This window comes from Meles meles, chromosome 1 (genome assembly GCF_922984935.1).
Source record: "Meles meles chromosome 1, mMelMel3.1 paternal haplotype, whole genome shotgun sequence".
In the NCBI taxonomy this organism is placed as follows: domain Eukaryota; kingdom Metazoa; phylum Chordata; class Mammalia; order Carnivora; family Mustelidae; genus Meles; species Meles meles.
This window is the reverse complement of record NC_060066.1, coordinates 150,410,957-150,555,135: the sequence shown is the minus strand read 5'-3', so window position 1 is coordinate 150,555,135 and position 144,179 is coordinate 150,410,957. Positions and strand designations below refer to the sequence as shown.

Sequence of the window (144,179 nt, the reverse complement as noted above, 5' to 3'; positions counted from 1 at the left end):
GGTACTACTCTATGCACTTAATGTATAACTTAATTCATTTAATACTCGGCATCAAACCTCTGAAACAGACACTCTCTTACCTCTACTCTACAGATGAAGGAAACTAATTCATAGAAAGGTATTTTACTCAATGTCGCACTGTTAAATCAGTAACATAGACTGATTCAAGCCTGGAAAACTTGGCTTCAGAGTCTGAGTCTTTACATTTTCGTTTTTATTTCCTTCAGGACTCTGTTTAAATCCTAGCACCTCAGAGACCTGACCATTCTATCTGAAATAATACCCTTGGTCCTTTCTCTCTTTTTCCCACGCTCTATTTTCTTCTAAGCATTTTATCAGTATTTCGGCATTATATTTGTTGGTTATTATCTGTATTCTCTACTATCATGTAAGTTCAATAAGAATAGTCTTTAAGTAAATTATTTTAAATTCCAGTATAGTTAATATATAGTGTTATATTAGTTCCAGATGTACAGTATACTAATTCAACAATTCCATATACCCAGTGCTCATCACAACAAGTGCTCTCCTTAATTTCCATCACTTATTTCACCCATCCCCCCACCCAGAAACAGATAGTGATCTGTTTGCTTAACCACCTGACACATAGAAACATTCAACTATTGGTTAGCTGAATTAAATGAACTATTGCATGCTATTCCAAATATCTAGAATATTGCAAACAATATTCTAGATATTTGGAATGCATCAAGGATCCTTGCTTTTGCACAATTCACATTAAATGGAGATTTGGGGGAGAGAAAACAATAATTATAATTAAAAATAAATTTCTTAGTTTGTTTGAAGGTGATAGATCCTGTAAAATGGGAAGGAAGTAGAGCAAGGAAAAAGGAGACTGGGAATGCTGCTGAGGAAGGCTGTTGTTAATTCTACACAAAGACCTGAAGGTGAGGGAGTGAACCGTGTGGATAGCGTTTCCGGCAGCGAATACAGCCAGTGCAAAGGCACGGAGGCTGGAGTTTGATTGGAGCATTTTCAGTACTGTGGCTGGGTGGAGTGAAGAGGAAGTGAAGAGTAAGGAGTTGAGGTGAAGGAGGACGGGGCAGGGCAGTTTATCAAGAGACTTGAGGCTGACTGTCAGTTCTTGAAGAGAAAGGATATGGTTTCGCTGAATGAATTAATGAATGAGTGATAATTAAAAAAAGGAAAAACTGTAACATGCCGGCTTTACTTAAAAACAGTCCTTGGACTGACTGAGTCACTCTGCTTTGGGTTTGTGTCTATTTCCGAATAAATCCCATGGCCATGACCAGGAACCCAAGTAACAAGGTTAGTTCACATTTGGTCAGTTGCCCACTTCTCAGAAAAGAAAAACAAAACCCAAAATTCTTTCTGGATAAAGAGGTGAGTTAATATAAGAAAATGGTGATTCAGGTTAGTAGAATTGACTGAGATTGAAGGAGAAAGAACAGTTCCCCCAAAAGTCAGGCTGGGATCCCAGATATGGCTGAGGACAGTAAATATTACCTGGGAATAACCCAGCAAATAGTAAATTCTAATTAAATTGTAATGCTCTTTTATCTCTTTTAGTCATTGAGAAACATTCTGTTTGCACTTGTGGCATCAACTTCAGATTATCTTTCATTAAACTCACTGTTCCAGGCACTGGGGACATAAAATTAATTGACCAAGACGTGCCCTCAAGAAGCTCACACTCTAGCGAGACAAAATATAAGCAAATCACATTAATACGAGGTGCTCCCTGCCGCAATGGGGAATGTGCCGCCTGCCATGGGAACATGCTGGATGGAGCTAAGCTCATTGTTTTCACAAATCAGAGTTTCATGAAGTAGTGTCCATGGACTGTCGGTGTCGGAATCACCCTGGGAGCTCTTCTTCAAATGCAGATTCCTGGGTCCATCCCAGACCTATGGAACCAGAATCTCGAGGGATAGAGCTTAGGAATCTGTTTTTGTAACATCGCTCCCTACGACTCTTACTCACACTAACATTTGAGAATGATTGCTGTCTGTTCTTTCTTTCCTCCAGTGCTGCCTGGTTAACATTGCTGAGCACAAAACCAGCTGCAATGAGCAGCTTTATGGCTTCGCCGAGTCACAGGGGAATTTGCACGGTCGGTCATTTTGCCACAAGGCGCACAGATCTGAAAATTCAGAACTGAAAATAGAACAGCAGAGGCCCCAAGCTATGTTTCAGATTTATAAGCCAATGTTGTAGTTGCCTGTATTTAGAACTAAATATTACTGTAGGTGATCAGCTTCATTATTTTTTTATTGTCCATGGTGACTTAATTATTTTTGAAAATACTCGGCTTTGGAGAAAGTCCTCCTTTGACCACTGATAAGCCAACTGTGTTGTCCTCAGGGTCAAATAGACATAGTTATCCAAGTTAACCTGATTGCCTGACTGGGTGCCAGTGGTTCAACCAAACTGTTCTCCACATTAAAAGAAAGAAAGAAGGACACTCCCCCCCCCTTTTTTTTTCCTTTTTGACTCTATCTTTTGTTCAAGTTTTGGATGTAAACATTACTTATTTCCCCTACAAAGAATTTATATCTATTATCTATGAATTCAGTTAGGGAATCAAATCTGATGCTGATCAACTCAGTAACCCAGACCTCTCTAACTTTCTTTCTCTGGATCACATGGTCCTTTTTTCCCTGTGCTTGTTTCCATTATCATAGTGTGTAGCCCTCATGCTCCCAAATCTGGCTTGCTTCGATATGTTCCTAGTGGTTCCCTTTGCTTTCCTTTTACCTAGCCATAAGATTCAGCAACACTGCCTGATAAATATGCCCTAAAGTGTCACTTTCCTAATGTCAATGTGGTACTTGGGCTTTTCCAGTGAAAGAACAGAGTTTTTCTCTGACCATGTTACATATCCAGTTATTAGAAGAAACTGTCTACTGTCTTAGTTCTCCTTATGACTTACAAGGTTTCATGACCTGCTTCTATTTACAAATTCCCCCTTTTGAACTCTTACTCTCCCCTGGGCAGTCCTTCACTCAGTCAGCAGATTGGCTTACCTAATAACAACGACCAGGGTTCATACTGGTGGATCCTTCATTTCTTACCACCCTGGATACCCTCCCTGATGCAGTTCGTTGTCAGCTCAGTGCGAGGCACTGTCCATTTCTGCTTCCTGAGCAGCAGCCTTGGGTGGGAGCTCCCATAACTTTCCAGCTCCAGAACTTAACTCTGTATCATGGCCGTAAAAATGTTAAAAATTTCTCCCCCCTGGATTTCAGTTTCCCTGATATCATGACTCTCCTTAAATCCTCAGGTTTATTGCTGACTACTCTCCAGTGTGTGCTCACTGCCCTACTTGGACCCATTTCCTTTCAGTTGCTTCCACACACTGTCCACATTCCCACCTCTGCACCCTCGCCTATAACGCTCATCCTGCCAAAGTGATTCCACCATCTCAGTGATTTCCTGCTGTTGGCACCTTACTCATGCAGCCACAGCTCACCCTTTCCGCAAGAATCCGGTCCTACCACCTTCACAGAGCTTCTGCCAAGAATTTTGTCCCTTGTTGAGCGACCCTTTTTTTTTTTTTTTAAGATTCTATTCATTTATTTGTCAGAGAGAGAGAGCGCACGAGAGAGAACAAGCACAGGCAGACAGAGCGGCAGGCAGAGGCAGAGGGAGAAGCAGGCTCCCTGCTGAGTGAGGAGCCCAATGTGGGACTCGATCCCAGGATGCTGAGATCATGGCCTGAGCTGAAGGCAGCCACTTAACCAACTGAGCCACCCAGGCGTCCCAAGCGTCCCTTTTCTCATTCTTTTTGGACATTCTAAGTACTGTCTTATTATCTAGACCTCATTATTCATGCTCTTTATTCGGTGTGTGTTTTTTACATAATACTTTGTCTCCACTTGACTTCTCAGTCTCAGTGTTGGCTTTGGGTATTTGGACTGTTTATTACTGTGCTCATGTGGCAGAGTGCTCTATCCAGTTCTAGACACATAGTAAGCTTCCAAAGAGCCATTGTATAGACAGCGTGCGGCAGGATAAGTGATTGTTAAAGAGGAAATTGACCAAATTACTGCTACAAGGATGATGATCAGTGGTACTACCCAGAAACTATCCCATTCATTGGTTAACATGAAAGTTATTTTCAGTATGAATCCCCATCAATGAGTTATTCTTTTTACTAAAGAAATAGGATTTTTTCCTTCTTCACCACTGCACTTCAAAAAGGTAAATCTTAATCTTGTTAAAACCCCAAAACTAGAAATAAATTCCCTTGAATGAAACAGAGGACTGGATGCTAACACCAGATGCTCTGGGGTGAGATTACTGTTGGCCATACAGAAAAGTGACAGAGGATCTATGACATGGGAAGCAAAAAGTGATCCAGATTCAACTGATTCAAAAAATCTCGAACTTTTCTTTTGGTCTTCTTTGCTAAGGTTTCTTACTAGTTCCTAAGTGAGCTAATAACATCATAACTTCTGTTGTGGTCCTTGAAGTTGCTTTATTAATTGTACCTGGGATACCTGGATAAGAGCTTGTCATTCTCTATGTTTCTTCTCCTATAAACCTTTCTGATTGAACGTTCTTTCTTACTAAAGACTTTCTTTCAAGTATTCAAGTGGCAGAACCACGTGGACCTTACTCAGATCGGGACTTTTTCAGCACGGTACTGGAAATCCATTTCAGTCACTGAGAGCACAAAAGGGAACTTACTGGCATGTGTAGGCTGGACATCAAGGTGGATCTAGTTTCATCCACGTTAGAATCCAGGACTCTAATGATGTTATCAGGCTTTTCTCTTCATCGCTTGACTCCTCTTCTTGCTGTGTATCAGTTTGAATTTTTTATACTCCAGATTAGCTTTTCACATGTGATTGGTTAAGGAGGCTACCAGAGGGCACAATTATCTGTTTCTAGCTTAATAACTTTAGAGGAAATAGATATTCTCTCTCTAACCTTTGTCTTCAGGAAAGACTGGTCCTGCATGACATAAAGTTCCTAAGAACTAATTACAGAGGCACTGGGTTTTATGATTAGTCTAGTGTTGGTTGTGTCCCTTCCCCCTAAGACCCAATCACCTCCAGTGGCCAGGGTGTGCTGGGCACCACATGTAACAACACCATAAGATTACATGTGTTGAAGGAAGAATTCTCAAAAAGAAAAAAAAAGTGATGTTGGCCACTCAATGTATGTCTATAATTATGACCTAATAGTGGGGATTCACTGTCTAGACTGGGAAAAATGAGGGAAGCAGGATGCGTCCTGATGTAGAGTGCCATCCTAACAAGATTTATTTTTGCCTCATAGCACTTTGTAAGATTGTATTTTACAAAGATCACTACAACAAATCCTATATCCTACGTATTTTCTTCAGTGTGATCTTATCACTTCCCAGTCAAGAGACAGGGTCTAACTCCTTCCAGTTGCCACCGAAGTCTGGACTGTAAGCAATAGAATGGCACAATACACAGGGTGCTGCCTCCTGGAGTCAGGCTAGAAGTCTTGCAGCTTCTGCCATGGTCTCTTGGAATGTTGTGCTTGGGTTCCTTCTTGGAACCCAGAATCCATACCATGAGAAACCGAAGCCACATGGTTTGGCCATATGTACATGTTCTGATAGATAGTCCTAGCTAAGCCATGCCTTTGAGTGATTTCCAGCCCAAACACCACCCATGTGACTGAAAGTACTCTTGGAAGTGTATCCTTCAGCCCCAGGCTCTTCAGGTCCTGGTCATTTGTGTCCCTCTCACCTGAGACTCCAGACAAGAGACGAGGAAAGATAAGCTACACCACTGTGTCCAGGTGGGATTTGTGACCCTTCAAATGAGTGAGCCTAATAAAAAAGGCAATTATTTTATACCACTAAGTTTGGTTGGATTATTTTGGAGGAATAGCTAAGAAGAGCATATTTCATGCTTTCAGTGTTAGCATGGGTTTTGGCAGAGGACAGAGAATGTATTTCTCTCCTGACATCTGAAACCCAGTTATTCCAGATGAGAAACATACCTTCTGAAAATAATATTATCAGAGAGGAATTTATAGATAGTTGTAGAGACAATCAAATATATTCTTTTAAAAGAGTGAGATCTTAATTTTGTGATCTTAATTCAGTGAAGGATAATAATTAATGGAGAGAAATGTAAAATAAAACCCAGGATAGGGTGATTAGTGATCAGCACCTACTTGGGAGAGCAATGAGATGCTGACTTGATTGACATGTATGGACGGGAGTTGAGATGAATTTCATAACAAGACAATGTATTAGGGTCATGAATGCTTTGCTAAGAAGATTATATTTAGATAAGGATTGATAGGAGGGTGTTAAAATGTATTCTACTTGAAAGTTATACACCAAATATGGTAAGGGAGATTGTTGAAACCATGTTTAAAAAGACAGAGTGAGGAGTAGGAGAAGCATCAGTAACAATCTCAACATGCAGTGACAAAAGAGTCTGAAAAAAATATGAAGAGCTTTGAATACATGTAGAAATGGTGGAAGGAAAATAAGATAATGGTCTGGCTGATTGTAATTTGAGGTTAATCATAATTTCTTGTTTCCTATAGATGACTAATCTCCACAGTAATTCCAGAGCATGGCCACAGTTGGTGGTGAGGGGCAGCTGAGAAAAGAAGCTTATTTTGAGGGAATTTTCAGTGTTAGTGGTTAGTATATGACTTTCAAAAATAGCAGAGGAAACAAAGATGTTTTCATTTGACATACTTGTGCTCTTAGGTTTTCACACCAGTCTTGTCATTCATGGTTCTCAAACCAGACTAACAGATTATGTTGTACTTGATGTAGTGTACTTTTGGTTTAGGACTCTGAAATCCCTCCACTAGCTATGGGATCTGGAGCAAGTAACATTTTTAGAACTTAGTTTTAATATTGGGAAGCTATTAATGGACTATTTCATTGATTTTTGTGGAAGAATCAGATAAATTAATAGACAGGAAATGTTTTTGTATACTATCAAGTGGTATACAGATAAGATTCTTAAGATGAGACTATTTTAGGAAGACTCACAAGAATCTACTAGAATATTTCATATATCAAAGGAGTACATTATAGAGATAAAAGCTCCCAGAGGTAATATACAATAGGTTGTTGTCCTTGATTCTACATGGTGCTCTCAAGAAGGGTGAATTAGCCCAAACTAAAGTTTGGGGAACACCACTGGATGTTGGGTTAGACTTGACCCATTTTATAGGATGAGGAGTCAGAAATCAGTGCAGAGGTAACAAAATATAGTTATCCAAAGGTAAGAAATGAGGAATCAAATCAGTCAGAGAAACAGATTTAGATAGGCTGGAGGAAGTCAGAATGATATCATTGAGTATTAGTAGAAGAGTCAGAGACAGCGATATGACCAATTTGCTCTATCCATTGGTCTTCTTAGTGTGGGGTTTTCTCTCCAAGGAGTTAGATGCACAAGGAGGGTATTCTCCAATATTAATGCTTTATTATGAGTTGCATCCTCTTCATTCTTACAATTCTCAAAATTGCTATACCTCATAGTTTGAATAAGAGAATCCCGTTCATGTCTCAATCTTAGACTCTGAGAGCTAAGGAACAGAAACCCTGTTGTCCTAGTTGGCTCATGCTCAGCATCATGGACAGAGCCTGCCAATTATGAGGGGAGGTAACACCATAGACACTATATATAAAGTCTCTACTTTGTATCAGTAATCCCAAAGGCTGCAACTATAGCTTCTTTTATCCTTTTGCAATCCTGTTACCTCAGAAGTCGTTCTACCCCCTTACTGCCTTTTTTGGATTATTCATTCTACCAGCTTGGGTCTTCACCCTTATTTTGAGCCTAGAGAATGTCCATCATCTTTTGATTCCAGGTCTCTCAGAGCCACAGGCCACGCTTGCTCTACTCAAGGAATTTAATTTGGTTCCTGTTGTCAGGGTCAAAACCTTGAAGAGATTAGTCAGCCATGGCAATTACATCTCCTGTTGGTTAGGTGTTAATGTGGTCAGTTATATTTCAGGTCAAACATTGAGGTTATCTACTGTTTCCATATGTTATTTGAGTGATGGAGCAGAATTTCATCATTACCAAGTAATGCTGTGTATCTGAAAGCAAACAGAGATTGGATGGTGGGTACAGTTACAGTTTATAAATAAAAAATGTAAAACATATCTTTCCCACTTGCAATTTTTTCTTCAATTTCTGGCATGGGATTTGAATTACATTTCAAGGTGAAATTAAAGGAAACACTCCTTGAGTTAAAAAAAAATCATCTTTTCTACTTTAGAATGAAAATTCTAGATTTACAGAAAAATAGTGCAGATAGTACAGTGTTCCTAAATACCTCAAACCCAGTGTATCTGTCCCATTCAGTGACTAAATATTGATACATCATTACTATGTGAAGTCCAAAATTTATTCAGATTTCCTTACTTCTCCTCTACCGTCCTTTTTCTGTTCCAGAGTTCCATTGAGGATACCACTCTACTTTTGTCTTTTTAGGCTCTGTTGACTATGATAATTTCTCAGATTTTTGATGTTTTTGATGACTTTGACAGTTTTGAGGAGTACTGATCAGGAATTTTGTAGCTTGTCCTACAATTGGTATGTGTTTATGTTTTTCTCTTAGCCTGGGATTATGGGCTTTGGAGAAGAAGATCACAAACATTAATTGCCATTCTTACTGTATTGAGATTACAGACTAGCGCAATGACTTCTCATTGTAGGTATTGCAGGTGTCAACATAGATTACCTGACTGGGGTTGTATTTCTTAGGTTTCTCCACTGTAAAGTTACTCTTTTTGTCCCTTTTACCATAACGTAATCTTTGGAAGGAAGTCTCTATGCACAGTCCACTATTAATATGTACGGAGTTGGAAAGGAAAAGGGCAAATACAAGGAAGAAACAATCGAGAAGATGCAGGAGTAAAGTAGTCTTCTGTGTGACTTGAAATAAAAACTGTTAAAATGAAAAAAAAAATATGTACGGAGTTAAGGTTTAACTCCTTCAGGCATCATAATACATGAACCTGTTCGAACTCTGTTGCATGGAAGATTTGTTTACCCTTCTCCATTCATATATGTAAAATTTTTAAAAAATATCTATATGAATGCATGGGTATTCATCTCATACTTTGGGCTATAATTTGATATTTTATTTAATAAACTTAATTTTTTTAGAGAAGTTTCAGATTCATAACAAAACTGAATGGTAGGTTCAGAAAGCTCCCATACACATGCACAGCCCTTCCCCCATCAACATCACACACGAGAGTGATATATGTGTTACAATCAAGGAACCTAAATTGACATATGGTTATTACCCAAAGTCCATACTTTACATTAGTGTTCACTTTTGGTGTACGTTCTATTAGTTTTGATAAATATATTAGAACATGCATGCACCATTATAATATCATGTAGAATAGTCTCACTGACCTATTCATTCATCCCTCCCTCCTGCTAATCCCAGTCTCAACCACTGATCTCTTTACTGGCTCCATAGTATTGCTTTTGCCAGACTGTCCTATAGTTAGAATTGAATGGTATGTAGCCTCATCAGATTATCTTTTTTCCCTCAGTAATATGCACTTAAATTTTCTTTGTGTGTTTTCACAGATTGATAGCTCACTTCTCTCTAGTGCTGAATAATACTTCATTGTTTGTATGGTATCACACTTTATTTATCCCTTCACCTACTGAAGGACATCTTGGTTGTTTGGTAGTTATGAATATAGCTACTATAAACAGCTGTGTGCCACTTTTTGGTGGATTGAAGCTTTCAGCTCCTTTGAGCGAATGCCAGGGAGTGCGATAGCTAGATTGTATGATAAGAGTATGTTTAGTTTTCCAAGAAACTGCCAAACTTCTATGAAGTGGTTCTAGTATTTTGCATTCTCACAGCAATGAATGAGAGTTGCTTTTGCTGCATGTCCTTGCCAGTATTCGGTGTTTGTAAATGTTCAGGATTTTGGCCATTCTAATAGTGATATCTTATTTTAATTTGCATTTCCTTAATGACGTATGCTGTTGAGCTTTTTCCATATGCTTGTTTGCCATATGCATAATCTTTCTGGTGAGGTGTCTGTTTAGGCCTTTTCCCCATTTTTACAGCAGGTCGGTCATTTCTTTATTGTGGAGTTGTACGACTTCTTTGAATACTTTGGGTAACTGTCCTTTATCAGATATGTCTTTTACAAATAATTTCTCCGAGTCTGTGGTTTATCTTTTTATTTTCTTGACAGTGTCTTTCACAGAACAGAATTTTTAAATTTTAATGAAGTCCAATTATCAATTGTTTCTTTCATGGATCATGCCTTTGGTATTCGGTCTAAAAAGTCATTGCCAGTGTCAGGGCCCCCTAGATTTTCTCCTATTTTTATCCTCTAGGAGTTTTATAGTTCAGCACTTTACATTTAGGCCTATGTTCCATTTTGGTTTAATTCTTATGAAGAGCGAAAGCTTTTTTTTTTTTTTTTTTTTTTTTTTAGCATGTGGTGTACAGTTGTTCAGGACCATTTTTTAAATAAAAATTTTATTTACTTATTTGAGAAAGAGTGATAGAATATGAATAGGGCATGGGACAGACAGCAGACTCCCTGCTGAGTGAGAAGCTCAATGCAGGGCTCTATCCCAGGACCCCGAGATCAAGACTTTAGTGAAGTCAGATGGTTAACTGACTGAGCCACCCAGGCACCCCTCCAGGACCATTTTTTTTTTTTTTAAGATTTTATTTATTGGACAGACAGAGATCACAAGCAGGCAGAGAGGCAGGCAGAGAGAGGAAGGGAAGCAGGCTCCCTGCTGAACAGAGAGCCCCATGTGGGGCTCGATCCCAGGACCCTGGGATCATGACCTGAGCTGAAGGCAGAGGCTTTAACCCACTGAGCCACCCAGGGGCCCCTCCAGGACCATTTTTGAAGAGACTGACTTTTCTCCAATGTGTTGCCCTTACTCCTTCATCAAAGATCAGTTGTGTTTCAACTTTGGTCAAGGGGAACTCTTTCCATTGGCCAAGTGTCCCCTTTGATGATACATTCCTATCATTAAATTTTTTTTTTTTTTTGAGAACTTCCCGACCTTCTAGCACTACAAGATAGTCCAGGCTCATTTTGTATATTTCCTGCCCCATTCCTGGAACAGCAATTTCTTTAAGGAGCTTCGGTTCCTTTTATTGGAAAATGGAATTTGAAACCAAGATCTGACTATTAGATATGTACATTGTTATTGGACTATCATTGTTTTAGGCCCTCTTAGATGGTAGAGCAATGAAATAGATGTGTGTCTATCAAGCCATGTATACATACATATACATGTGAACATACACACACACACACACACTCACACACATACTTCTGTATGTAACTCTGTACCTGTATTAAGCTAGTCAGTTCACTGATGTTTCCAACCCTTCTAATGCATTCTCACATATATCATTCTATCCTCCTCTCCTTGCTTAACTGTGACTTCTCACTCCAAAACTGAGAAACTTTGCTAACACCATCCCATCTTACTTTTATTTAATTTTTCAATTCTGGTACATATATATATATAATGATTTCAGAATAGTTAACCCACAGGCACCTGGGTGGCTCAGTCAGTTAAGTGTCTGCCTTCAGCTCAGGTCATGATCCCAGGGTCCTTCGATCCAACCCTGCATCCAACTCCTAGCTCAGCTGGGAGCCAGCTTCTCCCTCTGCTTGCTGCTCCCCCTGCTTGTGTGCTCTCTCTCTCTCTCTCTCTCTGTCTCTGACAAATAAATAAATAAAATCTTTTTAAAAAAAGAACTGTTAACCTGTAACTCTACAGAAAACAACTTTAAAGAATACAGTGTTTTGCGTCTCCCCCCCCCTTTAATCTTACAGACTAATCACTTCCAAAGTTCCTTTACTTGACAACCGTTCCTTCTTCCCCATTTCAGTGAGGATGTATCATACATTCATAATGGAGTTATAGTCTCTTGTCACATTTTGCATTATATCATGGAATCCCCTAACTTTCTAAATGATTTAAAAAAAAATACACACATTAAGTTTCACTCTTAGTGCTATAAATTTCCATGGATTTTAACAACTGTGGTCATGTCATTATGGCATCATACATAACAGTTTCACTGCACCAAAATATTCCCTTTTCCCTTCCCCATGGACTCATCTGCCATATCTCCCTGGAAATGGCTAGTCTGTTTTGTTTTTTTAAAATTCTGACTTTTCCAGAACATCATTTACATGAAATTATACACTATATCGACTTTTCAGTCCATCTTCTTTTACTTAGTAATGAGTATTCAAGGTTCATCCATGTTTTTGCATAGCTTTATAGTACATTATTTTTAATCACCAAACAGCATTCTATCCGATGGCTAGCCCACAGTTTGTTTATCCATTCACCTACTGAAGAACAGTTGGTCGTTCACATTTTTTAGTAACTATGAACAAAGCTTCTATAATATTTATGTGCAGGTTTATGTAGACATTAATTTTCAAATGAATTGTGTAAATATCTAGGCATACAATCACTGGATCATATGGTGAACTATGTTTAGTGTATAAGAAACTGCCAAACTGTCTTCCAGGGTAGTGACATTGCATTCCTACCAGCAATGAATGCAAGTTCTTGTTGCTCTGCGTTCCTGCCAGAGATGGATATTGTCAGCTCTTTGGATGTTAGCCATTCGAATCAACATGTAGTGCTATCTCATTGTTGCTTTAACTGGCATTTATTTAATGCCAAGTGATGTTGAGTATCTTTTCCTAGACCCATTTGCCGTATGTATAACTTCTTTGGTGAAGTGTCCAGATCTTCTGCCCATTTTTAAATTGTGTTTGGCTTTGGTTATTGAGTTTTAGAGTTCTTTGTATGTTTTGGAGGCAAAACTTTATCAGATGTGTGATTTGCAAATATTTTCTCCCAGTGCATAGCTTGTCTTTTCATTCCCTTAACAGTTCTTTGCAGAGAAGAAGTATTTAATTTTTTAAAAAAGTTCCATTTATCATTTTTTTTCCTTTCATAGTCGTGCTTTTCTTATTATATCTAATAGCTCATCACCAAATTTAAGGTTACAGAGCCTGTTTTCTTCCAAAAATGTTATAGTTCAAAATTCTATATTTAAGCCTATGATCTACTTTTGGTGATCTTTTTGTGAAAGATGTAAAGTCTGCTTCTAGTTTTTTTTCTTTTAATACAGATACCAATTGTCCCAGCACCATTTATTGAAAATACTGTTCTTTCTCTTTTGAGTTACCTTTGTGCCTTTGTCAAAAATCAGTTGACTATATTTGTATGGGTCTACTTTTGGAATTTAGTCAAATATACAGAGGACACAGTCCCCACAAGACTACTCTCGGACACCAACCGCAAGTTCAAGGGACCCCTAGGAGTTCCCTCACTTTAGACCAGCTGGCTACTTTTATTGCTAGTCTCCCCTAGTGTTTTTTACTCAAACACTAGTGTGGATGTTGCTATGAGAATATTTTGTATATATCACTGACATCTGCAATCAATTTACTTTAAGGAAGGGAAATCACCCACCATAATGTGGATGAGTCTAATCCAATCAGTTCAAGTCCTTAGGAGTAAACACTGAGGTTTACCAGAGAAGAAAAAATTTGCCTCCATACTGTAACAGCTCCTGCCTGTGTTTCCAAACTGCTAGTCTGCCCGGCAAATTTTGGGCTTGCCAGCTATTATGAAGATTCATGAGCCAATTTCTTAAAAAAAAAATTCTCTCTCTCTCTCTCTTTCTTTTTTTTTTTTTTTAAGATTTTATTTATTTGACAGACAGAGATCACAAGTAAGCAGAGAGGCAGGCAGAGAGAGAGGAGGAAGCAGACTTCCTGCTGAGCAGGGAGCCTGATGCGGGGCTGGATCCTAGGATCCCAGGATCATGACCTGAGCCGAAGGCAGAGGCTTTAACCCACTGGGCCACTCAGGCGCCCCTCTCTCTCTCTTTCTTAATGATCAATTAGGGTTCCCAAGAAAATCAGGGTTTATAGATATAATACAGCTATAATATATTCAATACAGTTACAAATTCATGGGGTCCCTATGACCACTCACAGGTTTGATAATTTGTTGGAACAACTAACTCAGAATGGGACTATACTTATAATTCAAGTTTTTATTACAGTGAGAAAAACACAGATTAAAGGCACTCGGGTGGCTCAGTTGGTTGAGTGTGTCTTTCAGCTTGGGCACCCTGCTCAGCGGGGAGTGTGTGTTTCCCTCTTGGCCTGATCCTCCCTGCTGCTCCTGCGCATGCTCTCTCTCTCTCAAATAAGTAAATAAACAAAATCTTAAAAAAAAAAAAAAATCAGCCAAAGCAAGAGATGATCAAGGCAGAGTCCAGGAGGGGTTCAAATGTGGAACTGCTGGTTGTCTTCTCCCCATGGAGTCATAGGCAACATTACCTCCTCTTGGCTACAGCGTGAAACAATACATATAGAGTATTGCCAGCAAGGGAAGCTCACCAAAGCTTGTGGTGTCCAGAGTTGTTACTGGGGCTTGACTTTACACTTCCTGTATAGCTGACCTTAGTCTCGAGCCCCTCCTAGAGACTGAGCTAAGAATGTTGGTCTCTAGTTCCTCAGCGGTCCAGAACCAATATGGTGTGCCCCAAAGCTCCCATGATGAATCACACTGATAGGCTCTCTGGTGGCCAGTCTCTGAGCCAACAAAGGCACTTCTATCAGGCAGGATATTCCAGAGACGTGGAGATCAGCCTTCAGTTGAAGGCAAAGCTCGGACCTCTCTTTGGGCAAAGTTAATTCTTCATTATGAATCACATAAAAAATATATATGAAATTTACATATCATGAAACAGAATTTAAATATGCATGGTAGTGATGTTATTTACAGTGCTGAAAAATACGCACTTTAAGATTTTTAAAGAACTTATAACCTTTTCCTTTTCTAAGTAGATTTTTATAATATGTTTAAGGATTTTGTAACACAGCTTTTTTAAATAAGGAAGGTGTTTAAAATGGTCAGTTTTTGTAGTTAGGCATTATAGTTGTTGAAGTCTTTCTATATTATTACACATTCATCTTTACAGGCTGTTGTTTCCCGCTAACACTGTAGGGAAGAGAGGGGCCCCACACATGGTCTTTCCTTCATGGATGTATTCTTCCAACTGGAGTCACAATCCCTTAAAGTTAGCTTATCATCCTTCGCTTGTAAAATGTTTTTGTGTGTGTTTTTCAGTGATTAGGTTACTATATAAAGCTCTCTTCATCGGTTTTCATTAGCTTATAATATTTTTGAAATGTCACCTCTTGAAAACAAATGGAGCTAAAACCAAAATAGCTGTATCTTCATTTCCAGCCTATTGGCCCCTGTAGTGCCACCAAAAGGCAATCACCACTTACTTTGAGATTTAACTTATCAGAAACAGAATGCTAAGGGAAAGCAGGCTCATTTTGGGGGGTGGTTCTTTTCCCTTGAACAACGAGAGGCGGAAGCTACTCTGAAGTCCACACGACGATGTGTGCGTGCTCACAGACTGCGTTGCTTGGGTGGTTTCAGAGAAAAACACTTTTTGAACACAGGATTTTTCACTCTCCCCCTATTATCTCAGGCTGCCCCTGCTGGGTCTATAGGGTGATTATGTGTGAGTCAGTAGTCTGTAATACTCTCATCTCACTTGGAAGTGTTGCATACAAATCATCCATTAAAAGGGCGGACTAGAAGATAACACTGAATGGGGTTTTAAGATTCGGTAGATGCCTTTCAATTTTGTGTAGCTTCGGGGAGGATTCCCTGCAAACTGCTCTCAGTTAAAGCTTCTTTCATTTCCTCACTAATTCATAAATTCATTTTCCATTAAGCACAACTTCATTATTTCCTTTTCCCTTTTGTACACTGTCACAGTGAAATGGGGACCCGAATGTTCTTTAATCTCAAGGGTAGCACACATTTCATTTTTGAATCATTTTGTCTTGAAAAAGTTCCTCAACTAGATCTAGGCTAGAGAAAATCTAATCTAGTTTCAGCGGACAATCTGTTTTAGGTCCTAGCCTTTTGACTCAGGTTGTCATGGAATGAGAAAATATGACCTAGTTTAAGTCTGGTCTTACTAAATATATCAAACTCTTGAAACGCTTGCATTTATAAACTTTCCTTTCTAATTTTTCTTGTATTCATTAGTTGTCTTCCCTTATTTCTGATCAGAAATGTTATTCTGTAAATGGGATCCACTGCCTAGGGCATAGAACTAAACAACATTAGTTCATTCATGTTGATTTAGAAAGCTATTACTAGTCTTATGAGGATTAGACTTAAAATAATATTAAGGGTAATACAAGTAATACAATTTACCTGCCATTTTATGAACCATAAATGTGTTCACCCAAATTTTAGAATTGTAGTTTTTTAAAAAACTAAATATTTGCAAATATGTTCTAAACTTGAAACTGTTTTGAAAGTTATCAAGTAAGCGAAAGAAAGACATTCATAGATTTTTATACTAACTTTACATTTTTTACTATAACCTGGATTTTAATACTGAGATAACTTTATTTGTAAAAGTTCATCTTGCTTTACATTTGGCTGCATTTTGATCAGTGAGAATTTTAACTAAGATATTCTCACTGTGCTACATTTAGGGGGTAGAACTCTGGCTGCTCAGTCATCCAATCATTTGTTTATGTTCTGTGGTAACATATTCTCTTGGATTGTCTCTTCTTTTTAAAAAAATTTTATTTATTTATTTTAAAGTATTTATTTATTTATGAGAGAGAGAGAGAGAGAGAGATAATAAGAGACAGAGAACATGAGAGGGGGAAGGTCATAGGGAGAAGCAGACTCCCTGCTGAACAGGGATCCTGATGCATGACTCAATCCCAAGACCCCGGCATCATGACCTGAGCTGAAGGCAGTCGCTTAACCAACTGAGCCACCCAGGCGCCCCTTGGTTTACCTCTTAACGAAGCTCCTGAATCCTCTTATGTTGTTGTTGTATGCTTTTATAAAAGAACACTAATTGTATTCCTGGATTGATTGAATGCAAAAGCATATTATTTTATATATAATAGGTACTTAAAGTTTATTCTCAGATAGAGTACTACTCAGTATTTCTGAACAGCTCAAGTGACAGAATCAATAATTGTGGATGAGTGACAGTAGAAGGATGTGACAGCTTTAGTGTATCACTTCCACACTCTGTGGTCTGTTCTCTCTGAGGTCTCCGAGATCTTAATTGGTGTATTTGAAGTTTAAAAAGGCACAGCGAAGCTATGTTAGACTAACGTCAGCTCTTTGGTTTGCGTGTATGTTTTTTATTTTTATTTTTTAGACAGCAATAGTTCTGAAAACATTTTCTTTTTTTTTTTAAAAGATTTTATATATTTATTTGACAGACAGAGATCACAAGTAGACAGAGAGGCAGGCAGAGAGAGGAAGGGAAGTAGGCTCCCTGCTGAGCAGAGAGTCCGACGGGGGTGGGGTGGGGGGGGGGGGCTCGATCCCAGGACCCTGGGATCATGAACTGAGCCGAAGGCAGAGGCTTTAACCCACTGAGCCACCCAGGTGCCCCTGAAAACATCTTCTATGTTAAAAGAATTGAAGGGCTGATTCAGGGTCAGTGGTGAAGTTGAGTATTGGTATGGGTAAACTATGTGGGGTTTTTCAAAAATTTTTCTTATGGAATGCCTTTATTATTTTTTTTCAAGAAGGTACTATAAAAAAAAAAAGAAGGTCCTGTTACCATTAACCAGAATACTAAGAAATAATATGGGAAATACTGATATAGACATGAATTTTTAAATCTACCCCTGGATTAAGATATAATAGCAAAAAATAGTTACCTGGGTCATATAACTTGGAACTTTTATGGCTTTTATTGCTTTTACTGAATTGTTCTTTGGTGTGATTTTTCATTGGCTTACACTCAAGGACACTTGAGGAAACAGTCCTATGAAATTCATTGCTTTGTCTAATGTAAGGATATTATTATGATATATAGATATTAGCAAGAGCATAAAACTTATGACAGATTATATTTTCCCAAAATGACTTCAATAATATTTTCCATTTCCATATACTCTTGGCAATGTGACCTTGTCACTCCTCCATTAAAACAGGGATCCATTTCTTCAACCCCTTAAATCTGGGTGGGCTTGGTGATTGACTGCTTTGGCAGAAGTAGATTGTATGACTTCAGAGGTTGGGTAGTAAGAAGGCTTTCAGTGTATACCAGGGTCTCTTGGAATGCTTGTTTTGGGATGCTCCCTCACGGACCTCAGAACCCATGTCGTGTGAAACCCAAATGACTTGGAGAGACCACGAATGGGTGCTTGGTCCATGGTCCCTTTTGTGATTTTGGCAGGCAGCCCCGTCAGATGGCTGCAGCCCCCAGTGAGCATCAGTCTGTAGTTTCATGAGAAACCCCGGGTGGGAGCCACCTTACTGAGCTCAAGCAACCAACAGAAATGTAAGAAATAAGAATAAATCAGTTTTTCAAAGGCACGTTTTGGAGTGGTGTTGTTACATGGCAACAGGTAATAGGACAGAACTTGAATGAATAAAGCACTCCTGCTTAAAGTTTTTACCTCCATTTTATGACTGTAACCTTGTTTTTCCTTTGACATGACTCTAGTATGTGCTTTGCATTTATACTATCTAGTTTCTATTTTATCCATCTCTGTAAAGTGCCTTAAATTCATTTTTCAAGAAGTTTGAATGTACACAATCCTGTGTGTAAAATTCACATCATGCCCAAGTCAGAAATTATATATATTGATCCACTTATTCTTTTTTGTATTTTATAAAGAAACCAGAAGCATGCTAGGAAACATACTCCTAGTCTCAAGGAAATCGAGATTTAGTGAACAAAAGAGAGCTTCGTATTCTACTTGTCTCTACAAGTAGAAAAATGTTTGGCTTTGTATTCAGCTTATTCAAGCTCAGCATGCAAATCTACTTGGTTAAAAAAAAAAATCACACAATGCTAAACATGTCTTACACTTTAGCACATAGAAGAATAAAGAACTATGCTTCTGACCTCTAAGGCATTCTTTATCAGAATGAGGTATGCAGATGAGGGTGACAGATAAAACAAAATATCTGAATTCCCAAATTACTAACTAATAGAATTCCTAATTCATTTATCTCAATATGGTTTACTAAATACGGAAACTAAAAATCACCTTGTATAATAACAAAAACATCTTATTCTTTTTAGGAAACAATGGTGAACATTGAAATCGTAAAAATAATAGGTAAAACCAAATGCATTTTACCCGCGAATAACAGACATTTATTAAAGAATATTTCTCCTTTCCTACTGAAGATTTCTGTATTATTTTGTTTCTCAAGTATTAAAATAGCTCATTTGCTTTTGCCTCTAAAGAAACCAAGACTGTGTTTTAAGGAGCATGGTTTCTATGGTTTTACATTCAGCAGGAGCAAATGAAATGACTGCAAAATTGTCCTGAACAAAGAACATGAAGTGCTCAAATAATGCCAATAAAAATTTCTCTCTCATTGAAAGGCATATATGAAAATCTGAGAATACTAAATTATCTTTGCTTCTGTGCACTATTTATAAAAGAGATCCCATTTTTCAAGTTCCTATAAATGCTAATTGTATTTATATTTGGATAAAAATATATTAATGTACCTTTGCACAAGAAAGCTGTTTTCATCAAACTGTAAGACATTAGCCCCACTGGAGCAGAGATTTTCCATGTATGGAGCAGTGTGGGGCCTAGGCTCACCTCTGCCCCAAAAAACATGTCAACAATGCAAAGCACTTGAAATTTGCTCTGCCATCCTACCAAGCTTCACCGTGCATGGCAGTGACATTTGAGGTTAGGAGTTGTGAATGTGGCAGGGTGGGAGTCTGGAAGGTCAACTGGGAGGTGGTTGAAAATGGAGATGGTAAACCTACAATTTGACTTCATCATTACTGATTTTTATTTTTATTGTTTCCTTGCTGTTTCAGAAATAACTTACTGATAAATCAACACCATGGACATCTTTATTTGTACAAGAGATTTGGGTCTATTTTGATCAGTTCGGTTTTACCAGTGAGTGTTATCACCTACCTAGACCCGTTGTGGGCACCCAGTAGGTCCACAATCAATAGTTGTTCCCCAGGTCAGAACAATAAGAGCCAGTCCTTCAACGTCACTTGCTGTGTGCTTAGCGACGGAGTTAATGATCTTCCGTTTATTAAGTGATGTGATGCTCACAGCAACATTATAAGGCAGGTACTGTTACTGTTTCAAAGCCAGGGCTGGCTCTAGCTTGCCCAAAATCCCAGCTCACCAGAGCTAGAGGTGGAATTCTAGCCCTGGAGACCTGAGCTGACAGACGGCGGAGTCCGGTTCCCGTCTCTGCTGCACTGTCCTGCCTCTCTGAGAGTTAAGTCCTAAGATGTGAGAGGTGGCTGTTTAGGGATACCTTCCTTTAGGAGCATCTGAGAAGGAATCAAATTGGGGGAGCATTTCGGTGGTTGGCAGAGGAGCTGATGGCCCTTGAGGAGCAAGCAACAATGCTATTTTGAATAATTACTTTCCCCACTCATGTCACATGAGGTCTGGCAGAAAAGCCTCCTGCATCAGGTTGAGGGAGAGATGTAGTCGGCATGATTGCCGAGCGGGCGGAAGTGAGAGAGTAAGCGACCTCAAGAGAACAGTGCCGCGTTCCAGGAGCCAGGACACACAGACAACCAGAATTTTCGGGTAATTTGAACAATATTTGCAGGGATGGCAACACATGTTTCTTTCTTCGCAGCAGGCAGCAGTAGCAGGGAGTCCTTTTTAGGCTCTGTTCTTATCACCTAAAACTTCCAAAGCTTAACTGACTGCCAGGATAATTAGCCCCCCTGCATACTGGAGGTTCTTTTAGGTCCACTTCCGATACATTAAGGAAAAGAAAGAAAATAATCATTTTCAGGTTGAACAGCCTGGCCCTTAGATTCTGATATATGGCAAATTGCAGCCCAATAGGAAACGAAACCACATTTTTTAAGGACAATTTGGAAAGAGGCCTATTATTTTTTCCCTTATTTTTGAGTGCACTAAAATGCAATATATATTATAGATTTTATCATTTACCGTGTCTCCACATGGGGGGTTGGAATTAGAATCATGGTTTGTGGGCGCCAGAAGAGATCCATTGCAGCTAAAGGAGCCCTCTCATTTTATAGTAAGTGTAGCCACTGTACAAGCCTGTGATGTGTAACATCTGAATGAAAGACCGAGTAAAATGTTCTCTACTTGCAGATCGCCTACTGATCTTTTTCATTAAGATTTTATTTATTTATTTATTTATGTATTTATCAGAGAGAGAGAGCACAAGCAGGCAGAGAGGTAGGCAGAGGCAGAGAGAGCAGGCTCTCCAATGAGCAAGGAGTCCAATGCAGGACTCGATCCCGGTTCATGACCTGAACTGAAGGCAGCGGCTTAACCGACTGAGCCACCCAGGTGTCCCTTGCCTACTGATCTTAATGCTTGCTCCAACCTTCAGTCTGGGGTAAACAATTCAAATCCTCTTCACTTAAAATACTCAAGACTTGTGGATCTCAAATCCATGGTATGGCTTTACTGGATACTTTCAAGAAATAATAAGGAAGCTCTACATCAAAGAAAGGTAAGTTACAGTGTTTTGTCTTATCAGCATGAAACCACATGTACCATAGGAACATAGGAAAAAGATAGCATTTGGTATTTCTTTTTTTTTTTTTTTTTTAAAGATTTTATTTATTTAGGGCGCCTGGGTGGCTCAGTGGGTTAAGCCGCTGCCTTCGGCTCAGGTCATGATCTCAGGGTCCTGGGATCGAGTCCCGCGTCGGGCTCTCTGCTCAGCAGGGAGCCTGCTTCCCTCTCTCTCTCTCTCTCTCTCTCTGCCTGCCTCTCTGCCTAGTTGTGATTTCTCTCTGTCAAATAAATAAATAAAATCTTAAAAAAAAAAAGATTTTAGTTATTTATTTGACAGACAGATTTCAAGTAGGCAGAGAGGCAGGCAGAGAGAGAGAGAGGAGGAAGCAGGCTCCCTGCTGAGCAGAGAACCCGATGCGGGGCTCGATCCCAGGACCCTGGGATCATGACCTGAGCCGAAGGCAGAGGCTTTAACACACTGAGCCACCCAGGCGCCCCGCATTTGGTATTTCTGACAACAAAACCGAGCTATATGGCACACAGTATCTTTCCTACTGAAAGATACTGAAGTCTTCTAGTGTATATTACTGCATTAATCTAAATTACATATCAGCTATGCAAATTATGGTCCATCCCCAATATGGAATACTACTCCACTAAAGAGAATGAGTGAGCTATATCTTTTAGCTTTCCAAGTGAGAAAAAAAACAGGTAGGAGAGAGGTGTTTATAATGTAATCCTCTATTAATGATTTGAACATGAGAATATAAACAGGAAGAACAATATGAAGAATACATAACAGGTAATTAAAATGAATTGCCTAGCTGAGGATGTGAATCAGGATGAGAGAAATAAATGAGCAAGGAGATGGCAACCAAGCAAAGAGAAAAGAAAAAAATTATACCTTAAATCATGTGATATGCATGTATTTCACATTGTATATGTATGCAGAAAAGACCTGTCAACATCCCATGTTAAATAAGCATGTCGTTCCCAAGAGAACATAATTATAAATAGGAATACTGTCCTCCTACTATATGAGTTTGTGGCCATGGAATGGTAGAACTTCCTATCTGAGGTGTGAGCCAGTTCCTGAGTCCCCAAGGGGGAGCACAAGGAGCTGGGGCTTTCACTTTGAACACTGACTTTGCAATTTTCTAGCTGTGTAACATTGAGTGTATTTCACACTGAAAAATGAGGATAGAATTGCATATGTTACTGTGAGGATTAAATGAGATCATGTAGAGTAATAATTGAAATCTCTGTAAACTTTCAGGAAGTAATCTTGTCCCCCCTCTCTTAAATGCCTTTTCTAATTTATTTCTCATATACCTGTAATCTAAACCCTAAAAGTTTTAAGTTAGGACACTGCCTGACAATTTTACAATGACTCCTACTAAGTGCTGTATTATCTTGTATACTCTCTCTGTGCTATAGCTGTGGTAGGTTGGGGAAATAATAAGGACCAAATTGATCAGAGAAGCTTCGTAGAGGGAGGTTTTAAATGATGGGTAGAATTTGCATGGGAGAAGACTTTCCAGGTAAAGGAAACACCTGAACAATGGGTACTTTTTCTTGATCCATAATTTATGTCTTCTTCAAAGATTTCATGTTGGAGAAATTAGAGGATGATGTTGATATATAGAAAAGACTCCTACTGTGCAAGGCATCGAAGATAGGTATGATAAGTTAAAGTGAGTATGTAGAAAATCAAGAAATGCAGAGTTATTGTCTAGTTTTAGGGGAGTGGCATTGAATTGAAAGGGACTGAAGAAGTGATGTTATCAAATTAGTAAGTACCGTTGTTGGTTATGCCTAGCATGCAGATGTGGAGTATTTGCTGATAGAGTTTTAAATACTTTTTCTAATTATTATATTTTGTGTAAATATATTTTTATGTTTATATATTTATATTACCTGTAAATATATTTACACAGTGTAATCAATCAAGCAACACTTTTTTTTTTTAAATTAGGGGATTATTTTGTCCAGTTAATAGCATGTTTTTTTAAAAAATATTTTTATTTATTTATTTAACAGACAGAGATCACAAGTAGGCAGAGAGGCAGGCGCGGGGAGAGGGGGCAGGCTCCCCGTCGAGCAGAAAGCCCGATGCGGGGCTCGATCCCAGGATGCTGGGATCATGACCTGAGCAGAAGGCAGAGGCTAACCCACTGAGCCACCCAGGTGTCCCTAATAGCAAGTTTTTACAGGGAGTTTATCTTACACTTCTTTGGTGACCATTCTTCTCATTGTTTGAGGCCAACCTTAAAGTATTAAATTCTTTGATTGGATCTCTTCAGATCCTATAATCTCTTTTCATCCCCATTTATTTATCAAGAAAAAAAGGGTTTGTAAATTAATATAACAAAATTTGTGATTCCTTTTAGGGATGGAGGAGATTGAGCCTAAAATCCTAATATTTGTCACCCTATCAAACAAGGAAGTTAGCTATACATAAAGAAGAACAGCCACATGGAAAATAAATCACTACTTTATTAGTGGTTTTGTAAGCTCCTTACAAATCCCCAAAGGTCTTTCCTGGAAAAACTGAGTTGTAGTCAGAGGCTATAGTGGTAGCCTAATTCCTCTGTGGGCTATACTTCACCAAATGGAGATTGCTGGGCCATCTCTTCCACTGAACTCCCTAACAGTTAGAGACAAGCACAGAGGGCTTTCCATGAGAAAGCCAGTTCACTGAATGGGTTTCCAGTGTGGAATACCTAAAGCAAAAGCCAGACTGTTCAGAGGGTCCGGACTCTCCTATCAGTCGCATGATCATAAGGCAGCAGAAGGCAGTAAGATTAATTCGGAAGCAAAAAAGAGAAAAGGTAACTGTCATTAATGAAGAATAAAACTAGGTATCATGAATGTCCTGAGAATGACCTAAATAATTGCAATACTTTGTGATGAATGTTAAAATAGGTTAAGTGCTGATAAAATGGTGACACAAACATGGAAGTGATTAATTCCTGTGTGAGTCCAGGAAGGCTTCATAGAGAAAGACACATTGGGATAACTACGTGTTTGTCAGGGTAATGAGGGTAACAAAAGGAGGAAATTCCAGGAATTGGGAGTTTGGTAAACCATGGTAAATTTTGGGAAAGAGAAACAGTTTGGTGGGATGGAAGACATGTTCACAGGGAAAAAGTGAAAACTGGGGGAGGTATGCAGATATGAGAAGGTCTGAAATCCATTACTGGAAGAGGGTATCAAGAAGACTTGACATCTGGTTGACCTGCAAGCTAAACCTCAGAAATTGGAGGCTCCTCACCCCTTCACAGTCCTTAGAATGTGTGTACTGCTTGTCTTCACTGCTCCCAGAAGCTGCCCCAACATTGCAGCCTTGAGATAGGAATGTGGTGTTGAGATTATCTGGATGGTACCTGTGACTAAATCCAGGTAGGGCCTCTTTATAGACTTTTAAGATTTGGTGGGTGAGTGCGGAGATCTACTCATTTGTGGCCACCCAAGACAAATTTCATAAGACAAGTTTTCTTGCTTTGAACCTGCCACCTCCCAGTCTGGAGTGGCCTGCCTCTTTCTTCAGTCTCTCCTTGTCCTCCACATATGGGGGACAGTTTCAGAATATACCCAGGAAGCTCCCAATAAGGTTGTGAACTGCATGCTAAAGAGTACAAGCTCTAGCCAATGATATCCAGAGTTAAGGTTTGCCCTAATGGTATGAGTAGTTGTTTATCTCTAAAGATGCTTTTACATATTTCCATAATATTCTCTATGGTAGCTATAATTATAAAAAATTATCAATAAGCTTATGAAAAACTATCAACAAACTTGGTGGCTTTAGATGATATACATTTATTATCTGACAGTCCAAAAGTTAGAAGTCCAAAATGGGTCTTCCTGGGCTAAAATAAAAGTATCAGCATGGCCAACTTCCTTTTAGAGGCTCTAAGGAAAAATTCCTTGCCTTTTCCAGCTTCTAGAAGCTGCCAGCATTCCTTGGCTTGTGGACTGCTTCTGTCTTCAAAGCCAGCAATGGCTGGTCAAAATGTCTCAGGCTGTATCACCCTGATATGTTCCCTTTTCTCCCTCTCTCCCCCCAACCCTTCTTCATCTATAAGGTCCCTTGTGATGACCTTGGACCTGCCGGCATAATCCAGGATAATCTCCACATGTCATCGTCAGCTGATTAGCAACCCCTAATGTAACCAACCTCTTCATGTAACCTAACAATAGTGGTTACAGATGCTGAAGAGTAGGGTGTGGAATTGTTGGAAGAGCTGTTATTCTGCCAAACATACATCATTTGTATATATCGATTGAGCAGATTAGTTTTTCAATATCGCATTCTTTTTTTTAAAGATTTTATTTATTTATTTGACACAGAGAGCAACCACAAGCAGGAAGAGAGGCAGGCAGAGAGAGAGGAGGAAGCAGACTCCCTGCTGAGCAGAGAGACTGATGCAGGACTCCATCCCAGGACACTGAGACCATGACCTGAGCTGAAGACAGAGGCTTTAACCCACTGAGCCACCCAGGCGCCCCTCAATATCACATTCTTATAACACTGTTTTATAATGACAATGATAATAATGGGTCATAGTCTTAGTGTATGAGAGATCAGAAGATATAATGAAAATTTATCATGGAGTCTCTAAAAATGTATAAGATATATTGTCAGGTAGCTCATCTTTCTTGAGAAAACGACTCAGCAAAGCAGTAGCTGTATTCATTTAGATAACATTTTATTTGTTAGAGCAAGTTTTGACAGACTTCATTTTAACAGCTGGAGAAATTAATTTAAGATCACAACATTTAGTGTATTGGCATACTTCTACAGGTAGGTGCAGACAATTACATATTTTTGAAATAAAATCACTGTTTCTACATTCTAATGAGAATATTTGAGGATAGATAGAAGCCATACATTTAAGCAGATATGCTTTAATAGATAGTAGAAAACTGTCAGAAAATAGATCCACTGTGAACATTTCTACAGTTCTCAGTGATTTCTTCGTTATAAATAACATTTTTAAATGTGTACTTTTCTGAACAGAAAAAAAAATAGCAATTCACTTTCTGAATACTTTCATATTTACAATACCCTTTTAAAAATAGTGTGTTAAAAGGGAATATTGTGATGTGAACTATAATTTTTCTAAAATTAAAAGAAATAAAGAAATCAAATATACTAGCCTAATGAGATAACATTTTTTACTAACTGAAAGATTATAGGACAGAATTCTTGAGCTTTATATACACTATTTTTACATTTACAGTCATGAATAATATTCTAATTTGACACATTTATGTATTACTGATTAAGAACTTGAAGTCATAATCCATGAAATAAGTATAAAACAGCATATACCTCATAATGTTAACCTAAAAAACAGAACATAATTGTCATTTCATTTGTGAAGTTTTGTGTCTTCTTTAGAATATTAGGAAAGAAAATGGATATAACAAATATAAATCTAAGTTGTTTTGATAGAAATTTAAGTTCAGAACAATTCACACAATGGTAAGATGTGTTCGTTGAATTATTTTACCTATAATTTCTCATTTAGTTTACAAAAAACCAAGTTTACTCATTGTTATAATAGCCATTTCCTTTTTCCTGCTTTACATTCTGCCCCTTCATTCTCTCATATTCCACTTTCTGTAACAGAGCTCATTACCAAGGTGATAGGGGACTAGTTTCAAAAGCAACATGAGTCACAAAAATATCAAGCCAGTGGTTTCCTTTAGGACATTCATATATTTCTTGTGTTAGAAAGAAAACCTTTCCTTGGGTGCAGTGATATCACTCCTGAGAAACCAATTACTTTTCACATATCTGTAATACTATTTTGACATAACTAGCTATGTCGTGGAGAAAAGCAAACCCTAGGTATATGGTGCATAAGTATGGTTTCTTATCTGCAGTTCCTACACTGTAAACAGAAAAACGTATTAAAAATAGTTGATTATCTAGTAATTAATAAGTGGATAATTGGCTCAAGTCATTTTTATACATTGGCCATCCACAGCTTGGCTTTTTTATGTGTGGCAATTATCCATAGTTCTCTATTTTTATCTTAAGCATCCGAAACAACAAGGGACATTTTTGAACAATCTATAGTATTCTTCTTGGATCTAAAAAAAAAAAAAAAAGGAAGAAAAAAAGGAAATGTTAAAGTTAATTGCAACAACCATATCGAATTATTTTCAAATCACATTAAATTGTTATATTTGGTTTTCAAAAGTATTTTCTTTTTTTAAATTTAATTTTATTTTTTCATTGTTCCAAGATTCATTGTTCATGCACCACACTCAGTGCTCCATGAAATATGTGCCCTCCTTAATATCCTCCACCAGGCTCACCCATCCCCCACTCCCCTCCCCTCCAAAACCCTCAGTTTGTTTCTCAGAGTCCACAGTCTCTCATGGTTCATCTCCCCCTCCGATTTCCCCCAATTCACTTTTCCTTTCCTTCTCCTAATGTCCTCCATGTTATTCCTTATGCTCCACTAGTAAGTGAAACCATATGATAATTGACTCTCTCTGCTCGACTTATTGCACTCAGCATAATCTCCTCCAGTCCCATCCATGCTATACAAGAGTATTGTTTTCTCATCATCTGTCAGAATACGCTCAAATTAATAGAAACTATGTTTATATTCCTAAAAACAAGCTTTGTTTGAAAGCCTATTTCCATATGAAAAGCTAGCAGATCTGACTACTTTGATACTAAAGTGTACTGTATTGAGGCTATAAAAAGACTCACCATAAATCCATCAGAATAAGAATTTTTATCAATTTGGTAACTGATGCTACAAGAATATGCTGTAGGGTTGGCCAAAATTAAAAAACAAACAAATGAACAAAAATAAAATAAAACTGCTTACTTTTCTAGATAAGACACACAGGAATAAGAAAATGAACATCCCTTGGAAGGCATTGCTGACGGTGAAGAGGTAAGCTGTTACCACTGATGCGTGCACAACATGGAGGACCCCAAAGATCCAGGTGGTGCCAAGAAGGAATAGGAGAGCAAGGGCTCCCCTTGCACAAGACCTAGAATATATTTGAAATGTTTCAGTTAAGAACACCACATATACTCCACACACCCCTAAACTCCTCCAATTATGTGAGAAAAGAGTTGTTGGTATAATGAAGAAATCTACAAAGACCACAAGAGATTTTGAAACTGACAAATTATTCTAACTTCAGGAGATTGGCTTCTGGGTATGTTACTGCCCCGGGGCGGGGATGTGCTTCCAAAATGAAGGCAACATTATTAAAATATGGTACATTTCAAGGAATTTCTTTCCTTAATCCTAAAATATTTTTATCTAGTGCACTGCAGTGTATGTGCTTTGATTTCAAATCAAATGTTGCAATAATTCCTGAAGATAAGACATATATATCTGTTAGGAGGTATTTTCCCTAAGAAACCTTGGAAACTATACCACGTGGACTTGGGTCAGTACATGTACATGACATCAAAGGAAACTTCTGCTTTCCTTTCAGGTTTAGACAAGAAAGGATAAGAGATAAAACTAGATATTTTTCATTGTTGCAAGACAGTTACCTCAAAATAAATTCATATCAGAATACTGTTTTCTTAAAAATTAAAGCAAAAACATGTATTTTCAACTTTTTGCCTATGACTTTGGTCAGGCAATATTCGGTCCTGCTCACTGAGGACACTGCTTTGAAAATGAGGCAACGAATGATTATTTTCTCATTCTTCGTCCAATCATTCCATACTGCAGAAGATGTTTAAGCAGTGTACCTCAGAAAATGAGTCATTTTCAACTTTATTAAAACCATCACACTACATGAAGCTATGAATGTGAGGGGTAAAAGAAAGTAATCGATCAAACGTTTGCTAAATCCGAACTATAAATCTTGTGCGAGGTATTGAAACTGCAGGAGTGTTTCCAAGCAACACAAACGTTAGTGGTTTCTAATGTTCCCTATAGTACACTTCAGTTTTCCTGAACAAACCATTTTCAAGGTCTCAATAAATCAGTTTTAAAGAGAGGGTTGAAGGAAAAATCATGGCAGCATGCAAACAAGGAGTCACAAGAAAGAAACACAGTTACTAAGCTCTGAGGAATGTTTTCCAAAGAAAATCACTAAGACTTATTTTTGCCCTAAATCACAACCATCACCTTTTCTTTCAAAGGGGATTATGTTGGAAAAGATTGCTTTACTTACCATTTGATCTGTGGTGATTATAATCTTATTAAACATATTAAATGCTATTTAACAATAAGTATTTTAGATATGGCAGAAGAAAGTATAAAAATAATTTTTAGAACAGTCCTTTCAAGAATTATTTGTGCCTTAAGTTACCAAAGCTTTTAACTACTAAAGAAATAGAGTTAAAGAGACATTTACCTTATGTTCTCATAGCAACTAACTTCTGGTTTCAACCCTGCAGTGTGACGAAAAACTTTGTATATGATAAATCCAAAAGCCAAGAGATTAACCTGAGGAAATAAATGAATTTCAAAGAAGAGATAGTTTTCATAGTCAATTACATACATATGAAGGAAGTAAATAAATACTAAAGATTTCAAATAAGATAGAAACTAGAAAATGGTGGGATTTTTTATGTGTATTACTAAGTACAGACCCTCTGGTAGATTTCAGGAAGCAAATCTGTGGCTGATCTTTACGATAGCACTGAAAATTGTTAGTACAAATGGTAGTACAATTTGCCAGATCATTTTAAACACCCTGTTCCAGAAACTTCTTCAGATGTACGATCACGTCTACAGATTGATGACTATCATCGGCTGCCAATTACAGATTCATAGACATATTAAGTTAAATGTTGATTTGAAAAACTTTGTGAACATTTGAGAAGTCAAATTTTTGTTCATTAAATTATATGTTGCTTTGAGGAGAAGTGTTAGTGATAATTGTGTCAACCTTTAAAAAATTAAACCAGAAAAAGAATATTCAGAGAAATTAGAAAATCCAACAAAACACCTTCAATTTCTATTCCTAGAAAGTGTTTTGAGTTCATCTAACTTTGTACTGAAATTATAATTTAATATTTAATTTTATAAGGAGTCTTTACTTATGAAAGGAGAATACATAGTATATTCCAGGTTTTTATAGCTACAGCTTCTTTAAATTTAGAAACAAAATTTTAATTTTGTAAATAAGAGTATATATATTTTAAAATAATAAAAAGTATTAAAGCTGGTTACTATAAATAATATATGTCAAATTATTGGTTTGAATATTTGTGATAATTTAAATGAAGTATTTATATTGAATTTGTTATCTCAACAAAGAATTATGAGATAAGTGTAACAAAAAATTGTTCTCTAGATGCATAATTTTTCCATGTGACTGACTATATTAAATTTTCTTATACTCCTCAATAAAAACAGGTTTGAAAAATAGTTGTTCCTACTGCTGTGTCTTCTCAGAAGTCTATAAACATTTGAAATGCTGTTCCACATCATAAGCTAAAATAGCGAAGAGCAGCAATGGAACATTCCCTACGGGTGATACACTTCTGGAAAGTACATTTTTCTGTACAATAGGGAGAAAGAATGTTTACATACTTATAAAAACCAGGTGCTGTTGGACAAGTAGGAGACTTACTCCATAATCTCATACTTTCCACATTATAAGAGAAACAGATTAAAATATTTTTATCAAAAGGTGTTATGGTTCTATGTAATAAAAAATCACAGATATATTGATTTTATTATCCATATTCATTGGTACTAATATAAATATATGAAGCTTCTTGTATGTATTCTAAACATTTTATAAAAGGTCCAGTTCTCTGGTATAGTAGTGAGGAGTGGGTATCTATTAATGAACACAAGAGGCATTATCTTTTGTTCTCATAAACTTATTAAGAAAATATATAGTAAACAATGACATAAATACTTACAAATCAACAAACTGTGATAAATGTTATCAAGTCACAAATTTGGATTATTTGAATAGACAAAATGAGGGTGGGTTAGAAGGGTTCAGGAGGTACTTCTCTTAGGATTTAGTATTTAAACCAAGACCCGATAAATTATAATGGATTAGCAGATCAAAGGATCCACGAGGCTTGAGAGAATTGAGGATAGTGCAGATCTTGAAGGAATTAGCAAAGGTGGAGGCAACAAAGGGAGAGGTAGTATGAGAAGAGGTGAGTGAAATAGACAGGAATGAGAATATTACTTGGATTTTCTCTTAAATGCAAAGGATTATATATATTATATATATATAAATGCAAAGGATTATATTATATATATATATATATATATAGTCCATCCCATTTCCTTAAGAAACTTAAGGAATGGCTCAAGTACGTAAGTTCTTGAATATATATATATTATATATATATTATATATATATATAATGGAAGAGATGACCAGTCAATCAGCAAGTCAAACACTGTTCAGTAAGTGCCAGGGATTGTTTGCAAAGAGCAAAAGAACACAGGAAATGACACCCTCACATATGATTTCTAAGCCAGCCTCTATTGACCAGTAAAGCCAAAGGAGAGCAACCCAGAGAAAGTAAGTGATTACTCAGTATATCATTAGTCATTGGACCTATCTCTGCACAGTCACTTCTTAGGTGATCAGACCTAAAGGCCCAAAATATTACCCTTATACCCTATCTGACTGCTTCACTAAGTCTAATAGGCATCAGGAATTGAACGTGTCAAAAAGTCCAAAAAATCAAGCTGTTGTTCTTCCCCCCAAAGAACTTATTTTTGCTTCAATCTTCCCCACCTCAAAAAAAAAAAAAAAAAAAAAAAAAAAAAAAAAAAAAAGCTATCTCATCCTCTAGCAGATCAGCCTCATTCATCAGCAAACCCTACCACTTACTGCCTTCACAGTGCCTATCCTGGGAGAAGCCACCTTGTGCCTCATCTGAGCTATGGCAAAACTGCTAATTGGTCTCTCTGCTTCCATCCTTGCCCTCCTACAATCTGTTCTTGTTACAGCAGTCAGATGGATCCCTTTAAAATATAAGTCAGACCATGTCTCTATTCAGAACCCTCCAATGGCTTCCCACAACACTCAGAGTTAAACCTAAGGATCGCACGATGACCTCTGGGTTAGAAATGATTTTGTTCTCACTATGCCTCTTCTCTCCAGTCCTACTTCTCTCTCCTTTGATTACATCACTACGTTGACATTGGATTCTCTGTCCTTCCCCAGCCCACCAGCATGCGGTAGGGCTCTCCACTGTTCCCAAGGCCATTTCCTTACCACCTTTGTTTAAATGCCGCCTTATCTACATACTTGCCTCCCACTGTATGTTTATTGAAAACTGAAACCCAAATGATAAAATCAGATCTGAGTTCAATTCTATGGCAATACTGACGATGATGGTATTCTTTATTGTTTTGGACAATGCAAATTCTATATGCAAGCATGATCTTTCCTTGCCTGAATCATTGGAACATGGAGAAAAAAAATTCTCCTTGACCAAACTATAGTCAGCCTCAAACTTGGGCTTCCGTGCCCTTCTTTGAAGAATTCAGTTTTAGCAAGAATCTTGCTAAGTCAGCTGAGAGATAATCCTACCACTCTTGATATATGGTCACTTTCAATATCTAATTAAGTTCCTCATCCCCCACCCTTGATATCTGATCACACTGGCCTGCCTCTCAGCAAGAGTCCTGTCAAAGTAAATTTAGCAAGAATTCTCACAACCCTTGCCATCCGCTCTCAGTAATTTTCCACTCACTCCCCTCCACACGCCACACAAACTGATCCTTGTCTATAAATCCCCAGCTGGCTTTATTGTATCCAGAGTTGAGCTGAATCTCTCTCCTCTATTGCAATAGTTTTGACACCTATCACAGTAGTCCTGAAAAAAGTCTTCCTTACCATTTTAACAAGTGTCAGACTAGTTCTTTTCTTTAACAAAACTCAGAGCCAAATGCAGCATCATAATATCCAGCAAATTTGGGGGAACCGGAAAAACTTGTATTTGCAGATTTTACACTACCCGTATTCTCTTTATCTATAAATACATAAGCTACTTTAAACCCTTCTTTATATAGAGTGAAAAACCTTGAATAATCAGTATCACCCAAAGGCACATGACTTTATTTACGTAGAGGTGGGAATTAAGTTGAAACTCTGCATTTTATATGATATGGACAAGTATTTTCTGGACGGGATGTTTTATGAAATAACTACAAATAGTCTGAGATAAGATAAAAACAGAAGCTCAAAACAAGATTATACAGAATGAAAAAGTATTTCTGATGATAAATGGTTTGCAATTATTCCAGAAGTCATGACTTTGAGGCTAGAGAAATACGTGCATTTTAGGTTAAATAATTGGAAAGCTTCTACTAGCATTGTGTTTACTGGCAAGGCTACCTTGGGGAAAACTGACTTGAATACTTGAGCTTTTCTTTAAAATACAAGAAACCTCATTAATATGAACCTTAATTAAGGAAATGGTGCCTTTAAAATGATTCACACTTTTGCTCATTAATATTTACCTATGTGTGCCGATTTTATCAGCTGTAGTTCCCTTATTATTTATCTCTAAATATTAGTGTCATGAAAGCACAGGGGCTAATTAACGACTTGCAAATGAACGAAGTCATTCGTTATCATTTTTGTCTCAATTTGAAAAAAAAAAAGATTAAGCTTGTCGATTAGGAGTCCTTAATACTTTTCTAGGAATAAGCAAGACAAGAACGTTAGTGGCAAACATGAGAACTCTGAAATTCACTGTTGCACTTGAGTATCCAGAGAATGAAAACAGCTGTGCAGAAAAAAATCATTCAAGTTGTGAAAACTTAACCCTTGAGAGAAACTAGTATTTTAAATTTAAAATCGTTCCCCTGGATTCATCTTAAGGAATATTTATCTATACAGAGATCTGTGTCTTACCTTCATTGATAGATGCAGTTGCTTCAAAGTCTGGCACACATTTTCTGATGTTTGACAGAGTGCGTTAAAAATTTTTAAGTGCCTTATTTTTTAAAACAAGAAATTTAAATAGATAAACTGAAGAGAGAGCAGGAGCTAATTCTGAAAGATTTAGACCTACAGGTACATTCAACCCAAGGGCTTCAAATTCAGACTTCAAAATGAATCATCCCAATCAGTCATTTTTCTTTTCTTAGTCTTTTTCTCAATAATTGATGAAGCCATCTATATGCTGATGTCAGATCTCACCAAAAAGAATGAGAAAATTTCTCTTACAGCACTTTTAGACCCATGCTTTAATTTTTCACGTATATCAAATGGAGTCTGGTTCATTTAAGAATGTGTCACGATCACAAATACTATGTCCTTTCAAATAGTTTTATTACCTTTAGATTAACTGGCCTAGTTAATCCTCTTCTGCCATGGACAAAGGGTGGATTTCTCCTAGCCTACCAAGGGGGCATTACTCCCCGGCCCCCCACCAACAGTGACCCATTCTCTTTTTTTTTTTTTTAAAGATTTATTTTTTTGACAGATAGAGATTACAAGTAGGCAGAGAGGCAGGCAGAGAGAGAGAGAGGAGGAGGAAGCAGGTTCCCAGCCAAGCAGAGAGCCCGATTCGAGGCTTGATCCCAGGACCCTGGGATCATGACCTAAGGCCGAATGCAGAGGCTACAGTGACACATTCTCAATCCCTAGATCCCTGCAGAGATGGCTCAGTAGTTTTCAGCTGAAGCTTTTAAAGTGAAAAGATATCATCTCTTAATTAAACAAAAATATCTACTAGTGACATTGGAATCAAGTTGAGTTTTGTCTTCATTCTGATTTTCTTCTTTTGTTCTCCATTGGAATCACACCTTTAAATGCCTCACTTACAAGCTAATCCCATAGAGTATCAGAAAAAGTGGGGTATGTGCTGAGCAAAAAAAATGTCCCTCTTCCAAGAAAACAGGCACAAGTAAAATGTGGAACCTGTGAATAAAGCAAAAGGAAAGGTGCAGACAGAATAAGGTTATGGACTTGAAGATAAAGAAGTTATTTTGGATTATTCTGTTGGGCCCAATGTGAGATGTGAGCCATTAGAAATGAAAAGAGAAGGGCAGAAGAGATTCAGCAGTGAGGTACTAAAGAGGAGGAGGCAGAAGGGGAGGCCAGAGAGAACTGAAGACAAAGGGGGTCATCAGGTCAGGCAGGAAATACGGGAGGCCCCTACAAATTGAGACTGACCCCTGTCCAACAGCCAGCAAGGAAATAAATCGCATGACACTAAGTTTGGCCAACAACCTAAATAAGTGTGGAAACAAATTCTCCCCCAGAGACTCCAGAATGGCCTTAATTTTAGCCTAGTGAGATTCGAAGCAGAAGAGACAGCTAAACAGCACTGTACCCAGGCTTCTGACCGCCAGAACTGTGAAATTACAGACTTGTTATAAGCCACTGAATTTGTGATAATTTGTTATGATAGCAACAGAAAACTAATGCAAAGTAAAAGACATGTAAATATAAAATATAAATTGTATTTATATATATATGAAATACCCTATAATTAGTGTTTCTTATATTTTAAATAAAAACTTAAAATCTAGTTTAAAAGAAATACTAATTTTTTAGTAACTCATATTTATTGTTGACGTTCTAGATATTTGGTGAGTAATCGATCATTTAAAAACTTATTTGTGGATTCTGTTTCTGGGTTTCTTAAAGAGATCACAAATTATAACTAGTATAGGACTTGCTCTTCAGTAAGTCATAAATACAGTTTGTACTTTCAAGTACCTGTCACACTTTCCTCTGTATAATGCACACCTTTACAGACCCTTTTTGTAGGGTTGCTTCATTAATAAGTAAAAATACAGGATGCCAGTTACATTTAAATTCAGATAGACAATAACTAACTTTTGACTCTAAGTATCTCCCACACAATATGTGGGGCATACTTAAAAACTGATATGCTATTTATCTGAAATTCAAATTACTTGGACATCCTGTGTTTTGTGTGGTAACCAAAACTTCATAGTTTTAAAATTATTTTCACATCTGATCCTTTTTGTAATCTGAGGACGCTGACTTCTTAGGAGAAAACCCCAAGGACATCACCCTCTCCACCTATGACAGTTTGAAAAGAGATCTCAAAGGAAGAGGGGGTACATTTTCAGATGCTGCCATTGTTGTGGAACCTGGACATGTGTGTATGTGCAGAGACTGACAAAATGTCCTAATAGTATATACTGCATGAAAGCACATATCAAAGGTTTGAGACCAGTAAGGAATACACCCAGGCTAGGCAGGACTCCTTCCCCTTAGAAACCCTTTGGTGTGCATCGTGAAGCTATGCTGGGAGGCAACGGATTAGACCAGCCTCTGTTAAAAAAACAAAAAACAAAAAACAAAAGAACAACTTTTGTTAATAAACTAATGACTAGAATTAAAATTTCCAAAGCTTAGATGTGAAATTGCATTACTATAAATTTAGTGCAAACTCTCCAAAATTATGACACCATGGTACTTGTTGACCTGTTGTCAGAATCATGGAGTGGAGTAAGTTTTTCCCCACCTATATCTACATGACGCTGCTAAGAAACATCTATTTCCAAACATCATGAGCCTCATCTTATTCCATTCATATTCCTGAGGCTCAGGGTCGAGCAGCCTGGGGAGTATCTACAGACCTAAGAGTTACTCCTCAGCTCGGTTATTCACACTTGGCCCAGGAGAGAGGAGAGCAGAGAGACAGGAGTGCCATCTTTAATGCTAAGAGAAAGATATTAAGAGTAATGTGAAACATGCTGAAACAGCTGAAACAATCTAAAAACATAATAAATATAAATAAATAAGCTAAACAGTTTCTAAATGTGATCAGAGAACAGTATCCTTCATAGAACATCTGAGATATTAATAGTATTCACGGTATAATATTTTGAGGTTTCTACTTTAGAAGATAACAGTGCTTTCCTGCTGAGCATTGACTGCTGGGATATAGAACTGGAAGAATGGTTGTTCTGGGATAAAATCGCATTTTGCAGGTAGTTACAAACTACTGTAATATTGAGATGGGAGCCAATGACCAAAACACTTATGGAACGTTTTCTATGTGTCAGACAGTGTGGTAAATGTTCTTAATTTTTAATTCATTTCTTCCTCACACCAACTTTATGGGGTAATTCCTCTTCTTATCATCATCATCATCATCATCATCATCATCATCATCATCATTATTGATTTCACATTTATGGCAACAGAGGCATAGAGAGGTTACATAATGTGCCCAAGGTGACATGGTTAGGAAGTATCAGAGTGAAGATTCATACCTAGTAGACAGGTTCTAGAGGATATGCCCCCTTTTTTTAAAAAAAAAAAAGATTTTATTTATTTATTTGACAGAGAGAGAGAGAGTGAGAGAAAGCACAAGAAGGGTGAGTGGGAAAAGGAGAGGAAGAATCAGGCTCCCCACTGAGTAGGAATCCCTACATGGGCCTTGATCCCAGGGTCCTGGGATCATGACCTGAGCTAAAGGCAGATGCTTAACCGACTGAGCCACCCAGGTGCCCCAGGATATGCCCTGAAGCACATTATAAAACTACCAAATGATAGATGAAGGGCCAGTAAAGAAAAGTTAAATTGACATCTAAAATTTCATGAACTTAACTGCTTAGACATTTACTATATTATCTGCTAATAGTTACTTCATTTTAGAAATGGTTTAAAGTAGAAGATGGTTAAAAGTAGAAGAGTAAAACATTAATGAATTGTGATATGGCTGGCTGTTTGGCCTCAATGTGTTCATTGAACTTAGTCAAGACCCTAGTGACGAAGGCCTTGTAAACAGTAGCATTTGTTGTGTAATGCCAGTGATCCCCTAATGGAGACAGCTATCTTCACTGTTCTTTGTGGTCAAAGTTCTAAGAATATGATAGTCTTTCTGTGCTGGTGAACAACAGAACTTTCTTCTTTTAGAGTTCATATATGGTTGATCGGTTTGTGTTAGTGGTCAAGTAGAATGCCTTAAAATCATCTACTGGGGCACAGGGGGAACACATTAGAATTACCACTGACCTTTTTCCAAGGAAAAATTAAGGTTTACTACTTAAAATACATATGATACTGGTGTTTTCACTTTTTCAATGTCATATAAAGCCACATGTCAGAAACAAGCCATTCAGTGGGATGAGTATTTGTTCCTAAAGGTAGAGATGTTCGCCCTTTTGTTATCTTATGGCCTACTGCAACATACTGTATGTGTGCCTGTTAAGTGGATTTTCAGATCACATTATGTAGTTTTAATAAGGTAATACTAAGTAAAAACCCAAGACCCCAAATGTTTCTGTGTGCGTTAAAATTAATCCTGATAAAGGTTACGTAAATGAGACAATGACAGAACTGACATTTTCCCTACCTCTAGAGTAAGTTATTTGCTAGCCAAGCTGTAAGGTCATGTAAGTTAACCAAGTTAAAAAGTACATGAAGATCTAATGAGATTTGATAAAATGCTATTTAAAAATTCAAATTATTAAGAGGACTATTTGAAGTATGCATTTAGATCCACAGTTTTCAATCATATTTAAAGTCATTCATAATCAATTCTCTAAAGTCAGTAATGCATTTTTAGCAGTCTCTTTTAATGTTTTCTACTTAGAGTTTTAAAAAGTCATGTACATTGGAAAATAGCTTTGTTCTTCATGATGAAGTAAGCTAACCAAAATAATATCTGGAAAATAATGTGGCACAAAATTAAATGCATTCCATTTATAAATTTAAATACACATTCCTCTTAGTAATATTATTGCAAAGCACAATTAGAAAGCAATACTGAAGATCTGAAGAAATTAGTGTTAGAGCATTCAATGTGATCTATTACACAGTCTCACCAAAGTATGGATTTAATGCCTCTTTGTGAGGTATCAGCTCTGATGACCATTAAAACCAAGTGTTAAGATGAACTTAGGTCCAGACCTTTGGATTGCCGTAAAGTATAATCAATGTTTCATTTAAAAAACTAATAATATTTTAGTGAGAATTATTAAATTGAAGTATTGCTATATCTTTAATATTTTGAATTTATATTTTCCAAATGTTTAATAATATAATTGTATATATATTGTATATTTCACGTAATAGTACATTAGTATATATAATTTTTCAAGAGGTAAACATTTATTAAGTTACATATTTTTTACTGATGGGCTCTTTAGTCAAAAAATTCAGAGATCAGGGGCGCCTGGGTGGCTCAGTGGATTAAGCCGCTGCCTTCGGCTCAGGTCATGATCCCAGGGTCCTGGGATTGAGCCCCACATCGAGCAGAGAGCCTGCTTCCTCCTCTCTCTCTGCCTGCCTCTGCCTACTTGTGATCTCTCTCTCTGTCAAATAAATAAAATAATAAAATTTAAAAAAAAATTCAGAGATCATTGCCTTATATAATTTGGCAGTTTCAAAAAACAATAGATGCTTCTTTAAAATAAATAGAGTGAATGGACTCAGAGCCACACTTCATGGATTCAAATTTTAGCTCTGATAATTATTGACTGATCAATTTATTTAACTCTGTGTTTTGCTTTCCTTCTATGTAAAATACTGTTTATCATCTAGGATTGTATGTATTAAATAATTAATATAAAGTATGTATACTAGTGCTCAATATAAGTTCTCAACAAACATCAGTTATTATCAATAATGACTATTATGTTTATATGGAAATATGTTCTTCCAAATTGTCTAAATATTTGACATGCTCAATGGTAAACATAATATATTCACTTCACAGTTGAATAGGAATGATTATGTGATGTAATCTCATTGGATCTATAAATAGCACCTTATATCAGAACTTAGATCTTTCAGTCTTTATTTTGGGCAATAAGATCTCAATAGAAAACAGATGATCTCTTTCTACTTTCAGGACTTTTCTTTAAGATAATGTCAGCAAAATAAATACTTCAACAATAAATTGATAAGGTAATATTATTCAACAATAACTCAAACATTTCTTGTTCATATAAACAATTTCTCATTTTTTGTTGAAAAGCCTCCAGGGTAGAACAGGAATTTCCAGGTCAAAAATCTGGATATCTTCAAGAAATTTATAGAGAAAGTAGGAGTATTTCAAAGGGCAATCCATAGATAAAGTTACCAGATATCTTAAATATAAGAAATACATATCTTCATGAATCCAATATGATATTCTAGGATATTTTATGGAAGAGGATAGTTATCTTTTCTTAAATCACTCTAGTGTAGAACAGAGGTCAGGACATTTCTTCTGTAAAGAGACAGATTGTAAATAGCTTATGTTTAGAGGGCCATATGGTCTCTATTACAACCACTGAAACTTGCCATACCATTAAAGAAGCCTTAGACAATACACAAACAAGTGAATATGACTGTTTCTTAGTAAAAAAATATTTATAAAAGTAGACTGTGGCAATTGCTGACTCTTGTTCAAGAATTCAAGATCCATAAGGGTAAGGGCTTTTTTCTATTTTATTCAATGACATATCCCCAAGGCCTAGAACAATGCCTGATACATAGAAAATGCCCAATAAACATTTGTTGAATGAATAAAAGAATGAAGGATGTTACACCTAATGGCCTATGTAAAAGAGCATTTAGCCATTAATTTGATCAGACATTTAAAAATTGTATTTTTTGTTTTGTCTCACATTTTGTAGATTTTGACAAAACAATATCTTATTAGAAATATATTATCCATAGATATAGCAGTTGTAACTGAGGGATATATTATACATTATCAAATTGTAATGATCCTCTAGGAATAATTTTGCATAAAGGGAAAGGATGAAGTTACATCTCCTTCATTTTATTGGTGGGTACCTTGGGTATATGCAGTATTTTGCATCTAACAGAATCTACAGATCTGTGGATTTTTTTAATGTGTATTTGTTAAACATAGTCTTGAGGACACAGGTAGGTCACAACAAATGTCTTAATCACAAATAGGCAGAATACCGCCTCATTAGGAAAATATCTTCCCACATCCCTTCAAGTTATAGCTAAATAATTGCTCTGTTTTATTATGGCTAAAAATCCCATCCCAATATATAATCACCTTAGGCATTAAAAATTCACACTTCATATTTTTAACATGTTTCCATTAGGAATATTTCAATAGCTGAATTTTTTTTTTCAGTGTTTGAAAGAGTAATTTACTGTCTCTAAAATAGAACTAAAAGGTGAAGAGAACTAGAAATGTATAAACATGAAGGATAAAGTGATTCCATGGGTGTAAGCGAATTCCATGAGCTTATTTTTTAGCTGGTTTTAACTGTAGATGGTTATAAGCCATAGTGAGAGATTCAGAAAAGGAACAAAGGTGAATGAGAAAAACTGTACGTGAAGAACATTTACAACAGTTGTTCCATTTAACATGACAATGAAAATCCAGCAATGAAATCTGCTTTGTTAAGGTATAAGCAAGGAAACATGTTCCTTGTGTATACTTACTGTAGAGAGAGAGAAGTCTGTAAAAAATATATCTATGCATATATATGTATATACATATATATATATATACACGTAGGCCACTGACTGTTACTTTGCATTTAAAATAGAACTCGCACAATTAAATTCGAAGAGGTATCTAAAGTTATTGCCAGGGGCGCCTGAGTAGCTCAGTTGGTTGGGTGTCTGCCTTGGGCTCCCATTACCATCCCAGGGAAGCCCTGCATTGGGCTCCCTGCTCAGTGGGGAGTCTGCTTCTCCCTCTTCCTCTGCCCCTCCCTTTACTCATGCATGCACGCTGTTTCTCAAAAATAAATAAATAAATAAAATCTTAAAAAAAAAGTTACTGCCGATTTTAAAGGTAAAGCTAAAAGAGACATAAGATTGTCCGCCAATTATTAAAAATTTTCCTTTTTAACTTTTGAAGGATGCTTTTATTCTTTTAATTTCATTTCTTTTTTAATAGTAGCATTGTATATAGGGTTGGCATCATTATCTTTGTGCACATGGTAGAAATCCAGGGCACAGAAAGAACCAATGGTGTACACTTGTTCCCAGTCAGATTGCTTTTGAAAACCTCCCACATTATTTGGCCAGGACCTCATTTTATTCAGTTCAATGTAAAATGTCAATGTTAAAATTCCGAGTGAAAGCATGCCATAAATAGATAGATCGATGTAGACAGATACTTACAGCAATCATTTCTAAGGCGAAAAGAAATGAAGGAAGAGTGATGTGCTATAATGAACACTTTACATATTATCTCTTCTGAGAAGACTTCTCAAAATAATCCCATTTCCATGATGATGATGATTTCTTTAAATTTCTTTGGGGGAAAGGAATGAATATTTTTGACTAAATACTGTGCTTGGTGCATCATTTATTTTATTTACCCAGCAGAATTACCTTAGTGATTATTACCTGGTAAACCTCAGGGATAATACAGTGAGAGAAAATCTATAAAGATTTCCTCTCAAAGAGTGTATAGTCTCCTGGAGGAGACAGAGATGAATCAGTTATTAATCAGTTACTCACATCAATACATGTGTAATTATAAATTGAAGAAAGTATTTTTTTTAAAGTGAATTTCTCTGAAGGCATCTAACAATAACAAAAGACATTATAGATCAGTGAGCCTGGAAGGGCTTTCCTCAGAAAGTGTTGCTTGAATTGATAACTGAAAAACAAACAGGAATTATCTAGACGAAGGGATGGCAGAGGGCAGTGATAAGGAGTGTTTTAGTGCAGAGGCGCTGCAATGGGAATGTACATAGAAACTCTCAGAAGCTGTAAAGCAATGTGATTACAACACAAAAGCCCACGGGAGGGTCCTGTGAGATGAGGCTGATCAGCAGGCAGGGGCCAGAACATGCACTGCCTCCTAAGTAGTGTGTCCATTTTATCTTTTTTTGCTGCTCACAGTATTTTTAATGTTGATTGCCCAGTGTTCATTTCAATTTAGCATTTATCTGAGTTGTTGGTTTTTACATCTTAGTAAGATAAGCTGGGGGAAGTCTGGTAAACTCCACTTCTACCGTGACATGTCTCTCGGGGTGCTGTGTGAGTCACATGTGCAGTGACCATTCTGACCTTCACCGGGGCTCAAATATGGAAGATGACCAGCAATATCCCACCTCTCTTTCCAGACCCTATCCAGATACGATGTAAGCATCACCTTCCACTTAGATACATGAGTGGTTAGGGACAGCTACCTTCTTCATCATCAGGGGGTGGCCACAGAAAGATTCAAAATGGCCGCATTGTCAGGTACATGGTGCTCTATTCCAAATCACCAGTGTTGTGTAGAAAAAAAAATTACTTTTGAAAATAGATTTTGGAATAGAGCTGTTTTACAGGTTCATCAGTAAGATGAAACCAATTTGAGTGATTTTTATTGCCTAATTTCATTCTTTTTTTAAAAAAGATTTTATTTATTTATTTGACAGACAGAGATCACAAGCAGGCAGAGAGGCAGGCAGAGAGAGTGGAGGAAGCAGGCCCCCCGCTGAACAGAGAGCCTGATGCGGGGCTGGATCCCAGGACCCAGGGACCAAGACCCGAGGCAGAGGCTTTAACTCACTGAGCCACCCAGGCACCCTTGCCACTTTCATTCTTAAAAATGTCCAGATTTTGGTGATTGATAAATGAATATGGTCACCTTTCTGGTAGGCTTTGTTAAAAGTTTTAGATTTGACTCCAAGGCAATAAAGCCAAGAAAGATGTAAATAAGGGGTAAAGAAATGTTCAGATTTGCTTTTCCAAAATATTGCCTCAAGCATACTAATGTGTTGTCTTAGAGTTGTTTGTTTACACATGTCAACCTACTACACTTTTTGTGAGCAAAGTCTTTCCTTTTAAATCCCTCTGTTACTGGCACAGCCTTATTTAGGTCTTTAATACTTGATAAAGTTTTGACCTATTCTGAAATATTCAAAGTGTTGTTCCTATTTTTTCCCAGGTTTTTTTTTTTTTCTTTTCATACTACCTGTACCTTTATTTTCACTTAATACTACTTATATTGGTAAATATTAGTAAAATAAAATCATGAAGATTTTTAAAAGAACCCCAAAGACTTTTTTTCTAGAAAAATTAATCTTTTAATTAGAAATATGAAATAAAGGACAGTTAAAAATGAGTGAAGCATTAAACTCACCCTTCAACTTTTTCTTGATGAGAGAAAATGAAAAACAGGAATTTGAACAATTAGATGTCAAACAGAGCATTGGGAATTACTTGTTGATGAATATCAATTAGTAGAAGAGTAAAACCTCCAGACTCTGTATCCCACATATTGAGCTATAGTCTGATATAGTCATGATTTTAGGTAGGGCATTTTGGTTAGTTGTTGGATACTCCTGGCAAGATTTAAATAAAACAAAATAAAATGAGGGGAGAGATATTTATAGTGGACAAGATTTCCCTCATTTTCAACAAGATGGAAAGTAATTTATTTTGACAATTTCACTAAGTAAAATAAATAATTGAAATTTTATACATAACTTCTAGAAGGTCTGTAGTTGCTGTGTCTTTCACAATTTACCCTAAAACCATTTGTGGAAACTGGAAGTTGGGGACATGTTCTTCATGGGCCTAACAAAATATGCTCTGTTCAAAAGGAAAGGATATATACTGGTGAAACTGCCAAAACGTGACTCTGGAAAGCGTGACCTTGCCTCCACCACTCAGGAGCTGGGTGATCCTGAGTAAATTGCTTCACTAAGGCTTTACTAAGCCTTAGTTTTCACTTATTTAAAATACAGACAAAATGGTGGCTGTTACTCAAACAAGTGTGAGTTAAGCTCTAATGACTAAAGGCTGTGCCCTAAGAAGTGAACAACCTGGGCTCTTTTTGATCAGATATTATCAGGAACCTTGTTTTTTTGTTTGTTTGTTTTTTTTTTTCATCAGAAGGAATTTTAAATATCCCTTTCTTGGGAAACTCCAAAACTAGACATGAGAACATTTTCCTATGAGGAACAGAAATCAAGTCAGAGCCACACAGATAGCCCATTCTCTCAGAATAAGTCATTTGTATTTTGCAGAGAATACTGAAGGAGACCAAGGGATCTAATAAATCCTTAGAGGGAAGATTAAATATTTCTCATATGTGGAATAAGATCTCTGCAAATGCTAGGAGGTGAACCATAAGAGACTATGGACTCTGAAAAACAACCTTAGGGTTTTGAAGGGTCAGGGGTGGGAGGTTGGGGGAACAGGTGGTGGGTAATAGGGAGGGCACGTTTTGCATGGAGCACTGGGTGTTGTGCAAAAACAATGAATACTGTTACGCTGAAAAAATAAATAAAATGGGAAAAAAAAAAAAAAGAAAGACTGATTCAAAGGGCTCACTTTTGTTGTAGACCAGCTTCAGGAAGGACATTGTTTACTCTTGGAGGAAGATCAGAGGTATCACAACGATCAGAACATGTACTGAGCTTTTAGCCATGTTCAAGGATTTTTATGAATTCTTAGTGAGTAGAAGCTTAAAGTTTTATCTGTTGCTTACATAAGAATGTACATAATTTGCTTTAGTGTAACAAGTTCTTCTCAAAGAATTGGTGTACTTCTTTAAAAAGTTATAAGTAGCAGAACCCCCACAGATATTAATAAATAGGTAAGTCAAGTTTATAGTTACTAGATCTACCAAAAATCTAGTAAAACATTATGTCTTACTGCTACTAGTATTTTTATTTTGTTGTACTACCAAAGCTTTGTGTGAGGGTTAACTGAGATGTTAAAAGGATTTTTAAAGATTAAAAGATTATACAAATGTGAAGTGAATAATAATTCTAATGATATCTTGTGCTACCAACTCACTTTCATCATATCATGGCATAACATCCTTCACTGTAAAGCTGTATTTATTAAAAAATACCAGTGATGAAATTCACTTTGGCCAGTTTTTTCTAATTGGGCTTGAGAGACCCAAGGGATTTTTTTCAATATATATATTTTGGATCTCTAATTTCTATAAATTACTCAATTTTAATGAAATTTTTTAGTACAGATCCCATGGAGATTTTCTGTGAAGGTATTTCCAGTTAAGAATATAACTCTCATATATGAGAATACACTGGAAACTACAAATGTATTATTTATGTTAAGTTTTTTTTAACTTGTTCTTTTAAAAATTCTAGCTACCTATTGTTTCAAGAAGGTTGGAATAATACAAAAAAGTAACAAAATGTTACAGGCACTGAAAAGCTTATTAATATATAATATGAAGAAACAGAATTTTAAAATGCCTTGAACTGCAGAGCTCACTAAAAAATGCATCTACCAAATATGGTGCCATTTAATTAAAAGATGTAATTAAAATGTTGATGGTGTTATCCACAACATGTAAAATTTATAATGGTTAGCGTTTCTAATATAGTTTCAATGGGGTTATCCAAAGGACAGTGCCCAAACTAAGATTTTAATTCTTTTTCTTAAATTTTTGCTGTTTAAAGGAAGCTGCAAAATGCACTCATATATAAACTGCTTAATGTCTAAGTCTAGACTCTGGGATATCATCCCACATGGGATATGTGGTTGTACTGGAGACTTCTTTGGTTGCCTGGTCTAGGCAGTGCTGGTAGTGGTGATGTATTGGCAGGGGTGAATAGAAGCCAGAGATGCTGCTAGGCTCCCTACAGAGCACACGACGGGTCCTCCAACAGAGATTTGGCCCAAAGTGTCAATGGCGCCATTGTTTTGGAACCCTGGCCTATCATAATCCTTCTCCTGGGTTTATGTATTCCAGTTCAGCTCTTTAGACATTTTAGTGGACGACAATACCTAGTGTTGGCAAAAATGTCAGGAAAGGGACATTCTCAAATGTTGTTGGTATGAGTATTTATTGAAGTAAATGTTTCCAAGGCAGTCTGCAAATTTAAAAATCTGTCTCTACTTGCATTTCTACTTTCAAGAAGCATTTCTCAACAATTTTACATAATGGCTATATGTAACTATATCGCAGCAAGAACTCTCTGGGCTGCAGTATTATTTATAATATGGAAATATTAGAAACTAATTAGACGTTCATCAATAGGGAAGTGCTCAAATAAATTAGAGCACAATATGGATAATATGCAATGACAAACATGGTAGAATCGTATATTATAACGAAGAAGGATGAATATGATATATTTATTTCAGGTTACAAATGATTCAGATTTTTTGAATTTGTAATCAGTTTCTTTGGTTAAATTTATATAAATGTGTGTGTGTGTGTGTGTGTGTGCACGCACATGCACACACAAACAAAAGGTCTGGAAGGATGCAGAGCAAATATTAAGAAAAAGAGTAGTTTGTTGTGAAAAATATGAGTGTGGGATAAAAAATCCACTTGTTACTTGTGATATTTGCATTTCTTTCAAGCTTGGGCAATTTGTGAAATTAAAACATGTAATAAGAATAGGTCATATAATAATAAATATACATAGACATTGTCCATTGTGTAAGGGTTACGTGAGGAATTCACTTTTGAGGAGGTTTTAATAGGCATTTGTTGGTGAAAGGGAATTAAGAGATTGCAGACATAGGAAGAACAATTAGAGGAAGCCACTACAAAGAACTGAGTGGAATTCTGGGCAAACAGAAAAAGAAGGGGGGTAGGTGTAATATAGAAACACTCAATTATGAGGGTTGCGATTTAAATTCAAACGGAAGCTCACATTTCTAAAAGAAAATGCCTTATTTGGACATAGCATAATTAGTATTTGCCTCAATCAAGCAAATTCTATTCTTCAATACCAACTTGTCTACGGGAAACTTCAATTTGTACTTAAAAGTTAAATTATTTTCACCAACTCTTTTTTTATATTTGTGTACTTGAATCTAATCGCTTGTGCAGTTTTAGTTAAAAGAATTCAGCATTAAAGATTAAAAATATTGAAGAAAGAAATTAATTATGGAAATTATCTTCAGTTTGCAGCTTGCTTTACAAAGATTTAGAAGCCTCTTTTTTGTGGAGCTCAATTTTTCAAAAGCATGGCTAGGGCTTTTTTTGTGTAGTTACAATCTTAACATTCTAAGTGTAGTGATTCGTAGATAGAATCCACAGGGTAATTGGTTCATACTTCAGAATTCTCAGAGCTCCTTAATATTAATGAGTCAACACCTGAGGAAATACTTTCATTTGATCAATGCAGGGAGTGTTGCTGCTTAAACACCTAAATCACTAACACTTATCAGAGTAGATTAAAAGCGTGAATATTCCTTTGAAACAACATACCTAGGGGTAGAAAAAGCCACCAGTGCTGATCTCATTCAGTTCTTACTCATTTACATATTGTCTTAAAGGCATTTTATATTATAATCTCAAACCAGACATGCTCTAGGGTTCCATTCATAAAAACAAGCAAATACCATTTGCAGGACCTAGACCCTTCTCTGTGGAAGAAATGCAAGGATTCCATGTATGAATGAAAGGTATTGCCATTGTTCTAGAAGAGACATCTACTCTGGACTACAGGTCTTCCCAGATTTGTTTAGAAAAAGTCATGAAGCCAGTCCTATCCCTCACTGAAGCCTAAGCATAACAAAACCACCACTAATCATCTATTTATATTTGAACGTTCACTTACATTTTGTCTTTTTCCCTCTTTTTCTTCTAGTACATTTTTATTGCTTTTCTTAAGATATTTTACACTTTGTTTAATTTTGGTTAAACTTTCTCTAGCAGAGTGAGCTAGAGACTTTTAACAAATGCCAAGAAGTTAACAAACACTCGTATTATGATCATATCTTGTTATAGTTAAACAAATGCTATCAGTATCTTCACCAATATTTAAAAAATTAGGATCTATGCTTAAATACACACACACACACTATTGGCCAAACATACATTCCATTGCATACAATTTTTTGTTGCACAAACCGTGGTTTTAAAATTAGTCGTTATTTTTTAATACAAAAAGCATAGATCAGAGAGCCAAAAATTGTCCTTCAAACGATTGTGTATTTTCCCATTTTAAGTTTAAAGAATGAATGTTTTTCCTAAAACATTTTGCTTTGCTTTTACCATAGCCTTGTTGTGCAGGGCTCCCACTGGTATCTTCATTTTATGTATTAGAAACCCAGGACACAGAGCAGTCATATTGCTTAGAAAAGATCTCGTGGTGTTTCTTCCAGCTGCATTTATTACAATGGTCTTTATTAACAGATTAATTAAAACACAGAGATAATTATTAAAGACTTATTAAATACTTCTATATTCTGGGGTAACCAAAAGGAGTCAGTTTTATAGTCTAGTGTTCATAGACAATGCAATGTGAATGTTGCTCTGTAAAGAATAAATGCAATTTACTCAGTGGAGGCCAGGAAGTTTGTGCACCACAATGACACTGATTATTGAGCAAGATATGGTCAGTAAATGAAGAAACTCATGGTTCTGTTTGGATGTTTGGATGTAGGGGATGGGTAGCATAATGCACACAGAAAATCTCAATTCTTCTGTTGTTGGAAGCCAGAAGAGCCTGATGAGCTTTATGACATCACTTTGGTTCAGTTTGGTTCTTACTATTGCTGGTAATCTTGGCTTAAGTGGTGGCCTCCACTTAGACAGTATATGTGATTTTCTTGGTGTTTACAGAATTTCCTTTCCATCTTGTATTCTTCAGAGAAGTACAGTCCTACCACCATTTCACCTCAACTTTATTCAACTTGTTCTTTTAGTTGTATATAATTTTGCTTTGACATGGCAGCCTTTTAGGCAACCCTACAACTTCTGTCCACTATGCTATCTATTAATCCTTTCCTTCCCTGCTGTCAAAAAATACTCTAGTAAGCATGCAGTTTGCAGGAAACTCCAAATTCAAATAGGTCTAGTCTCTATATTCAGATCTGGCCCAAAGTCAGGGGACATATGTCAAACTCTTATAAAAACTGGCTCATTATACTGTGCTCTTATATATCAATAAGACAAAATATGAGTCACACTGGCATTTGATCTAAGATCAGAATGATAATTTTACTCTTACTATACTTCTGATCCCATTCTCTACAAACCTTTCAGAGTACTTGTGCACAACTTGTCTTCCAAAAGATAGGGGAGCCGCTGCCTTTATTTCACTGGCAGAGAAAAGAAAAGCTTTTCTTAAAGAACACTGCACTCCTCCAAACGTCAAAGACTCTTTTTTTTTTTTTTTAAGATTATTTATTTATTTGAGAGAGAGCAAGAGAGAGAACACAGAGGGAGTTAGGAAAGCAGATTCCCCACTGAGCAGAGAACTTGTCACAGGGCTTGATCCCAGGACCCTGAGATCATGATCTGAGCCAAAATTAGAAGAGTAACTGAATCAGCCAGGTACCTCTAGGACTCTTAATTCTAGACCACTATCCATGGCCAGGGGCCTCCATATCTGCCCTCTTACAGGGCTACAGCTGGTCCTACTGTCTCTTTATCAGACCCATGGAAGTGTCAAACCCAAACTCTTAGTGGCCCTTTTTTAAATGTTTGATGCCCAATATTTCTGTCACCTCATTTCTGAACTAAAGATGTATACTATTCTGGGACAACAGGGTGTATCTCACTTAACACCATCATGCAGCTGAATAATAACATTCACAACAACGTAGAGCTGAATAATAACAGTAATAACAAATAGTAATAACAGTGACAATAATAATAATTGATCAGTATTAGCACAGAAAACAAGGACTAACTAGAATAAATGAATTCACTTCAATTCAGTAATTAAGGGATTTCTTCTGCTTCTAATGATACGAAAAAAGATAAACATTATTCAGTTTTAGAGTAAAACTGAGGTGCCCCATCCATTTCTTAAGTAGCCTGGCCCTCAGGTTAAACGTAATAATTATCATACTGAAACTATGGAAGATAAATGGGTTCATTAATTCCAGACAGGGACAGTGTGATGTTATTCATTTAGGCTTCTAGGAAAGTTAGCTGGACTCATTTTTAGATAAGCCCATCTAAAGTCTGTGGACTTCACTATAAGATAATCCAAAGTTATCTTTTCCCTTACATAAGCAAAAGTGGAAAACAATTTCAGGGAACACTTTTCGTTTCTTACTCAAGAGAAAAATACTCTTATTTTTCTTGTCCCACTATATTGTCTAGCCCACTCCTTTTCATCTTAATTGCAAGAATTACTGATCCAAAGAACTTTCAGTTGTACAGAACAATATAAGAGATGATCCATTATATAGAGATGGAACCAGGAAAATCAGAATATATAGAAAGTGTGTTTACACAAAATACTCCTATCAGGGCAACAAATGAAAGTATTCATTCAGTCTATAGTCTCATGTGGTTTGAAAATTTTGGAATTATAATAAACTAACTCTGAAATTGTGTTAGCTGAAATCTAGCCCATGGTTCCTTTTATATTACTGGATTCATTGGGAGAATTATAAACAATTTTCTGTCATGGTTAGGAAATACAGCCTCTGAATGCACATTATTTCACCCATACCATTAAAAACTAAGCGTTGGTGAAAATTCTCTGCTTTACCTTTCAAGTCTTTCTCCATTTAGCAGCTTCCTTACAACCATAAAAACACCAGGGAAAAGAGTGAGCAAAAAAAAACCAAAAAAAAAAACCCCAAAACAAAACAAAAAACAATTCAAAAAAAGATAGCTAGTTTATGGTCAAAACATCTGGGACAAAGTTGTCCAAGATATGGTCAAAGCTCCTCTGTTGACAGTTCATTCCATTCTAGAGCCTTGTCAGATGTCCCAGATTCATTGACAGACTATTATATTCAGAATGGCTTTGAAAACTTAGCAGCACTTAGAAATGCTCTTGAGACATCTAAAAATGTCTTTATTTAGGAAGGGACATATAACACCTGCCAAATTTGTAGGTTTGAAACCACTTCCAATAAGAATTAAAAGGCCCTCTTCCTCCTTGAAATGGAACTATCAATGTGTGACTTGTCTGCTCATGAGAAATAGTGGGTTCTTGTCTCTGACGTCGCAATTTAGTTTAAAATCATTTTCATGATGACAGGGTACATGATGATGATAAAACTATAAAGATGACAGTCTAATCTTCAAAGATCACTGATCACTGATAAAAGATTAAATAATGTAAACATCTGAAATGCCAGATTACCAGCTGCTTGGCAAACTCTCAGTATTGAAGTATGCTCAGACACTACTGATAAGTGAGAAATGATTTTCCTGTGTGTTACGCAGAAACATCTCCTCCTCCAGGAGGGGCAGATGAACTATAATACCTCTGAATTTAAGACATACATATAAATATATTCTTTTCCCTCGGTTATAATAAATATAAAATGTATTTAAATGACTTACTGTAAAGTGCTCAAAATCATTGTTTTCCCTCAGACTAATGCCTGATTGTTGTGAATTTTAATCATCCCTTTTTGGAATTCCAACTATTGTTAAATATACGTACAAGAATGATTAGACAGGCTGGTCCTATAAAACTCCAAATAAAGTTGTTTTCTGTGCTAAGCCAACATCTGAAAAGTAAAAAACAAATCTATAAATATGTTTGTATGTACTTCACAGAGCAACATTTTCAATGATATATGAAGCATATTCAGAATCGTATTTCAAATAGTTATGAGATCATCTTCACTTACACTTTGGTGGTGCCATAATATCTATATCCCAATGAGGCTGAAAAGCCAACTACCACAGCGGGGCTGAGATAGCCAAAGATGTAGAAATTCTTGTGCAGAAAGCCCTTGTTGTAGATGACGCCCACAACGATGAGATAGAGGTGGATGCCTTCAATGCACATCCAGGCAAAGGCAGCTAAAAAGAAATAATGCAGCAGCCCAGCAATGATTGAACAGAAGAGCTAGAAATTGAGGAAAGAAAGAAACCATAAGCAATATTTGCTTTCACATTAGCATAAGACAAGATCCTGACTTTTCCTTAAATTAAATTCCTTAATTTTTAAATTAAATTAAATTCCTTAAATTTAAATCCTTAAATTATGCCTCTTGCTATAATGCCTGATCATGTTAAAATATCCTCTCATCAAGTGTTCGTTTTTTAAGATGTACCACTTCCAGGTGAGTTTCACCAGTGCGAAACATCAGTTGTGAAGAAGTCCTGCAATGGAGCTAAGTTACTGTTCTTGTCCAGAGAGTTATGCTTTTATGCATTTATATCATGGGAGGAGTTATGGATTGGTCACATGTACACCCTGATATCTTAGCTAATATGTTGTGATTTAAGTTAATTTCTGTTTTGGAGATGCCTTTACTCTCCTTAAGTCTGTTCATGCTCAAAGAATGAAAATTATCGTTTAAACTGTGCTAAATGAACTATAATAAGTATCTTGATTATTGTGGCAAACGTTAAGTTTATAAAAGAGATGAACGATGACATAGTTTACAAAAATATCCATTATGAAGTCACTTTAAGTTATAAGATCATCAGGTAAATTTGAGATGGATTTCAGTTAAATATTATTTATTAGTACTTACTTCACACATAGAATTGGAGTTAGGCTTATAAGAAATAACAGAGAAAGAAATACAGTTACCCATTTCTGTAATAATAGAAGTAATAGTATATAAAGCTGGAAAGAGAACATAATATGCCCTTACACACCTACTGCACTAATAAAAAAGAGTACAATCCAAGCATAATGAGATTATATACTAAAATATATTGGGGAGTACCATATAAGGTTGGGACCAGAGAGAGCACTAGTGATCAAAATTTGGGAACTACCTTAGTGAGGAACTGAGATTGAAATATGACTTGAAAATGGGAAGAACCTGATAAGTGATAGATCTGAAAATAAGCACTCTAAGGAATACTTTTGGGATAAGGGTAACAGGGAGATGAAACTGAGGAAAGAAACTGGCATTGGAGGATAGTGGGTGGCATATAAAACTGGCAGGTGTTAGGCATGCCCCTGCAAAATAAAAAAAAAAAAAATGAAGTTTATAGTCTAGGGTATACTATTTAAAATAGATGTTTGGTGGCATCTACTTTAGAAGAAGACCTTGGTAACTAGGCATTAGTGTCGTTGTTTGACAGATTTCTAACAGGGATGGAAATACGGAGGAAATATAATGTCTTGTGGCCCCGAGGATACACTTCTCCAGTCTCTACGTGCATGGAGGGCAACTGACCTAGAGCTCTAGCTGCTGTGTTCACCTTTCCCACAGTAGTGGGACTAGTGGGACTCCACCAGTAGGCTGCTGCTACACAGAGGAGTCCTCTGCCACGTGACTCTGGCTCAAGGTCTTCTCAAAGGACTCCTTGCAACCACGCTGAGCTTTCCTGAGAACAGAACTGTTGCGTCAAATGCTTCCACCTACAGTTGTCCTTTCTTCCTTCTCTCCTTTACTCGGGGTCAGACCTGCATCTCAGTGAGATGGCTCTTCAAGTCCCTCTCTGCCCATTATCTCTCAGCCATTTTGCCTGATTAATTTATTGCACATTGAATCCCATTTGAATGTGTGCTTCTAGGAGGACCCAGCCTAACACAATATAGGAATTGTTTGGTAAGGTCCTCCATCAGTAACGGGGGGAGAAATAGGTAGTTAGGAAAGTGCAGTGACTCGGTGGAGCCAACTCGTTACATTTCAACCTGTGAACCCACTGCTTTTATAATCAGTCCCTTGTTACGACAAACTTTTTATTTCTCATTCTCTTTGTCCCATCTGCCTCTGTTTAATGACCGCATAAAAAACAACCAAAAAAGGACTATTTCTTCAGTTTGTTGCTAAGTTTTCGTTTGTCCCAATGATTCATCATAACAAGGGACATCGTGCTTAATGGAATTGTGACAGACAGGTTTTAGATATGGTAGCATTAGCAAACTTGGAAAAGACTTAGGAACAAAGTAGATGGTATGTTTGCCCATTAAACTCTTAATTCTAATTCATGATTCTATGACAAATATATTTAGGAAAGTACAAATTCAGAAAACAAAGTAGAGAGTAAGAGAGATCTACATACCTTATTAGTATTTGTATTGATCCCAACAAGAAAAACTAGTTCAGCAAGGAACAGGTTACAGCAGAGATTTTTGTGAATTGTTGTTCTGGTGCTTTGAATTTCACTGAAGAACCAGAAGGTAAAAATGCATACGGAAAGGCAAATCAGTGAAATAATTATTCCTAGTTGAGTGATCCTTGTAAGAATATTATAATCTTTAATACCCTAAGGGAAAATAATAATAAAGCTGTTAAGAGAATAACTCAGTAACTTGTCAAAGGAACTACAACATATAATGAACTTCTTTTTTTGGTGAAACATTAATCAAAATGTTCATAAAATGTAAAAATACAAATGTGCATTTAGATGAGAAAAATTCTATGCCTTTGAAAATGCTCAATATTCAGAGAAATCTGATATAAATCATGTAGCACTTTAAAAGTTCTGTAATGAGTGCTTTTTTTCCTGGGCATAGTATATATTAGTATATGGTTTAACAATGTTATTGTCATCAGTTTCCTGATATTAGAAAGGCAATTCATTATTGTAATGTGAAAATGGTTAATTAAAACAGATTTATCAGTGGTAATAACAAGTCTTATTTCTATGCAGCAATTCATCTAAAACACATTAAATAAAGGTATCAGAAATGCTGAATATATAGAATATCAAAACAGTCAAGCTGAGAGACTTTGAAATGGGAAAAGTTGGTTTTATTCTAACCAGATGAATATTTATATCTTATATAGAGAGCAGAGGCTTCTTTGCTTACTTAACATTCAGGAAAAAAATCTTTATGACTGACATTATGGTTAGGCAGTTTTATTTGGTCACTTTATATATTTGATAGGTTCTCAGTAGACATGGAAATGAAATTGTAATTCAACGAAGATTATGATACAGTGATATCAAATAAGAAACTCTATAGTGTAAAAGAAAGATATTACTGATGCTAAATACATAGCATGGACCTATTCACTGTAGAAGAGATGTGTTTAAAAACCTTGTACAGTTCTACATTATTAAAACATTGTAATAGTTATAAATATGCTAATACTTCTTGACCAGGTTTCAAATATTTTTAACTAATTTGCAATTGGTAAAAATATACTTTCAATACAAAGGCAATGGCCCTTAGAGGCCATGATACATTAAAATGTATAAGTGGTTTTTAAAGGCAACATTAAAAATTAAGAGTCAGTGGATAGGTATTTAAGGCCCAACCCACCAGCTATCATAGACTAGATAAGTCCTAGACAAAAAATTACCTAAAATCCAGTCTAAATATGTCAAATAAGACAGGTAAGAAAGCAAAGACTAAAAAAAGATAGTTTGGGGGTTTTATCAGTTAAATATATTTGCACCCAAAGAAACATAAAAAAATTAATTCTCTTGACTAATATAAACACACACAAAAAGAAAACAAGCAGGTTTATAAATATGAAATGATGGAAAATTGTCTTACAATGGAAGAACCAGAAGACATCAGAATTGCAAAATGTGTCAGGTGGTTACAGCGGCATGAGGTGTGGGTCTCATTTGAGGACATGAGCTCGCAGCCCTCCAAAGACCAGTTGCCATTCATGGTGTCAGGTGAGTAGCTCCAAAATGCACATTGACTCCTATACTTATCTGTGGTCTGAAAAAGAGACATTTTACTGATGGAAAAAAGAGAAAGAATTATACATATAGTATCACATTTCTCATATTTGAAATACCATTTTGCATATCAATACAATTACAACCATGCCTAAAACGTACAACACAAAATCAATGCTAATAAAAGAGTGCTGGTGTTCTGTGGAAGAACTGAAGTTATTGCAACAATGCTATAGTTTATCAATTCCTGTGCCACAAAGTTGTGAGAATTATGTATTATCAAATGAGATCATTTCTCATAGTGCAAGACACCAATTACCATACGATCTTTATTTGATAAATGTTTACAGAAAATACACGGGATATTAGTCATTGACGCAAGTACTAAAAATACAGTACTGAACAAAACAGAAAAAGTATGTGTGCCGCTGATTTTAGATTCTCATGAGATGAGAAATTATTAAAAAAGAAAAATAAACCAGGGGAAGGAGAAAGTAGTTGAGACTGGTCAGAGGCTGCTTTTCTTAGGAGATGATATTAAAGGAAATACCTCGACGAAGTTAGAGAGAGAGAGTAAACCCTAAGACTTGGAACCAGAATGTTCTGTATGGAATGGAAAATAGAAAAGCTCTGAGACTGGATAGGAATCTTCCAGAAACCCTGGAAACCAGTATAGTTTGGGAACGAGATCATGAGCAGTTGAAGACAAGATCAGAGATAGGGTCTGCTTGCATAGACTGCAGGATGGTTATTTTATAGATAGACTTCTCTTTGCCACATATTTATATTAAGTGATCATAGCATAATATTATGAAAACTACTTTTAATATTCCTTTGAGGTAATGGAGAACTATATACTAATTGGTGAAATTGCAAGTAAATTCAGGAAACTGAAGGTGTTATATATGAGATAGCTTCTAGTTTTTTTAGGAAAACAATGGGATCCAGATTTTATTCTCAGAAAGAGGGAAACCATGAATTAGGTAGATCTGTCGTCAAAAGAAAACGAAAAAATTTCATAGTGGTTGTTAGTTTGAATGGGAAAAAGATTTGAACAGAGAGGAAGATTAATGATAATCAAGTTTTCACATGAATTTTGGTGAAGAATTTTTATCTAAGTGTGTGTTGTATCTTGTTTTGTGATTGTATCAGAGACTTGGTGAAGTAGCTTGTTATATTTTTTCTAAGTGCAACCTATATTTAGGAGAAAAACAGTCCTAGGTATATGTATACCCAACTCATGACTAAGAACTAAGTTGTGAAATGTATTCACTTAAAAGATGTAAATTTGGAGTTACTAATTTGCTAGGCAAAGATAGGAATTAGAAATATATTGGAAGAAAATTGTCATTGACTTGGAGTCAGTGACTTGGCGTCGTGACTTGGCATCTCTTTAGCTACCACTAGCAAAAACTGCAGAAAACGCATCAGAGCATGTGAAAGGACAATGTTTGGATTCTAGTGTCAGAAGGTCAGTTGGCACCTAAAAATATCTAAGTTTCCTTTCCATTCTTAAAACATTTCACACCCTCTTCTGAACATAATGCCTACCAACGTTTAGGTTTGAGCTACTATTTTCTTGGATCTTCTATGCCTTTAGCTTCTCTCTACATTAGATGTCTTTACAGTGACACATTTGTATTGTGTGTCAGCATATCTGTTCTTTTAGTCCTCTCCTTCCGCCATAAACGTGCAAATACAATTGTCCAGCTTCAAGGCTCTCCAAATGGAGCATCGGAGGTACTATTTAATCATGTACTAGGACTGAAATTCTGTTGAAAGTCCAAGAAACCATCAACCGTAAAATAGCAGTAAATGATCTACGATCTTTGGTTTTCGCATTCATTTTTAGGTATATAAAAAAACCAAATACTTAGTACTTTATAATGTTTATTATGATGGGGTTTTAATTACATATGAGCTTGAAAAAGATTTTGAATAACAGTAAAGGAATAAAAAGGTCTCAGCTAATTTCTTTATGAAATACTGTAAACTTCTCTGTGATTATATTTTAATCAGCATTTAAGTCCCTGCAAATATTATTTTAAATGGCAATTAGTAATCGAACAACTCTGTCATTACACAAATGACATTTATCTCTTTGGCTCTGATACATTTTTATAACTCATTACTAAAAAGTATGGAGACTTCCAAAGTGAACAATGTAAAGAAAAATAAAATTAAAATATAGATTAATTTCAGAAAATCAAATGTGCAGAGTTCCTTGATATTTATTAGAAAGATAACAGAGCACGGAAAGAGCAAAAAATATTTTATAGAAAAATTAGTAGAAAATGCTTTGCTCTTTTAATTTTTAAACTCAAGAATTCACATACAATTAAAGTGACACAATGAAAAAAAGTTCACTTCTCTGAATGGTTCACACTTATAACCAATAGTTACTAGAAAAACAGCTTACCTTCATGTGACTTAATGTAAATGTTATTTTTTCAAGTTCATACAGTGTGGGTGGGTTTGAGCTAATTGAGACTGAAATCACTGAAGAAATGACTCTTTCCTCCTCTTCAGAATTATCAGAACTTTGAGGTTCCAATATGAAGTTGTCAGATGATGAAAACAAGGGACCGATACTCTTATAATATAAAAATGCAACTGCAACATTGCCTATCAATCAAATAAGTGTATTTAGTGATATTCTTATAAAACAAAAATATATTTAGGCTCTCAAAATAAACATAAACATTGAACAAAGTTTTTTACTCTAAGGAAGTCATACGAATACCTAGAAACTAAAATGTGGATCATAATAAGTGCATATCTATGTAATCAAATCATACTAAGACATATTCCCTAATCTCCACGACTCTGAAACTAATCATGGACAGTAGCATCCCCTTTGAACAACCTATATTTAGGAGAAAAACAGTCCTAGATAAATGTATATCCAACTCATGACTAAGAAAGAACCAAGGTGTGAAATGTATTCACTTAAAAGATTAAAATTTGGAGTTACTACTTTGCTAGGCAAAGATGGGAATTAGAAATATATTGGAAGAAAATTATCACTGACTCGGAGTATTAAGGAAGTTGAGAATTAAACAAGCTGTTAGATGCCACTGAGTTCTACTTCATGCCGACTGAAACGTTTCCTATTTAATATTGATGACATAGTTATATAGGTATGCAGTCTCAAGGTAGGAAATTTACTGCCTTGCCAGACAGCTATTTATCTGTGCCCCCTGACACTCCTCAAATGCAGTAAATCAGCATATAACCCAGTACTAGAAATGCAATCTGATCAGTACAGATTATCATGTGACTATTTTTCCCTTAGCCTAGACATTACACCTATATCAATGGATCTCAAATTATCTTGGTTTTTGAAGCAGCTCATTATTACTGATATGAAGTATGTGAACAACTCAAAATCTAGATCTATTGTCTTTTTAAAATTCCTGTCACCACTTAGGTCGTACACCTTCTCTATCTGTTGTACAGAATTACGGACACAGAATTTACAATTTCGCGTTCAGAATTTACTCTTGGAATCAAAAATTCCGGTTTCAATCATCGTTCCTACTTGTGTGGCTATGGATAAACTGCTTGGAACTTCAGCTTCTTCACTTATAAAATGATAATAGTAATACTCACTCTAGCTACTTAATGGGCTAAGGTGGAATCCAAATTAAATAATACGTGAGTCTTTTGTAAAATTTAAGGTGCTATATTAACAGGACTATTGTTATGTTTTAAACTAGAAACATTATATATTTACTTTAGATTACTGGGACAACTTATAAAGAACTCTTTTATATTTGGACCCTCAAATTTGGGAGACCAGAATAATGTGAAAGGCATAAATTCATCAAAACCATAAATGCAAATGTTGATTGTATCATAAGAGACAAAGAACTGTGCCCTCTAATGGCCATCTTGCATCACTGCGAGTGTGCGCCTAATCTTAACAGGTCTGCCCAGAACCCTGGAGCGCCAACTCTAGTTCTGGGCCTGGTCTCATTTCCGCTGCAGCAAGGTGAAAGAAATCACCACGGACCAAGAGAAACTTGTCAAACTGCTCAAGTGCACATTGCTCGCCCAAAGAGGAGGGTGGTCCATAGAATGGCACCAGGAGATGATAAAAAAAACCTCAGTTCTCCTTAAAGAAGTTAGAGGTAAGCAGTATCTGTGAACTGAAGACGTATGTTCACACACTAAGGAACAGTGATCCACTTTAACAAGCTTCAAGTGCAGGCATTCTTGGCAGCGAACACTTTCACCATCACAGGCCAGGCTGAGACAAAGCTGCTGACAGAAATGCTACCCGGTATATTAAAACATCTTGGTGCAGACAGTCTGAGCAGCTTAAGAGGATCCGTTAAAACTCTGCCCACACAATCTGCGGATGGAGGAGAACCACTTGCTACTGGAGAGGAGGAGGAGGGTAAAGTTCCAGATCTTGTGGAGAATTTTGAGGAAGCTTCCAAGAATGAAGCAAATTTAATTGAGTCAACTTCCGAAGAAGATAAAACTCAAAGAAGTTACTGGGAGCTGCTACTGTATATTAGGACTGCTTTTTAAAATTCTGTTCATGTCTCTGAGAAAATCCAGATTTCTAATATTTTTGAGCCCAAGCCCCTTGGACACTGCAACTCTTTTCAGTGTTTGCTTAGACACAATTTGTTCTTTGCAGCTAATTAAGCTGAAGAAGCCTGGGAATAACATTTGAAACAAGGTTAATGAAAAAGAGAGAAAACAAACAAACAAAATGAAACCAACCCAAAACAAAGAACTGTGATGCAAATCTGAGTCCTTCCACATGACACACATCACACTAATAAATAATATTTTTTGATACTGCTGTGTTTATGTGAAGTAGAAATTGCCTAAATGCATCATGATTCATTTTTCCATTGTATTTAAAAAAGGTATCATGAGCAACATCGCTAAGAGACTGCTGAAATCTATGTATATTAGATAAGAGCATTTTCCTCAACTGCCAGTTTAAGAAAACGTGTATCAAAGAAAGAAATGAAGTTATTGTAACATGGTTGGGCTAGTGACATTATGAAGACTCCCTGTGATGAGAACTAGCCCAGTCTTTGCCATAGACAGGCCAGGGCCTGAAGCAGGATCTGAAAACCTTTTAGGTCAACTTGACTTAGCCAGTGTATGAACCAGTTCACATCACAGCTCCTTCTCAGAAGTTGCAGTAGGAGGGGCGCCTGGGTGGCTCAGTGGGTTAAGGCCTCTGCCTTCAGCTCAGGTCATGATCTCAGGGTCCTGGGATTGAGCCCCGCGTCGGGCTCTCTGCTCTGCGGGGAGCCTGCTTCCTCCTCTCTCTCTGTCTGCCTCTCTGCCTACTTGTGATCTCTGTCTGTCAAATAAATGAATAAAATCTTAAAAAAAAAAGTTGCAGTAGGAGATGGTCCAAAATCAAACAAACCCCCAAAAGATAAGATAGATCGCTTAAGTCTACTAATACTCCTATCTTTTCTCAAGGAAAATATTTAACATCAAATTTTTGACTTTGGGTAAAATGTGATTCTTGCTGCATAGAATACTACAAAATCCCTTCTTAGTTCAGTTCTGAGTATTGTTTCAGTATTTGTCCATTCTCATCATTTGAACCTCTTCTAATTCCCATGACTTCTCACTAATTCTTAGCCTGATTTAGCTTTTAACTCTCTTATCAGATATGTATCTTCATTCAATAAATGAAGGATTTATTTGCTAATGACAGGAAATAAAATTCAGTCTATAAAAAAAGATTAAAAATCCACCTGTCCTTCCATGGACCTCCCTTATTTTCCTAATAATTATACTATACACATTTTTAACTTGAAGCCCATGTTTTTTTAATGATTTTTTTTTTTTTTGTAAATGAATAATCACATGTAGACACCATAAAGCAGATTTTATCAGTTTGTTAGACTTGCCCTTATTTTTAAGATACAACCTTAAGGGGGTGCCTGGGTGGCTCAGTGGGTTACAGCCTCTGCTTTTGGCTTAGGTCATGATCTCAGGGTCCTGGGATCGAGCCCCTCATTGAGCCCCTCATCAAACCCCTCATCAAGCCCTGCATCGAGCCCCGCATCGGGCTCTCTACTTAGCGGAGAGCCTGCTTCCTCCTCTCTCTCTCTCTCTGCCTGCCTCTCTCCCTACTTGTGATCTCTGTCTGACAATAAATACATAAATAAAATCTTTAAAAAAATAAAAAAGACACAACCTTAAGGAAATCAAATTTTCTATGTTTTCTTAACAGCTGACATTATGGTCACTTTCAAGTGTCAGAGTTTGCACGCGTTATCTTCAAATATAACAAGGTTAGCATACATTCAGACGGGATCTCATTGAGAAATTAATTCCATGACAATTTCATCATCTGTCAGTATAATGAGTATTTTCAGTGGTTTTATTCTCAACTTCTAAACACTACTCAAATTGTCTTAGAAATTTCAACAGTTTAACACAGTCTTTGGTTTTGCTCCTAAATAGTTATATGTATGCATGGTTAATCAGAATATGATGTAATAGAGTAAAAGCCTTGGACTCAATGGTAGTATGGCTTTGTCATTTTTTCTTTGTTTTGTGGCCATCTGTTTCTTACTGTTGTATAAAAATGACAAGAAAGAATGAAGGGGATAATATCAATGGGTTAGGGAAAAAATCCCACATTAATGTTGTGCAAAATTTTTTTTAAAGGATGTTCTTCTGAGAATGATGTGCAGAGTATTAAAAAAAAGACAATATAGCCATTTATGAAATGAATTCTATACTAGAGATCATACTGTGTTATTATATATACTTTTCACTTACATTTATGACAACCCACATATTCTTTGAGAATCTATTATAATTCATGTTTCACTTAGGTAGTGTATTTTGACCTATTTGAGAATGATAACAATTCTGTTGGCAGAGATTTTTTTTCCTAAGTGTATTGCATTAAAAGACCACATAAATGGCTGAAATAGCTGCTTCCTTGTCCTTGATTAGGTGACAAGGAAAAGCTGGTCAGGGTTGATTTCTTTGTTAACTTTCTCCCTTCTAGTACTGACTCTGTATTATTTGTTGATGTGCATGGAGAAAAATCCATTAACTTCATTGTGCCTTCGTTCCATTATCCATAAAGTGAGGAAATTAAGGTAGGTAATCATCAAGTTGCCTGCTAGTATTAGCATTCCATTTCCTAAGAAATCCTGCCTTTAGATGAGAAGTTTACAGTAAAAAGATAAGAAATGGCAAGTGGAGGAGCACCTGGGTGGCTCAGTGGGTTAAAGCCTCTGCCTTCGGCTCAGGTCATGATCCCAGGGTCCTGGGATAGAGACCCGCGTCGGGCTCTCTGCTCCGTGGAGTGGAAAGCCTGCTTCCTCCCTTCTCTCTGCCTGCCTCTCTGCCTACTTGTAATCTCTGTCTGTCAAATAAATAAATAAAATCTTTAAAAAAATAAAAAATGTTATTAAAAAAAAAAAAGAAATGGCAAGTGAAAAAGAAATTGAGGCCTAAAACACTAACTTTCTGTCTTCGGGAACATTGTTTGTCTTCCTCACACAATTATAAATTCAGCCTCCCAATGAGTAATATGAAGGGTTACTGAAAAAAAAATAGTAAAAGAATCCTATGCAAATTATAGCACCTATAATTTCTATAAAAGATGGAATAAAATCACAGTTCATTTATATATTACAGTAGAATCTCAACAATATCAGAGAGCTTCAGAAATTGGGTACAAGACAAGAAGGCTATAGGTATCGTCACCTAAAATTCTCACCATGTATTGACATCAGACTGAAAATCTTGAGCACAAAGACAGAAGTCCTGTGTATAAATATCAAATGTTTTCTCTAGGAAACCACACGTTATATGTACATCAGATACAATCAAAGGCATGATAAGTATTTATTGCAAATTACTGACATATTGAATATAAGACTATCGGAGTCTTACCATTGGAATCAAATGCAGCTTTCCTCTTTGGAAATACCTTTATATAATTTCCATCTACATTCATATAGGGATGAGTATGTTTGATGTGATATGAATCAAAAAAGAAAGTTTTGAGAGCTGAAATAAAACCATGAAAATCATAAATTCTCTGAAGTTAGTTTAATCAGTTTATTTGTTTAATGAGGGACAATTTTATCCATCATTGTTGTATTTTATCCATCATTATTGTATTTCACCTTTTTTGGCAAGTAGAATGAGCATATTCTGAACATGCTTAGACATTATATCTTAAAAATCTGATTCAGGTTTTAACTTTTTTTATTTCACTATATCACTCATGGTTTAATTTAATCTTTGTTGGATTAAGTAAAAGACAAAATACATATGTACCCAAGGGAGCAATAAATTACAATTACTAAATCAAAGCCAAGGGACCACCATGTCTTGGGGGATGGTATCTATAATAAAATTGACCATATGGGGAGTGATTGAATTAAATTCTTGGATGATAATTTCCTTATCTGGAGTAGCTCACCTTTTTTATTCAAGAGTATCTCAGAAATGCAGGGATCCTATATATTAGTCATAATGCTTGCTATTTTAATTTTGAGCAAGTGGTGAATTCTTGCATACTTACTGCTGCATATTCAGATGTTACCCACACGATATCATATAGATGTATGCAATGATTATCAGAAAATGTTCTTGGTTTCATCAGAGCAACTTTATAGGCATCTTGAGTTTGAGTCAAGATTCTGAATGTTCTAAATATGAGATTGCACGAAGCAGGAAACATTCTAGTTTGCTAAGTTGATTGCTCCATATCAGAAAATCTGTCTAGAACTATCTTTGGCCAAGGTAGATCCAAACAAGTCATGAGATGACTAACTTAAAATGACAAGGGAGTAATGTACTCTAAGCATTTGAATGCTAGAGAGCTCAGCCATCAGACAAGGTGAAGATGGTAGGGAGAAGACATTGCTTATGTATGAACACATTTTTACTCATACTGCTTCATTTTACTCGTACTCCTTTTCACTCATACTTCGTTCACATTACTCTTGTGATGTGCATTGCCATTCATTTCTGCATTGATGAAACAGGTGCCAATTTAATTAACAGTATTTTAAATACTTTCCCTTTTGAGGATGGCCTGTTCGGCAAACACCATTGTTTTGAAATTGACCTTGGCTTCTCACCTATATCACTTGAATTAGTATTGAACTGAGAGGTCTTTTGGAAGTTCTGAGATATCCTCAAGGTAGCCTGTTCAGCAGCATGCATCAATTTTGTGAGATGAGTTCTTCTGAGATTCATAGATAACTTGTTCCAAACTATAAATGTGTCCTTTTGAACAAAATTATTCACAGTTTTTATAAATTCCTGTTAAAAAAAAAAAGTATGTCTTTTAAAAATGTTGGAATCCATGAATCACAGATGCAAGGAAAAATTTAAACCACAGTTATATTAAGTTAAAGCTCAGCATACTTACAGTAAGAGTTGAATTAGAAAGGGTGTCCTTGGCTGAATTCGTGCTATTCATGTCACCCAGTAACGGGGATGATTTAGCTAAAATTTCTATATATGTAATTATATCCATTGGTGAAAGATCTTTCACAGAATTTCTATAGACTTCTTGTAGTAAAGCCACAGGTTTCTGTATGTGTCTAAACTGTACAAAAATGAGTCCAGAAAAAAGAAATCGATTTAGAGCTCTATTGGATATTTTTAAGAATAAAGTTGTAAGTTAAATTTATTCTAAGTTTGGTTTTCTTGTGCTCTATGTTAATTAGTTATCAGACTACACTTAAACTATGACACGCAGCACTGAAACTTGAAATTATTTGCAAAAGGTTAGCAAATAAAAAGCATAGAAAATTACTTTAGAAAAGAAACAGAATGTTTGAATTAATAACTTTTAAAAATGAGCTTTTAAAAGTTATAATATATGATAATGTATTTTGATTTCGATTTCAATCAACCAGAGAAAAATTCTTTATAATGTGATAGATTGGAAATTTACTCTTAGCCAACAGCTCGTCATGTTGAGAAGCACACTTTCAATCATATGACCATTTTGTGAATGTCCTACTTTATTTACTCTTTGAAATATTTCCTTTGCAGTACAAAATTTCCTGGCATTCATTATGTTTTCTTAGAATGTGGAAACCGGCCCAGGGTCAAAGTGTGTTTTTACTATTTTGTTCAACAACTTTCTTTATACGTTGAAAGCAAAATTTCCAGTATACTAAACAGTGAAAAAATAATATACACTAAGTATCTCAAAGTCTTCCTCAAGACTCTGGGGATTTTCAAATTGATCCTTTCTGTGACTCAAACAAACTACCTAAATCTGTATATGTAAATAGTTTCAATTCTACGTGAAGATCAGTTGGTTGCTCTTCTATTTAAAATGTGATGTAGGATGGATTTTAATGGAAACTAAAATGTCAAAATACAATAAATTCTTAATCTAACTAGTTTACTTACTTTTGTTAACATTCTATCAATATTTGCAGCAATACAGGCATTATCTAGATGGCAGTTCACACTCACATCTTCTGTAAAAAAAGAAAATGGATCATATAGTAATTTTTTTAAAATATTTTTTTCCTGGGGCACCTGGGTGACTCAGCCAGTTAAGCATCTGCCTTTCTGCTCAGGTCATGATCCCTGAGCGCGGATCTAGCCCCCGCATCGGACTCCCTGGTTCTCCTCATACCTGTCACCCCACTCATTCTCGCGCTCACTCTCTCTCAAATAAATAAATGAAATATTTTTTCCCAAGATGATTATATTGATTCTAATAATTTTACTCCTTCATTTAAATATTTAAAACACATTCTTAACGCTTGAGTTTTATTTTCTGTTTTACTCATTAACATTTATTAGCTTCTCATTATTTTAAAAAATGATTCATAATAAAATACACAATGTTTATTTTTATTCATTTATTTTTCCTTATTTACTTTCATTTATTATTATTTTTATTCATTAAGATGCACAATATTTTATGGGAAATGGAAGACTGTAGTTACCCTACATGTTAACTACCTGTGTTAACCGCATAAAACATACGGTCTACCTCTCCCATTAAATGAAACAATAACTTTTCTTATTTCATTTTATAGATAATAAAAGAATACTGGCAGTTTTTAGAAGATGTAGTTCTTTGTACACTTTACTACTGTGTAGTATTATATTTTATATAGCTCTTCAGTATTACATAAAATGTAATCATGTAACTTACCTTGGCAGTGTGTGCCATCATTAGGCGTGAACTGTGATTTCCCTGTGGATGTCTGATAACCTTCCTTGCAGGAGCAATTAAATCCACCAACCACGTTTTCACACACTGCATGATCTCCACAGGCAGCTGATTCACTGCACTCATCTATATCTGGAAATATTTGGAAAATTAAATTTCTTATTTAGTACTTATACAATTGCTACCTTGCTGATACAGTTATATATGGTTAGTGATTTCATATTAAATTTTATAAGAAAGTAAAGAAAATCCCATGATTTGGAAAATGACAGAGCAAACTCAGCTGCATATATTTATTTTAAACCCTGATTTGACCAATCCATTTTGAAAGTGAATTTAAAAATGTCATTCATGGACCAAACTCTTGAATTATTTTCTAAGTATAATTATTCATCCACAAAGTCATTAAAATAATTTCCATTACTGACAATTTAACATTTAATCCTAATTTAATAAAGACCCAGTTTTTAAAAAAAATTTTATGTATTTATTTGAGAGAGAGAGAACACAGAGGGAGAATAAGAGGGCGAAGCAGGCTCCCCATTGAGCAGGAAGCCCAATGCGGGACTCAATCCCATGACCCTGAGATCATGTCCTGAACTGAACGCAGACACCTAACCGACTGAGCCACCCAGGTGCCCCTAAAGACCCAATTTTAAAAATACATCTACAATTCTTTGTTTTCTACTACTAAACTAAATGGATGGTAACAATTCAGTTTAATCTGGATGGTTAAAAAAAAGTAGCTCATTTTTCCCCCAAAGCTTCATTTTTGCATGTAAGTTATCCTAAAAATTAGCAAAATGTGTGATTCAACCCCCTTAAAATTTTACCACAACTTAGTACTTTTTGTCCAGGTTATATTTTACTATGATTCTGAATACACAGTCATCAGAGATAAAGTAACAAATTGTACAGAATTAAGTCTTAGATTTTCAGTAGCCATATATCAAAGTCACAGTAAAAATGTTAGGTTTTAAGCTCACATAATTTATATTCTTAATTTAAAATTTTACACACTGCAGTGAAATATGTCTTAAAGTTAAAAATATAGTATAAATACTCTGCCAGTAGGCAGAGTTCCAATAGGGAATGATTCCAAGGAACTGAAGAGTCCAGATCATTACCTTAAGCTAATGCAAAGATTTTTGTGTTCCCAGACTGGCTCTGACATCTTAGAGATACTCTATGTCAGATTAATGACTAAACCTGTAATTTTAAGTATAAAATTTGATTTTTTAAAAAACTAATAGAGTGCCACAATACTGTTTGCCATAAAAAAGGGGGAGTAATCAAAGTCCAACTTAAAAGGTTATTAGCTAGTTATCTTAGAAGTAGTTGATCCTAATTTTTCCCTTCAAAAATGCAATGAAGGCACAGAATGACATTAAAATTCAAACCACCAAAACCTGAAACTGACAGTAAGTCCCTTGGTAGTTCTTGAAGACATGTCCATTAGCTAGAAAGGGAATGGTACTAGATTTAAGAAGACAATTCATAGCCTGAAAAAGGGTAGAAAACTCTTTGTTCTTCTGGCAAGCCTATATATTCATAATCTGTACTCTTCAGAGATCCATCCTCTTCCTCTCTTTTCTGTATATATGTGTTTAGAGACTGCCACTCCGCACACACACACACACGGAAAATAAAGTACTATATAGCAGTATATAGCATGTACTATATCCAGTGGTATACTGTACCCAAATGGGGATAACATCTCAATGAAGATGTTAACAGACCCATGTGATATCATAAATAGAACAATTTATTTCATGAATAGGAAACTCATATTTTCTGAATGCCCATGTTTCCTATTTTTAGATGCCTTATTTGCTAACAGGAAATGTGTTGATTTCTCTCAATTTTAAAATTATTTAAAGGTGCAGACATTATCCCAAACCCATCTCTAAGCAACATAAATACCTTTCTTTTTAAAAGATTTTTATTTATTTATTTGACAGAGAGAGAGAGAGAGAGCACACAAGCAGGGGGAGTGGGAGAGGGAGAAGCAGGCTCCCTGCCGAGCAGGGAGCCCCATGTGGGGTTCGATCCCAGGACCATGGGATCATGACCTGAGCCGAAGGCAGACACTTAACAACTAAGCCACTTAGGAGCCACAGGAACATACAAATCTGGGCAAACTTAATGTCCATCCTCTCTCTCTTTTGTTTTGGACACAGGGTATAGAGTCTTGGTGCTCGTAACCGACTGTGTTTCAGTTTTTCTCTCTGTGTCCTCCACACCCGTGGCGCTTGTTGGGTTTCTGCTCTAGTTCAAGCCTTCCTACCACCAGTCACTTAGCCAGTTACTATCCCAGAATGTCAGCCTTGAAACAAGTAGGGTATTTCAACCTCTGAATTCACCAAGTGACAAAATGGTAATCTGTAAAAAGAAAATAAGGAGGTAGTCTCCTGGGATACCAGCATTCAAAATGAGGATTATGTAAATTTTTATATTCTGACTCCAAATGTTATATGAGAATATTAATTAACCTACCAAAGTATTGTTTTTCAAATCTTAATCATCCTTTCAAAGTCATGTTTTCCAAATTGCTTGGACTTTTCTGGCTTATACTTTTTGATTTTATAACTTTTTACTCAAATGTGGAAGTAAGGTTTGCTGAATTTGATGTTCTTCTCATTCTGTGCCTCAGTAGTAGGGTTCACTGAATCTAACCTAGTAAGGGAGTGTCTAACTACCACACTGGCTATGTGTGTCTACTATGGTTAGCATATCACTCTATGCCCCTTGCTACCTAGTAATATAGAGAGAATCATAAAATATTGAAAGATATGCCATGCCCAAATGAGATGCAACCGGCTTACCAAAATGAACATGACCAGTATTTTGCAGCAAGATCTATTTTGCCCACTTCTCTGGCAATCTCTTGCAGGGCCTCATTAGCTGGGATCTAATAAAAACACTGTGTATCCTTTTTCTTACATGTAAAAGACCCATAGAAGATTTTAATTCAAATTCTAGTTATAATACTCATTAGCCTTGTGACTTTAGGTAATACTATACAAATACCTTTTATCTCAAAAGAATTCTATTTTATAACAAAGAGGAAATATATGTGAAGGTGTTTTGAAGTTGTGCCCAAGATATAATAGGTACAGTGATTCTATTCATATTGCGTGTTTTCTTAATAGGAGGAGCCCTGTGAATATGTAAGTTTGGAGAAAACAGATTGATAATGAGTGTCTCATTAGATTGCCACATCTTAGTACTCCCCAGAGACGTAAAAGAGGAAAAGAACCCCTACCACATTTTAATAAAAGTTAAATTGCTCTTCTGTAATTATTTCAGTGCGGCTAGAATTGACATACCTATTTAATAACTGATCCACTTTTTCTACCACCAGCCTAACACTCAGCTTAATACTAATAACTTGATTTTACCAAACGTAAGCACATCATAACAATCATTTACTTGTTTTGCACATCAAAATATTCACTTGCTCCTTTTTCATTAGTAAGGTTATGCTGGTTTTTCATGTCTACAATGAGCCGACCCAGCAGTAGTTCATCATAATCTTCTTTCAGAACACGATCATATAATTGTTTTGATTCTTATCATTTTCATCAATAACTGAATTGTCTAATGTTTAACTCACAGACTGTGAAAAAAGATAACATGTGCAATTACTGAAAGTAATTTGCAAAGACAAAATTGGACGTTAATATTATTCAAAGCCAGAAAAAAAAATCTGAAATTATCAGTGTAGCTAAGCCAATAGGACATAGAAAATTATAAGCAGTAAACACTGCTCTTCGGCACATGGTAAATGGGAAGGAGTTCTTGGGTTGTACTCATTTGGCCTTGGAAGAATTCACTGTCTTATTGGATACGTTGATTTTCTCATCTGTGAAATGTGAATCTGGAACCATGTCTCTTGGGAGCTAGGGAATCTGAAATTTTGTTTTACTGTAATTCTAAGGGTAAGCAAATGTTCAGGATGCTAAATTTCCCTCCAAACCTCCTGCAACAAAATTACCTTCTCTATGGACAATAGTACTTGAATATTGACTAAAGTAAAGAATTTTGCTTGGGTCATTTCTTGCCCTGAATTGGGGTTCTTAAACCATTGTCTTTTTATAGAGGTTCTTAATGAATATAATTACCAGACTTGTCAAATTTAAGGATAAGCTAAACTTTCAAATCAGACGTGATACAGTACAAGGTGATATACTAATGTAAATGAAAACAGAATTATAGTTCTCTGCTCAAAGTCCCTGAAGATTATCATAATGCAGAATGAAAATTACTATAGGACAAGAGAGGTTAAAAAAAAAAAAAAGCTATGGCTGTTCTGCTTCTCAAAAAAGCTTAATCCTTAAGGACAATAAAATTGGTGAGAAATAACCATTTTCCAGGGAATGCGTTTCCAGTGAATAATCCATCAAACAAAACAGGTAGAAGCTGAAGGACTCAATATTGGGTGCTGGGTTTTAATATAGTTCTTGTGTTTACTGATTACTTAAAAAAGCTAAAAAGGGAATTAGCCAAAACTTAGGCCCATTCCACAGTATCTCAATAATAAAGGAGTACTGGGATACAGAGTCTGAAATTACAAATATGTTATAGTTCCATAAAACGTTGGCATTCAATCATCTCTGTGTGTGTGTGTGTTTTCTCTGTGTCTGTGATTCGATTTTTTTTTCTAATACAGGCATTCTCTACTTCTAGGGAACACAAACAGACAGAGAAATATAGCCTTTTGTGAATTGGGCATATTAAAAGTAAATACGCTCAGATGAAAAGACAGATGTCTTCCAGAGACAAGAGGGAGTGGAGAGCATAGTTAAAATTATATTAAATTTCAATGATTAAGATGTTATAAGTTCTGTTTCTTCATTAACTGGAGCATTTCTAGTAAAGCTTAGAGAGCTCTCTAATTAGAACTTAACTAATAAAGGTAAAATGCATAACACACACACACACACACACACACACACACACACATAACATTCCAAGAAGACTAGCAACAAGAATAGGAGCTTGAGAAGAACAAATAGTGAGGTATTACAAATTTTCTGGACAGAGCTTCATAGATTACTTCCTGAATGTACTGTAAAGCTATATACTGTAAAACTTTTTGCTGAAAACACTAAAGATAAAATTTATCCTCCAACACAAGGTGCCTGGGTGGCTCGGTCAGTTAAAGGTCTGCCTTTGACTCAGGTCATGATCTCAGGGTCCTCGAATCTAGCCCCAGGTCGGGCTCCTTACTCAGACAGAAGTCTGCTTCTCCCTCTCCCTCTGCTCCTCCCCCCGCCCCCTCCAGCTCACGCTCTCTCTCTCTTTCTCTGTCTATCAAATAAATAAATAAAACACTAAAAAAATTATCATCCAACAAAAATTGTCCTACTTTCTCATATTTTAAATCCTTTATTCTCGTGCAAAAACACGATCCACTGCATTTGTATGATTCAGATCAATGCCTGAGATTTAGATGGCCACCCATTTTTGCCTCCCGTGGCTTTCCAGATACAAGACTGTGGTTCTAACCCTCTCTTTATCCTAAACATGTGAATCTGGAGTAGCCTGCACGTCCCTTGGCTATCAAATGAGGAGAATACATTCTTTTTCTGTTTATATAGCAGAGTAAATATTCTGAAACCATAGATGAGACAAGATAATTTCTTTGATACAGACATTTCACTGATAAAGTTTCTTTGAACATTGTCTCCTAACTTATCATGTGTTAATAATAACATTGCTAGGCTTCTCCTTTGCTTACTGACGAGAATCTCAGTAGGGATCTAATCAAAGGCTTCGGTGTGATCTAAATTAACTTGGATATCTCTCTTTTATCTAACCATGTAAAGCAGAAGCAGCACATCACCCTTGTCCACGTTTCATACAGAGTCTTGAGTTCTAGTCTAGTCTCTTTTCCTGGCCAATGACTTCACTCTCGGGGCCTCAGTTCATATATTAATTCTGCAGATTAGTATCAGCCATAATTAATTAAGCTAGTTGTTGGTAAATTGGACAGTTTTGTATAAACCATGATGAAGATGATTTATAACTTGCTTTCAAAGTTTAAAGCTTTGGTTCCAGGGAATTTGCCTCTGAAAATTGTTCATCTCTTTGAATTTCCTAAACGATCTTAATTTCTCAGACTATAATCCAAATTCTATAGGATCTGGTATATCAAATGCGTGACCAAATTACAATAGAAGGACATTTAAAAACTTCTAGATACTCTCTTCAGATTCAGAGTGGTATTTCACATAGGAATTTAGGGATGAAATTATTATTATCCCAGAGGACATTTTAGTAAACCTGACATGATTTTCTAAATAGGACCCTATTTAGAAACTACAAACATTAGTTTTTCTGAACATTAGTAGTTACATTTAATGCAGATCTTAATAAATAATTCTAAAAGCACTGGAATAATTCTTTTATAACTAATGCCTTTCTGAATATTTTCCAAGAAAATGTAGAGCCCATCTCAGAGTGCATGTTTATAAAAGCATCAATATCTTGCCATGCAAATGATAATTTTTTTGAGTCAACATATTAAAGTGTAAATATTTATTCTGTTGTTTGTCATCATGCTAGATCGCATACTTTCATGATTTTTTTTCTCGTAAACTGCTTGATTTTCTCCCTCCAAATATTTTCCTTATATCCTTAGATAAATAATCCATAGTAACTGATTATACAGCATTAGAGAACTAAAGGAATTGGGGAAGTTACTAAAAGTATTGCACAACTAGGGTACATTTAAGGATGGGTAGAATTTGGTTCAGATAATATTTATTCTCTGGAGGTAACAAGCAGTAAGAGATAGGTACAAATTTAAGTTAGGTGGTCAAACTTACCTATGCAGTTGGTTCCATCATTAGTGATGAACCTGTCTTGCTTACTGCTGGATCTGAAACCAGAGGCACACATACAGTAGTAACTTCCCTCTGTGTTAGTGCAGTTGGCATTTTCACCACAGGGCTGGGTCAAATTTCCACACTCATTATCATCTGTGGACATATCAATTTAAGACATTATTTTTATATAATTGAGATTTAATTTCTAATATTTTCCACCAGTATTTGGGAACTGTGACTGTTAAACAGTTTAAGGTAATGCGATGTCAATATTTAGGAACGGTTAACAGTACAATCCACATTCCACACTTTTCTTATTTTTATTTATAATGTGACACTTCCTTTGTAGTTGCAAAGCAAAATAGAATCTCTTACTTCTGAAAATACTGAGCATAATTATTGAACCTATATCAGAACATCTTCCAAATTTTATGTATAATTTAATAATAATAATGTCAATACATCATACTTCTTTGTAAATTTACAGTTCTCTCTATAATTAGTCAAAAGCATACCATAAGTTAGAACATCAGAGATTACAAATTGACATGGTCTAATCATGTACCATTTATTTTTATTATTTATTCCATAGAAGAATTTTGCAACACTAGGTGGACACCTCTTCACTTGTTAATGAATGTATTAATTGAATACTATGTGTGTTTTATTGTCCTATAGAAGAGCATACAAAAACAAACTTATATCATGGTCCATGGTCTTTATCTTTTGTCTTGTAATACAATTTAACAGAAAATATATAGCCCTTTAAAGCCCTTTAAAAAATATATAGCCCTTTAAAGCCCTTTAAAAAATCAGAAAGAAATTTATACTACCTGTCAAGTAAATAAAACAGAAAACAAGGGCTTTTCAGAAGGGATCATAATAAACTGGAGGAGAGAGAGAATATTTTTAGGTGACATTAAATCTTGTGGGTTGAATTACATCTCGCAAAAAGATATGTTCAAGTCCTAATCCTGTGTCTTGTGAATATGACCTTAGAAATGGGACCTTTGCAGATGTAATCAAGTTAAGATGACGTTACACTGAACTAGTTGGGCCCTAATCCAGGGGATGGTATCCTTGTGATAAATGTATGGGAAATTTGGACATGAAGACACAGAGGGGGAAGGCTATGTGGAAACAGAGGAGAAGCTGGAAGTGATGCAGCTGCCAGCCAAGGGACGCCTTGAACAGAAAAGCTGGCAACCACTAGGAGCGAGTAAGAGACAAGAAAGGGTTCTTCCCAAGACCCTTTGGAGGGAACATGACCCTTCCAACACCTTGATTTCAGACTTCTAGCCTCCAGAACCAGGGAGGTTCTGGAACAACATTTGTGTTGTTTTGAGCCTCCAAGTTTGTGCTAGTTTTCAAGGCAGCCCTTGGAAACTAATGGACCCACACTGGCCAATGCAGGATAGAGAAGCATTGGTTGGAGAGAAGAAAGGTCATGAAAAGGAAGACAGAATGTTGAACAAAGATGCAAGCATAGGGTAACCGAAACACTTCTGAAGGTAGAGGGAAGCCAAATTGGGGAGCACAGAGAGAAACCATAGGGGAATCTCTCTAAAAACAAGTTCAAAAAATATCTTTAATTTTCATCCCCCATTTTTATCAAACCAAATTTAATTTCTCTTTAAGAACAAACGGTATGATATTTAATTTGTACATTACTGCAGGCTACTGCAGACGTACAGTAGTAACGAAGAGTAGGATATTTTCCTGAATGTTTTATAAATATGAATTCATCGGATCCTTATATAAGCTCCAGGAAGAAGGTACCATTGTTACCCCCTCTAACTGCTGAAGAAAAAAAGGAATAGAGAGAAAAAAGTAACTTGCCAATATCAGACAGCTAGTTGCAGAGCCAGGTAGTTTGGTTCCAAAGCCTGTTCTCTTAACTGTTGCCTCCTGCTGCTTCTGTGAGAATTATTTTAAAATGCCAAAATGTATAATAAGAACTTATCAAATGAATTATGGGTCTATTTTGGGAAATGGAAAGATATTGAAGTAGTGATTTCAGAAGGAACATGGAGACTTTATTTGCATTCTATTTTTTTTTTTTTTTAATTTGAGAGAGACAGAGAGAGCCCTCATGGGGGGAGGTGCAGAAGGAGAGGGATAAGGAGGCTCCCTGCCAATGGGGCTTGATCCCATGATTCTGAGATCATGATCTGAGCTTAACCAACTGAACCACCCAGGCACCCAGACATAGAATTTAGAAAAATTCTATTTTTAACTTAAGTTTTATTTCCACTTACTCATTTGCAAACACTAAGGATATATGTGTAGACATTAACATACAGTAGAAACTAGGGGTGAATTCCTCTCTTTTTTCAAAAATGACTACTATGGACAGGTCAGATAAGATTTTCAAGCAAAGTGCTTTAAATGTATTTAAACATGTTAGAGCCCAGTAAAATAAAAAGATTATTTACTGCTATAGTCAGAGACCAAGGTTAGTGTTCCAGGCATCCTGTCACAATGGTTCAGGGACCCAGGCTCTTGCCTTCTAGTGGCTCCACCACCCATTGGGTCTCCAGGCTCTCTTTATTGATCCAGGTAGGGAGTTAGGGTCGAATAGAGCATAAAAGAGTCATCCATCACTTTGGTCCACATTCTATTCACCAGAATTCATTCAAATGGACACATTTAACTACAAGGGAGGCTGGTGGTTATAGGCCAGGAAGAAGAAAGAAGAGATTTTGAACAGTCAGAGCTCTCTGCCATATTTATTGTTTCACAAATATAGTTGCATTTGAATAATGAAACCAGATATATGTGAATACTAAAAAAATTTACCAAATATAAGAAAATCTAGTTGATTAATAGCAAACATACATAAATTAATTAGAACTCAAAAGGGAAGATGACATGATATTTTTGAAGTTACTGTAATTTCTTTAATCAATAAACATCATTTAAATTAGACATATCCATTGCATTAATAGCTTTTACTCTTCCCTTGGCCAATCATTTATTCTGTATGTTTTAGATTTGTGTTGATATTTTGATATTGTGCCTCTGATGGAGGATGAAAGAGGAACTATGGTTCTGTCTGTCCTTCAGAATCTGGACACCTTGACAAGAGGAGACTGGAGAAATGCATACGTGGTGAGAGAAGATTCTGCAAGAGTAAATGATGGTCTCATTCCTTTCACTCGGGTGGAGAAAGAGGGCAGAAGAGATTTCATGGAGTCTGGAAGGATGAGGTTTTCGCCCATTACATTTTTATATAGTTCTATTTGGACATAATTTTAGGAATTATGGAACTATTAAAAAATGTTATAGAAGGAGAAGGAACTAATGTAATTGATATCTTTTCACCTCCCACCTGACTGCAGGGTAGTCCAGGACACCATGTGGCATCCATGGGAGCACATTTTAAGACATGGTTGTCTGACATGATTACTACCATTTGTTGAAGACTCCCAATGAACCAGGAATTGTACTAAGCACTTTGTATACATTATCTGACACTTGTTTTTAATCTTCATATAAACCTAATGATGCAGACGTGATTCCTATTTTACAAATAAAACTGAAATACAAAAAGTTGGATTACCTTGCCCAAAGGCACACAACTATTAAGGGGCAAAGTTTGATTCAAGCCTGGAGCATTCTGAATGTCAAAGTGATCTCATTTTTCCTGAATACTACATTATAAGAGAGTTCATTGTGGTAATAGCTACCATTTATTGAGTGTTTATTATGTGCTAGTTACTGTGATAGAAAGATTACTGTAGAATGGAAAGTATGTTGTGACTACCTCAGAAAATTGTCAGGAGGACTAACGAAATTGACGTTCAGACAATTTTTAGAGTGGTGCCTAGCATGTAGTAAACACTATATACAGGCTGCTAATCTCCTTATTTACAAAATACTACTATTGATATTTAAATTGCTAGAAATCTGGTCCCTGCTTAAAATTATTAACAGTAACCTGGTCTTAGTGTATAACGTTATCTCTTCTCTATGTGGAAGGGAGCTTCTTAATTTTGGGAACTGGTTTAAATCACTTATATTTACACAGGTATAATAATAAAGATATTTGTAAGGAATCTATAATGTATGGTCTTACAATTAGTTTTCCCATAGCTCAACTTTTAAAATTTCAGTAATTTATTTTATTATTTTTTAAGAGTTTATTTGTGAGAGAGAGAGAGAGAGAGAGAGAGCAAGCTGGAGCAAGAGGAGGGTGAGAAGGAGAGGCAGACTCCCTCCTGAGCAGGGAGACTGACACGGGGATTCAATCCCTAGACCCGAGAATCATGACCTGAGCTGAAGGCAGATGCTTAACCAACTGAGCCACCCAGGCACCCAAGTAAGATAAATTTTGAATGGCTTTATATAAACTGTGCTGAAAATTTAATACTTTATTAAGAGGTAGTACTTTATTAACACGTATATTTAATTTTTAATTTATTCTGTACAGAGAGATATAGTCTATAACTCTAATGACAGTATATACATATATACTTGGAGCAAGCATATGTTTATGTATGCATACACAAAACTGGTTTATTAAAATTAACTGAGAGCAGCTCACAGATTGAACACAATCATCTAAATCAAGTAAAAGAAAAATATTTCATATCGCTGGGTTTGATTCAATCATTTAGTTACTCAAATATTTATGCAGTCTCCTAGTTCCCAAATGTGAATATGGTTTATACTGGGAAATAAGTAAAAATTAATCAAAAAGTCAGGATATGTGCCCTGCTGTCAGAGTTCACATTCTAAAGCAAGTTAACACAGTAGCATATAATTGAGTTCTTATTAAAATAAAAGTTTCAATTTTTATCTCAAAATTTGACTCCTTTTACAGCATACTGGGAAAAGTTTATATTAACTTTAAAAGAAATTGTGCTCTCAGATCAGTTATTGGTAATATAGAGAACGAGGAAGATTGTATCCCTTGTGGTCTATAGCTGAAAAATGATATGCAGAAGTACTGAGGAAAAGGACTCACTAGGTCTGAAGCATTGGTCAGAGTCCAAGAAAATGAGACACTTTATACCAACTGATTATGTTTCTAAAAATAAATTAACATGGCAATAAGTTATTGGAATCCAACACATTTTTAAAAGTCTTGGGTAACATTATTAATAGCCAGAAAAAAGAGATTAACAATGATTTTTGTGTCTTTCTCTACTGTGTGGTTTTGAGCACTTTACCTCTTAGCTTTCTTATCAAGAATTGGCAAATAAAAGTATTTTGTTATCTCTCTCCGAATCTTCTGGACTGGATATACAATAAGGACTAATTCCCTAATGGTCTGAGTCAAATCTTGTTTCGTAAAATAGCACTTATCTAAAAGTAACCTCCTCTCTTCCCCCAAGATAGTGGAGATAGGCAAGAAATTATCTTCATGAAGTAATATATAAATTTGAAGTATTTAAATAGCCTTAACATTTCCAGTGTCCAACTTCATAATAATTAATTTTCAAGGAGAAAGTTTCTTTGGATAGATATAATACAGAAAAACAGAAGCCTGCTTCTTTTGTGCTCTAATTTCCATTGTTCAAATCAATTGACCAGTTCTCTTACCCACTCTCTGTAACTCTAAATTTAATCCTCCTTGTGGGATTATAAACTAAATATTTAGATTAGAATATCACTTGAGAAATTCACTGTTACACCATTAAGTTGGAGATAAAAATTTTTAACATTTATCAAAAACTGTTAAAGAGAAATATTAACATTCCTTCAGCAAAAATTTTTTCATGGCTCATGTTGAACACACTGAGTTGAGCAGTCGAGAACAAAAGCACCCTCCTCCTGTAACACAACAGGATCCATGGCTACTGGAGAAGATGGACAAAGGCCCACATTCTTAGAAGGAAGGGTGTGTAACAAACACAAGGGCTATTTAGCAGTGCAGTGGTAACTCAGAGAGGAGAATGGTTTCCTGGTCAAGTTTTCAAGATAGAAGGGTGAAGGTTATTTACAGGGAAGGTTTAGAAGAGGAGGGGATGCTGGAGCCAAGCACCGAAGTATAAGAATTTAGACAAACTAAAGGGGCTCCCAGTAGTCCTTTCAAAGGAAAAAGCTTATCCCAAGGCCTGGAGGCCTGCACGAACTGCATAATTTACAGCAGAGCTCTGTTGTTGAACACTGGGTATGAGGGTAGAAGGTGCAGGGCAAGACTGTGTGGGTAGGCATGGCCTAAACTCAGAAAACACTTGCTAAGAATTTGGGACTCCATTCAGTGAGTAAAATAATGGCCATCATCAGATGCATGTAGTGGAGAAATCTGATTAGATTTGAATTTCAATTTTAGTATATGTGCTGCCGAAGCGAGCACTAGATTTGAATTTCAAAACAGGTTTGGAAAGATAATGAAAATTAGCTAAGATCCCAGTAGACTGGGCAGAACACTACAAGACATGAAGAACTAACCAAAGCGGAATCAAGGAGAAAGTGGGGTAAGCTATATTTTAGAAATATTTAGAGGTTAAAAATCAATGATGTGGGGAGAGAAAAAAAAAAGTGGTTAGGATTAAACTTGATTAGGCATGAATTGAAAATTATATCAGCTGGATAATGGCTATATGTGTATCTTTTATTATTATTATTATTATTATTATTATTTACTTTTGTGTGTTTGGATTTTTGATAATAGGATAATTTTAAAAATATCAATGGGGATTAGAGATTAATTAGATATAGATTAACTGGAGAGGGAGAAGGCAGGGATGACTCTCAGATTCCCACTGGAAGGAATCTGACTGATAACAGGACAGGGAGAAGCAGAAGAGGAGCTTCCTTTGGGGCTAATGAGGGAGTTTGCTTTTGACCAAGGAAAGACTGAGGTGCCTTTAGGACATTAAGACAGTATTCACAATTGGGCAGTTGTAAATTATTTAATCACGAGGTAACACTCAAGGCTCTCTCCTCTTCCAGAGGATGTGTCAGAATCAAGAGCCTGGCGTTTACTAACTCTAGTGCAAGTAGCAAGCCTGCTGTCTTTCTTTACACTTATCTCTAGGTGGACCCTGTCTCCTGACTCCATCTACTTTGATCTCGGTAGTTTTAATGAACGTGGCTGTGGCATTATTGCACCCTTGTTTTTCCTTTTGTTGTTGCTGTTCTTTGTATGTTTTTACTTGGGTTTGGCTCTTCTGACCAACTGAGTAATACAGTCCAGAGATTAGGATGTGAGAACAGAGAACAGGGACCAAGAAAGCCCCTTAGCTTGTTTTTGTTCCCAGTGTTGGCAAGAAAAATCTTGGCACTTCCAACAGGGTTCAGTCCAGCTTACCAGAAAGCCACACAGGAGTGTAAATAATAAACAAGTGTAAATGCTAGAATCCTCTCTCAACCTATTTTTGGGCAACGTGTGCCTGTGGTTTGTGGCTAGCTACTCATTTTGTTATTGTGGGCTTATACAAAAAACCCGATATCAGTGTGGTTTATACCTAATAATCTGAAAGAAGAGAGAAAACATTTCTCAGGCATTCTGCTAGTTGGCTCATTTTATTTAATTATTACAATAACACAATGATTGGTATTATCTCTAGTTTACTATGACAAAGAAAACCTCAAATGGGCTAAATCATGCAGTGTAGAGGGAAAATCTGTTGTACACAGGTTTTATCCTTAAGACTAGCTGGCTCTACCTTGTATATCTGCATTGTAGACTGAGGTGTACTTATTCATAAAGTAGTCTTCTAAATAAGACACCATTAATGGGCATCTAATTCATTAAATTCAAGAGTGATATCAACTACCCAAGTAACAACATGTTTTTGGCAACACACCATATAATTACATGACTTCCTGTATGATAAAGTAGAATTTTATGTTTTTTTTTATGGTTTAATAAGACACTGGCATTCCAGAAGCTGAACACAATTTGTGTTCCATTTTTGTTAATCCAATGACCTCAGCTAGGGAAAAATAATTAAAAAAGAGAAAATATTATCTTCTTTTTGCAAGCACTTGAGATATTATTGGCAGGGCTCAAATGGGTTATAACAACTTGAAAGCCACAGAACCTTAACAGCAGCATTGCTTCCACACACATTCTCCCTCCGGACACGATTGCCGGTATTGCTCCGTAAATTCGAACACTAAAATGACTATAACTATTATGTGACTCCTTGTGAAACAGATCCTCCATGTCAAAGGTGGGGCAGTGCCAAAGCTTTATTTTTTTTTTCCTTCTATTTTTCTCCCCACGGCAGCCTGCTGGGCTCATTTATTTCCAGCAGCACTGACAATTCTCTTCTCATACCCAACACTCTAATGAACTTAGAAAAATCATCATTATTAGCTTCCTCAATTATGGACTTTCTGCGGTTTGTACTCTTCTTGGGAATATTAAGGCAAACACACAGGAAGGGGGAGAAAAGGTCAAGAGAAGGGAAAGATGAAAGAACGACAGTGGAATTAGAACGGGTTCAGCCAGCCAGAAAAGAACTGGAGCTATTGCTTCCACACTGAAATGATGTCATTACATCCTCTATTTAAGACAAGGAAAAGAAAGACAGAGTTATATTTTTCCTCCCCTCTAAGAATTTCTCCTGCACCTTAAGTGAAGGTCAGAATACGATACACTCATAACCCACCCTTCCACATACACAGAATCACATTTGCAGAATTATTAAGAAGATAATATTAGATAAATATAAGTAATATTAGATAAAAATTTTTAAAAAATTAGATAAAAAATAAGTAAATCCACTATTGAAGAAATCCTTTTCACTTTTCCATTGTTGATTATAAAATACATAGTATAAACTCATTTTTCCCATGACCATTGATTTAATAAGTCCAATTTACTAAAGAAAAGTCAGATATATCAAATGCAAAATGTTAGAATTATCACGGTAAGGAAATTTAGATTACACAAGAATCAAGTTTCCACTGGATATTCATTATTTTAAAGAATTTCTTCAGTGAAAAATTTTTTTAAACTATTCAAAACTACAAATATCATTTCAAGTTTTTTGAAAAGTGTGCCTTTGATTATGGATCAGGTTTTTCCTGATATATATCATATATATATATATCATATATCATAGATATATATCATATATATATATATCATATATCATATATATATATCATATATATCCATCCTTGGAAAAATTATTTAAATATAATATATAATATATATACATAATATATATAATACCTAATACCTAATTATGTATATATAATATATATTTATAATATTATATATTATTATATTATAATGTTATTTTATTATTTATTTATAATTATAATATAATTTATTATTTATTTATAATTATAATATTATATAACATATATAATATTATATAGCATATATAGTATATATGGTATATATAATGTATATATTATTATAATCTATATAATTATAATATATATAATGTATATAATACCTAATACCTAATACCTAATTATGTATATATAATATATATATATGTATCTCCACTCCCCGCCACCCCGCACCCAAGGTATAGAATGGTCTCTGGCTGTTTTTGCATTTACTTATTTTCTGAAGGAAATGTAACACTTGAGAAAATGTTCTTATTTTATGCTATGATCATTTTTGGTTCTCCCTTTGCCAGAACTATTAAAACATACATTTTAGAGCAAACAAGCAAAACTAAGTATAAATGGAGTAGGCAAAAAAAAAGAAAACAAGCCATCTTATTTCGCTAGACACTGGAAGCCACTTCTCTTGCTTATTGGCTGCAGAGGGCACGATAAAAATCCTCATACATTTATTTCAAATTATGAATCAATGATTCTAATTTTTTTTCATTCCATTGTATCTATTAACTATAATAGTAAAGATGAATAACACTCTTAGAGTCTTTCTGGTATTTCAGTTATAGTTATAAAATACGTTTTGAGAAACTAGTTTTATTGATTTTTGTTTCTAATCATTAAAGTAATACATATTCAAGGGGAAAATCAAATCAATGGTAGAAAAACCTTACAAGCTCTCAGACAAAAAAAGTTGCCAGTTAACAAAGGAAAATGATTAAAATAGTATCAGATTCTCACTAACATACCTGAGAGGCAGGGGGAGAGCACGTGTAAGTCACTGGGATAAAATAACTGATCCTATAGTTCTCTAGCCAGCTAAAGAAATCTTTCACCCAATACAGTGAGAAACATTTGTAGAAAAGCATGGATTCAGAGAGTAGGTGACCCACCCATGTATGCTGTATGAAGTAAACATTCAAGATAATATTTTAATCAAATAATAAAGTAATTCAGTAGATAGGCCTTAACACAGAGGAAGATTAGACTGAGGTGTAATAATGGTGGATACAATCAACCCTACAATATACAAATTCAAATGGATGACCGTAGGATTAGGAATGTTCAAAATAAGAGCTAATTTGGATTCTTACATTCTCAAAGGAAAAGCTAATAGCAGGGACATAGTAGAGTTCATAGAGTTGGTATCACGTTGGTCAAGGTGAGAATCAGATACAGTGCACAAGCAAAGCACATTGCAGAAAGGAATTGTTGTTACCTAATTTTAGTGAAGTATGAAAATATGGATTTGATTCTGAGTACCAGGAATAGATGTCAGGGAGCAAGAATTTCCTACCCCATTCAAGGCCCTTCTAGCTGGATTAAGAATCAGATTGACATGAGGCAGATGAACAGGAGAAAATCAAATTTAATAGTGGGGGAATCCACCCAGACATGGAATTGCCAACAACAGTCAGGAAAAAGGAGGTATTTATGTCATTCTGAAATAGGGAGAAGGAGGCTAGGGTCTGGGACTTCAAAGGGAAGGAATGCAATTCACAGGATGATGAAAAAGAGTACATTTTTTGTTGTTTGTTTTTAGATTTCAAGTTTTTATTTAAATTATAGTTAGTTAACATATATAGTAAAATTGGTTTCAGGTGTAGAATTTAGTGGTTCATCACTTTCCTGTACTATACAGTGCTCATCACAACAAGAGCAAATGTTGGATAAATGTTTGTTGAGCCACTCAGAATGAGTGGGTCATAGACGACTTTGATCAAACAAGACTTGCTAGATTCTTCCCTGTCTACCATACCTAGTTTGTAGTAAAAGATAGTTATCTTTGGTGATATCTCTCTTCCTGGAGCAGGTCTTTTATTAAATTATTTTTGAGAAGTTAAGGGGGAGGTAAAGAGCTTTTCCTGAATCTACTTGGTTTTGACTGCTTTTTAACTGAAAAGAATCTTCACGCTAAAGAGACCCCATCTTGGGGCATCCTGCCCTTAGCCCCTATGTAGGAAATGGACTGAAAATTCACAACTGAATTTTCAAAAAAGCAAAGAAAAGAGGGGTGAATTGTAAATTTCAAAGTTAAAATTAAGAGGAAAAAAATGAAACTATAAATTAAATAAAATACCTATTATGAAATAATTTTGCTGGAATAAAAATATTTATCAATTTACCAACTGTTACACCAAATGAAAGAAACCTATATTTCCCATTATAAGACTCATTTTATTAGATTAGATTACAGATGAAATTCAGCTATATTTTGTTAATAATTAAAGTACTTAAAGTTTAAAACAAACTGAAAATAAATCAATGAACCAAGAAAATAGGGATGACACATTTACTATAACAGTATATACCTGTAACACTGGCAGCCTGACAATCAATGCGATCTTGTTTCCTTGATTTTAAGATGCCATAAATTTAGTGACACTTAATCAATGTAGTAAAATGTTTTGGAAAAAAAAAAAACCTATTTCCAATCAACACTTACTAAAAGTTTAAACATTTATCCATGTAACTACATAGTACTCTCTTTACTGTATCATAAAGTTGACTCTAATCATCTTTCACATTTTATTCTAATATTGTTTGGGATTACCTCTGTCACCCAACTGTACATAGTATAATGATGATATGCTATCTTCCATAGCTTGGGATTATAACTTTTTCCTCTGTATTTACTACATTTAGGTGTGAGAGATGATACTGAAAAGCAAAACTATTAGTTTTGTCTGATTTTTTTTTTTTATAGTTAAACTAGGATTTTGCTTGTCCCATGTCTGAGTGATATTCTTCCCACTGTCTACATTGGTGATACCAATTTTACCTAAGTCTTGCACATTTTGTCTTCCATTCCAAGGGATATGACTGTCTTAATTTCTGAGAAAGAAATGGGAACAAACACAACTTGTATCTCTATCAGTCAATAGTGCATCCTGATATCAGACAGATTAATCAGACAGATTAAGACAAAAAATAGCATTTGTTTAATGTTCAAATCTATGTTATATTTTAATTTTTGGTGGGGCAAAAGCCTAACGCTAATTTTTCAAATCCTTCAGTTATAGTACAGGGCCCAGAGAGCAAAGCATGGGCAGGATTTCCGGCTATCTGCAATCAACATTTAATGCATCCCTAATATGCCTCAGTTAGCAGACGTTTGTCCTTCTTAGAGATTACATTCACTCTCTGTATTCAACTGTTAGCCCTGAGAACACTCCTACGTGCTTTTTTTTTTTTTTTTTTTTTGGTCTACATCCTTGATCTCTCTCTGAATTTTAATTCAATAGCTACTAGATAGTCCTACTTATCTCTTCCAACAATTCCTTAAATTAACTATAGAAACTTTTAATTTATTACCTTCCTCTTCAAAGATGACAATCATTTTGCCTCCCTCAAGTTCTTTTTATCCACACCATTATTTCATGAGTCCTGGTGCAGACACGTGTTGAAGACACCTTTGATTCCTTTCTCTCCCTGTCTTCTCCATCCAAGTATAAACTTTATCTTGACAATGTCAGGATGACATCTTTTTCTTTAGATATTTGCCATAAATCCTACCATATAGCCTTCTAAATTATAGTGAAATGTCATTTATGTATTTTATTTTATGACTAAAAAATATATATATACATATGTGTATATATATGTCTGCATAAATGTAACATACATAGTTTCTATTTGTTGAAAGAAAAAATACAGAAATTTAATTTCAATGATTTTTCCATCTTGTTGGTGACATATCTTTCAAATCTGACAGACATCTCAAAATGTACAAAATAAAGTACAGTAACAGTGGGAACATATTTAAAAATCTGTGGCTACATAAAGCTAATCAAATAACAAATTTTAATTGATACAAACTGTGGTGCCAATCTGCTTGAGAAAAAATGGCCACAGATGCTTACCTTTTCTTAAGTAAACTTGATATGCAAAACAACGGTATACAAAAACACTTGTTTTCCTATTTTATTATTATTAAAACAAGTTTCCCATATTTTATTATTATAAGTTGATGAACTCTCTACAAATACGTCCTCGATTTTAAACTGTGAGAGTAACAAGGAAGAACATCATAAATTATTGATATTTGTATTTTCAGACATTTGTATATATCTGCTCCATAGTAGATGCACAATAAACGTTTGTCCAATAAGGACATCATAATACTGAATCTTCTCATTTACACCCAGATCCGAGTATGTCATACCATTTTTCTCACCTTGGTATGTGCTTTGTTTGGTATGCTTGCTATGTTTATGACTTGGTATACGGTTTGTAAGAGGCAAGAATCATACGGGCAGTCAAACCACAACAGAGACTGTGCTGTTCAGTAGCAACTCGTACTCCGTATTTCCTTTGCCCTGATCCCACTTTGCTCCTTTGTGCCCCTGCATGTTCTTCCTCCCTGATCCCAAACTCCTCTGACTGCCTACTTAGGGGTATGTTCGCTTCCAGAGTGCTGCCAAGATGATCTTTCTCTGCCTTTTGAAGTGTCTTTAGTGAGGACAGAAACCTCTAATTGGATTTGGATATTTGAGATCCACTTTGGGACTGTGAAAAATAAATCTTGTATTCCTGTTTTTCATACTAGCAGGATTAAATATGACGTTTGTTTATATTTTGAAGATAAGTCTGCTTTTGTCATAAAGCATGTCACAGAACTTATTATTTCATCATTTATGTCTGGCTGGTCTCAAATCATCAGTCACTTGACTGTTTTATAGCATTTCTGAGTAAAAAAAATAAAAATAAAAATAAATTTATACATAATAAAATCATGGCCCCAAGAAATAATTAAAGCATGTAAAGAAACACTGTTTTATGGTGCATATAATAAACATATGGGCATTTCTTCAATTCTCAGGAGAATTCATTGATTTAAAACTTGTTGCCATTCAAAAAAAGGTGTGAGTAATTTATAGCTCTTTAAATTGAAAATGATATGAGGTGTAATCAAATACCACGCTTCCAACCCTAAAATAATTGCCTTAAGGGTCAGGTAGAAATTGTTTTCCTCCATCAGTTTTGTAGCCTTATACCACTGGTTAGGTACACTGAGCAGTGTGAAGATGATTTAGCTAATAGTACAGACTCTGGGAAAAGACCTGATGCCTTATTTTCTGGACCAGTGATCTGACCCAATATGGGATGGGAAAACTGATTATATAACTTGAGATACGAATACTTAAGAGCAAGGCAGACTGATTCAAAAACTTTGTCTGACGTGAAAATGAATGTTCAAGATCAGAGTGATCCTGATATTTCTGTATAATGTACATTCCCTTATCACTCTAGTGCTTTTTCTAGCTCAGAGTATGCATTTACTGGTTTTTTTTTTTTTTATGTTTAATAACATCCCTTTATGACAAGCCACTGAAGTCTTAGAGGTATCTCATTTTTTTTTTCAGACACTATTTCTGATCAAAGTACAAAGCAGAAAATGTTGCAGCAATAACCTTAGAAATAAGTTGTTTATATCTCCATATATGATGCAAAAGTAAGTGAAAACAGCAAGGACATTCTGGGCAGTTTTGATTAGGTTGTGTTCTTGCTATCTATTTAAAATGTTTTCATGTTTATTTTTTCCCAGCACTATTGTTAGCACTGTCATTTTAAAACCTAATAAAATTCTTCCATTTAAGCCCTCCCCCTTTTTTTCTAAAATGTTTCATCAATCATAGTAAAACTGTGTTCTGTCATGGGGTAATTGCAAATTGGCAAGCCAAAAAGGGCATCTCCATGTCCTCATCCGCCTTATCTCTACAGTGGGCAGGGATGACAGCCAATTTATTAGTTGAGATATTGTTAAACTCATCCAATAAAATACTGTTTTCTGCCTCTGTGATGTTTTCTGCTACAGTATCAAAGTTGTTTCCTTCAAAGCCCATTTACAGATGGCTGTGATAGCAGTTAGTTATGCCTAATGACTTTGTTGAGCAGACTTACTGAAAATGGGAACATCTTGGTTCTGGCTAAACGACTCATACTAGATATTTTGGGAGCAGAAGGACATGTAATCAGAACAGAATTCTGCTTATTGGTATGTTAAGAAATTTTACAAAGACTTTAAATCGGGAAGATAAGCCCCAGTCCTGGATATATTTATAACCATTTATATTATTTCAGACAACTCACACTGTTCTGCGTCTCTGTTTTCTCACCTACAAAGTGGTGATATTAATATTATATTTTCTAAATTTCTGTAGAAGCATTTTCAGCAATAAATGAGATAGTGAATGCAAATGGACTTAAGTGAAACTGTGAAGCTATTTTATTCCTAGCTATTTAAATCTTTAAAAATAGAAATTCGCCTAAGTCATAATATAAAAATATAATTGAAGCTTATGATTACTTAGTCCAGAGTTCTGATAAAATCCAAGTATATATTTTGGGAGATCCCTTTTTTTGTAACGTAAAAGCTAAAACTGTTGTATTTTAAAAAATCTTTATAATCATCACTCTTAAATATGACTCAAAAAACCATAATCTGTATAATACTTTGTTCTAAGAGTAAAATTTAAGTGGAAAATCAGCTGATGACTTAGTTTTAGCTGCACTAGAAAAGGAATATTTCCTTTGGAGCCCTTACTCCTTGCATTTGCTTGTTTATAGCAGGAAAACCCTGCATGGTAACACACAAATATAAATAATATAGAAAAACACACCAACGTTTCAGTTTTTATAGCACTCCCAGAGATACCCAAACAATAACATGTTAATTTAAGGGGAAAAAATGGAGTATTTCCTAGTCGCACATCCCAACATTTTTGTAGCAAACAATAAAATAATCGACCGAGAGCAAGTATAACTAGAATCCTCTTTTAAATAACCTACTTCAAAGACCAATAGACAGAGAGAGCAAGAGATTTTAAGTATTAAAACTGCTGGACCAGTTTACATCTCTCTCTTAAAATAAGAAAGTGATTGCTAACACTGAGCATTTATTATTTGCTAGGCAGTTGCAGTACTGTGTCACTTAAATATTAAAACAAATCTTTGAAATAATACTGCCCCCATTTTATGGATGAAAACACTGAAAGCACAGAGACATGAGGCAGCACACAGCAAAACAGAGCATCTGAGTATCAGAGCTGGGTTTTAAATCTGATCGCTGAGCTGACACTGTAAATTATTAGGCAAGACTTACAGTACTTCCAGTGAACATAGAGCCAAAAGAACAACAATTCTCCAATGAGAAAGAAAAGTTTATTTCAGTTTGACAGTGATGACAACACAGGGGGAAAAAAAAAAAGCTGTTATTTGGAATCTTGGTTGAAAAGAGCCATCATGAAATTGGGAAAAACACAGACTGAATAGTCATGTAGAACAAAGTCTGAATCTTACATGACACATCCAAATTTCAATTCCCCCACCAGCAAAATGGAATGAAGGATTTCCACTGTAGGGTTCTTGTGGAAATTAAAAATCCATTAAAGAGGGGAGAGAGGGTTGCTTGGGTGGCTCAGTGGGTTAAAGCCTCTGCCTTCAGCTCAAGTCATGATCCCAGCGTCCTGGGATCAAGCCCCACATTAGGGTCTCTGCTCCGTGGGGAGCCTGCTTCCTCCTCTCTCACTCTGCCTGCCTCTCTGCCTGCTTGTGATCTCTGTCAAATAAATTAAAAAAAAAAAAAAAAAAAGAGGGGAGAGAGAGGAATAGGCAGAACAAAGAGGACTTCTAAGGCAATAAAAATGGTCTGGATGGTCCTGTAATGGTGAATATAGTTCATTATACATTTTTTCCTAATCTGGAGAATGGACACCAAGAGTGTACCCTAATGTACACTGTGGACTTTGGGTGATAATGTGTCCACATAGGTTCAGCAATTGTAACAAATGTACCACTCTGGTGGGGGTGTTGTTGATAGTGGGGGAGGCTAGCTAGCTACGTGTGGGCTTAAGAGTGTAGGGACATTTCTATACTTTTCTCTCAATTTGCTGTGAACCTCATATAGTTTTAAAAAATAAAGACACAAAGGAAAAAAAAAACACATTAAATAGCTTCAGGTAGTACTAGGCATACTGGAAGTGTTATATGAATATGAATAATAAAGCATGCTAACTTTTGAATATATATGTAGGAAAGTAAAGAATTATTTTTAACCCACTGCTTAGATTATGGAATCCTACCTCTGTTATGTAAAGCACGCACTTATCACCATACTGAATCGTCGTGATGAAAAAGTTTGAATTGTCTATCCGTATGAATTTTAGGTCTAATATTTATGGTCAAGTCTTCATTAAGACAGTAAAAAAAACTTATTAATTACCGCCTAATCCTACAAATAGAATTAATAGATTTCACTATAAATCTTGTTGACTTGTAAGTTTTCTAGCCTAGCATATTTAGAACAAAGGGAAATTACAGATATGTTAGAAAGAATAAAATCCAAAACATGAGGAATTTGCACTAAAAAAAGTTTCATTCCCATAGCAAAATTTTATCACTTAGGGACTGTATCTATTCACCACCAGTACACTGATAGGAGTTCCATAGAAATGGAACATGTTGGAAATAAAATGTATTATTTGAAAGACGAGGAGAAAGGCATTAGCTATTTGGTTTTACAAATGTAATTGCTTACTGCCAAAACTTTCTGAAATTCTACACAACAGTTCTGTTTTCTAATTAATTTCTCTAATTGTAAGACCTTTCACGTGGTTTCACGGCCAAAATGCATCTGCACATGTTTCCCCTCAAATGTTTTTTGTACCACAGTGATACTCCATCTGTTGTTGCCATCTTGCCCATTCGGCACCAAAAGGGTGGGAAGTCTGGTTGAGAAATAAGCTTGCCAGTGGACCCCGCTCCCACCAGCTGTGGGCCTCGCAGCTCTGAACATCACTGAATTCCGCTGCAAAGCACATATTTCTGTGGTTTTAAAGGAAGCTAGACAGGTGGCACCCTTAGGTTGTTAGCATTTGCATTTTCTCTCAAATATCAAGTTTTCTCCACTTTACTCTAGATTTAGTCTTCTTCTTCTTCTTTTTTTTCCCCTTTGAGCTAGTTTCAAAGCATTTTGAAAAACACATTCTTAGTTCTGGTTCAGATTTTAAGAGTTAAACCAAGAACTCCTTTTATCATCCGATTTATATCTTTTTTTTCCCCACTCCGTGTAACAGAGTAAATATCCAGTAACTCGTTTTCATATTCATATAAGCATTATACATAAGCTGTAGATAAAGAGATTACCTCCATTATAAGGAAATGAAGGATTCTGTGCATCTGTTCTGCTTATAATGAAAAATATTACTTAAAAACCCTTCTCATAAACATATATGGTTTTAAAAGATATTTATATGGCTATACTTAAAGCTTCAAATAAGGGATATTTTATGAGCAAGCACAATACATATACAATTTGAATAAAACGTAACATATATCAATTTCTCCTAAGTGATGTGAAAACATGAAAACAGTGCAGTGTCAACAGAAATAAGAAGGAAGTCTATTTATACAATGTTAACTTAAACACATAGAACACATTTTTCAATGAATTTTGCCACCTAAAATCTTTATGATAAATTGACCTGGTTGCTATCCTTCTCCACTCATAAACTGTGTTAAAATATCCATTACTGCTAAAGGGTTTTTATTTCATGTTTGTTTTTCACGTATGTTCACATTTTATAATTTTCCTTTTCAATAACTCTAAGAAGAGTTTTTACCAATTTAACAAACAAATTAAGGTTAGGGCAACTGACAAAATCTTTGTATTCATGAGTTTTAACTTGATTTCATTATTGAATTTTTGAGAATGTATTGGCAATAATCTTTAAAGAAAAATATACTTTCTTATCTTGGCTTGATCAGTATACTGAACACACACACAAACACGCACACACACACCTCTCCTTCAAGCACCTCTTGCTAGCATGCAAAACCGCAGACCTCCTCTTCCTGTGATTCCACCTTTCCTAGTATTCTCTCAAATATATATATACACACACACGTACATTTTTTATATGTCAGTTCATCTTTCATAAAAAAAAATCTTCTACTTGATTTCTACTTTTGGGGTAACTACTCTGATTTTAATTTATTGTTTAATAATTACCTATAAAATTTGGGGGAAATCACAATCCTATGTTATGTCTTCTGGTGGAAACAGGTGAATTTTAATACCATGATCTATTTTCTTTTTCTTTTTCAGGTATTTATTGGCAACTCAATTATGCCATTTGGCTTCAAAATTTTGTTATGATGTCTCTTTTCAAAATACGACTTCAAAATTTTAGGAATTAAAAAAAAATAATAATGGAAATACATCCATAATACTTTCGCTTTTATACCAGGGAAATAGTATTACTGCTATAACAAATTACCACAAACTTGGTGGTTATAAACAGCACAAATTTATTATCTTACAGTTTTAGAGATTGGAGGCTGAAATGGATTCTGTGGGCTAAAATGTGGTTAAATGTGGGCTAAAATGTGTCAGTGGGACTGAGTTTTCTCCACAGAGCTCTAGGGGAGAATCCATCTTCTTGCCTTTCTGACTTCTAGAGGCAGCCAGTATTCCTTGGCTCATGCCCCACTTCCACTGTCAAAGCCGGAAATGGCTTTGAGTGTTTGTCCTATTTCTTCACTCTGAAACTTCTTCACTACTTCACTTCTTGCACATTTTAGAACACTTGAGAGACTACTATGGGCCCATACAGACAATCTAGGATCACTGCCCTATTTTAAGGTCACATGATGAGCAGCCTTAACTCCATCTGCAAACTTGGTTTCTTCTTGCCATGTCATGGGATATATTCATAGGTTCTGAGAATTAGGTCATTGGTATCCTTGGGTGCCATTATTCTGCCTAGCATGTAGTTCATATTGTGAAGAAACACTAACAAACTAGCAAATAGACTGCAGGGGCAGGTGATAACATTTGTTTTTCAGATCCTATTACCATTACAGAGCAAAAAAATAAAGTAATTAACTTTTTCCTAGCACAAAATTAAAATTGGGAATTTATGTAATTTTCAAACAATCCTCAGTCTTGACCATCATTTGTTTCTGGATATAACTCTGAGAAATACAACTGAAATGGTTTCTGAGTTGTAACTCTGTTGGAGGAAATGTTAATTATTGCTTAGATTAAATATCTCATGATAAATTAATGATATGACAATTATAACACAGGAACAATGATGGTGAAAACCTATAGTTAAAATAACAAAACAATGGGCAAATAAAGTCAAGTTTCAGAGCAGGAAGAAGATAATCCTACACTAATATCATATTCTTATTTTACAAATAAAAAATCTGATATGCCTTATGTCACCCAGATGGATAGTGACAGAAGCCTAGATGTAGATAATGAGTCAGAGCGACGTGCTGTTTGAGTGCAAAAAGAATATGTTTATAGAAATATAAGGTTTTAAAACTTTTTTTGGTACCAGAATTCTTTTATTATACACACATATAGAAAAGTGAACAAAATTAAAGATGCACAGGTCAGTACTTTTTTGTATAGGAAATATTTACATAATAAGTATTCAGGTCAAAAAATAGAATATTAACAGCATCTCATAAGAACCCCCCCTCCCTGTACCTACTCCTAATCACTGTTCCAACTCCCTCCTAGAGGTACAACTATCTTGACTTTTATGAAATCGCATGGCTGCTTGTCTTTATAATTTCACTGCACAAGTGTTATTACCTAAACATTATACACATTTGCTGGGGCCTAGAGTTTATAATGCAATATATATTCTATAAGGTCTGAATTTCTGTTTGTCTATTTTTAGTCAAAATTATATTTGTGAAATTCCCTTATATGGTTTTATGTGCAGCTTTGCCCTATTTATTTTTATGAGTCTACTTAATAATAATCTCCTAAAATGGTCCTATTTAATAATCATTCCTTTTTATAACAGTTGATTTATACATTCTACTGATGATGGTCAATTGAGTTGTTTGCATTTTTGAACATTAGAAATATTGCTGCTACAACTCTTTTTATGTCTTTTGAAGTCTACGTAGTAGAACTGATGGGTTATACAGCATGATTAATCTTCAAACATGCTAGATAATGCTAAACTGGTTTCCAAGGTGGTTATATCAACCTATATTCATACTAGCTGAATTCCACTGTCCCCAACTTTCATTAACATTTGATATTGCCGATCTTTTAAAATTTTACCTATCCTGGTATGTATGCAGTATTGTTTCATTCTTGTTTACTTTCAATCTCTGTGATTATTAATAAGTGTGATCACTTTTTCTTATGTTTTCAGGGTATTTGGATTTCTTCTTTCATGAACTTCTTACTCAAGTCTGTTGCTCATTTTCTATTGGACTTTTTGCCTTATTATTTTGTGGAATTTTTTTTGATCTATTCTGTATAAACGTTATTGATTGATTACATGTGTTGCTTTTATGTTCTTCCACTACATGGTTTGGCTTTTTATTAATGACATCATTTGATGAAAAAAGTTTTAATCTAGTTTCATTTATATTTACTTTAAGAGTTACTACTATTCTTTCCTGTATAAAAAATCATTTCCTAACCTCTGCCTAATCTTCTACAAACTGTTCTGATTCTAATTTCATATAAAGATGTACAATTCAACTGAAACTGTCATATGTGCTGTAGATAAAGGACATGTTTTTCATTTTTTCTGCATGGATTTCTAATTATTTTATCACTATTTGCTGAAAAGACCATTTTTCTCCAGTGTATGTGGTACCTCTCTTATTGTAAATAAAAATAAGCATGGAAGAGAAATATAAAATTAACTATTAAAGAAATTGAATCTGTAATTAAATATTTCCACATAAACAAAACACCAGGCCTTGTATGGTGTACCATCTGGATGATACTGAGAAATAATGTCATTTCAAAAATTTGTTCAAAGAACAGAAAAGATGGAATTCTGTCTAATTATAAGAAGCCAGAAAAATCTAAAAATCTAAAAGCCTTACAAGGACATTATGAAAAAGAAAAATTACAGCTCCACCTCATTCATAAACAATGATGAAAAATACCTAAACAAATATCATCAAATCTAATCTAATAAAATACAAAAATAGGTAATACATGCTTGTTAACTTTGATTTATTTCAACAATATAAAGATTGTTTAATGACTGAAAATCAATGAAATTTACTATGCTAGTAGTATAAAGAAAAAAATGGCATCATCTAAATAGGTAAAGAATAAGGACTTTATAAAATTTAACATCAATCCCTGATGAAAATCTTTGTGAGTTAGAAATAAAAGAGAGAATACAATAAACACAATATTTAATGGTAAAAGAAAATTTTTTCTTTGAGATTAGAAATGAGATAAGAATGTCTGCTTTTACTATCTCTATTTGTCATTGTACTAGAAATCCAGTGAAGCAATAAAAAGAAATAAAAGGAATAAGTATTAGAAGGAAAAGAAAAATAAAATTGTAGATGATTTGATAAATTATCAGAAATATAAATAAATGCAGCAAGCTATTAGATATGAAGTCAAAATAAAAAATCAGTTGCATTCCTTTTATACAGCAATGAAATCAATAAGCATTTTAATAATAAGAAATAAGCAATAAAATTAAAATATCAGTTAAAATACCAAAAAGTCACAGATGTCTATAAATACCCCAAAAAACTGTGCAAATTGTCTGCAAAGATGATTAACCACTATTGAGAAATATTGAACTGTAAATATAAATATTAAATATATTAATATAAATATTAAATTATAAAGCATGTTTTACAAAATGTCTTGAAGCAACAGTTTTCAAGACGTTGGACAACAAATATAAAAAGATAGTAATCCCTGTGAGATGAGTAAAAAAAAGAAAAATTAGGTAAGCTTACTGCCTTGAGAGAATTTCTTGCCTATGACCCAGATGGAGCCTAATGAATTCTCTGAGTAGAGCAGATGGAGCTAATAGCCCTAGAAGACCAGGATATCTAGGGTTCACAGGACAGGGATAAAGAAAGAGTGAGAGAAAGAAAAAAGGTAGGAAGAGAGGGAGGAAGGAAAGCTACAGAGAGACCAAGTCATAGATGACTGCAAATGTTCACCTTGAGGATTCAGCTAAGTACTGACTAGTGCTTCATGTGAAGAAAGAACCAACTGAAAGGGTAAGAGCCCAGTATCCCTTGCTCACACAGCAGCAGTTTCTGTTCCCACATGCCAGATGGAAAATAAGACATTAGGTAGAATGTTTTAATGGGGTTAAGTTTCAGTAGTTTCTTCCACATGTTAAAAAAATTACATATAGACATGGAATATGAAAAAAACCCAGAGATAAAATCTTTAATGTCTGATGTGAAAAATACCCTGCATGTCTGTTTTTGTTTCAATTTAATTTAGTTTTGTTTTTATGGCCCAAGAGCTGAGGATGGTTCGTATAATCTAAAATGGTTACATGCTAAACGATTATATAAATATGTATATAAGAGCCTGATTTTGCCTTGCACAGCTTAAAATATTTACCTTCTGGGTCTTTATAAAAAAGTTGGCCAATATTTGAGTTAGATGAAATGGAAAAATTCCTTGTAAAGCACAAACTATCAATGTTCTCTGAAGAAGAAATAAATTATCTGAACAGCCCTATAACTACTGAAGAAGTCAAATTTTTAATTAAAGCCCATTCCAGAAAACAAACAAACAAACCAAACCTCCAGGCCCAAATGGCTTCAGTGGTGAAGCCTTCCAAACCAATTCTATATAAACTTTCCCAGAAAATCCAAGAGAAGAAAATCCTTTCCAATTCATTCTATTAGGCCACCATTATCCTGATACCAAAATCAGACAAAAACATTATAAGATAACTAAGACCAACATCCCTTGTGAACGAATAGATGTAAAAATTCTAAACACAACTGTGGCAAATTTAATTGCAACTATACATACGGAGTATAGTATATCATGACCAATTCGGTTCTATCCCAGGAATGTGAGCATGTTTTAACTTCTGAAAATCAATCAATATAAATCAATCAATATAATAACTGTCAACTAAAAAAAAAAACAAACAAATCTGATGATCTCTAACAATGCAGAAAAAGAGTTGACAAAATGCAACATCTATTTCTGATAAAACAACTTTCTTCAGATTGGAAACAGAAGGAAACTTTCTCAACCCCACAAAGAATATTTACCAAAAAAAAAATAATAAAATAAAATCATCTAAAATCATATTGAATGGCAAAGACTGAAAGCTTTTCTTTATGATGAATAACAAAATGAGTTTATCTGTTGTCATTGTGCTAGAGAATTTTAGCTAGTGAAATGAGGCAGGACAAATAAATAAAAGACATTATGTTGGAAAGGAAGCAGTTGTCTTTATTGGCAGGTGATACAATCATCTATTTGGAAAGAATAGTCTTTTTTAGCCAATGGTTGTAAAATATCTGGATGGTCATTTGTTAAAAAAATACTTAATCCATACTTCACTCCATGTATAAATATTAACTCAAATGGATCATAAACCACAATGTAAAACCAAACATAGGATGAATCTGTGACTGGTGTTATAAAAATATTTTTTTAGATATAGCACAAATTGATCCATGAGGTCAATTGATAAAGCAAACTTTATCAAAATTTAAAAATTTAAAGTCAGAGACTAGGAGAAAGTTTTTGCAAAGTATATATCTCATGAAAGGCAGATCCATAATGTATTTAAAAAAAAAACACTAAAAATTCACTAGTAAGAAAACGACTCAATAATATTGGGCAAGAGATTTGAACAGACACTACATTAAAAACAGGAAATGCAAAGCAGCACATGAAAAGATGCTCAACATCATCAGTAACTTGGGAAATGCAAATTAAAGCCACAATGAGATACCATTAAACATCTAATAGAAAAACTAAAATTAAAACGATGGCCCATTCCAAATGATGATGAGGTTGTAGCGCAACTAGATCTCTCATTCATTATCTATGGGAAAGTAAAGTGGTTCAAACATTTTGCAAAACATTTTGTCAGTTTCTTATATAGTTAAACATATACTTACCAAATAAACTAGCAATTCTATTTCTAGACATTTACTCAGGAGAAGTCATCCACACTAAGACTTACATTGGAATGTTCATAGCAGTTTGGTTCATAATAGCCCCAAACTATAAACAACCCGAATAGCCACCAATAGTAAAAAAATTAGTTAATTGTGAATATTGCTCAGAAAAAAAGGAATAAACTATTGATATATTTCACAAGGACGAATCTCCAAATTATTATGCTAAGAAAAAGAACCCATATTCAAAAAGTCTATATTTAATGATTGCATGTATTTAAGACAAATCTAGGCTATGAAAACAGAAATTTGATTGGGGGTTGCCTCAGATCTGGGTTGGGGTTAGGGACAAGATTGACTATGTGGATTATCTGGAGTGATGGAAATGTTCTATGTGTTGATTGTGGCATTGATTACATGGCTTTATAAATTTACTGAAACTCATCCGATACATTTAAAATGGATGAATATTGTTGTATGTAAATTACACCATAATAAAGCTAATTAAAAATGTAAACAGCTAAATACTGCTAAGATACTCTCAAGGAGAAGAAAATAAGGTGCGATGAGTCTATCAGTAAAGACAATATAAAGTTACAGTACTTAAGACCAATGTGCTGATGCAAGAATAGATAAAGGGACCAGTGAAATGGAACACAGAGCTCAGAAACAGATCCATGTGCAAATATGTGTGTGTAGAAGCAGTAGTAATAATAGTCATACTAGTATGTGTGTATATTGGTGAGTAGTTTGGAGAATAAGTGCTATTTTTCATCTGGCACTCCTAGGACCTAGCTATAGACCATTATGCTAATGAATACAGTATATATGCAGGTATGAACTTTACCTGGATTAATTCACAAAGACTAACCCATTATTATGTCTTCGTGGTAGAAAATATTAGCAAAGAAATTTAGGGCGCCAGGTCAGAAAAGAAATTCATTAAATAAACAAGAATTCAACAAATAATTAAAAATTTAAAATTAATACTCAAATTAATAGTATTCTCCTCGCCAAATTTTGCAATCATGTATATTTCCATAACTATCCCACTTTCTGCTCTATCTCTTCATTTACCTTGGGAATGTAGAAAAAGGTCTGGGGTTAAGCTTCTTTGGTATCTAAAATAAAAAGACATCTACTTGACTCTAGGACCCTAAGTCATGTGTCAGATCATCGGCATTCCAATTTTCCTCCAGTTTAAGAGTACCCATTGTGATCTACATTCCTGATTCTAATCTCTGTGCCTATTGTCAGCTCCCAGATTTCTGGAGCCTGGGACTCTTGGTGGATTTTCTTGCTCTCGACAAAGGATCTAGATATACCATCTGTTGGCATAACTGATCCTTTTATCCATACAACTATTTTTGCATTAAAAATGTACTGCTTACACTGATACTCTAAAAGTGAAAGGCAGTTTCTTTGACCATAAGAACATGGAAGATGAAAAGCTACAACTTCTAAGTAGAAAATTGCCTGAATAATCAATGTTTCAATTCCCCTCTCATGTAATTCCTTGGGCCATTGTTGCCTGATATTTCTATTTTTATTATCATTTTTTTCTCATAACCTTACTCTTCAGCATATATGACATATATTTGTCTTTGAGAAGGATTCCCTGAGAAACCTTACTGTTTTACAAATATGCACAAGACCAGACTAACATTTATCGAGTACTTTCCAAGTGCTGAAATCTGTAAGTGCTTTACATGTGTTGTTTCAATTGATCCTCACAAAAATTCCTATGGGTTGGTTTTATGAGTTCTATTTCACCAGTCAGAAAATTAGAGTCAAAGAGGTTGATTTTTCAATGTTTACCAAACTGGAAAACTTGTAGTCAGGACTAAAATACAAGTTTATCTAATGCCAAAGATCTTATCTTTTTTCTTCTAACATCTATACAATAGTATAGCATTAGTGTAGTATAGTTTAGTATAGCATAGCATATATATTAGATTGGTGACTAATGTAATGTTCTACATTTGAATATTTTTAGACTGTTAATCCCCTTTACCACGAGCTGCAGTAATATTTAGGATTAGTTATGAGTTAAATTTAATGAAAACATATCCCAAATGTGCGTCACTTAAATCAAGAAAACATCACAACCTTCTCTAGACCTTCCATAATTACCTCTCCAATGGGGCTAGCCTTCCAAGAAAGTAAAAACAAAGTTTCCTGGTAATTTGTAAATGGTTAACCTGACCCTTGAAAATAATAAACATTGCTCACAGTCATGACAGATAGAGACCCAAAACATGTCATTTCCTTTCACAACTTAAAAAGCCTTGTTTTCAAAATTCACTTCAAATCCTGCAGTTTGCTCTTTAAGTCCGCCTCCCAACACTGGTACTGAAGTTACTTCACAAACCAGCCCTTGACTGTTATCTCCCTTCTTAGCCCAAGCTTGTGGCCAATATTTTGGATCTATGAAGTGCCCTAAAGATTTTCAAACAACTCATGCAATCGTTTTCAGAACCATTAAACATATGGCTTCTGACATATTATTCTTTCTTAAACTCGCTTTAATAAAGAAGACTAATATTTTAGGACACAACTCAGATTTCATCCTTTTCCGGCAGTCTTCTACTTTCTCATCTGTGCATGCACCAGTGGGAAGGCATTCCCTTCTCAGATGTGCTACTTCTTCTCTTTGTGGTTATTCTTCCTGCGTTCCAACCCTTTTTATTTACTCTATGCCCTTTCTTCTGAAGAGTAAGGACATCTCTGTTTCTTTCTAGCACTTAATACTTTTCCTGCTAAGAATAGACACAACAAATATTTAGCTAACAAAACAAAACAAAAACACTACCTCTTACAATATAACATTGTTTTCAGTAGAGACCCATAAATCAAGTCCATTTGAGTGTTTCATTGAAAAATAGTGCTGACTTCTACAATTAAAATTGAGTTTTACTTAATATTCTTAAAACAGAAAATTTTACAGCCACTGAGGAGTTAAAACTTTATTTATGTAGTAAGGTCAGAAAACTTAGAACAAATCTTTGGTAACTAGTTTACCATTGAGAATACTAACTGCAGCCTAATGAAATTTATGAGCAGTTCTGAAGAAATATTTTATTTCTTCACAGAATTACAAGGCTACGCATGAACAGAAGGTCACTGAGTTCATCTCTCATGTTTAAATCATCCTAGAGAAATAAAAAGCTATACTATTTGTAAAAGTAGATATGACAACTTCTCTCTGTACTCATTCCAGTACTTAACACTTTTCACCCTAAAAATCTCTCCCTAAATGTAACCTAAATTTCTATTGTTAGTGTTTAAACCGATTTCTTCTGGTACCATCACTGTGTAAGCCTGAGAATAGCAGGTTAATCTCCATCCTGTGAGCAGCAGCTTGAACAGTATCACCTATTACTGGAGCCCCAAGTACATCTTTTGTCTCAGGTTAAATAGTCATTTCCCAAAATTGAGTTAATCTTCATGACAACTCACAATTCTTGTGGAAGTCACCAGACTCTCTACAATGGCCTTCTAATTTTCACTTCTGTCCCTAAACAAGCCCTTTCTCCAAAAGTGGTCACATTATTGTGCAAACTTCAAAGAGGATGGTATAAAAAACAGCTGTTGAAAATAAAAGAGATCAATTAATATGAAGTGACTAATAGAGACAAATTCATTTTAATGGAGCCATGATTATATTATTCTCATTCCCTTCATAATGTCTCCAATTATTTTGTGTGAATTTATCCCTCTGCTGAATCAGATATAAAAAGTTAAATTGTAACTACTTTTTTTAACCAAAAAGTGATAACAATAAGAACACCTACTTATAGGATTGATAGGATAATATGAGTGAATTAAAATTACTGTATTGAGTAGGTGCTCAGTTAATGTTAGTTGTTGTCTGAAGTAGTATTTGGAGTAGCACTGATGATCTTATACTCTTTTTAAATATATGAATCATATTATATAATTGTAATTCTCAAAAACTTCCGAAATGATGAGGAATATGGTCTTACAGAAACAAATAAGTCTATATGACATCCTGGTTTTCCTTGGTTTTATAAAAGTGGCTTCTAAGAATCATGAAAATATCTATTTCTTATGGTATGGATTAAGTTTAAATAATAACTAATACACAACAAAACTTAAATGCAAACTGAAATTATTTAAATTTGTAAATAATCACTTTTTATGTTCCTAAATGTCCTTAATATGATTCTAGAACATTTTACTATTTTTTCCTTATGTTCCATAGATAGTCTAATTAATTCTCAACTTCCACTTTTTACATCTTTTTTTCAGTCTTTTTTGCAATCTGCCTCACCTGTCTATTTCCTTTCCCTTGAGTTCAAACTTCAGGATCTTCTAAGAAATATCATGCTGTAATTTTCTCCTTTGAAATTTTACATAATTTGTGTTCATATATTTTAATTAACTATTATTTTTTAAAAATTTTTCCTTATTCAATGTATAATCTCATGAGATTTTCTAATTTGAAAATCTCGTGTATATTTCCCATACTTGCAAACACCAGTCCAAAATGTGTGTAATTTTTGTTAGAATCAGACAACCCCTTGTTTTAACATTCTCCTGTGAAAGGCTGGCCAACAACTCACACCAACCTGGTCTTCCAGTCAAGACACAGGTGGGAACAGTGGAGAAATCAAAGCAAACAAGTTGATTATAGATCGTGAAAGGTACTTTAACTTTGAGTTACAGAAAAACCTATTTCAAAATGACTTAAACCATAAAGCAATAAATTATCTCAAAAAAAGAAAAAGTGCTGCAGTTGAGTGACTACAGGGTTGATTAATCTAGTAGCACAACCATGTCACCAAGGTACTTTCCTCCTTATGCTCTTCATCCACAGAATTGATGCTGAAAAATTAGTAGAAAGTGACTCTGAGGCAGTACTGCGGAGGCTATGGCTGTTGGGAGAAACAAATGAATATTCATCCTTCACAGAAAGATCCTTGACACAGGCATTGTGGGATTCCCTCACATAAAGACTGTATAAAATCAATTTTACAACTAATAGTAAACATACACAAACACAAACAAAACCCCACCATTAGTGAGGACCACCAGAAATAGTAAATAGCAAATTTAGGGTCTTCTAAAAATGGAATTATTGGATGCAATATATAAAACAACAATGTTTAAAACATTAAAGAGATGAAATAGAATTTAAAATATGTGATAGCAACAAACAGGTTCTATTAAGAAGTACTCAAAAGAGTCTAAGGAACCAAATAGAAGTTCTAAAATTAAAAAAAAAAAAAACAAAACAGCTGAAGTTAATAACATAGAGGACTGTTACACAACAGGGTAGATACATTTGTAAAGAAAGTGTTGATTACCAGAAATTACCTAACATCTATCCTATATAAACAAAGAGATGGAAAATGAAAGCAAAGTGTGAGTCATGAAGGATAGAAAGAGAATATTCCTCTGGAATTCTAAAGTGCATTAATGAGGGAGAGTCATCATTTTAAGAGCTAGTAGATAAAAATTCTACAGAATTGAAGACAAGAATATTTCAATTTGGGAAATACAATTCTAAGTAAGAAAAATGAAAGAAATAAAATCTAGCCTGGACACATCACAGTGAAATTAGAGAGATGATCTTATAGATAGATTATATACAGTGTTATGGACTAAATATTTGCATCCCACAAAATTCATATGTTGAAGTCCTAACTCTAATGGGTGATATGTGGAGATGGGGGTCTTGGGAGTTATTAGGGTTAGATGAGGTCATGAGGGTGGGCTTCTGGTCTGACGGGATCGATGCTCTCTAAAAAGAGCATCATAGATCTTGTTGTCTCTCTCTCTCCTTTGTGCCATGTAAAGATAAAGCAAGAAGGTGACTGTCTTTAAGTCAGGAAGACAGTTTTCACCAGAGCTTAACCATGCTGATACTCTGACCTCAGATTTCTAGCCTCCAAAACTATGAGAAAATAAATTCCTCTGTTAAAGTCACCCAGCCCATGGTATTTTATTTTGGCAGCCCAAGCTAACTCATCCACAGCTGCACAGAAAAGACAGATAACCTACAAAGATGGATGACAACAGACTTTTTAAGCAGTGACAGCTATAAAGTAATATATATCTTCAAAGATCTTAGGGAAAATTATCTGCTAACTCAGAATGTTACATAAATTAGAGAACAAGAAAAAAAATCCACAGATAAATAATACTATAAAACTTACCACCAACAGTGAACCTCAGGGCAAAGAATATTGACCCCAGAAGTCAGGAATAGCAGACAGGAAAGAATGGTGAAAGAGAGAAGGATAAATAACCAGAAAAATCTAAGACAATATTGTTATGTATATAGTGCACTAAAAGAGACAATACACTAGTGGTTTTAGACCATATTTTATGGAGCTGGGCTGCCCCTGTTTTAAATCCCATTCAGTCATTAGCAGGCTGATGCCTGGCAATGTATCAATCTTTACATCTGAAAGATGGGTGTTATGAGGATTTCAGGAGTTAGTATAAGTCAAGACCCTAAAACAGTTCCTGGCACAAAGTAAGCATGTCATAGCTCCTATTGTTTCTAGTATTACTACCTTTACTACAAAATAATGACTAATACAAGGACAAAAATAATATCAAACAAAAACACTGGGCTATAAAAATAATTCAGACAAGAGGTGGGTGACTGGTGTTGAAATATTTAAGTTCTTATATTTTGAGAGAGACCTAGATATACTAATTATCTTCGGCTTGTTTAGTTAATTATACAAGCTAAAAAGTAAGGATACTACTAAAAGGAAAGAAACAGAAGAGGAAAATGTCTGCTAGGACCATCTGAATAAGTTTTGAATGTAGCCATCTAGGCAGGAAAGGCATGCCTTCTACGTGAGGTAAAAGCTAGGCTAGCCTGAATCTTTGGCATGATAGCAGTCAGCATCAGAAGACAGAGAAAGTGGTGTACAAAGTTCTAATGAAAAGACAGTTTGAGTTAGAAATAGTACGTTCATACAAAACTTGCAAGTATTAAAGAAGTTGTTAGACATTTTCAAATGTAGAGGAACAGTGGAAACGCTGTGGCCAGAAACTCTTCTTGAAAAAGCATCTTCGATATAAAACTCAGCTAATTAGAGATATTTTTAAATCCCCAGAAATAGAGAATCAATAGTGAAAATTACTCAAGGGAAGCACTAAAATCTTTTAAACATAAAATCAAGACTAAACTTCCATGGGGATTGTGATGGAACAGGATATCAATAGTATGAGCTTTGACAAAGTAAAAATAGTATAAGCAAAAAAACCCCAAACAAACAAACAAAAAACCCCACAAAAAGAAAAAAAACAGGTAAAAAAGGAAGGAAAGGGAGTAGGAAGTGTTACTATGATGGCTGATTCATCTTTTATAGCAAAAAGCAAATCGGTATTGCCTGAAATTAAAATGAATAGTTAAAAAATTATCTCAGCACTCTGACTCTCATAAATGCTCTTGTGGCTAAAAATAGAAATCTGCAATCAGCAATTCTTTCAGTTTGATTTCAATTTCTTTTTCTTCTGTTAACTTCCAGTAAAATGAGAGTGGGTACCTTTCAATAAAATAATAATCTTACTGCTATAATAATCTATCATCTCTATCAACGATTTCCCTTACCTATAATATCTTTTTACTGGTGCCTGTAAAATATCCACAGAATAATGTTCATTAAATACACAAAAGCTGGGGTATGGAGATTTGAGTGATGTTTTGTTTTCTCCTTCAAACTTTTCAAATAGTTTGGAATTTTTATTATGTGTATATATCACACATAAAAACAAAATTTTTACTCTAAAATAATATTTATAAACAAATATTAACAAAATAGTATAGTTTATTCCTTATTTGATAAATTTAACAACAGTATCCTAATTTTGACTTTTTACTTTTTTTGCACAACTAACACACTATATTTCCTGCAATGGTAATTTCAGATTTGTTGATAGCTATTATATAATATCTCATTTTCCATTTCCTCTAAGTGAAGATAAAAGATTAAAATTACATATAAGAACATCCTCTTAGATTGTGGAAGACATGAATGGCAAAGCTTAAGTAATATATGAAAAATAAGATTCACATTTAAGTTTTTATATAGCAAAATAATGACTAATTGACTTTGGTTTTTGGCAATGAAATCTAAAACAAAAATGTTAATTTTTTAAAGAGCAGTATGCGTTAGTTTTTCCTCTCACTCAAAATTTCAAATGAGAGAAAAAATAATATTTTCTAACTAATAAAATAAATTTGAGATCCAAATGCAAACTATGTTTCTACTCAAATTCAAATATTTTCCAAGTTGTTGACTCATCATAACTAAAAGCAGCTGGTGTCCTATTCAAAATGACTGCAAACAATCTAAGTTAACACCTCAAAAGATTATCAAGAGTGGAAAAATTGTATCTTGGCAAAGAAATTGGATGAAGAGTCTAAAAATGAATTTGACCATAAGGGGGGTGTTCTGTAGCAATAAGATGCTTTGAAGGAACTTTAATCTCAATACATGTGTCATGGAACAAAATTAGATAAATTATGGCACAATGGTATCATTTAGAAATGGTATTTTGGAAAGAGTTGTTAGTGCTATTTTTAATAGTAAATTTTCAATTTCAGATGAATTTTTTTCGCCACCAAGAACATTAGTTAAAAGTAGCTGCACATCTCAATATCTAAATGGAAAGCACAATAATTATGTTTTGCATGCATAATTTGAGACAGTCACACAGTATACATGTGACAGGATGCCATGGTATACTTGTCAAAGGGGACCTCATCAGTACCAGCTGTTTCCAAATTACCATGGGGGAAATTCACCCAAAAATGTGTGCAAAATGATCCATTGATATACAGGAAAAAATATTAACATTTCTTCATTTATTTATAACGTTTCCTTTTTATAATTCCATTTTGGAGTCTTTCATAATGCAGAGTAGTTTGAATATAATTAATAAATGTACATATATTAGATGTGCAGTCTGCAAAATGCCAATTTATAGCATAAATGCAGGATCCAAAAAAAAAAAATTCACCCTCATGTATCTAAATGGGATTCATTCCCTGCAGTTCTAGTTATTTGGTAGTTATTGCATAATACACAATTCTGAGACAATTCTAAGGCAACATTTAAGCAATGCTGATTAGGGATACTACTATGGATTGAATATTTGTGTCCCCACAAAATGCATATGTTAAAGCTCTAGTCCCCAGTGTGAAGGTGGGCCTTTTGAAAGGTAATTACGTTGTGAGGGTGGAACCCTAATGAATGGGATTAGTGCCCTTTTAAGAGGATAAGGGGCCCAGAGTATTCCCTCTCTGCCCTGGGAAGATACAAAGAGAAGTGTTCCCATCAGACACATAGTTTGAGGGCACCTTGACCTTGTTCCTTTAGAACTTTGTGACTGAATGCTTGTTGTTTATAATCCATCCACTCTATGATATTTGTTATAGCAGCTTGGACTGATTAAGACAGAAATGATGATAATTATCTCTGGGAGAACACAGGCATCCCTGGTACCATCATCCGGCCTGGTACCCTAGGTACTGGCAAATACTGCTTAGTTATTTTATATGGATAATTTCTCTGTTGCTGTCCTTTTCAATATTGTAAGACTTATGCCACTTTCCTAGACAAACCACATATTTTTTCACTCTTTTGTCCCTACCACTGAAGAATTCAAAATAGCATGTTAGGATGCTCTAGATGCTAAATCTTTGTGCTTACAAGGAAGGCAGAATCTTCTCCAGCTCTGTACCCTGCACTTAGCCTGGTGGTCCCTTCTCTGAGCTTGAGATTCCAACCATTTTTGTCTTTTTTTTTTTAAAGATTTTATTTATTTATTTGACACAGAGAGAGAGAGAGAGAGAGAGAGAGAGTAAGAGAGGGAACACAAGCGGGGGGAGTGGGAGAGGGAGAAGCAGGTTTCCCGCCAAGCAGGGAGCTCGATGCGAGGCTCAACCCCAGGACCCTGGGACCATGACCAGAGCCAAAGGCAGATGCTTAATGACTAAGCCACCAAGGCGCCCCTCCAACCATTTTAGTCTTAATTGAAGTCTAGTCTTTTCTTTCATCTTCTACTTTTTCTCTACTTAATTCTTTCCAATAGCCTTTATATTTGGTCAATCTCCATATTGGCCTTTCTGTTTACCTTCAGAGCCAAACTATCTAAAAGAATGTCTTTACTTCTCAGGCACTGCTCACCCCATTCTAGATTGATTCACTCACCAAAATTTCACCAAAGTGGTTCTTGCTAAGTCTTCACTGATCTCTATATTAAAAGACTTGCTGGGTGTTTTTCAACTTTGACTGGGCCTCTCAGTAGCATTTAAAATTGTGAACTCCCTCTCTCCTGAAATACCCGTTCCTTTAGCTTTAAGGGTAACATACAAGCTCTCTCTACCTTTAAGGCCATTTTTCTAAATACTCTGTGCCAATTTTTATTTCCCAACTGATTAAAGATTTGAATCTCTTAGGATTTATGCTTAGGTTCTCTTTATTTTAATTCTATGATTTCTCTTATGTGGTCTCTATAGGTAATATATTTGTTTCCATAGCTTCCATTAACATCAACATTCTGCTAAGAACTCCAAAAATTTTTTATTTAAGACTTTTCTAAGTTTCAGACCAATATGTACTATTGTCTGCACTTAGATATATGAATAGTATATTCATTCAATGTCAGCCATACCATGTCCAAAACAGAACTAATCACTTTTCTCTGTATACATTTCATCTTTTATCACCAAACTCATCAACACCTGCCCAACTGTTCATACTACAAATCTGAGATTTCCTTCACACCTCTCTTTCACTGAGAACATCCAATTCATCATTAAGACCTATATATCTCTATAATGCATATATTATTCCTGCTTTCTTTTAATTTCATTAATCTTAACTAAGCCAATATTCTGTCTCCCCAACCAATACAACAGCCCTACCCTGAGCCTGCATCCACACTTTGCCGTCTTCCAATTCATTTCTTTTGTCAAAATTAATGTGATCTTCAGAAATACAACTATCTAAAATTAGAATCCAACTTTTTCTGTGGATAACATCAGAACCCTGCTCCATATGGACACTGACCAACTTTTAGATACAACTTCTATAATTCCAGCACTTTACTAACTTGTAACTTATTTGCCTCTTTTTATCATTTATTTATTACAGCTTTCACAGGTGCATGCAATGATCATTCTTACCCTCATTCCCATCCTCAAGCATATTCTACATTAAGCTAATTCCTAGCTCAACCCTCATTTAGTTAGACATTGTCTCCTTATGGAGTTTCCATGATCACTCAGGTCAAATGATTAAGTAATCATTTGTATAATTTTGTTTTTAAAGTTTTCTTCTCCTTCTGGAATTCATAAGGGCCATGTACGCTTGCTCACTGTTTTATAGTTAACCCTAAAAGGTGTCTAATAAGTCAGAGTGCTCAACTGTATATTTTGAGTGAATGAATGCAGGAATTAATGAATAGTGATCTATACAAAAGAACACCCAATTTGATTAAATCTTACTGCTCTATTGTTAAAAAAAGTATACTAATTATCCAATAGAATTTTAGATTTAGATTTATTGTTAGGTATTATTTATCATATCATTTAAAATAACTTTTTAAATTGCAACCATATTTTTTTGATGTCTGTAATTCAGGAATGTTGACAAATTAGAATGAAAGTTGCAAAATGAGTAGAATTAAAAATAACAATTAAAAGTGAAGAAATGTATATTACCTAGTATTTTCTTGCCAAATTGTAAAATGGAAAACAAACAAATATTGTTGTATCAAGGATTTAAGCACTCTATTTCATGACATTTTTTAAAAGTTATATTGATCATCAGCTCCTTGACAATAATTTTGAAATGAAGGTTTAAAAAAAATGAGAGGAGTAAATTTAGACTTAGGAGTGCCTAATGGGAATTTTCACCATTGGTCAAGTGCTAAGAAGTCTGTTTTAACATAAAAAAATATATTTAGCTGAGATTTAGTTTCAAAAGGATGCCTTTCATTCTTAATCAACTGAATTTGTATTTAATCTCTTTATTTTTCATTTATTGGAAACTTTTTCAAGAAATTACAGAGTGTTCAAGTGCAATGAACAAATATTGGTCATCTTGGGTTGACATAAGCTAAGCTGTAATACAGAAATATTGTTGAACAGAATAAAGACGTCTTGACATATTTCCATTCAAATCTATCCTTATTCAGGATAGCTATATTACACTGATGAATGCTTGGACAACCATGGAAGAGCAGAATCATTATAGAGTAATTCCAATCATTCCTCTCAAATGATTGGAATTCCTGTTCCTGTCAGGGAATACACATCACTTCTCCCAGGCACTGAAAGTCCTAGTAAGTACTGTCGTGTGAGGTTCCTCTATGAATTCGTGATTTCCCTCTGAATTTAAGAATCTACTTGGAGATTGGGGCGCCTGGGTGGCTCAGTGGGTTAAAGCCTCTGCCTTCAGCTCAGGTCATGATCCCAAGGTCCTGGGATCAAGCCCCACATAGGGCTCTCTGCTCAGCGAGGAGCCTGCTTCCTCCTCTCTCTCCCTGCCTGCCTCTCTGACTAGTTGCAATCTCTGTCTGTCAAATAAATAAATTAATTAATTAAAAAAAAAAAGAATCTACTTGGAGATTATATTGAAAGATAAGATACCAAATTCCTATCTTTGAAACAAAGTTGTGCAAAATATTCAATCCTTCTACTCTGCAATATTACTTTCTCTTGTATTTTTCTCAGAATGATCTTATTCAATGAAAAATAAATCTTGTAATTATATATTAATGATCTTATTACATATTTGGTGATCTTATTATATACGTTATTATATATGTACATACACATTATAAATATTATATATATTCTTTATTCTAGTAAGGTTATAACAAAGTATCCTGCAAGTCTTTTTAAAAATCACATAATAATATTTAAAAGCAACTACACATATAGAAATATCTATCATCTATTTTTCTGTGTCTATTTATCTCATATACTTTGAAATAGCTTTAGAGCTTTTGAGGTATAGAATTTGATAATAGGCTGCTCATGTTTCTATGTAAACCCAACTATTTTCAAGCAGTAAACAGTGTGATGGGTATTCAGATATTTGTTAATCAACGGTGATAAATAGTCATAGTAAACAAAATAAACTGAGAATTTATACCTTTTAAATGTTTCTTTCTATACTTTAGTTCGGTTATTAGGTACCACGGCTCGAAAGCTAACCATTTAAAAATAATTTATTGGAGTGTGTGTGTGTGTGTGTGTGTGTGTGTTTAATGTTTTTCATCAGACAAAGCAAGCCTAAGATATGGATCGATAAACTGTTAACAAGTAAGGAGTAATATACCCTTATTCCAGACATGTTGAAGTGCACGTATGTGTTCACAGAGTCTGAGAAGAGCGTTTTGTTATTACATGTGTAATGTCAGCACAGAATCTAGCTTCCTAGGTGATCTTACTTTGGTTTCCTGAATGGTTTGGGAAAGTAGAAAGACAACGAACCTACCGAAAACTATTTGGCAGAAAGTGACTGGCAGCTTTGTATTAATCACAGGTATCACTTATGGAGATCTCTCTATATGGCCAGAGTCATAATTAAGTGCTGTATTAGTATCACCTTCTAGAATTTTCCAAAACTATTTTGACGTTGGTAAAACTATTATGTGGCAAAGACATAGAAACTGGTCCAAATCTGAAAACGTGTAAATGACAGAACCAGGGTTTAAGCCAACGGATGGCTTCCTCAGAGGGCTCCCCTTCCTTCATGGTCCTGCTGCCCATAATAAACTGTAATACTACTTTTGAGCAATGTTAGTTGAAATCATCAATAGTGTCTGAATCTAAAAAATTGAGGTTCATTTTTTGAAAGTAGGTCTCCATTACAATGTTTTATCCTCCGAAACCAACTTCAAAATAAATTATAGCCATTCCTTTTCTCTTCTATATTTACTATCTGTACTTGATATCCTAGTTTTGAATACTTACCATATGTCAAAATTTTATTTTAAATTCTACCCTCTAAATGTATCATACTTCCACTCAATTTTAAGTGTTGTTATAACGATAATTTATTTTCTATTAATAGAGGAATCGATCTACAAATGTTAAGGCATTAGTAGTAAGATCTTGGATCACAATTTATGAATCACTGTTATATTTTATTAAAACTGTATCACCAATAATTAGCAAGACTTAAGTTTTCTTATCATAATAATGAAATTGTACCATGGGTTATAGTCTAAAGTCTTGCTTAAAGTCAGATTAACTCTACATTTATTTATTCTTAAAGCAACCATCTGATTTTTTTAAAGGATAAGTATAAAGAGATCATTGACTTTAAAACAACAATTAAGCCCTCTCCTGAAAATTTTCTGACATATTTGTCTACTAATAAACTGAAACTCAAAGTCCAAAGCACATTTAAAAAACCATTCTTCTCCACATGGTATTCCATTATGAAACTGCAGCAATAAACATGACATTAGTTGAACAAACATAACGCTATAATCAAGCATCTGCTTGCCTTCCTGCGTTGCACATACAGCAGAGATTTGCTGTAGCTTTTTTTAGTATTCTCAATAGGTTTCTGTGTTTATACAGGTCCAGGAATTATCTTCAGAACTTACTCTCCATATGGCACCAGGAAATGTGGCATAAGAATCTTTCTGACACAAGGGATATACAATTTTTTAATTTCAAAATATCAAAATATTGCCATAAATATAAAACTATCAAACAAGTGTTAGAACCATCTCCTCCTCTGCTTAATCTCATCAAAATTGGTTCTGCCGTCTGTATAAGTTAACTTTGATTCCCCCAAATTCACAATGATCATCACATTTCTTCCCTCAAGTTCTAAATGTTAAACACAGCTTCATTACATTTTTTAATAATAAGTTAATAGTAAGTTAAAAATCGTTTAGCAGTTTTGGTTTTGTTTTTCAACAGTTCTTGGCAATTCGGGGTCTCTTCTGATTCCATACAAATTTTAGGATTATTTGCTCCAGCTCTTTGAAAAATACCGGTGGAATTTTGATCAGAATGGCATTAAAAGTATATATTGCTCTAGGCAGTATAGACATTTTAACAATGTTTATTCTTCCGATCCAAGAGCATGGAATGGTCTTCCATCTTTTCGTGTCTTCTTCAATTTCTTTCATGAGTGCTCTGTAGTTCCTCGAGTACAGGTCCTTTACCTCTTTGGTTAGGTTTATTCCCAGGTATCTTATGGTTCTTGGTGCTATAGTAAATGGAATCAATTCTCTAATTTCCCTTTCTGTATTTTCATTGTTAGTGTATAAGAAAGCCACTGATTTCTGTACATTGACTTTGTATCCTGCCACGTTACTGAATTGCTGTATGAGCTCTAGTAGTTTGGGGGTGGAGTCCTTTGGGTTTTCCATATAAAGAATCATGTCATCGGCAAAGAGAGAGAGTTTGACTTCTTCATTGCCAATCTGGATACCTTTTATTTCTCTTTGTTGTCTGATTGCCATTTCTAGAACTTCTAATACTATGTTGAACAAGAGTGGTGAGAGTGGGCATCCTTGTCGTGTTCCTGATCTCAACGGGAAGGCTGCAAGCTTTTCCCCATTGAGGATGATATTTGCTGTGGGTCTTTCATAGATTGATTTTATGAAGTTCAGGAATGTTCCCTCTATCCCTATACTTTGAAGCGTTTTCATCAGGAACGGATGCTGGATTTTGTCAAATGCTTTTTCTGCATCAACTGAGAGGACCATGTGGTTCTTCTCTCTTCTCTTATTGATTTGTTCTATCACATTGATTGATTTGCGAATGTTGAACCATCCTTGTAACCCAGGGATGAATCCCACCTGGTCATGGTGGATAATCTTTTTAATGTGCTGTTGGATCCTGTTTGCTAACAAAACTGGTGGCATCACGTTACTTGATTTCAAGATTTACTACAAAGCTGTGATCACCAAGACAGCATGGTACTGGCATAAAAACAGACACATAGACCAGTGGAACAGAGTAGAGAGCCCAGATATGGACCCTCAACTGTATGGTCAAATAATCTTCGACAAAACAGGAAAAAATATACAGTGGGAAAAAGACAGTCTCTTCAATAAATGGTGCTGGGAAAACTGGACAGGTATATGTAGAAGAATGAAACTCGACCATTCTCTTACATCGTACATAAAGATAAACTCGAAATGGATAAAAGACCTCAACGTGAGACAGGAATCCATCAGAATCCTAGAGGAGAACATAGGCAGTAACCTCTTCGATATCAGCCACAGCAACTTCTTTCAAGATATGTCTCCAAAGGCAAAGGAAACAAAAGCGAAAATGAACTTTTGAAACTTCATCAAGATCAAAAGCTTCTGCACAGCAAAGGAAACAGTCAACAAAACAAAGAGGCAATCCACGGAATGGGAGAAGATATTTGCAAATGACAGTACAGACAAAGGTTGATATCCAGGATCTATAAAGAACTCCTCAAGACACACAAAACAGATAATCATGTCAAAAAATGGGCAGAAGATATGAACAGACACTTCTCCAATGAAGACATACAAATGGCTATCAGACACATGAAAAAATGTTCATCATCACTAGCCATCAGGGAGATTCAAATTAAAACCACATCGAGATACCAACTTACACCAGTTAGAATGGCCAAAATTAGCAAGACAGGAAACAACATGTGTTGGAGAGGATGTGGGGCAAGGGGAACCCTCTTAGCACTGTTGGTGGGAATGCAAGTTGGTTCAGCCACTTTGGAGAACAGTGTGGAGATTCCTCAAGAAATTAAAAATAGAGCTTCCCTACGACCCTGCAATTGCACTACTGGATATTTACTCCAAAGATACAGATGGAGTGAAAAGAAGGGCCATCTGTACCCCAATGTTTATAGCAGCAATGGCCACAGTCGCCAAACTGTGGAAAGAACCAAGATGCCCTTCAACGGACGAATGGATAAGGAAGATGTGGTCCATATACATGATGGAGTATTATGCCTCCATCAGAAAGGATGAACACCCAACTTTTGTAGCAACATGGACGGGACTGCAAGAGATTATGCTGAATGAAATAAGTCAAGCAGAGAGAGTCAAGTATCATATGGTTTCACTTATTTGTGGAGCTTAACAAATGACATGGAGGACATGGGGAGATGGAGAGGAGTAGGAAGTTGAGGGAAATTGGAAGGGGAGGTGAACCATGAGAGACTATGGAGTCTGAAAAAGAACCTGAGGGTTTTGGAGTGGGGGGGGAGGTTGGGCGAACCAGGTGGTGGGTAATAGGGAGGGCACGTATTGCATGGAGCACTGGGTGTTGTGCAAAAACAATAAATACTGTTACATTGAAAAAATAAATAAATAAAAATTTTAAAAAAATCGTTTAGCAGAGGGCCAACAGCGTGAAGGTACTGAATAAACATGACCCAAATTTTGGTTCTTATGTTATATCCATCAAAGAGAAATAAAGTAGAGATGTCCCCTTGGCTGGACAATTATGTATAGATAAGTGATTTGCTTAGGTCAGTCTAAAGAATCTCATGCAGGTAATATGTTTGGCTATTCTTTGGGGAAGATTTTCCATATTGCACAGTTTGTTTAAACTCTTGTCTGCAATCCATTTTTCCTGTGTGAGCACACCCTGAGTCAATATGTGTTAAGTAAACTGATATTTAAGACACATAAAAGACACTGACAATGTAACTACCTTTATTCTAGTTCAATCTCTTAAAAACTACTAATGTTTGTGAATAATATCTGTAACAACCTTTATTATGTTTTAATGCACTTATATGCACATGCTTTCTTATTTTTGATTTCATAAATATAGCTTTTAAAATATTAGGAAATATAAGTTACTTATTTAATTTATAAATATGTCACTCTTACATAACTCAAGGTGCTCCACCTTCAATATAGTAAACCAACTAAATCTAATATCAAATACATAAAACTCACTTGTTATGCAATATGGGGAGATTATTCAGACACCACACTAGAAAAAAAGTAGTTTTCCTTATACAGATAACAAAGTGATTAACTTGCCAATTCAATGTGAAGGAATAATATGGTTCCACATATGTATGGTTTTTTAAATCTAGTCAAGACACATGGCCAGATATTTCAATTAATGTGTAGCAAGGTCACAAAATCAATTTCTTATCAGCCAAAAACACTCATACAGTAAATTTTATTTTCAAACCATAATCTCTAAATTAAATCTGTGTACCTAAAAAATACAGTACAGAAACTCAGTCATTGGGTTTTCTCCCTGATAGCACTTTCACAAATGGCACAAGGCTTTGTATGCTATATATAGCTGACAATGTTTGGTTAGATTCTAATCTTCCTAGAGAATGTCATTATCTCTTTCCATGGCAAATAAAAGACCAAAGTGTTAATTTCCTCCTTAAAGTAAGTACTAGGTTTCAACAGTTCTGACTTTCTACCTTCCAGCAATTTATTTGGGAACTTTTAAACAATTATAAAGAGAATCTCTGAAACTGTATACTAACCAGACTTCTTGGTAATAGAAATAAATTATCTAAACATAAAATTGTGGGAAAATATAGAAATAATATAGAAAACAGGAGCACATTGCTGTTAATCCACATAAAAGGACTTTGTAGGAATTGAGCTTGTCTGACCAATGACAAATGACCAATGACCAATGACTCAAGATAATCACGTTTTTAATGAAAACTCTTTGACTTGAATGTAAAATACCATCATCTGTTATATTTGGGTGTTGAAATTCTTTCTTTATATTCCAGTTTCTTAAACTGAATCTTTTTTTCTCCTAATATCCTCATTCTCACCTTCTTTACAACCACACATGAGACTATAGTAACTTAAGTGTTAGTACCTTTTATCTATATTCAATGACAATGGGCCAAAATAGTTAAAGGAACTGAAATACTTCAATGACCTTGCCCTAATATCTTCATACCCATAAAATAACAATTTTCATGCCAGATAAATATGCTGTGTTCTCTGTTTTTTAACATTGCAAATGTCTGAGACATTTATATAAATGCTGTATACAATCCACAGCGGTGTTCTCTTCTATAGCTGACTAACAAATTATACAAATCTACTGTAAATTCAGATCCTTGGGACCAAGATGATGTTTGATGGTTTAAAAACACAGGATGTGAAATTGTATCTCAAGCAGATAGGAAATAGAAAATTATCTGAGATAATACATTTAGAGTTGTTCAAATCATTTTCCTCACAGCCTCCTAAACATGTAATCTTTTTAGTTGATTTCAGCACTGCTAAATGGAATGAAAAGAATCTTTCCTAGAGCAAGAAAATGAGTAACTCTTGGGAAGGGTTAAAATAAATTTTTTTGTTGTTAAAACATTTTCTTCATAATCTTTATATTTATATTTTGGAAGTATCAAAATTTTAATGAAATGATTTAAAGCTATAGGAAGTAAGAATATTTTATTTCTTCCCATTTCATGTGACCATTTATTCTATTTTAACCAAATTTAGAGCTTGGTAAAAAACAAAATGAACAACAGTCCTTCACTTTGTACACTATGCAATAAAGGTAAAACTTCCTCTTAAATATTTAATCAAAAAATAAATACAATTTCAGGTAAAGTTGTATTTAAAAAGGTCACTTCATTAGAAGGACTAATAAATTTGAGATGAGTGTTTTTAATAACACCATAGATTATAATTCCTCTTTGCAGTTAAAGAAAAGGATCAAAGTACTAATATGATTAAAAGTAAATACATCATTGTTTAAGTGCCATAATTTCACACTTCCTAAAATTTTTGTGAAAAAGCATTTTTGATACCCAAGACTCAAAAGGAGATACCATAGTCAACATAACTCCTGGGACTCTAAAGATGAAGACCAGGGGTGCCTAAAACTGAGGGACCATCACAAAAGATTAGTGCCAATATTGCAACTAACCCTGCCTTAACACATGCTACTTCCTAATTCATGAAAATGCTTAAAAGAGCAGTAATAAGTTAATGAGTATTTGGTCTTTGAGTGATAGATGATCACTCAACATGAAGTAAGAAAACAAAGATAGCACGGAAAATGTATAAGAGGCTTATGATGCTCAGTGATCATCCATGCAAATTTTCCATCTGCCTATAATGGAGTCTCATCATTTAAAGCAAAATATTTGTGATGGGATCACATCTAAGGTAATCTTGCTATAATGGCCTGTTACAATGTCTAAAATTCAGCCAAAACTGAGTGTTGGTTAGGGCAAGTAGAAATATCATCTCTGATGTTTTAATATATTCAGCATAGGCAAGGAACAATAAAGATAGTGCACCAACCTGTCAGAATAGCCACTGAAAAACAATCCATAAAATTTTATAGGTTGGATTCAAGGCATTTTGGTAATTTCCAAGGATACAATCAAGAATAAGAACTAGTCACTATCTCCAAGCTGCCAGCACTGTTGGGACTCCCCCAGGGACTAATGAAAAGCAGGTTGACGTTATTCAAACTTACCCCAACATTATATATTAACACAAAAATAAAAAGAAATGATAAAGAGAACATGAAAAATTAAGCAATTATTCTTAATAGAGATGAGAAAACCCTGCAAAGAGAGCAACATGCACTGTGTCTTTCATACACAATGAGTCCCAGCTTATACTTCCAACATGGAAAGTGTCCAATTTCTCCCAAGTGCATGCATTATTGATTATCCTGTCCCATTTGTGGAGCCAGACCCAAAGACATTTCGATCCCTGTAAATACAGGTAACCCTTAGAAGGAAGATATTTGGCTCCAGGTTTCCAACTGACCGGACTGACCCTCTAGTCACTTCCATTCTCACCATCCCTGGCTCATCACATATTCATAAATATGCAGTTTTTTTCGGAATTGCAGCACAAGGACAAGTTTCATTTGTAGCATTTTGTTCTAGATGTTAGTTAAATGGTGATCATACAAGCACATGGGTTACAACCCTCTTCCCCATAAAATGGATGTGTACACCATCTTATTCAAAGGGGTTACACTCAGCAGCATCTAACAGTAACTAAACCTCTCCAATACGAAAGCTAATATAAAAATCAAGATTTTATAGCCTCCTTGTTTGTTTTTAATGGTTTGAATGACTCTGATACAGTAGTGATCTTGCTGATTATATTTAATGGCTTACTTTTCAGCCCTGAAACAGAGAGGGGGGAGTTCACTGAAGGTCTCATTTCACAGAGAAACAGTCTCAGATGCACTTTGTGACTCATTGCGAGAATCTCAGCTGACAGGACTAGGATATTTGTACAAGTTTGGAGACCTTGGCACAACAGTATTAGAATTTATATCAGAGAATCTAGTTACTAGGGCATGGCATACTAGGAAGGCTCCAATTTATAGGGCTGGGTCTTAGCTCCTGGAATATAAGGATGTAAGGGATGGATCTAATAATGGGAACTTGAAAAATAAGATTATGGTTTGGAAATTATTATTATTATTTTTTTAGATTTTATTTATTTATTTGACAGAGATCACAAATAGGCAGGGAGACAGGCGGGGGGGTGGGGAAGCAGGCTCCCCGCTGAGCAGAGAGCCTGATGCGGGGCTCGATCCCAGGACCCCAGGACCATGACCTGAGCCAAAGGCAGAGGCTCTAACCCACTGAGCCACCCAGGTGCCTCTGGAAATTATTTTTAAGATGATGATTAATATCACAGGATTTCTAAAATATACTCCTCCTCCCTTCCTTAGTCTCAGGAAAGGAATTAAATGAAGCAGAGATTAAATGAAAGTAAATGAATGTAGAAATGAGTCTTGGGGCGACTGGGTGGCTCAGTGGGTTAAGCTCCTGACTTCGGCTCAGGTCATGATCTCAGAGTCCAGGGATTGAGTCCTGCATCAGGCCCTTTGCTCAGTGGGGAACCTGTTTCCTCTCTCTCTCTCTCTCTCTCTCTCTGCCTACTTACAATCTTTCTCTGTCAAATAAATAAATAAAATCTTTAAAAAAAAAAAAAAGAAGAAATGAGTCTCAAAGGACTGACAATAATGTTTCCCGTAGTCATTCACTCTCCTGATGGCAACAGCTACCCAAAAGTCCTTTCTCTCATTCTGACCCTGTGATTTGAGTAGGTTTTCACCCTAGGCTCCAGGAACAGAGCAAACTGATAGTAACTCCGTCATTATATTCTATTATTATTTAAGGGGATAAAGGTAATAAACAACTTGAATGTATAAATAAAAGTGACAGGCTCTGAGGTAAACTATACTCCTTTCTTATAGCAGGGAATCAATCAATGGGTGTTCCTGGAGCATAAACTGAGAAGTGAAGGCACAAATATATTTCGTAAAAGATAGGAGGGAATTAGAGGGCTCTTTTAATTGAAGATTCACATCTTAAGTTCTGGGAAATTGTCAGATCTTTTATTATTTCCTCTGCTAAATCTTGTCTGATCCTTTCTTCAGTAAGACTTACATTAAATGGCTATCAGGTTCTCTGTGTCTGGTCCTGTTTCTTAGTTTTGTTCTTATATTTTTCATCTGAGCTTTTTAGTCCTGCAATTTATTGGATATTATTTTTCAGCCCTTCAACTGTACATTATCAACTCAATTTGGGAATAATATTGATCAAACGATAACTTTATTTTATTGGAGGAGAAAAATACATTTGGTGTGCCTGGCAGGAACCATCAAAAGTATTAGCCCGTGAATTCAGGAAATCACTTGGGAAAACAGACAACAAGGGGAGACTGTTATGGGCTCCATATTAATGACATTATAATGTGAAAACCACAGATAAATCACGCAATCAGGATTGGAAAACCCATTAGCTACCTTGTTTCACTTTTGAGATAAAGCATGGAAAGAATTTGGGAGAGGTCTTGGCACAAATAAAGGAAAAGATGACAAAAGGGTGAAATTGTGTTATAAAAAGGGTGAGAATGCTGAGCCCATCAGCTCAGAATATCTTGACGAAGGAGAATATCTTGACGAAGGAGTCCTGATATGTTAATAATTTTTATATTTGAAGCTTCCCTGTTCCATGTGGTAGGAGAGAAAACCCAGGAATGGAGATTTTAGTGATTTGTGAGCATTGGTTTGTATTACTGACAACCTTACCATCCTATTGTCTTGACGCCTCTTGCTATAAAATGAGGAACAGAGGAGAAAACAGGTATATGAGGAATTGAGCAGCAAAAAGTTTTTAAAATACATCGAAGAAGAAAGCATTTTGTGGTATGATAGTTTTTTTGTACATAGACGCCTATTTTAGCTGTTTCGTTTGAATGCAAACTTTTCCAGAATCGCTTTGAAAATATAAACCAGACTTTTCCCTTCAATCTCTTTGTTTTTTCTTCCTAAAAGTATCATTTTCCAGGCTAATTGTCTATTTATTCATCTTTGTGTTTGTATTATTGGCTTTTCTCCAATGACTGCTTATCCTTGCATGACCCTCATGTTTTTAATTAAAGAACAATGTTGATTATACAGGTAGCTTGGCCGAGGTTCCGCCTGCCAGCCATTACTACCTCTTCAGTGCAAGAGAGTTCGGAATTCCCTGTATGGGGAGGGGCAATGAAGGAAGAAAACAATTTCCAAGCATCCTTCCAGGTAGCATAGATGAGGAGTAGGCAGAAAGCTGACATCAGTTTTTACTCTCACCCATTCCTTCCAGGCAGATGCCAGTTACCTCTGGAGTTTTTTTCTTGGCTTTATTTGGGGTCAAACACCAATGGGGAATAAAGAGCCCAATCAGCACAACCTTTGGGAAATAATGTCTAAACCAGTCACTAGTCACGTAGATTGCCGCTCCCTTTCTGGCTTCGGCTTTGAGACGTTCTCTCTTAATTTACAGAGTTCTCATGCCCAACTCCCTTTTACTGTCAGTATGCTGGGCTGTAAGGAGGTGGATGAACAGAGTTCAACTATTATATCTATTCTATCTGATGAGTTTCAACTATTATATCTGTTCTATCTGATGAGTTTCATTAAGATAGGGAAACTTAGAAATTATTTTAACAGGTGCCTGGGTAGCTCAGTGGGTTAAGTGACTGCCTTCAGCTCAGGTCATGATCCCATGGTCCCAGGATCAAGTTCCACATCAGGCTTTCTGCTCAGTAGAGAGTCTGCTTCTCCCTCTGACCTTCTCCCCTCTCATGTTCTCTCTCTCTCTCTCTCTCTGTCACATACATAAATAAAATCTTTAAAAAAATTGTTTTAACTTCCCTGCATTTAAGGTATTTTAAACATACATACTTCATATATTTTTCTTTTTAATCAGTTGCTTTGATAAGGTAGTGGGGAAAAAAGCAGATTCGAGGTGGGGGGCTACAACCAAAATCATTCATTTTTGTCTCAGGCTCAGTTTCCTTATTTGCAGACTTACTTCACAGAGTTGTTTGGGAATTATATAAAGCAATAATTTGAATGTGTTTTCACTGGAAAATTATTTAATCTATAAATTGATGATAATACTAGCTCTTATTTCAGAGAGTTGTTATGAGGATTAAATTTATAAATTCATGTAAAGAGCTTAGAATAGTGTGTAGCTCACAGAAAGCACTAAAGACAACATCGATATTGTTATTCTGTTTTGTGAATAAACTGTAAAGATGAAAGTTATTTATTTAAGTATGAAAGAAGACTAAATAAGGAAGAAGAGAAATAATGGGAAAGTGGATAATCAGGAGACTAGATAATTTGTTTCCAAAATAAGCAGAAGTATGAAGTATGCTGATGTCCTATCAAACTGGGGCTATCCCAGAACAAAGGAAATATCCTCAATTTTGCAACATAAAGTTTGCTATCTTTTTTTTTTTTTTAAGATTTTTATTTATTTATTTAACAGACAGAAATCACAAGTAGGCAGAGAGGCAGGCAGAGAGAGAGGAAGGGAAGCAGGCTCCCTGCCGAGCAGAGAGCCCGATGCGGGGCTCGATCCCAGAACCCCGGGATCATGACCTGAGCCGAAGGCAGAGGCTTTAACCCACTGAGCCACCCAGGTGCCCTTAAAGTTTGCAATCTTAAAATATTGATGAAAGATCAGAGCTAGAATAAACACAGTAGAAAAACTGGGACTCAGTAACTGAATTTGTGGTATTGAAGGTGCTGTCTCTACTATTCTTTTATTCTTATTTCTACCAGTATTTTTCTTGAAAAGCAACAGGGGATTAAAATGTATGAAAAATTCCACATTTAGAGCACACTTTCCGTTTAATTTTAATTTCCTAGCAGCTCCTAAAGATATGGCTAAAGAGAAAGTTTAAGATGGTACAGCTGCCATGTTCACTTTGCATACAAAATGGAAACTAGCTTTAGAAAAACAATATCCAATTTTTATTGATGCCTTATCATCAGCACACATTATATGCCATATAGATGGCATATATATATATATACACACAACAAATGTGTATACACACACATACACACACACACATATATATATATATACTTTATGAGCTGATGTTTTAGCCTGAAGTCAAAATAAAAAATGGTAGTCCTCACTTAGGAGAAAAAAAATAAATAAATAACAGCACTCTAATACTGCAAAAACAGATGGTAAGTCTTATTTAGAATTGACTTAACACAGAATTTTGAACAACTCTTTTTGATTGTTGAAATTTGAATTCAGAAGCGATGTGTTTATTTTTAATTATCTATGCTGATATTACTTCTCTGATTCTAAATATCTAATTAACCTACCTAGATAATACTGATTTAAAAATGATTAACAATAGATGAGACTTGGAGGCTCAGTGGGTTAAAGCCTCTGCCTTTGGTTTAGGTCATGATCCTAGTGTCTTGGGATCAGGCTTTCTGCTCATCAGAGAGCCTGCTTCCCACCCACTCTCTCTGCCTGCCTCTCTTCCTACTTGTAATCTCTGTCTGTCAAATAAATAAATAAAATCTTTAAAGAAAAAAAAATGAACAAATGAGACTTTTATTTGAAAAAAAATCTTTTCATGATATTCCGTCATAGATGACTTGGGAAAACCCAAAATCCTATGTTCCTATTAAAGCCTCTTTTAAGATCTCAAGCTATTTCTTACTTTCTTTATCTCATTAATTCTTATAACTATCCTGTGTGAGAAACATGAAACTGGAGGATTTTAAAAAAACGATTTTTGAAACAGTCTGCATCAGACTGCATGACTTGATGACATTAAGTCAGATCAGTAAGTCTTTACAGATAAAACTGTGCAGCTGATCTGAGTGCTCCATGGCTGGGTGGCTCAGTAGGTTGAACATCGAACTCTTGGTTTGGGCTCTGGTCCTGACCTCAGGATTGTGAGATCAAGCCCCTAGCATCTGGCTCTGCACACTGAGCAGGGAAACTGCGTGAGATTCTCTCTCTCCCTCTGCCCACTCCATCTACCCCTGCTTGCACGCATGCTTTCTCTCTCTCTTTCTCTATGTGAATAAATAATTTTTTTAAAAAAATACTTTATTTATCTATTTGACAGGGAGTGAGAGAGAGCCTAAGCAGGGGGAGGAGAGGCAGACAGAGGGAGAAACAGGCTCCCTGCCGTGCCGAGCAAGGAGACTGTTGTGGGACTGGAGCCACCTCTCCAACCGACTGAGCCACCCAAGTGTCCCTGAATAAATAAAACCTCAAAACAAAACAAAAACAAAACCCTTGCAGCTGATTAGCAAAACTCAAATGACCCAAGTAGCAAGTGGGGCCAGCACTTTCCTTTATTTGTGCCTTCTTTCATTTCCCTCCCTCTCCTTCTTTCCCTCTTTCTTATTGCAATCTTCAGAAGGAAGTGGCTCCTGATTTTTAAGTAATATTTAAATAATATTTGAACAACAGCAGGTGCTAGATGGAAGAAAGTTAGATAACATTACAGTTTCATCTTCCTTCATATGTGATACGTTAATAAAAATTTTTGAGGAAGCAAATTTTTTCTTGTAAAACAAATGCACTTTTATGTACTCCAAATGATCTTAGGTAAAAAAATACTGATACAAACTTGAAAAAGTATGAACTCTGATGTATTTCTAGGTAGTCATGTATTAGATTTGTTTAAAGTGAGGTGCATATTTCCTTGAGATTTCTTATACTGAATGGAAAATGTAACCAAAGAAATGACAGTCTGAATTAAACCAAGGCTTACATTCCCGGATGCATGATTTCCATGAACTTCCTCCAAATAAATAAAGTATCTTTTCTAATTCCAGAAACCCTTTTCCTCATACTAGAAATATGATCTCTTTCGTTTGTTGACAAGAGGGGCTGCACAATAGAGAAAAAAAACAAAACAAAACAAAAATACCTCTACCATAATAATTAGGTGAGATTTCCTAAAAAATATCCATTCCATAAGATGACAAATTCCTTCAACATATAGGAAGAGAAAAATAAAAGAAGAAACCGGTATAAAAACTTCCTTTAAGCTATTATTTTATTTTTAAAAGAAGAAGGAAAAAAGAACTTGTACCATTTAAATTTTGCTGACCCTATCTTTATTATGGAAATTTCCACACTGTCATTTTGTTAAATATTTAAAACTGTAGTTATTTTTTGTAGGATGCAGTTTAGATAGTATATCTGTGTTAACTGATGATACACATGTACACACACACACACACACACACACACACATTTTGTATGCTTTGCTTCTGTTCTGATGACTTTTGGTGTGCCCATTTTGATGAACATCCTCTTTATTACTAAAAACGAACTGTTATGGAAAAAAAAAATCACAAGTCATTAGTGCTTATCTTGTAGCCCGGACAGACTCATGCTAGCTTTCCATGCTAGTGGATTATTTTAATTAGCATTTCTCCCATATTCTGAACCCACAGACAATTTCTTCTTTGTAACTCTTAGATAGCTACTGTGACATTGTTCTCTCTGCATTTACCAGTGTCCCAATGTTCTCCAGTTCATTATGATATCCTTCCAGTCAAATTTTACAAGCATACATATGGTTATTTCATAATGATGAAAAGCTGGTTTTTTTTAAGTGTAGAGTATGTCTCCCTGAGTTGCAGGCACCGAGACTTCATTATTTCTTGTAAAGTGCTTGTGATGTTGTTAATATTAGGCATGTCCCAAACTATGAAAGATTTTTATACATGCATACAAGCAGTCAATTACTGCCTTCCTGACCTTTCCTAGCCTCACCTGGGGCAACTTTTTTTCTCCTGCCCACGCTGACTTCATGAAACTTCCCAAAACACAGTACCACTTAATGAGCTTCTATGATAGTCTATCTCTTCCACACCCACAATGTACTGCATCCTTCCCCTTATTCTTGCTTCTCCCCTCTCCTAGTTCAGTTTATTTTAACTCAAGCAATATTACGTTTCATACGTACAGAAGGATTCTTTCAACTCTTCCAACCTCCCTCCCCTTTTTAAAACTTTCCTAATTACCCAGGGACGATGGGATGTCTTGCTCTCTAGATTTATAACTGTGCCCCAGAAAGTAATCAACCTTATGAGAAGCATAAGGGATAGCCACATTAATATATGTTTAAAAGACTAAAATGACCCAAATTTTAGGAAAATCTCATCAACAATTTCAGAAGCCTTTAACTGTACCCCCAAATTTCTACACAAACACTTCTCTGTCTTGTCTTAAAATATCCACATTGTCAGCATAAAGGTGAGTGTGTAAATAAATTGCTGTCAATACCTCAGTAAAGTTGTTGAAAATAATGAATACCTTCCTGTTAACATGATATTGTTTTACCAATTTGGTTTAAAAACCCGTAGTACACTAATTATGTCAGGTGGTTAGTAATATAGTGACATTTTTGGTATTCTAGAGAAGGTTGCGATCCCTAGGGTTTGAGTCCTAGCTTTGTAGCCTTAGCCTTGGGACACTGGGGAACTCACTTAAGCTTTCATTGTCCTGTTTCTCTCACATGCAACAAGCTATAATGTGGAGTTCAACAGAACTAGTTATAACCAGTCAAAATGGTATTTGTAAATAATAGACAGCATCCGGGGGCGCCTGGGTGGCTCAGTGGGTTAAAGCCTCTGCCTTCAGCTCAGGTCATGATCTCAGGGTCCTGGAATCAAGCCCCACATCGGGCTCTCTGCTCTGCAAGAAGCCTGCTTCCCCCTCCCTCTCTGCCTGCCTCTCTGCCTACTTGTGATCTCTGTCTGTCAAATAAATAAATAAATAAAAATTAAAAAAAAAAGACAGCATCCATACTTTTTATTTCAAAAGCTTATTAAGTAAATTAAGCTATCTTGGGTAGAAATGACAAACTCTAATGAGTTATACCAAATACCATTGTTTTTATAGGTTAGGTTGACCCTTGTTCATTTATTCCTATTCTACCTAATGGTGTCGTCTTTCCAAGACACACAGAGTGTCATGTAACTCGGCTACGTAATACTTGCCAACAACTCTTCTTTGTTAAGAGAATAGCATCCATATCCTGACATCCCAACTCAATTTCCATGAAGCCCTCAGCTGATATACCCTCTGATACATATTCAGCATGAAATAATTGGGGCTCCTTCATCCAGCATGAAATACTTGGGGCTCCTTCAAACACGCCACCCATGTTCAACTTCTAGGCCTTTGTTACGAGTGATTCATTTTGCCTGACGTTGTCACTTTGTCAGTCTTAACCAATCCTATTTATTCTTCAACTATCAGCCTCAATATCACCTCCAGTTGGAAAGGTTCCCTGCAGTTGGTTACACATCTCAAATTTACCTGTGTTTATACATTTTATGACACTGCATCAAGCTGTTAGTAAAGTTCTGTAACTGTGCCTAGATATCCTGAAAGCAAGGCTGATTTCTTGTTTATTACCTTAATCCAAGGGCATAGCAGTATCTGGTAGGCAGAGACCTTGTGCTCAAGCACAACGGGTAAGAGTATAGTCCCTGGAAACAGACTTTGGCTCAAATCTTAGCTCTACCACTTATTTGTTGCATCATTTGTGATTCACTTGGACTTTCTAAGACCCTATTTCTTTATAGATAAAGTGAGAATAACAATAGATGAAGGAGTTGTGCTAATTAATATCTCAGACTCAGGGCACAGTAGATATTAGCTATCCTGATGTGATGGTGATGATGATAATGATGAAAATAATAAATATTTGTTTAATAAATGGATAATTAAGTGAAATAAAATCACTACTATTAAAACTTGTTTCTATGGGATCAGGTTATCCAAATTCTAAATGACTTGTTCAAAACTAGTTCTTGGAACAGAGTACATTTAGTGAGGTCTAGTTATGACCATAGCGTTTATTTGGCAGGTCTCTTGGGAGGAACCAAATTTGATGGAGATGGGGAAGATGACAGTAATGAGATAAAAAAGAAACCAACTTTTATTCCTTAAGAAGTAAGCACCCTCTGTAACAGAACTCTGTTCGGTTATTATTGATCTAACACCAATTTTAGAGAAAGGTAGGAAAAGTGGGAAAGTTCTTTAGAGATGAAGAAAGCCAAGACTCTTCAAACCCAATATATAAGCCAGAGTCGTCAGCAGTTGAGAACACATTGTTTTAATTCTAAAAAGCAGATTAAATATACTTACGGAGAAAAATGTTAAAAGTCTATCAGTGAATTAATAAAAGATGAAAAAAGGTGGAAATCATTGTTTGAACAGTTTTAAGGGGACATTATATACCTCATATAGTGAATATTGAAACAAGTGAATTTATAACATTTTTAAAGTAAGGGGTTTAGGTTAAAAAGAACTTGAAAAAAAAAAAAAGGCCATTACAAATTGTGTTCTGTGTGAGAAGAGATCACAGCCCACAAGATCTTGAAGTATTTTTTTTTCCAACAGAAAGTATTTTCTGCCCTTCAGCTAACTATTGACTTAGGCAACAGGGAAAAAAAACAAGTGTACTGGATAATGGGAGATGCATTTTAAAAAAAATCATTAAAAAGATGATTATAGTCTGGTTAGCTGCTGAAGGTCCAAGTTGTGAAAAATTATAGATGTTAATGATGGTAATCATGACAGTTGAAAAGTATCTAAATAACAAAAAGGCAACACCATGTCGAAGTGTTATGATACAACTTGTAATGATTAGCAGAAAAGCACACTAATATGTTTGATGCAATATTTTGAAGGTCACTCGACTATCAACTTCCCATAATGCCATTCAATTAAATACACAATAAAAATCTAAGATTATTTATAGAAAGAATTTTGTAGCGCTTGTAGAATAGTATATTACAAATCCCGGCTGTATGTACAAGCAGAAACGCCTGATCTAATGCACCATTAAGCAACTGTAGCTGTGCTCTACATTTTTTAAACATTAAACTAATTATGATGAGGTCTGGCCTTACTATGTACTGCATATTTAATCTTTTTTAAGAGCCTATCAAATTGAATCACGAGATGCAACTTGTTTATGCTATAAGCAAACACATGCAATATTAACAATGTACGATATTCTGGCCTAATTAGAAAAAGTCCATGTTATCTTAAATACATTTAGGAGTATAAAACCACACAGTTCTAATTTGAACTTGCCATTTAATTATATTTTAAACTAATTTATATGACTTGAAATTGTTTTCTTTCTTTCTTTCTGTTTTTCCTCCTCTTTTTCTCTCTCTGCTACACAGAACATTTTTCCATTGACTCAGTTAAAACTAAATTCTACTAAAAATGAAAGAGAGAATAAGGACAGAGTGAAGCTTGAGGGAAGCGGAAGAGTGTTGGTAGAAACCACAGATAAGAAATCACTGAAATGTGATTATCAGATAGGGTTCTGTTTATTAAATCCGTGGCCCGAACTGAACCCTGCCAGGACCTTTTCCACTGTTCTTGATCTGGATTGTAGCCTCAAGTTCTATAAATGAGATCTACTTTTTCAGGAAAGAATATATTTTCAAAATTCCCTTTCTCTCTCTCTCTCTTTGGGGTATCATGCAGGGTATACAGGCAAAACCCTTGAATCTCTTAATATTGTCCTCAAACTTAGGAAGTCAAGTACTAAGGAAGGTACCTGAAGGCAACACTTAACAGTATAGGCGGGACTTCATGAACTTTCTGTTCTTCTGCCCACGAAAGCATTGACTCTGCTCTCTGCAACTTAATTTTCCAGCTTAACTTCAAGGATAATCTTTAAGGATTACAGAAAAATAAGATATACATAGAATCCTCAGAAATCAATAATCAAGTATAAATTTTCAAGTGGGAAGTTCAAACTTATTATTGAGCTAATTAAGTTTTTTTTTTTTTTTTAAATCAATAGCATGAAATCAAACAGTTGAATGTAAAACAATTTCTGGGCAAGGAAGAACCAATCACATCAGAATTTAATCTTTCAAAAAAATCCAAAAGAGGAAAACAATAAAGATTGTTTACCTTCACAAATTGTGACACCGTTTCCTGAAAATCCCATGTTACAGTAACAGGCTTCAACTCCATTGCGTATTTCACATTTTGCATTTGGAAGGCAAGGTGTCTTGGTGCAATTTTGAGTGTAGGAAGAATTCAGCAAAGTGGAAAAACCCACTAAGGAAAACAGAGAAATATGTTTTTAAAAAAAAGAAAGAAAGAAAAGAAAAAGAAAAGCTCACCCCTCACATTGTTGAGTTAGACTACAATGAACACAAAAACCTTTCTTTCTTTCCATCTAGATAAATGGATTATAAGAATTTCCCAAGGGAGTATTTACCTAAACAACAGCACAAGAGCAAGTAAGCAAAAAGATTAGCACTTTCTTCAATCTCTCTTTATCAAGTAAATCTCAACAAAGCTATAATGTAGTAAACAACGCAGCTCTATAAAGAAAACACTGTTCCTAGATCACTGGTCTCTTCACTCCAGAGGTGAGATGTTTTTAAAGGAAGCTGCATGATTGTAAAGCAATTTCCCTCCTCTGGGAATGATTCTGTAAAGAAATCAAGATGAATTGATTGTTTGGGTCTTTTCAAATTCAAATCTGTGTAATTTTAAGATGAAGAGCAACATATCAAAACATCCAGTAGGACAAATGTACTTAACTGTTTTTTTTTTTCTGTATTCCAATGTTCTTTTTAAATTCTCCCTTGCCCATCATAAAGTTTATACTATTTTTTTTTTCCGTTAGAGGAATTTAAGATAAACTCAGGATATTGGTCAAAAATGGATCTTTCCGAAACCAACACCATGCAAACGCACCCAACAAAATGAGGCACAAAAGAGAACACGACTTTATTTCAGAGTTACTGAAAACAAAGTTGAAAATGGTATTCTGTGGGCTGTTAGGAAAAGATAAGGAAAAGTCTACGCCGATCCTTTTTTTTATATTGTTGTCCCCTGTCTTCTCCAAGACACGCCTGTCTGAGCATGGACAGCCAGGAAATCATGCAAGTTAAGTGTTCGCAAAAACACTCATCAGAGATACACTGTTCTTATCGGGTAACCAGAGATTGTTAAACTTTCCATTCTAAATCCCGGCCTCGCATAGTCCCGTATAAACCTTCCCAACCAGAATTAATTCAGCTTCAGAGCTGTGATTTATCTTTCTGCGCAGCAGCCTCCAAATGGTATTTTAAACGAACCCAAAGTCTGGGCTGGCAGCCCCTCAAAATGCCAGGAAACCTCCCCCAGGTGTCATTGGTTTGGCTTTCCCAAATTTCTTGAGGGGAGATCAGAAGAAAAAAAAAAAAAAAAAGGTCACAGTCTGAGCCTGTGGGGACTTTGGGGGTTTTGTATTCAGGAATAAAAAGGTGACTTAGTCCCTGGGCCCTGAATATCGAATTACAGAGTTGAAAGGCCAAGAAGAAAAACATCCTGAGAAGTCCCGCGTCAATTCTCAGAAACCCGGCCCCAGGCACTGGACGCGCAAGCTGCACCTCGAGCAGACCCACCCCTGCAGGCCAGCTGCCCTCCCTACGCCGGCGCGGGGCGAGCACTCACCTAGGAGCGGGAGGAGTCTCATTGGCGGCGGCCGCGGAGCTGGCGGTGGCGGGAGTGCGGCTGGCAGTGCGGGTCGAGTACCGGGGACGCAGCTGGGCTGCAGCGCCAGGGTCCCGGCTCCGGCCCCCGTGACGCACAGCTTCCTCCGGACACTTTCCGGCCTCTTTTGTGTCAGCGCTCGGGTCAGGCCCTGAGTGTGCCGGTCACGTCCGCCTCCCCACTCCAACCCCTGGCCGGTTCCTCCAACCCGCCTTGACCTCACCCCCTGCCTCTGGACCACCTCAGCCCTCCGGCTGACCCTCTGAGGGCTCACTTTGCCCCCAGGCAGCAGCGCTGCCCTCAAACTTTGGGCTGGGTAGCCAAAACAAGGCAGAGGCCCACGGACTGTCTCACTGGAGAGTATCCAGAATTGCGAAGGCTTAGGGGTACTTCCTAGAGCCTAAATTCCAGGGGACGGAATTCTTTTATTTACTAATACCTTTCCAAAAAGAACCAAGGGCCCACAGGTAGGGTGAGCCCCAGCTGCAAACATTGGGAAGGCCCTTGGCAGTATGGGGCCCTCACCTTGTGGGGAATCAGGGTTTCAGAGCGCAGAATAAGGGTACACTCTATCTTGTCTACAGGTTCACATCGTGCTTCAAATGACTGAGGGAAAAACGAGCAAACCAAATAAGTACGTGCCTTTGTCAGAACTCATCAAGTTGGTGCATTTTATGGTGAGTAAATAAAGTTGATTCAACCTCAAGAAAGCTGATTTAAAGAAAAGGAATGACTGATGTTTGTGCGATCGAGGCAAGTGATTTTCCCTTTAAACAGTGGGGCATGTTTCGTGTACATTCTGTATAAATTGACAAACATTGATGGAGAATCTGCTTTGTATGGAGAGTGCACTCACAAAGATGAACAAGTCATGGCCCTCAGTGGGGCAGTAACAAAATCTGGTCACAGTGACACAAGTCACAATGATAACAGACTCTGGTATAGACATAGCTCCCTGGCTCTCCACTGCATTTCCCTAGACCCCTGTTAGCTTAACTTAATTCCCACAAAAAGCTCCTGAGAGTGGTACCACAATCCATGAAGGAAATGAAGAACAGATGTGGTATGTGACTTGCCCAGAGTCACACAGCTAGTCGATGTGACTGGACTGATTCAAACTCAATCTGTTTTGCTCCTCAGTCATTGCTCTTAGAAGCTCTCTGCTTAGAAGAGTGTTGCAAATATGAGCACTCACCAGTTGTTCAGGTATTGCTGTCCAGGGAGTCTGTAAAGGTGATTTAAATGTCCTAAGTGCCATGAAAAATAAGTTTGGGATTTTATTGTTGTTAATTGGTTTTCTTTTAAAGATTACTTTTTTTTCTTTTTTTTTGAACTAGACAGCGATTCAGTGAAAAAACTCTGGCAGCAGTTGGAATGAAGGATATTAAGGAGACATCAAAGGCAGGGAAGCCAGAATAGTTCAGGAAATAGACTACAAATGTTTGAACAAAGGTACGGGTATTTGGATGAAAAAAAAAAAGAGTGCAAAAAGGATTAAAGACAAATTGATATCTGATTGACTTGGTCAGGTTGAGAGACATGTCTGAAATAGAGAGTGTAAAGGTTTTCAAGTTGTATGAGTAGAGGAAGGTTGGAACCATTCACAAAATAGGAACAATAGAATAAGGGGTGCTTTGAAGAGAAAAAAGTAATGAAATCAGTCTTATAAAATTTGAGGTGTTCCAATGACCTGATTCCATTTATGAAGCTAGTTTTCCCAAAGTCATGGCATATATTCATCATATGGAGTCATTGAACATACTCAGCATTCAAAAGGCATTACTGTAAAAATAATGAAAAAACATTATTTTCCGAAACAAATTATAAATTGAAACACAGTATCTACTTTTAAAATCTTTGCCTTAAAATAGGTTATACCACATATCAGCCACACATGCTTGTTCTTTATGCTTAAGATAATAGAAGATGGGCAATTAAAAATATGTGTATATATATACATATATACACACACATATATACATGTAACATGTACATGTATATACACATATAATATCATTCTTCTCTATGTATCATTTTAAAATTAACAAAAATGAGTTAAAATTCAATTTAAAAAATATTTTCCAAACCTTCCTTTTGTTTGTGAATTTTTATAAAAAGCAAAATTTTCTTCATATATTTCTATCAAGAAAATATAGGACAGAATAAGGGTAAGCATGAAACATTTAATGATACAGTTTAAGACTGTCCTTTGTAAAAATAAAAATTACTTAGAAATTTATTTGAAGTAGTCTATTTTCTTAAGGAAGACAATTGAGTAATTTTAGACCCATTGTCTTTACGTTACTGAAAATGAAGCATTTATAATTTTCAATCCAAGCAAATATTTTAATGGTGAGAGAAAAGCATATTTTAAAAAAATATTTTCAAGGAAATACAGACCTTAAGTAATTGTTATATTTTTAAAAGTTAGACATGTCTCAGTGGTATCCAAGTGAAGATGATTGATAAAATTTTAAACTTAGAGTTTGATTTTGGCCTAAGTATAACATAATGGAAGTTAAGTCATCTTACACTGCCTACCCAATTAGTTTTAATACATTATTAGTATGAACCCTCATTCTGCAAATTCATGATTAGTTCTAGCTTGCGTTTGTCTATGAAGTGCCAAATTTAACAGGATTTCCTTGAAAGATTCTTGGTCAGGTTAAAGTTTGCGTAGAAAAGTATTCACTATGAAGACTTGGGTTTAGCTCTAACTTTTATCATCAGTGAATTCTTTAACCTCTTTGGGGAACAGCTCACCCTTTATAACATGAAAATAACAACATATGCCACATTACATCACTGTTGCTAAGATCATTCATATACATGTCAGAACTGTCAGGCATTCCTTACTTTTTACTACTTGCCACTTCAAAATATAGGCAATTAATGCACAATTGAAATAAAAACCTCCAAAGATGTATTTATGATGCCCACAGAGACTGGGATGAAGAATGTGTGCTGCTTCTAGACCTGTCTCGTGAGGTCTCTGTGACATTTTCTAATCCCTCCCTTATGGGTTAGCAGTGTGATTGGATGCAAAGTGCTTGACCAGCTCTGTGATGATATTCTACATATTGTCATTAAATGTCATTTGATCTTTCTCAACTTCAGGAGACTTTGTTGCTAATTTGTTAGTTTAGGTAGTTCCTCATTCTTTCATATTATCTCTGTTCCCATAGGATTCTCAATAGGATTACAATTTACGGAACAGATTTTTCCACCACAGGTTTTTTTTTTTAGTTAGTCCCAGCATTAACAAGACATACTTGGCAAAAGGACTATAAAAAGGTAAAAAAGGGAAAATTGAGTTATGTGTAAGGATGGGAAGATGGCAATGGCCTATGGCAAACATATGCAGTATTGAAACCAAGAAAAGCTTTACCAAAATAGGACATCATTTTGGTAATCCCCCCCACTGTAAGGGAGCTTCCAGGAATGGATAATGATTGATATTCACCAGGCGGATTTCTCAGATAAGAGTTCTTAACCTGGCATCTTAAAACTTGAAAGTAAGAAACATAGTTTAGCTCCTTTTAATGTTCCTTCTGTGACACCTCACAAGGTGATTTGAGAATGATAAGTATGTAATAAAAATATGTGCTCATTAAATGAATGAATAAATTCTTAAATGTCTAGAACAATGCACAGTAAAATTCATCACAAATGAAAATCTTTATTTTGGGAGATTAGCTAGAAATTGTTTATCTTGAAAATCTTTTAGGTTTCCAGGTACACTTCACGTATTGCAATATAATCTAAATATCTTGAATTTATATTTAAGGAAAGGCCAGAAAACCCTTAGTTATGTGTAGAGTAATTAGTGGTTCTCAAACAGGAGGGAAGTACAGCATTTTGTCTACTGTTAAACTGATGATCTCAAATAATCGGTACAGAGATGGTACAATTTTCAAACTCAGGTATCTGGAAACTTGTGTCTCTCTAATCCATACTGAGTCTATTTAATTTCTGTCAACATTTTATATGAAATATTAATTTTAATGTTTTAATATAAACCCATTTAGGCATTTTAATACCTTAACCCCATCATTATAAAACTCAAGGTAGTATTTAAAAGAAAGATTTAAATTGAGTTTCCAAAGCTCTGAATAACAGCACTTGACTGGCTTTATACTACTAATTTTTTTAGTGGGAGAGGGTACAAAAAAGCATCTGGTAATTTTTGATGTTGACTGGAAGGGAGGAGACCTGAGTTCCTTCCCAGCCTGGTCATTCAATTGTTTTGTGACCTTCAGAAAACTCACTAAATCCTTCCATTATTCTGTTTCACATTTGCAAATATCCCTGTTTTTTTTTTTATGATTCTTTCTCTCCTAGGATTCCTGTTCTTAAAGATTTATAGATTTATGTGTTATCACCAACACTTAGGAGCTGATATTTTTAGGCAAGGCATTAATTAAAAAAAAAAAGAAGGAAAATATGTGTATTATACTAATCGTTTTCACTGTAACTGACCTCTAAATATTTTATTAATGTATTTTTCTTTGTACTTTTTCCATGCTACAAAAATATTAAACTGACACTATTTTTCTTAAGAGGCTGCACTTTAAAAATAGAAACCATGCTAAAATTATCTTCTATTTAATACTGCTACACTTTTTAGCTCTGCTTTTAACATTTTGTAACATTGATTTATTCATAGTTGATTGCTCTTCTTCATTGGATTGTCCAAAATGATATCCTAAGAAGTTACAGAATCCATCAGGATGTGCAAGTAATTTAAATGATTTCTTTAGGTATGTAATACATCGTACTTCCCATTACATTTCATTTACTTTGTGTTCTTCGATCACTAGTTTATTATACCTTTTTACAATTCTCCACAACTGCTCAATTTTTTAGGAAAATTAAATATTGTAATTATGTGCTGTCAGTATATTTTAGCTGCTTGTTACTCACGATCATCCGTTATTATTAATATGCCTATTGAAGATACAAGTCTCTTGTTCAAATCTCCAGGGAACATCATTATTAACTTCCTACCACTTTGAGAGTTATCTTTTTATTCTTACTCTTTACTTTCTACTTTGTCACACATCTTTAATCTCAGACAAGATTTAACTTTCTTATTATAATGTTTTATTAATAGCCTTCTATGAGAAAAGATGGGTTTAAGAAAGAGAGAGCTATTTCAAACTCTAAGTAAAATTCATTAGCTTATCATTTGAATTTATCTCATTTAAAAAATTTTTTTATTAAAGGTGCATATCATGTCATGAGTTTTCACCATATTTCTATCTATAGCCATAAATGAATAAAAATAGTACTATCTTCAACCAATGGCTAATATAATGTTAGTTAAACAGAAATAATTAGACAAAGATAAAGGTAACCATATACTCCCCTGAAAGTCGTGATGACAAAAAGGTATCATGGATACATAACTCATGAATTAACTTTGTTAAACAAGGCCTAAAATACAGAGTTTAGTTCTCATGTGTCTAAAATTTATTCACAAGCTAATTGCATTACTTTCTCTTCCAAAATTTTTTTATATTTTAAATATTTTTATTTTTTTAAGTAATTTCTACATCCAATGTGGGACTCAAACTCAACCGAGATCAAGAGTCTCAAGCTGTACTGACTGAGCTAGCTAAGGTCCCCCCAAAATTCTTAAGTGATTGTTAATTTTCTAAATTTAATTTTACCAAGTACTACTACTGCTTTTTCTATTAACAATGACATTTTTGAATTGATATTTTAAAATAGATTTCTTTGTCATATCACATTATATAGATACATTTGTTTTATTCAATGACTTACAAGAAAATGATGAAAATCTAAAACAATGATCAGTTTCGGTGGTGATGCTAAAAATCTTTCTTTCTATGAATTAATTTCTGGAGAGGGAAAATGTATTAAAAATAATGTCTTTTGAAAGTGAATCTTGTTTGCGAAATGTAAGCAGAGTTTGATAAGGCACAAAGTATAATGATGTGGAGAAAATTCTCATATTATTTTATTTTTGTAACAAAGATAATTAATGAGCCCAGAACACTGGACAAAAGAAAAGTTGTTTTTTTTTCCCATTAGGAGATATTCAGGTATTTATAAGTGACTTTCTATTTATTTATTTATTTATTTATTTATTTATTTATTTATTTGGCAGACAGAGATTTCAAGTAGGCAGAGAGGCAGGCAGAGAGAGAAAGGAGGAAGCAGGCTCCCTGCTGAGCAGAGAGCCAGATGCGGGGCTCGCTCCCAGGACCCTGGGATCAAGACCTGAGCTGAAGACAGAGGCTTTAACCCACTGAGCCACCCAGGCGCCCCTATAAGTGACTTTCTTAATATAAATACATATATTTACAGTGAAAAGAATTCTAAACTATAATTATAATAAGATTGTTAGGTGTGAAATTGCTTAGCTGTGAAAGATAGAAGTTGTGGTTAAATTATTATCAACATAATCGACCCTTTTATCTTGAGGTTGAGATTTTATTTTAGTGTTTTCTCATTTTGTCTAATTAGATCAGAAGATAAAAATAAGGTTCTGATGTAAGCAGCTACCATTTTCCTTTATGTAGGTACTTTCTCTCTTAAAAAAAAAGCTACATATTGAACACTTTCCTAAGTAGTTTTTTATTTCTCTATTATTTTCTACTATTGACCATTTCCTTTTTATAATTATTCTTCATTTTACCTTTAATAATATCAGTGTTCTATTATTAGCAACGAATCTTCTTAATATGTCCCTCATTACCCTCATATTTGTGAGGATAAAAAAATTTTTATTTGTACGTGTAAGAGAGTACTTTTGAAAACTTCACAATGCATATCACTTTAAAATTGTGAATCCTCTCTTGGCTGCCTCTTTTGGTTTGTGAAGGTTGAAACTAATATGTATTGTTTATACGTTCAGTGCTAAGATTGTTAAGGTTGATGTGTACAATAGTTAAGTGAAATGTCTTGTTTACAGTGTCCGGTGGTCCATTACTATAGCATTAGAGAGGAACCATATGATTATGGTCTTAGAGGTTGCCCTGTAAATATACTAATTTTATTCCATTTCCCTACTATCCTTGTCAGTAGAATGGCTTTTTCTTTTTGTTTTATTTTTTCCTAGAGGACTTGTAAGGCTTTCAACAAAATGGATTAATTTTATACCTCTGTCATCATAAAATGTCCGACCTTAACAAAAAGTTCTCCTTGAATTTAAAGTGTGATACTTTCACTGTGCAAAATATGCACTGAGAGATATCAGGTCAAAATAATCTCTTATCAGAATTCTTAAAGCCTAGTTTCTTGGTTCATGTTGAGCGCTACATAGCACTAAAGAGGTTAAAACTATTGTAAAATAACTTGTCCAGATATAACTTTTAATGTATATTCTCTCTACCCATTAATCTGTTACAAAATATCAAATCACTCTAGCTCTGAATCATCTCCAAATTTTACCCAATAAAAGCAATCAGCTATACGATGGGTCTGATAATGGACTAAGATACTAGGAACAATAGAGTACCATATATTTTGGAAGTGTCCTGTTATATCTGGAAACTGAGTTCCAGTTCATATTTATTACAGTTCCACCCTTATTGGCTTCCAGTGGATTCATATGCCCAAGGGATGTAAAACTTCTTTATGTTCTAAAGCCAAAGAATTGCTTCATCTACTTGGCCTGATCTCTACACCAGGACAGGAAACTCAGTAGTGGCCATGCCAAGCTTTCCTCTCTTCCATGAGCCTTCAAACCAGTTGCAATGGCCTATTTCTCTCTTTAATCCTCAGAGACATTGTTTTATAGAGAATATTTTTTTTTCTTTTATGATTAAAAGAAACTATTCCAATTAGATGATTGGAATCGGATTGAAAGAAATATAGTGAATTAAAAAGAAAAGAATGAAACAAGCTTCCATTCTGACGGGCAATTCCTAAGATAAAGATTCTTAGCACTATTCCAGTAGAGCTCACCCTGAATTTCCCTTGATTACATCATAGAAAGCTTAGACCTTTCAAGAGAAAACACATACTGACAGGTTAGACTATCTACAATATCTATATAGAGGTAACTTTCCCACCCCCATTTAACAAAAATAACAAATAATTTAGATATTAATGTATTTCTCAATGCTGCTTTCACATGTAACATTAGATAACCTCTATTCATTCATTAATTCTCCAACCAATATTGTTGAGTGCCTACTATAGGTCTTATTCTCTGTGACACTGAGGTTCAAAACTGTAGCATGACAAACAGAAATACCCCTAAATCATCCTACAGGTTAATTCTGGGTTTCCTGGATAATGAACTAGCTTGGACTTGAAGATGCCCGTCTGCTTTCTTCATCAGTATCTAACCTGGCTTCCCACAGGACCACAAGGTGCCTAGGTACTTTCCTAGACAACTCTTGTCAACAGCTGATATCAAAATTCAGACTTCCGATCAACCAAATTAACCAATAATTTCTTTCTCCACAACTGAAAGGATTGTTGTCCTACTTACCCCACCAAAAAGGAAAGCAGGGCCCTACCCCCGGGAAGGTACGTCTGTACTTCATGTACAGCATAGAGGCCTAGACCAGAAGCTCTCTCCTGGGGAGGATGTATGCTTTCTTGTTTATTGCTGAGCATGCGCTTGTGGATTTACCTAGATAGGTGCTTTGCAGGACACACTGGGAGTTTGGATTCCAGTGAAGGGGACTTGGCCCTCTGTTGTCCCCTCTTATAAATAACCCTAAGAAAATACCTAAAAAGAGGGTAACAGACTCTTGGAAGCCAAATAATCTGAAATTAGGTACAAACTGGCTAACATCAGAGACTGTCGGGTTTTTTGGTTAAGCAGGGATAAATCAAACATTTAAGCCCAAGAAATAAATGTCAGTAGTGGTACAAGAATGTGGACTGTCATGAGGGTGTGGCCGGGATTGCTGGTTACCTCCCTAACAGATAATTTTCTTCTATCCTTCCTAATAATGGTACCCCGTACTTGAAGCTGTGAACTTGGCCTACCAAAATAAACATTTGCATTTTCTAAGCTATCTTGCTATTGGTATTAGTTGGTTCTAACTACTTTTTTAAAAATTATACTAAATTGTCTTTTTTTTCTCCAAATTCTGGGATTTTGTATAACCGGGTATTTGTGTACATGTAACTAAAGGAAAGCATCACTTTTACGAAGTTGTTTCTTTTTTTATTTTATTTTGTAAAACTAACATATAATGTATTATTTGTTTCAGGGGGCTAGGTTTGTGATTTCTGACTATTGAGATATAAACACAGCTTTGGATTTTGTTTGTTGAAACATTCTTTAAATAGAGTCATTTTTACTCCCCACTTCTTCTATCTTGTTGCTTAAGAACCAGTGGTCAAAATCAGAATGCTAGTAGTTATCTTGGGCTGGGAGAAAGAGATGCAGCCTGGCGATGGTGGAGCGATGAACCAGTTATCCCTGAGGACTGCAGAGCCAAGGCCACCTCCCAGAACTGGCCAAATTGGCGGCTCCTACTCTTTAATGTGAGAAACATAACCTCCTCTCCTATTTGAACCATTGTCATTTTGGGATTTACTCTTAAGCAAGCATACATAAACGTAATCCCAACTGACGATGTTTTCAGAACTATCGTTGCTGGATTTGAGAGAGCTGGGGATGAGGACAGTTTTGGGATATCAGGACAAAGGCATGGCTGCCAGGACAGTCTACAAGTGTTTTCTTTGTACCAACATAATGCTGGGCCTCTCCCTAATTTGCTTTTGACTCCCAGCTGGTAATGATCAGAGAATGTCAGCACAGGAAGTCAGAGGCTCTGGCAGGAAGTGACACTAGGGTAAGCCAGGGGGCCCTGAACTACAGGTTAGGGAATTAAATACACATATAAACACACACACACACACACACACACACACATATGAATATATACATAGATATGTATACATGTCTATATGATATATGTGTGTGTGTGTGTACATATTTCTATGGACACAAAGCAAATTTGAAAGTATAACTTCTTTTCATACCCAAGTATAACAAGAATATTCAAAATTAGAATCTTTATTTTCATATTAGTTTTTTTTCACTAACTTATTGAGTCCAGAAATTAAGACAAAGGGCAAATTAAGTGTTTTCTCAATATTTTTGATGGGGTATTAACTTCACTGTTATATCTCTCTTAATCCTAATTCTTTGAGCATTTGGGTTTATTGTAATAGATCCTCAAGTTGTAAATTAAATTAAAGAGATCCTCCTTGATTAAAATATGAATGCTACATGAAAGTACCTCAGTGTGGCAAGTCCAGATCCAAGTGATTTAACTCTGTGACTCTATCCTTTGTTTCACTTAGTCTATTAAAAATAA

General features: G+C 35.4%; 2 protein-coding genes across 3 annotated transcripts; one reads left to right on the top strand and one right to left on the bottom strand.

The window, feature by feature from the left end:
• Positions 1-26,227: 26,227 nt before the first annotated feature.
• Positions 26,228-133,951, bottom strand: ADGRL4 (adhesion G protein-coupled receptor L4). Of its 2 annotated transcripts, none has more exons than XM_045979627.1 (16): positions 133,825-133,951; positions 132,286-132,435; positions 74,867-75,019; positions 68,016-68,165; positions 67,256-67,326; positions 66,258-66,437; positions 65,965-66,148; positions 64,766-64,882; positions 59,277-59,482; positions 56,724-56,897; positions 55,280-55,483; positions 52,936-53,156; positions 52,746-52,812; positions 29,891-29,982; positions 28,390-28,558; positions 26,228-27,637 (listed from the first exon to the last, which is right to left on the bottom strand). In XM_045979627.1, the coding sequence occupies exons 1-16, from the start codon at positions 133,844-133,846 to the stop codon at positions 27,575-27,577; spliced, it is 2,223 nt and encodes a 740-aa protein (XP_045835583.1). In that variant the 5' UTR covers positions 133,847-133,951; the 3' UTR covers positions 26,228-27,574. The 2 variants fall into 2 exon arrangements, with proteins under 2 accessions (XP_045835583.1, XP_045835589.1); XM_045979633.1 differs by having other exon boundaries at positions 67,256-67,323.
• Positions 60,743-61,396, top strand: LOC123946988 (transcription factor BTF3-like). Its single transcript, XM_046012909.1, has 2 exons — positions 60,743-60,851; positions 61,035-61,396. Exons 1-2 carry the CDS (start codon positions 60,743-60,745, stop codon positions 61,394-61,396), a joined length of 471 nt encoding a protein of 156 aa, XP_045868865.1.
• Positions 133,952-144,179: the final 10,228 nt, after the last annotated feature.

What these genes read in the sequence shown, in the direction of transcription:
- ADGRL4 (XM_045979627.1), bottom strand. Translation starts at nt 133,846, where the DNA reads ATGAGACTCCTCCCGCTCCTAG. An exon ending in CAGCCTGTCTAATCATTCTT is followed by an intron (nt 29,983 to 52,745) that starts GTACGTATATTT and finishes TTATTTCCTCAG; the next exon opens with GTTAATCTCTTGGCTTTTGG. An exon ending in TGTGTGTCTTATCTAGAAAA is followed by an intron (nt 27,638 to 28,389) that starts GTAAGCAGTTTT and finishes TTTTTTTTTTAG; the next exon opens with ATCCAAGAAGAATACTATAG.
- LOC123946988 (XM_046012909.1), top strand. Translation starts at nt 60,743, where the DNA reads ATGGCCATCTTGCATCACTGCGAGTGTGCGCCTAATCTTAACAGGTCT. An exon ending in CTCATTTCCGCTGCAGCAAG is followed by an intron (nt 60,852 to 61,034) that starts GTGAAAGAAATC and finishes TCACACACTAAG; the next exon opens with GAACAGTGATCCACTTTAAC.